Below are 128091 nucleotides of genomic sequence, written 5' to 3' on the forward strand. Positions count from 1 at the left end.
TCCTTGGAGAAATGACTGTTAAAGCCTTCTACCCATTTTAAGGGCAGAGAATATTGCTGTTTTAAGAATTGTTTATATATTCTGGATACCAGACTCTTATGATATATGTAATATATCTTATTTTTATATATATATATATATATATATATATATACACTCTTATACCAGGTATATGATTTGTAAATAGCTTCTCCCATTCTGACAGTTTCCTTTCTGGCTTCTTGATGGTGTTCTTTGGAGCACAAATGTTTTAAATTTTGATGAACTCTAATTCATCTATTTCTTCTTTGGTTGCTTGTGTTGAGTGTCATGTCTATGAAACCATTGCTTAATCTCAAATCATGAAGACCTAGAGCCAGTTTTCTGAAGCAAGAGAAGCTACTGCAGCAAGAAGCCTGTGCTCTGCAGCTAGAGAGTAGCACCTGCTCTCTGTAACTCCAGAGAAGCCCACATAGCAATGAAAACCCAGCACAACCAAGAATCAATCAATAAAATTATTAAAAAGTTTAATCACAAAATCATGAAGACCTGAGACTTTACACCTATGTCTTTTCCTGTGAGATTTATAGTTTTTGCTCTTCAATCATTTGATTCATTTTTAGTTAATTTTTGTATATGGTATGAGGTTGGTCATATGCATTTAGTCCTTTTACTCGGTGTGTGTTTGTAAAAAATAAATGAGTCTGTTCTTCCTGTTTTTTGGACTTTAAATAACATACGTGTTCTTATGCAACTTGATTTTTCTCATTCAGTCTTACGTTGGGAGAGTCATCATATTGGTAAGAGTGATCAGTTCATTAGTTTTCACTGTTCTACAGGTTTCGTTGCATAAAAATATCACATTTTATTTACCTTTTGTCCTATGAATGATCCTTCCAGTTGTCTCTAGTATTTTGCTATCACAAATGATAAAATAGTCTAACATGTGCCTCCTTGAGCAATATGTTGACGGTCATGGGCATATTCAGCTTTACTAGATAATACAAAGTTACTCTCCTACGTGGTTTTACAAATATGTATTCCTGCCAATGATGTATTAGAATTGCCCTTATACAGCATCCTCACCAAGACTCACTCTTGTCAGGCGTTTTTGATTTTGTCAGGCTGTGTGCGTGCGTGCATACTAAGTTGCTTCAGTCATGTCCAACTCTTTGAGACCCTATGGACTGTAGCCCACCAGGTTTCTCTGTCCATGGGATTCTCCAGGCAAGAATACTGGAGTGGGTTGCCATGCCCTCCTCCAGGGGATCATTCCCAACCCAGGGATTGAACCCACATCTCTTATGGCTCCGGCATTGGCAGGCGGGTTCTTTACCACTAGCGCCAAGTGGGTGTGAAATGGTATCTTATTAGGATTTCCCAGATTAATAGAAAAATATTTATTTTTCAGTAAATATTTGCACGATTGAGTGGACGGCATGAAAGTAGAATGAATTCAGCTCTTTGATGAGGAGATGAGCTTTGGCTTTGCCTGTGGCTAGAGGGTGGCAGGGCTCTGGGCCTAGACTGTTGGCTATTTGTAGGGAGACCCTGAAACTAGGAAGTGTTGAGTGAGACTGACAACTCTGTATATGAGGGGGAAGGCAGTGGTCACCTTGAAACCAGTGATGGGACTGTTGCCTCAGGGCAGGGGTATTGTCTTGCCCTTCCATCTCCCCAAACTTTCACCAAGAAGGAAGGGAGGTGGAGAGAAGCCTGAAGGGAATTGTATAGGATGACAATGGGGTCCCACCATCTTAGGAATGACCCTTTCTTGAGGACCTTCTCATGGTCTCTGTATAGATGGTATGTATTTTCCTTGTTTATTCACTAAGTTTGGGAATGATGATAATGATAATAAAAATAATAGTAAGGATTGTGTATTGACTACATTATATGTGAGGCATTGCGCCTTTTCCTTTTTATAAGTAATGTCTCATTTAATTCCTGTGCAGTGTGCTGTGTGCTCAGTCATTTCTGACTTTTTTTCAACCCTGTGGACGGTAGCCCACCAGGCTCCTCTGTCCATGGAATTTTCCAGGCAAGAATACTGGAATGGGTTGCCATTTCCTCCACCCAGATGGAACCCATGTCTTCTTGCGTCTCCTGCTTTAGCAGGTGGATTCTTTACCATGGCACCACCTGGGAAGCCCTCCTGTGGAGCAGGTACTGTTATTACTCCTGTTTTATAGATGAGGAACAGAGGACCAGAGGGACAGGATAACTGAGGATTTGCACTCACGCAGTCTGACTCCAGAACTCCTCAACATTGTGCTGTATTGTTAGCCTGGCTCAGCTAAACCTGGAACAGCAAAGAAAGGAGACGCTTGCCCAGGCTTGGGTGGTTGAGAAGCCTAAGTCACAGTATCAGCTGGGCATGGAGAGGGCAGCGGGGAGCAGAACGAGAAGCCCCTGGGAAGATAGTTCCTAAGAGGCAGATTCCCCACCTCCCGCAGTAACATGACCCATTAGGCAGGTCCTCATGGGCACCTCTTCTGTGCCAAGTCCTGTGCTGGCTGTGGCGATGCACAGTGGGATCCACTCTTGTGGGAGAGACAGGTGGTAAATAAGCCAACCTACCAGTATAGGTAAATGTGGGCTTCCTAGGTGGCGCTAGTGGTAAACAACCCACCTGCCAACGCAGGAGATGTAAGAGATGTGGGTTCGATCCCTGGGTAGGTAAGATCCCCTGGTGGTGGAAATGGCAACCCACTCCAGTATTCTTACCTACAGAATCCCATGGACAGAGGGGCCTGGCGGGCTACAGTCCATGAGGTCGCAAAGCACTGGACACGACTGCAGGGACTTAGCACATGTGCACCAGTAAGCGTAATTTAAAAACTGAGATATGTGATACCAAGAGGGAAGAGATGACATTTGTAGAAGGGACCTACTTTAGCCAGTGTAATCAAGGGAGGCCTCTTTGAGGAGGTGACATTTGAGCTGAGACTTAAAGGACAGGAAGGAGGCAGCCATGCCCTAGTTTGGGGTGGGAGTATTCCAAGTAAGGGAATGGCAGAGGGAAAGTTCCTGAAGAGGCAGAAAGGAGATTGGTGTTGTTTATAAGCTCTCAGAAGCTGGTGGGTATGTAGAGGAGTGAGTGGGAGGGTGGGGCTACCTGAGGTGAGGCTGAGGAGTTGGCAAGGTCTCTAGGTCAAGGGCAGCAGACAGGTTTACAGTCTGCAAGTTTAAATGAGGTCCAGGGACTCCTTAGATACTCTCCTCCTGTTTGTCTCTAAGGACGGGGGTCTAAAATACTCGGGAGTGACTGAATCCTAATACAAGTATCCCCCACTTTTTGAAAGTTGGATTTACTTCAGCTTTCATAAAAGACTTTCTCTTTTAAAAATATTTATTTTTGTTTATGTGGCTGCACCCGGTCTTAGTAGCAGCACGGGGGATCTTTAGTTGCGGCATGCAAACTCTTAGTCGCAGCATGTGGGATCTAGTTCCCAGATCAGGGTTCGAACCTGGGCCCCCCGCATAGGGAGTGTGAAGTCTTAGCCATTGAACAACCAAGGATGTCTCCATAAAAGATTTTTACTTCACTTTTATAAAAGATCTATCTTAGAACGGAAGGCAACCCACTCCAGGATTCTTGCCTGGAGAATCCCATGGACAGAGGAGCCTGGCGGGCCACAGTCCATTGAGTTGCACAGAGTCAGAGTCAGACATGACTGAAGCAAGCGAGCATGCGTGTACATTGATATAAACAACAGCTTGGGTTAAGCTCCAGGGAATTATGCGGAGTAAAAAAAGCCAATATCAAAAGATTACCCATTGTATGATTTAATTTACATAACATTTCTTTTTTTTTTTGGTCATTTAATGTGATATTTATCAGTACTTAAAAGGTTTTTCATTTTGTAGACATCTTCATTTGATTGTACACCATCTCCCAGCAAGACACCTACATAACATTTCTGAATTGACAGTTTTAGAAATGGGTGACACAGGAGGTTGCCAGGGGTTAAGGATGGAAGGGAGGAGGGTATGATTATGAAAGGGAGCACCTTTGTGTTGTTGGAACTGTTGAATATCTTGACTGTGGTGGTAGATCCTTGAATCTGCACAGATGAGAGAGTTGCACAGAATTTAATACATATATGTACATGCACATACATACACACAGGGTGTAAAACAGGGAAAATCTGAATAAACTTGGGGGATTGTATCAGTGTCAATACAGGGGATCTCTCTCTGTTATTTCTTTTTTGACTCTTTGAAAAAAAATTTTTTTGTTTTAAAGAATATATATTTACTTATTTGGCTGTGCTGGGACTTAGTTGCGACATGCGACTCTTAGTTGCGGCATGAGGGATCTAGTTCCCTGACCAGGGATGGAACCTGGGCCCCCTGCATTAGAAACACAGACCCTTAGCCACTGGACCACCAGGGAAGTCCCTGTATTATTTCTTATTGACGCTTGAGACTATATAATTATCTCAAAAATTTCAAGTGAAAAGTGAAATTTAAGACCCCAAGTGTTAGGTAGGAAAATAGAGACATTTTAATAACAACATTTTCAACCTATTAAAAAAAATCTCTGCAGGCTGTCCTAAAGGAGACCTCTTACCCTTGAGTTTGAAGGGTAGCTTCAAACTCAAGGTAGCTTCAAACTTCAAAGCCTAGCTTCGCAGAGAGGTGGGCAGTATACCTCTTACCCTTGAGTCCGAAGGGTAGCTTCAAACTCAAGGTAGCTTCAAACTTCAAAGTCTAGCTTCGCAGAGAGGTGGGCAGTATACCCTGATATATGAGAGAGCACAAGGTCACCCTGCACACCTCACGATTTCCAGGGTAGACCGTTTGATTCCCAGGGTAGACCATTCGGGTTGGCTTCCAAGCCTAACTCGTTGAGCCTCTGTCTGCCCTTCACCCCTTCACCCCAAGTTGATGGACCATGATCACAAAGGCATAACCACAACCTCATCCCACCGTCCATCCATCTCTAACTGGTCTTCTGAGAGTTCTTCCCTCATTCTCCACTCCAAAAACAGATACCTGGACCTTAGGAGCAAGACTAGAACCAGTCCCAACCTGGGGGGCATCAGAGATTGTTTGTTGAATGCAATGAAATGGGAAGTTGATGTAGGCTGGGACAAGCCTGTCCTGATCCTGAGACCCCAGGGAGGGCCTAGGCTGTGGCACAGGATTTTGGGGTGTCTGTGGTCTTACAAGATTCTGGGACCTCCGTGGTAGGCCTACAAGGATGTCTCTTCTAGAATGTTGATTGCCCTGGACACTATCTCAGAGTCTATCCCAAGCGTGGAAGACCCAGCAAGGCCTCCCCACTAGACGACCCCGACATACTCATCACTGCAGGGCTGGTGTGTTCACACTGTTGACCTCTTACCATGGGCTAAGCATTCTGGTTCATTTGTAGCAGAGGTCACCAGCCCCCAGCACCCCACGATGTGGGACCATGGCCTGTTAGAAACTGAGCCCCACAGGAGGAGGTGAGTGGTGGGTGAGCAAGCAAAGCTTCATCTCTATTTACAGTCGCTCCCCATTGCTCACATTGCCTCCTGAGCTCTGCCCTGTCAGATCAGCGACGGCATTAGACTCTCATAGGAATGCGAACTCAACTGTGAACTGCACACCCAAGGGATTTAGGCTGCACGTTCTTTATGAGAATCATCCCCAAACCATCCCCACCTTCCAAGGTCCATGGAAAAATTGTCTTCCTTGAAACCAGTCCCTGGTGCCCGAAAGGTTGGGGACCACTGATTTCCCTCAGTAACATTTTAAGGCAGGTACTCTTTGTATATCCATTTTTCAGAGAAGGACCCCGAGGCTCAGAGAGGTTAAGTTACTACCTCAGGGTCACTTAGCTTGTGAATGGTAGAGCAACAATTTGAAGAGGTGGTCCTAAAACGTGCTCAGCCTCATCCATGCAGATGCAAAGCTGAAAAAGAATCATTGCCTGCTGGATGGGGCCAATGATACTGTTGTCAAACATTTACAAAGGGTGTGTATATGTCAGACACAGACCAAGCTCTTTACATACCTTATTTCCTTGCCTCTGCATAACAATCCAGTGGAATAAGATTATGCTAGTTTTATGACGGAAATTGAAGCTCCAACAAAAAAAAGTTACCTGCTTAAGCTCATATAGCAAGTAAGTGGTGCTGGACAGTCTGACTCTGAATTTTTTTTTTTTTGGCCACTTTGCACAGCATGTGCAATCTTGGTTCCCTGACCAGGGACTGAATCCACACCCCCTACATTGGAAGTGCGGAGTCTTAATCCCTGGGCCACCAGGGAAGTCCTAAACAGTCTGACTCTGGAGCCATATCTATCAGACCCTCTTCTGCCAAGTTTCCTCTTTTTTATCCCCTTCTCCCCTCCTCCATACACTGACCCTCCCAGGCTTTCTTCTTGCTGCTCTTTCCTCTCTCCTCCTCCCCCAGGCTCACCCAGGTCCAGAGCCCCCACCCCTCTCATTCACATGCTGAGCATAATTTGGAGGCTGGGGATAGGTCAGGTGGATGGTGACCTCCAGGGGTCAGCTCACACCCTAGAGAGTCCTTCAGCCCTTCCTACTTCCACCCAGGTGCCTGGCAAGGAAAGTCCTGGAGGGGCCCACCAGCCAGTCCTCTTACCTATCGGCCATGGCCAAAATGTGTGTGGCCTGCAGGACGCGGTGGACAGAGCGAGCAGGACCCCCCTACCTGGTAGAGAGGCCAGCGTGCCAGGGAGGGGGGCAGTGCTGGGCCTCTCAGGGCCGGGTGTTTCTGGAAGCTGATATGAGCCACAGCAACTGCTGGCATTATCTGGGTTCTAAGAATAGCCTGGGCTGAAGAGTTGGGGGGCGGGGCCAGGGAAGAGAGCAGGAGCCTTTTTCCACTGCCCCCTCCGCCCCTGCTGCTTGTCCTAGAAACTGGGAAGCCTTCCTTCTGGCTTACCACGTGCTCTGGGATGATTCCTCATGGATACACCTTGCCCACCTTTGGGTGGAGGATAGGGGGCATCCCAGGGATTCAGACCCAGGGCTGAGAGCACTGAGTCCACACTCTGAGGTCCAGCCTTCCCCCAGGCCCTTCCCATGGGCAGAGTAGGGGCTTGCTTTTTCAAGGACTGATGTTTTGGAGGCAACCTTTATTCATTCAGCAAACACTAAGAAACAGGTAGACATGATTCAGAATTCAAAGGTACAACCACCATGTGTAAAACGGATATCTAGTGGGAGGCAGCTCAGCTTGGTGCTCTATGATGACCTAGAGGGGTGGGTTGGAGGCAGGTGGGAGGGAGGTCGGAGAGAGTGGATATATGGATACATGTAGTGATTCACTTTGTTGTACTGCAGGAACTAAGGCAATGTCACAAAGCAATTATACTTCAATAAAAAAAAATTCAAAGGTGTAAAAGGATACACAAGGGGAAAATACCAGTCTCTCCCTTTCCTGGCCTCTATCCACCTAGTCCTCTCTGCTCCTCACTTTTCTCACTTAATGAAATATCCTGAAATTACAGTAATGTAAAGCACAGTAATATATTATGAGAGGAAACCCACATGTCACACTGTGAGTCTCCACTACGTGCCAGGCACTGTTCTAAACACTTCAGATGCTCTAACCCGTAAAGTGCTCATCGGAATCCTACGTGGTAGGTAATTTGTCTGAATCTCCATTGTTAAGAGGTCGAGTATTCTTCCAAGACTTCATTGCTGGTAATTGATCAGAGCCAGGATTCAATCCCAGGCAGTCTGACATCAGACAAGGTATTCCTCATCACTGCTCCAAACTGCTGCTCACGCTTACGTCCCATTCACTACACACCACACTGTTGCTCTTCCTAAGGGCCAAAGCCAGAGATGCACTGCCATGGCCAGGCTCAGGCTGGGCTGCAGCAAAGAGCAAGAAAGCCTAGGTCCCTGCCCTCATGGAACTGGCATCCCCATGCCCATGAGTATCTGTCAACCAAGGTTAGGAGGAGGGAAAGTCACGTGTCACTCACGTGCCCGTCTACATTCTGCTGTTCATACACACCCTGTCCCTTATCCACCAGCCCTTTACTCACTCGGCCCCTGAGCAGCAAGGCCTGAGAGCTCAGAGCTATAGGTAGGTACATGGAGGGCCAGACAGAAGTAGACACAAGAGATCAGAGAGGCACCTGTGAGCTTCATCTCCTGCCCCGAGGATCCATTTCAGCAGGGCCGGTAGGGGGGATGTCTCTAATCCAGGGCCCAACCATTGTTTGAAGTCGGGAACAATTGAAGGGCAAGGGAGCTATAGATAGACCCACAGCTGCTGCCACCTGTTCCCGCCTGGGCACTGGGCCCGAGCATTGTCTCCGGGGGTACTCTACCAGTGAGGGGCCCTGGGGGTGGGAGCTTGGTCCAGCCTAGTTTAGCTCCACAGAGACTGAGTCAGAGGCCAAGACAGAGAAATTGAGTCTTGGCGGGCCGAGAGAGAGACAGGTAACACAGAAAGACCAAGACCCTTGAGGGATACAGAAGACTCCCACCCTGTGTCGGAACCACTGAGACTGGCTGGGGCTCTGGGAGGGTCACATTCCCCAGATGCCTCAGCGGCTGTTGAAGGAAGGGGCTTGGGGAGTACTCTGGGAGACCCCTGAGGTCTATGAAAGGGAAAGCTTGTGCTTCTGGGTCTAGCCGCAGCTTTCATTCACTTTTCATTCACTCTGTGACCTTGGCCAAGGACCTGCTTCTTCCTCTTTGCCTCCGTTTCCCCAGCTGTCCAATGAGAGAGAGGGTTTGCATGGTCACTGAAGGGGCCCTCCAGCCTCTGATGCCTGTCCAGATGTCTTCCTCATGTGTCTAACCTCTCTCCCTCTTGCTGCCATGGAGGCCATGGTCCCCTCCTTTGCCCGCCCTTTGTGAAGATGGGGGACAGCTGGTCCCACAGCCCCTCCCCCCAGTAACCTTTTGGCCATAAATCCATGCTGAGGCGTCTCTCCACCGGATAAACAGCCCTGATGCCTTTTGGCTGCCCTCATCCTATTTTCTGCTTGAAGCATCAGAGCCAGGGCCCACTCAGGCCCTCTGCAGCTGCCCAGGGCCCCAGGAGCGGGGACAAGCCCTGGATGAGCAGGCCCCCCCTCCCACTGGCCACCCCCAGGGTGCCAGAGTGGAGGCCCCTCTCTGGGCCTCACCCCCTCGCATTTGGACCCTTATGGCAGCCGCCTCCTAAGTCAGTCTTCCTGCCCTGGTCTCGCCCCAGCAGCCAATTCTCCACACCAGCTGCCGTGGGGATCTTGTGAACACATAAATCTAGCCACACTGTCAGGTGCCCTTGCTCAGAGCTCTTTGATGAAAAATATAAAATAAAAATGCCTTTGATGACTCCCCAGCTCCTGCAGGATAAAGCACTGAATCCTAAACTGGCTTCTGAAGCTCTTTCTGATCCAGTCCCAACTGCTCCATGCGGCCTCAGCTCCCTTTATTCCCCGGGTGGCTGCTCTGGCCTTGGTCTGGGTCCATGCTCTCCATCCCTGGTCCTCTGTCTTCAGTCCCTCTCCCCGCCCAGGCCCCTCCTCTGTCCCTGGGTGGCCACAGCCTCCTCACTGGCCTGCCCGTGGCACCTCTCACCCTTTCCAGTCCCTTCTCCATATGGCTGCCAGAGTGATCATAATTTAAACGTCAACACTTACTTACTCTCCTGCCCCGTCCCTTCACACTTGGAATAAAGTCCTCGGAGATTCCCAGTGATCCAGCCCTTGCCTACCTGTCTCACCTCAGCTCATAAAACTCCCCAAGTTCCCTCCCCAGCGGCCCTAGCATTGCGATGGCCTCAGACACACCAAGCTTGTTCTGCCTCGAGGCTTTTGTATTTACTATTCCTCCTGGTTGGAATCTTGTCTCCTGGCTCTTCACCTGGCTAGCTCCCCTCTTATCCTTCAGGTTTGCCTTACATGTTACCTCCTCAGAGAGGCCCTTCCTGACCAACCTGAACAGTTACACCCCTGTTATCCTCTCCACCACCACCCAGCACGGTGCCTTCAAAGCACATGCTACAATCTTTTATCCTTCAGACTCCTCCATTCTGACATCTTTCTTCAGTGTCACTCCTTTCCTGGACAATCAGTGTTGTGTCCCCTCCTGGCCACAGAAGAGAAGCTGTCGGATGCACACTGAGTTGAATTCATGTGTACCTCCCTCCTTAAGGCTTCCCGGGTGGCTCAGTAGTAAAGAATCTGCCTGCAGAATCTAGTGCAGGAGACCTGGGTTCATCCTCTGGTCAGGAGGTTCCCCTGAAGAAGGGACTGGCAACCCACTCCAGTATTCTTGCCTGGGAAATATCATGGACAGAGGATCCTGGTGGGCTACAGTCCATGGGGGTTGCAAAGAGTCGGACACAACTGAGCAACTAACACTCCCTCCTTGACAGAGTCCTTCAATGTCTTTATCCAGAAAAGGACTTCCAGGCACTGGGTGGCATTGGTGGCAGATATTATTGGGGGCTGGGATGGGGTTCCAAATTCATCCTCTCTGCTTACCTTCCCACACCTGCTTTCTTTAATAATCAGATCCTACTGGTATTTTGGGCTAGAAGAGGAGAGGCCAGCATTTTTTTTTTTTTTCTTTCCTTTTTGGGCTTTGCTCCATCAGCTCATTTCTCATGAAAATCTCCCCAAAATAGTCCTGCCTCCAGATCTGGCCACTACTAAGCTGTGGGTCCCAGGACTCTTGGCAATTGCTGATCTGAGGCCTTTGGTGGAGAGGAACTGGGGACGCTTAGACCCAGCTCAGCTCCAGCTCCCCTACATCCTAAGACTTTCAGTCTTTCCTTCAGCCACTTTACTCTCTTTCCTGACTCCTGCTCTCCCTTCCCACTCTTAGCTAGGTTCAAGGTTCCCTGGTATAAATGGGGGTAGGCAGGCAGCATATCAGTTTTTGAGGGCAACGACTGGCCTGTCCAGGGCCACCTGGGTCTGGGGGCCCAGGGCCATGGCTAGGAAGCCTGGCACCCAGCTCTCCCTGACAGCCCTTCCCAGGGCTGTTAGGCGCTCTGTGCATGCTATGCTATGTTGCTCAGTCATGTCTGACTCTTTGTGACCCCATAGACTGTAGCCCACCAGGCTCCTCCATCCGTGGGGATTCTCCAGCCAAGAATACTGGAGTGGGTTTCCATTTCCTCCTTCAGGGGATCTTCCTGACCTAGGGGTCGAAGCCATGTCTCTTATGTCTCCTGCATTGGAAGGTGGGTTCTTTACCCCTAGTGCCACCTGGGAAGCCCAGAAAAGATACAGGAAAGTACAGAAAACAAGCCATTGCACATTTTGGCATATTTGCTTCAAGTTTTTTGACCCAGAACTCTAGCACTTCAGGGTTCTAATGACCCAGGGTTCTAACACCCCAGGATTCTAAACCAAGATGCATATATGTCTTGTCTCTGTACTTGTAACATTGGGAAGAGAAGCAGAACAAAAAAACTTCAGGTTGTCTAGGCTGCCTACTCAGTGGGTGGGTTAGTTGGGATGAGAGGATGGTTGTTAAGAAACAAAACTTTCAGAGGGTCTAAAATTCTGGAACCCTAGAGTCCTAAGGTTGGAACAAACCTCAGAAGTTGTCCAGTCCAAGGCTTCAAGCCCTGTTGCAACCTCTCCTCGATTCTTCTTTGCTTTTGGCAGGCTCACTTTCTTCTAAGGCAGCCTCTTTCCTTGCTGATTGGCTTCAAGCGTGAGAAAGTCCTTTTGTATGTTGTCTCCAAATGCTGCTTCCTTGTAACTGCACCATTGATCTGCTCCTGAAAGGAAGTGTTAGTTGCTCGGTTGTGTCCAATTCTTTGTGATCCCATGGGGTGTAGCCCACCAGGCTTGTCTGTCCATGAAATTTTCCAGGCAAGAATACTAGAGTGGGTTGCCATTTCCTTCTCCAGGGAATCTTCTAGACCCAAGGATCAAACCTGGGTCTCCCACATTGCAGACAGATTCTTTACCACCTGAGCCACCAGAGAAGCCTGTTCTGCTCTTAGTTAAGTTGCTTAGTCGTGTCCGACTCTTTGCAACTCCATGGACTGTAGCCTGCCAGGCTCCTCAGTCCATGGGATTTTCCAGGCAAGGATACTGGAGTAGGTTGCCATTTCTTCCTCCAGGGGATCTTCCTGGCCCAGGGACCGAACCTGGGTCTCTCGCACTGCAGGCAGATTCTTTACCATCTGAGCCACCAGGGAAGCCCATCGACTCCCTCTGCTCCAGGACAACTCCTCAGGTGTTTAAAGTTGGTACCTTAAGTCCTTGCAGATTGTAGCATTTTTTGCATCTCTCAGATGCATCTTGGGCTTCCCTTGTCACTTAGCTGGTAAAGAATCCACCTGCAATGCGGAAGACCTGGGTTTGATCTTTGGGTTGGGAAGATCCCCTGGAGAAGGGAAAGGCTACCCACTCCAGTATTCTGGCCTGGAGAATTCCATGGACTGTATAGTTCATGGAGTCTCAAAGAGTTGGACATGACCGAGCGTCTTTCACTTCACTTCAGGCGCATCTTAGGTTTCCTCATTGCTTTGTCATGTTTGTCTGTGAGCTGATCTCAGCAGGAAGGTGTGCCCTGCATAGTAGAAGTGAACTTACAAGGGCAGTTCCAGAACCATTTCTTTGGGCTGGTTTTTCAGTCCCAGATTTCTACACCAAGCAGTTAATTCTAGAATTCAGATCCACGTTATGTTTGGTACAGGCTAGGCTTGTTAGAGGTTCTGATTCTCCAGACCAATTCTATTGCTTGGGCCTTAGGCACAAGGCCCTGCTTTCTGAGCATCTTTGAACAGGAGAATCGCTTTCCTTACCCTCTTGGCTTTTTATAAATTGCTCAAACCCAGGTCCTTATCTTCTGAACCCATATGGAAATTACAACTCTATAATCTAAACTATTAATCAAGTTCATTCATTCTTGTTTCATTCTCTTACTTCATAGGTACTTATTGACTTTCTATTACATGCATCCCCTCTGCAAGGTGCTGGAGATGTAGACCAAGCTCTTGTGCTTTTTAGAGTGTGGGTGTGGGTGGGAGGGAGGGGCAGGGAAGAAACAGTCTAAGTTCTATGAAGAGCATTAAAACAGAATGATGTTCTCGAACTTCTCTGGCAGTCTAGTTGTTAAGACTCCGGGCTTCCACTGCAGGGGGCACGGGTCTGATCCCTGGTCAGGAACTAAGATCCCATGTGACTCTGCCAATTAAATAAATATTAGGTTATTTAAAAAGAAAAGAAAAGGAAAAGGGACTTCCCTGGTGGTCCAGTGGCTAAGACTCCACACTTCCAAAGCGGGGTTTCCCGGGTTTGAACCCTGGCCTGGGAACAAGATCCCACATGCCAAAATCAAGAGTTCGCATGTCACAGCTAAAGATCACAGGTGCCTCAACAAAGATTGAAGATCCCATGTGCCACAACTAAAACCAAATACAGCCGAATTACAAAAAAAGAAAAAAAAAAGATGATGTTCTCACAAATACGTGGAGAGAAAGAAGAAAGCAATACATATAAATTTCAAAACAATCTATGATGTTTAGAAGTCAGAGTAGTAGGTGAAGAAGTGATAACTGAAAGAAGGTTGAGGGGGATGATGGTAATTTGGCGGGGGGTGCTGGTAATTTTGGGTTCTTGAACAGGATGTGTTTATTTTGGGAAAAATTCATCAGACTGTACAAGAATATTCACTGCAGCCCTGACTGTAATGGCAAAAAGAGAACAATCTAAATGTCCACCAGTATCATTTTGTAACATGGGGAAATACCTGTAGGGTAAACTACTAACAGGGTCTGGGTGATTGTAATTTTGATAGACACTGCCAAAGCTGGTCATGCTTTTTTTTTTTTTTGGCCGCATCATGTGGCATGTGGGACCTCAGTTCCCCAACCAGGGATCCAACCCACACCCTCTGCTTTAGAACCGCGAAGTCTTAACCACTGGCCTGCCAGGGAAGTCCTTGGCAATACATTTTAAACTAAGTTTTCATGTAATACATATACCATAAAGTGCACACATCTTAAACTTATAGCGTGATTAGTTTCAGAGAGAACACACCTGTGTAGCCATAGCCCAGCTCAGTTTATAGAGCATTTCCTGCATTTCAGAAGCTTCTCCTGTGCCTCCTCCCATCCTTACTTTCCCTCAAAGGACCACTCTTTCACTTTTATCATCATTAGCTAGTTTTGCCTGTTTTGAACAATATACAGTTGAAAAGGATCTTTGAAATTATTTCTATATATTTTATAGACTATAGATATGTCTATATATTTGTTGCTGGTAGCTTGTTGGTACGGAAGATTTCTCTTTGTGAGCTCAGCCCAAGACACCTGGCGAGATTCCTAGCTCTGGACCTCTTTGTGTCGTGTCGAGGGTTCCAGGATCCTTTGATTTTCTGACTCTAAAAATCTGTGGCACCACCAGGGCTTGAATGGGGTGACGCACAAGGAGAGCCCTAAAGTGAGGAAGGCAGCTGGAGTGTCAGCATCCCCAACTCCTGATGAGAGTAGGGTGCAAGAGAGGGCTAAGGTGGGAAGTTGGCTTCCTGTGAATCTTCAATGCCAGGATGAAGGAGGCTCCTAACTGGTCTACATTTCCTCTATTTTCTTCCTCTTCAGCCAGGTTATTCCTTTTCACCTGTGGTTCGAGACCTGCTTTTCTTCTTGTGTGATTTCCCCAGGGAACCTGGGAGAACTGGGGATAGAGGGGAGCAGAAAGGGGAAACGACAGCATCCAGGTGCTTGGAGAGGGATGTCTCACTCTCTCTGCTTCTCTTTGTTTCTTTCTTTATTTTTTTTTAATCTTTTGGCCATGCTGCATGACATGTGGGATCTTAGTCTCCCAACCAGGGATCAAACCCACGGCCCCTGCATTGGAAGTGTGGAGTCTTAACCACTGGACCCCCACTCCCTCAGAGGGAAGTCCCCGCTTCTCTTTTTGATTTGGTCTCTGCCACTGCTTTTTGTTGAGACTTGACCAGTGCTCTCCTTTCCCTGGGCCTCGGTTTTCTGGATGTACAGAGAAGGCTGGACCAAAGAGTCCCAGAGTGCATCCTGTGGTTCCCGCTCTCTCAGTTTTCTTGCTCTTCTTTCCTGGGCATGCGGACATTTTTCTGGGTATATCAGACTCCCTGAGACTTGGTTTCTCTCCCCCAGTACCTCAGTCTTTCCAAATCTCTCCCTGCCTTGTCCCTGCCCCTGTCAGTCTGAATCTCAACCTCCCAGTCTCTGAGTGGAGTGAGTGTCTCTCTCCGCCTTTGTGATCCCTTGACAATGGGAGGTAAAAATAGCCCAGGGGCCGAGCTGGTGGAGATAAAAGGGAATTTGCCTTTTGTGTCCTGTGGCCAGGCTGGGGGGGCTGTGACACGTGGAGATTGCTGACATAGCTCTCCTCCGCTGACCTTGACGGCAGCAATAAAAGGGGGAGCCCAGCTCCCAGCCCTCACCGTGGTGCCGAGGTGGGTGATCAGGGCTGGAGTGGGAGCCCAAGGGAGGGCAGACAGGCTGGTGGGTGAGGGTGCTTGTGGGTTGGCACCAGTCTCTCCATTTCTGTGGGAGAGGATGCTCTGGTGTCTGAGAGGGTGCGTGCATGTGTTGGGGGCTTACCAAAGAATCACCTACTATTAGGTCTTGTGGGTTGGTTGATCACACCCCAGTTTGGGGCCCCTGCCCTTAGTCCCCTCTCCATGCAATCTTCCAGTGCCTGCTGACTTGGACCACCTTGAACCTCCAAGATCTCTGCTGCTGCATCCTCCGCCTCTCAGTGCCACTACCATGATGGATGTGAGTGAACTTGGGGAGTCTGCACGCTACCTCCGCCAGGGCTACCATGAGCAGATGAAGGTGCACACCGTCCTGTGGGATGGTAAGTGAGGGCAGAGGTGGGCAGAGCCACAGAGAAGTTCTTAAGGACTCAGAACAGGAGTGAGGAGGGGTGGCACTCCACTCGGGTCTGAAGGAGCCCTCTGGCCTGACAGCTTTAGCCCCAAGAAGAAAATCCCAGGGACCTAGTATACCTCACTTGGGTGTCTGTGAGCAAGCCTTGGTTTGCTCCTCTGTAAAATGGGACAGTATCGCCTGCCTCCTGTGACTGCAGTCCGCGGCCAGAGCCTGAGGCTTCTGAGACGAGAGTGCCTGGTATGTGTGCGGGCTGCCTTCACGTGTCCATAAAACCTGTGCTGGAGTTATTTTTAGTGCTTTCCCTAGAGCCAATCCCTCTGTTTATTAGGGACAGGAATAAAGGCGACTATTTATGACCCGGTTTGCTCATAGGACAATAATAACAATAGGCAATGTGTATCAAGCACTTATTGTGTGCCAGGCCCAGAGCAGATGACTTTCCATGCATCATTGCAACAACCTGGGGAGGTGGTGACCAGGGCCAGGGCCAGCTTCGTGGGCATGTGACCTCTGCAGCTGCACTGGGGGCCTTTTACTCTTTGCTATCAGCATCTTGAAATTTTAAATGATTTCTTAACAAGAGGACTTGCATTTTAACACTGGAGCCTGCAAGTTATGTAGTTGGTCCTAAGGTATTTGGCCAGTAGGTGACAGGATACCTGAGTCTTTAACTTTCATGATGCCTTTAAACTACCATGAAATATGGGCTCCCTGGAGCTCTGGGACCAGCTGCCTGGGCAGGAAGGAGCATAAGACAGACTTACAAGATGCAGGGCTTGAGTCTTGGGTGAAATAGGGGAGACAGAACCCACTAATATTAAGTGCCTGATACTGAGGGTTGCTCCAGAGGAGAACTAAGGCAATGCTTACAATGTTTTGCCTTTGAGGGACAGGCCCAGAGAGAATGAGGGATTTTCCACAGGTCGCAGGGCAAATACAAGAGAAGCATGAATCTGAACCAAAGTGTGTAATCCAGGGCTGTGGGGGACCCTTACTTCAGTCAGGGGATTCTTTGAGGAGATCTCTAGGGAAACCTCCCAGTGCTGCCTTTTCAGGAAAGAGGGTCTGGAGGGATCTTTCCTGGGTACTCCTGTGTCCTGATAGAGGGGCTCCTAGGCACACAGCTCTAGGGACACGACAGGGGAACCCAGTTGGGCCCCCAACCCCTGGATGTGCATCAGTCTCTTTCAAAGCCCCAATGCTCTCCCGGAAACCAGGGAAGAAGCGGGTCTGGGTACCTGATGAACAGGATGCTTACGTGGAGGCTGAGATCAAGTCGGAAGCCACTGGGGGCAGAGTCAACGTGGAGACCAAAGACCAGAAGGTTTGGCTCCCCCCTTTTCCTGGAATTAGCTCCTCTGCCTCCCGGAGGTGTAGCTCCTGGAAGGCATGCTCTGGATGAAAGGGGGTCTGGGGGTGTACAGGGGTGAGAGGCTGAGGTCACTTGGTTCCTGCCCCCACGATATGGCCTTCCTGGCAGGTGCTGACGGTTCGCGAGGCTGAGCTGCAGCCCATGAACCCGCCCCGCTTCGACTTGCTGGAGGACATGGCCATGATGACGCACCTCAACGAGGCATCCGTACTGCACAACCTGCGCCAGCGTTATGCTCGCTGGATGATCTATGTGAGCCTGGAACCGAGGAGGGGCCACGGGTGGGATGGGGCTGTGCGTGGTGGGGGCGGGGCCGTACCATCAGGGGCGGGGCTAGAGCGAGAGCCACAGCTCGGCGGGGTCGGGACCGTGGGGACAGCGCGGGGCTGTGTGTGGTGGAGGAGCAGGGCTAGAGGTAGGGTAGGGTGATGTCATGGGGCTGAGGGGGCGGGGCCACCGGCTGGTGGGCGGAGCTGGAGGTGGGGCTGGAGGTTTGGCTACGGGACTGTAGGGAAGGAGCGGCAGCCGCCGAGTCGCTGGGCAATGGGCTGTGGAGGTGGGACCACAGGCTGAGGGCAGGAGTGAGAGCTAGGGCGGGGCCAGGACCGCCACAGAGGTGTGGCGTCGCACCTTAGGCAGCTCATTTTGGAGAATTTTTGCAAAGATCATAGTTTTGCGAGGGCTAGAGCTTGAGGACGGGAACTTGGCCTCCAATAACCCATCTATACTCTCTCTCCCCAGACATACTCGGGCCTCTTCTGTGTCACCATCAACCCCTACAAATGGCTCCCTGTCTATACAGCCTCCGTGGTAGCAGCTTACAAGGGAAAGCGCCGCTCGGAGGCCCCGCCCCACATATACGCGGTGGCGGATAACGCCTACAATGACATGCTGCGCAGTAAGGGCTGCCTTGACTCCTCTCCCTGAGTCCTCTTTCTCTCCTGAGACCCTTCCCCCGGCTCCCGGCTCCCCTTCCCTCCACTCGCACTGCCCTCTTTTCCATCCCGCTGGACACTGAAGCATAGTCGTTCTGTGTCTTCAAGTGGGAGCTGGCCTGCAGTCTGAAGGTTCCCACCTGGTCCTTCCCATTTCTGGCTCTGGGTGGCGGAGGGGCTGTCCCAGCACCAAGGATATCCCAGGTGTTCCACCTGTGGCTGGTCCCTCACTTTGGCTAACTTCTCTGTCTCCTCCCCTTTCTTCCAGACCGAGAGAACCAGTCCATGCTGATCACGTGAGTGTGGGGCTCTGGGGATGGGGTGGGAAATGCTGGCCATCTGGCAGGAAGGGATTGGAACTAAAATCATTTCCCGAGATTGAATAATTGAATACAAAGTGCTAAGGGCAGGGGTTTTACCACCTAGAGCCAGTGTCCCAGGTGAGGCAAATTATAGCATCTTCTCTGCCCCTGTTCTGAGCAGATAAGTAGAAAAGGAATGCCAGACTGATCACCTACCCTCATACCCCCTGTTCCTAGGGCCTGGAATCTTCTCTAACCTTGATCTTTGGGGAGTTCTGATTCTGGCTCAAGGAGGGGGGAGGAGATCCCCTTCCCTTTCCTCTTTATTTTAGTCGGTCAGTCATGTCTGACTTTGAGACCCCATGGACTGTAGCCCATCACACTCCTCAGTCCACGGGATTTCCCAGGCAAGAATACTAGAGTGGGTTGCCATTTCCTCCTGCAGGAGATTTTCCTGACCCAGGGATTGAACCCATATCTCTTGCATTGCACGAGTCTTCTTTACCACTGAGCCACCAAGAAAGCCCTTCTTCTTTATTACCAGCTTCTTATTTCTGAATCTTATTTATAACCCTTTGTTTGCCTCCTTGGGAAAGTGGTAGAATTCTCACATACCAAGTTTAGGTCCAGCCAAGCCAATATGGACATCGGTTGTGCGTGAGTGTGTGTATGTGTGTGAGTGTGCAGCCTGTTGGTTAAGAGTAAAGCCTTTGAAACCAGAAAGACCTGGATTCAAGTTCTCATGGGTCCACTTCCTGCTGGTGCCCTTGGTCCTCTGAATCTCATCAGTAAAAACAGGACAGTCCTGCTTACCTACTGCAGAGCTATAGGAGTCAGCCGGTGAATGTTTGCACCTGGCACCCAGCAGAAACAGCTACATGACCTCTCTGAGTCACATCCCCTTCTCTATCAAGAGGGTGATGATGGCGCCTGCCTTACAGGGTTCCTGAGGCTTCAGTGAACCAGTTCAGGTGAAGCACTCGGCCCAGGGCCTGGCAGTAAGTTAGCGCTCAGTAAACAGTGGCATCATGTGTTTTTTCATCTCACTGGGATGATTTATGCTGGTTTGTTTTGTAAACAATTCAACACCTCTGGGAGCTGACCCATCTCTGAGGAGTTTTGGGTTGGGGGGCTCCTGAGTTGGGAGCTGGGTGTGGGGAGGGCAGAAGCACCCTGCTGGAGAAGTAGGGTGCTGGGGGTGGGAGGAATTAGAGTAGCCAGATGGACATTGGTGATTCATGTTTGTGTCGTCCAAGGGGAGAATCGGGGGCCGGTAAGACCGTTAACACCAAGCGGGTCATTCAGTACTTTGCCATCGTCGCTGCCCTGGGAGACGGGCCGGGCAAGAAGGCTGTAAGACTTGCCCACGCGGGCACTGCTCCCTGCTGCTTCTCACTGTTTTTCTTTTCTTTTTTTTTCTCCTTTTCTTCTTTTTTTTAAAAGTTGATTCCCCAGAGCCTCTCGCCCTGCCTGAGCCTCCCACCCTGGTGGCAGACTCTGGCCCGAGCAAGGCTTGACCAGAGAGGCTGTGGCCATTCTCTGTCAAGTGACGCAGATCCAGGCTTGCCTTACTGTTCCCATCTGAAATGCAGAGGGGCGGGACCACATTGCTAGTCCTCAACATTTCATGTAATTTTTCCCTTTCATATTCTCACGACCTTCATATTTTAAAAGTTTACCAAGCAAGCTGTTTTTACCAAGAAGTAATAATCGGTTTCTTGGTTTTCATGCTCCAGTTACCTGCTGTCAATCAAACAAGGCAGGTTTAGCCAGAGCCAAGGGCACTTGGCCTTCCCAACAGTCAAGATTAAGGGCAGTTTTGCACCCTATGATTTCTTTATGGTTTTTGAAATTTTCTGAAACAATGGGGGACCAGTATTTTGGGGTTTTTTATTTGTTTTCAAGGTGCAGTTTTCCTTCCTAGCCCTATGGCCAGCTGTTTAGAGATGTGTGGGCACTGCACCCCCACCCCCAAATGGGTTGACTTTTCTTTCCAGAAGCCTAAGGCCTCCGCCCACCCAGCCCTCACTCCTGGTCTTGTTGAGCCTTGCTTTTATTCTGGGGCATTTTTCTTTCTTCTTTTTCTTATCTTTTTTTCCATTTAAAGTTTTTTTTTTTTTCCTTTTTCTTTTTGCCTTTTCCTGTTTTCCCATTTGATTTTCTTGTGATTTTTTTTTTTTTTCAGTTTTGGTTTTTTGTTGTGGTGGTGGTTGTTTTTCTTGTTTGGTTTTGTTTTTGCTGTTGACTTTTTTGGTACTCTTTCCTCCTTCCCCTCCACCTCATTTTCCAACTCCCAAAATGTCTCTGAGGATGCTACAGGAAGTTGGGGCTCGGTCCAGGAATAGGAATGGAGGGCGGGAGCTGATGGGGCTGCAGCCAGAATGGGTGAGTCTAGGGGGCACCTGGGCAGAAAGGAGCCCTGCATCATGGATTTGAGGTTTAGGGGAGCTGTCAGGCAAGGGAGGTAGAGAGAAAGCCTGGCCCACAGGGGCCATGGGCATTGTAGCTTAAAAACCTTATCAACCTGCCTCCCTTCTCTCCCAAATTTGACTACATCTATCAGAAGGAGCCCTATTCAAAAGCCTGGAGCTGAGTGTGTGGGGTGGAGCTCAGGGGAGGGCTCCTGCCATCTGTCTCCTGCCCCTGTCTCCCCAACAACAGCTCAGGGGGATTTTTAAGTCTTGGGCTCCCTGGAGGTGAGTGAATCACCAAAGTCTCATAGCATAGGACAGGTGGCATGGCACCTGTCACTCCAGAATCCATTCCTTCCTTTCCCCCCTTTTTTTCCCAGGCTGCTGGGATCCAGGGCAGGGAAGAGATAGAAGGGTAGATGGAGGGAAGATGAGGCTAGGAGAGCAAGTGGGGAGGAGTCCTTTGGTTCAGCAAGTCCCTCTAGATGAGAGACAGGTGGCTTTGGGCGTCATGGGAAGCAGGATGCCTGGACTCAGTGTCTGCCCTGCCCCTGACTTACTGTGTCATCTTGAGCAGACACTTTCCAGCTCTGAGTCTTAGGTTCCTCATTTGCAAATTAGGGCTAATAATATGCACCTGGCGGGGCTATTTTGACTAATACTCGATATACAGTTGTACAGTGAAAATGTACCCAATCATAATAGAAAGGAGAAGTGTGAAGAAGGGCCATCACAGAGGGAGGTCAAGGGTCAGAAGGTTTGGACAGGAAGAGTCTCTTCCAGCCTCAGAGAATCAGGGAAGACTTCCTAGAGGAGGGGGCTTTTGAGCTGGACTCTAAAGGGGAGTAGATTGTAGTCAGGAACCTCTGGGGCTTGGAACAGGGTCAATTCCAGGGGTGTGGGAAATGAAGGGATATGGAGGAGGCCAAAGACAGAGCTTTGGGGCACTGTGGGTAGGGGACACCCACACACAGCTCCTGCCTCAAGCCCCTCCCTGACTAGAGCCCTGCCTGCTCCATTTCTTGCATTTCTCCATCTAACAGCCCCTGGAGGGTCAGGCATAGGGAGTGGGGTGACATTTGGGTGACTAACATTCACTGTCCTGCTAACCCACCCTACTCCCCCACTGCCACACTCCCGCCTGGTGAGACCTCACACCTTCTAACTTTGTCTTCCTTCTCCTCCCAGCAATTTCTGGCCACAAAGACCGGGGTAGGTATGGGGCTGGTATGAGTGGGGCAGACAATTATTATGAAGTCCTGGGGACCCTCCCTCCCCTTCCCCTTCCTCTTCCCCTTCCCAAGCAGAGGTGGTCTGGGATGGGCTAAGACCCAGGACCACGGGGTGAGAGACCCCTCATCCTGCCACCAGGGCACCCTCGAGGATCAGATCATCGAGGCTAACCCCGCCATGGAGGCTTTCGGCAATGCCAAGACCCTGCGCAATGACAACTCGTCCCGCTTTGTGAGTGGCTTTGGTGGGAGACTGGGTGGGGTTGGGGCAGGAGGGTGGGGAGGCGGGGAGACACAAGGTCTGGGGAGCCCTGGGTGGATGGAGCAGCACTGCCTGGGCCCCCGACTGAGGCTGCTCCTCTGCCCACAGGGCAAGTTCATCCGCATTCACTTTGGTCCCTCTGGGAAGCTGGCATCAGCGGATATTGACAGCTGTGAGTTCAGGAGAGGGAGGGGAAGAAGGAGGATGGGAGGGGCCCAGGCCTGCACCTTCCCACTTAGATTGAACAAGTTTCATCAAGTCTTTGGGGCTCCCACCTGCCCCAGACGCTGCTCTTCATCCTCAGGCCACTGCCGAGCTCATGCCACCTCACCTCTCACCTGGAACTTTACCCACTGCCTCCACGTGATCTCCCAGTCTCCATTCCTCTGCCTGATCTTCTTTTAGCCAGAGTGATCTTTTTTTGGCTACTAATCTGATCACATCGCATTCCTGCCTAAAAACCTTCTCCAGATCCCATCACCTTAAGATGGAGACCCCCACCCTTATTTGGCGGGTCAGACTCCTTGTGATTGGGCCCCTCCCCCTACCACAACCCCAGCCTTTTCTCTGACCCTCCATCCAGCAGACCTGTGCCCCTCCTGCCCAGCCTCATCTCTGGGCACCTTGAGACCCTGTCCTGCCAGGAAGGTCTCCCCCAGTGTGTCTCTGCAGTCATCGCCTATCCCTGACCCAGTCCGGCTATGCAGACACTGGGTGCCCAGGTCACATGCACAGAGGGACCCCTCCACATTGACTGCTCCCCATCTTGGGATGCAGGGCCAGATCCTGACGGACAAGCATAGGCAGGTGGTGATGGGAGGAAACGTCGTAATTTACACCCTGATGGGCCCGTGTGCAAACACACCAAGGCTCTGCTCTCTGCACACACTGGCACACCAGCACACCTCTGGGGAAAGGAGCAGTCTGTGGGTGGAGGAATGACAGCCTAGATGAAAGAACAGAAAAACCAAGATCCACACGCAGGGGATTTCCCCGATGGTCAGTTAGGACAGTGAAGATTTGGCACTCGGTGCTGAGGGCCCGGGTTCAGTCCCTGGTCAGGGAGTTAAAATCCCACAAGTCAAGTGGCCAAAAAAAAAAGACCCCTACACAGACACCCACATTAATACACGCACACTGGTGTACAGACACACACATTCCCACACTGTGGCACATGTGCCAATGGAGAGACCTCCCACAGCACATGCCGGGGGTGTGTGCAGACACGGCACCTCCATGTGTGCAGACACCCTTGCCCCCTGCTCCTCAGCCCTGGTGGGGTGACCCACTCGGGACAGTAGGCCAGCTCCTCCCTTTCCCCCAGATCTCCTGGAGAAGTCACGGGTGATCTTCCAGCTGCCCGGTGAGCGAGGCTACCACGTCTACTACCAGATCCTTTCGGGGAAGAAGCCAGAGCTGCAGGGTGAGGGCCAGCAGCCCGACGGGGTGGGAGTCAGAGCCCGCCGGTCTGGGTGGCAGTGGGGCTGCCCAGCCCTGTCCCGGGCCCCCACAGACCAGGCCCTGGGCTGCCTGTTCCCCTGCTGTTCTGGGGTCTGTGACATCCCTTCTTCCCTAGAGACGCAGCACTCCTTCTAGCCACCCACCCGCTTCCTGGGATTTCTGGTTCCTGCTGAGCCCTCCCCCTTGCGCTGGGGAACAGGCACCTCAGCACCTCTGCCCTGGCCAGGTTGTCTCTCTTGTCCTGAGACTAGAAAGGTTTCCCCCAGCACCAAGCAGGGAGCAAGGGCTCCATCTGGGCCTGGCTTACCTCTCTTGCAAGCCCCTCGAGGGCAGAATCTGATCCTCCCTGTACCCGAGAACCCAGACGGGGTCTGGGCCGGAGGGGTGGCCGTGAGCAAGGATCAAAAGGTGAGTGAGAGCTAGGGACTGTGGCTCTTTCCCCAGACTCATAAAGAAAGAGAAGCCTTGGGCATTAGAGTGGAGGAGAGAAACTCCGGGTACAAAATCTAGAGAGGGCCCTAGAGTCTCTTGCCGCAAGAGCCCCCAGGACCCACCACGCTGGGACCAGGGGAAGGAGGAGAGCTGGTGAACCCAGCCGACACCCCCTTCTCGGCTCTGTGTCCCCCAGACATGCTGCTTCTGTCTATGAACCCCTACGACTACCACTTCTGCAGCCAGGGCGTCATCACCGTGGACAACATGGATGACGGGGAGGAGCTCATGGCCACTGATGTACGTCTGGTGCGAGGGGAGCAGGTCCCGTGGCTCCGCTGGACCCTGAGGAGCCTAGAGTTCTCTGAGTCTTCCCCTTCCCCACAGCATGCCATGGACATCCTGGGCTTCAGCGTGGAGGAGAAGTGCGCCTGCTATAAGATCGTGGGGGCCCTCCTGCACTTCGGCAACATGAAATTCAAGCAGAAACAGCGGGAGGAGCAGGCTGAGGCTGACGGCACTGAGAGTGAGGCGCCCTGACCCTGACCTGACCTGGTCATTCTCTTGACCCTGATTCCAACCTCCAGCCCGTGACTGTGATCCCTGAGCCTTGTCTGCAACCTTTGACCTCAGTCTGGCCCTGATTTGTAAATTGTGATTACTCAACTCCAGCCCCTCACCCTTCTGAGCTGTACAGTTTGCTGATCCTGACCTCTCCCAACCTCCCTCTCCTAACCCTAAGTAGAGACCAGTAGAGCCCCCAAAACCCCTAGTCTTAGCCGCCTCCTCATCTCACCTGTGTGTCCTGCCAGGTGCTGACAAGGCTGCCTACCTGATGGGGGTCAGCAGCGGGGACCTCCTCAAAGGTCTTCTGCACCCCCGAGTGCGTGTGGGGAATGAATATGTGACCAAGGGTCAGAGCGTGGAGCAGGTGAGCTGCCGGCAGGCCGGGGCCCACCCTGGGACAGCCGGGGCAGGGTCCGCTTCTTGCCGGGTCCCAGCCCAGCCTCCCCACGACTCCAGGTGGTGTTTGCCGTGGGGGCTCTGGCCAAGGCCACCTACGACCGGCTGTTCCGATGGCTGGTGTCTCGGATCAACCAGACGCTGGACACCAAGCTGCCCCGTCAATTCTTCATCGGCGTCCTGGACATTGCGGGTTTTGAGATCTTTGAGGTGCGGGCAGGCCCATGGCCCCAGGCTCTGTTCTCTCTGGGGTGGAGGACCATAGGGGTGGGGGCAGGAGCCCTGGGGGTCTGCCTGGAGGCAGGGTGGAGTCCCGCACATCCCTGTTCTCTGTGGGCCTCCATGTCCCCATCTACAAGCAGGCCGGCTGAGCCGGGCGCTGCCCTCTACAGTTTAACAGCTTCGAACAGCTGTGTATCAACTTCACCAACGAGAAGCTGCAGCAGTTCTTCAACCAGCACATGTTCGTGCTGGAGCAGGAGGAGTACAAGCGGGAGGGCATTGACTGGGTCTTCATCGACTTCGGCCTGGACCTGCAGCCCTGCATCGACCTCATCGAGAAGGTGGGGCCCAGGGCCAGGTCACTCCGGCAAGGGAGTGCCTGTGTGCTTGTGTGTGAACGAGCGTGTGCAGGCATGCATGTGCGTGTGCATTGAAGTGAGCATGTGTATACGAGCATGACTGTGAGCGTGTGTGTGTGATGTGTATATGAATGGAAATGTGTGCGGGTGTGTGACTAGGTGTGTTGGAGATTGAGTGCGATTGTGTGTTGGTGAGCAGGGCGTGTGTGTGAGCGTGCGTCCCTGTTGCACTGCTGACAGTAAGCCCTATTGCAGACACAGTTTCACTGGACCCTCAAAACTGTCCAGAACTACAGGGCAGGGTAGGGTGTGTTTGTTTATTTGCTTTATAAAACATTACACGTATTTCCCTATGGTACAAAGACTAGAAGGAAAGAAAAATCAAAGAAAAATGGAAAAATCAGAAATAAAGGGGAAAGAATATTTCCCCCAATCCTACCACGACGTGCATCCTCTCCATCCTTTATCCTCGGCATCTCTTTTCTCTAACGGACACAGACTCACTTCTCATCCTACCTTTTCTCTAAAAGTGTATTCTGGGCGTGGTGCTTTGTTGAAGAAGGCACAGTGGTTCACACAGCAGATGATGCCCATGCGTTTCTATAATCTCCTACCTATGCACATTCAGGTGGTCGACAGTTCTTTGCTGTTATGGCAGGAATGAAAGTATTCATGTCCCCATTTTGCAGGTTAGAAAACTGAGGCTTAGAGAGGTCTAAGGGCCCCTTAACCACTAAGTGAGGAAGCCAGAGTTTGACATCAACTGCATTTTTTGACAGCACCATGTGGGAGAGTGTGAGACCACAGATGTCGGGGGTGTGTGGGTGCAGGGGTGCTGGTTTGAATTTGCACACTTACAAGCAAAGAGAACAACTCAGGGCCAGCTGCAAATTGGTCAGAAGCGGGTTGAAAGCCAAGCCACAAACTTTCTTTCTTAGAAGACAGGGCTCCTGGGTGCAGATCCATTCTGCCTCCCTCTGGGCAGATGGTAGCTGAGGTTGGGGGGTCTGGGGAAGCTCCCAGAGAGTGGGGCTCCAGGAAGTGGGAGTCCAGCCCAGCCTGGATGGACTGGCTTGATGGAGACCCTTCACCCTTGTGCCCTGTCCCCAGCCGCTGGGCATTCTGTCCATCCTGGAGGAGGAGTGCATGTTCCCCAAGGCCTCGGATGCCAGCTTCCGGGCCAAGCTCTATGATAACCACGCGGGGAAGTCGCCCAATTTCCAGCAGCCACGGCCTGACAAGAAGCGCAAGTACCAGGCCCACTTTGAGGTGGTCCACTATGCAGGCGTGGTAAGTGCCTGTTGAAACCCCAGCTCTTGATCTCCCTCCTCCCTTCCTGCGGTTCCTCCGCCCCTCGGGTCAGCACCTGTCTGGTCTCTGGCAGGTGCCTTACAGCATCGTGGGCTGGCTGGAGAAAAACAAGGATCCACTGAATGAGACGGTGGTCCCCATCTTCCAGAAGTCGCAGAACAAGCTCTTGGCTACTCTCTACGAGAACTACGCTGGCTCCTGCTCTAGTGAGTACCAAGTGGTGCAAGTCTGCAGGGGACTCACGGAGGGAGTTCTCTGCAGTGAGTGACTGGCCCCTTGTCTGTCCTAGCTGAGCCCCCCAAGTCCGGGGTGAAAGAGAAGCGTAAGAAGGCAGCATCATTCCAGACGGTGTCCCAGCTGCACAAGGTGAGGCCCCACCTAGGCCCTGTGGAGGACCCCTCCCTGCCGCCCCCACTCGGTCCTGGCTCCCTGCTCTGTCCCCTGCACCCGGGGCGGGCGGCCGTTAAGACTTGCAGTGATGTTTAACTCCTCTCCACGTGAACATCACAGCAAGTCTGTGCTGCTTCCCGTCCCCACGCTGCCTGGGCAGGGTTTAGGGGGGATGGGGTGGGAGCCACGGGGCCTGTGGGAGGGCTGAGGATTGGTTGGGGGACTTGCCTGGTCAAATGGAAGAGGGCCAAGGGTCACAAGGAGAGTCAAAGGGTGTCACTGCAGAGACCCAGTGCTGAGGTGCCCAGTCCTTAGCGGGCTGGTCCATCCTTGGTGGGCTGGTCCACTGCGGCTTCCAATCCTGCTTCTCTGCCCTCTTGTGCTTTCTCCCCTCTCCCTCCCCCAGGAGAACCTCAACAAGCTGATGACCAATCTGCGGGCCACGCAGCCCCACTTTGTCCGTTGCATCGTCCCAAATGAGAACAAGACCCCAGGTAGTCACCCCAGGGGGGCTGGTTCCCCATGGGGGGACATGGGAGGGAGGGGATGGGGTGGCCAGAGCTGGGTCACCCCTCTCCACAGGGCTTGTGCGGCCTCGAATTCATGAAGGTGTGTCCCCTGACCACTAGTCTTTTCCTTTAACCTCCACTGTGCCCAGGGGTCATGGACGCCTTCCTGGTGCTGCACCAGTTGCGCTGCAATGGGGTGCTGGAGGGGATCCGGATCTGCCGACAGGGGTTCCCCAACAGGCTGCTCTACACTGACTTCCGGCAGCGGTGGGTGTCTCCCGGCCCCAGCCCTGGCTCCTCCCTAGCTCCCCCGCCAGCCACCTTCCCTCTTACCTTCCTCCCAGGTGGAGGCAGAAGGTTGGGTGGGGTAGGAAGGGCACCAAGGAGGATGCAGGAGGGCTGGGGAGGGGGCTGGGGGGCATCCCAGTGGGAAATGCTAGTCGGTGAGACCTGAGGGACTGGGTTTGGGAGAAGTGAACAGGCTCTGGGTAAATACTGCAGCTTCAGCCAGCAGGGTTTGCTAATGAACTGGAAGTGGAAAGAGAATGAAAAAGACAGGGGTGACTTCCAGGTGTTTGGCCTATCAACTGGGGAGTTGGTGGTAGATTTACTAAGAAACCAAGATAGATTTTTAAACTTTTGGCAGGGGGAAGTAGGTGGACAGTGGATTGAACTCTCCTTGGAACATGTCAGACTTGAAATGTCTCCAGCAGGAAGCCCAGGAGGGAGGTCGGGCAGGCAGAGCCAGGTGTGGATTTGGGAGTTGAATGAGGGTTCACATGGACTAGGCTTTATGTAATGCCTGGCAATGAGCGCTTGGTCAGTGCTGTAGCCTCTCTGCCTTCCCTTTATAGGTTTGACTTTTGTCTGGCTGCAATTGTCCATGGGTCCCTCCCTCTTCAGAAGTAATTGTGGCCATCCATGCTGACCATTATACATGTGTGTCTGTAGAAATACTTTACACATGGGTGCACACACACACATGCGCACACACGCATGAGCACACACACACACATGAACATGCACACATGAGAACACACACATGTTCTATTTTTTCCCTGTAACCGTGTCTTGGGGATTGTTCCTTGTTAATAGACATAAGTCTGCATCATCACCCTCTTTAAAAAACATGAAGACTATTTTTTAGAGTAGTTTAAGGTTTGCAGCAGAATTGAGGGGAAGGTACAGGAAATTCCGACAGTCCCGCCTCCCCTGTGGTCAGTGAACCCCACCAGAGTGGGGCATCTGTTACGGTGGCGTCATAATCCCTCAGTGTGTATAGTCACCATTACAGTCCGTTCTCAGTATTGTGCCTTCTAGGACTTTGGGTAAGTGTAATGACAAGGAGCATCATCCATTTTGTTATGGAGTGAAGTACTCTGTAATCTAGTGACCCGTGCTTTGTAATCAGTCCCTTAGTGAGGGCCCTTTTGTGTTTCCAGGGTTTTGCCTTCACAGTGTGGTCAGCGCAACCTGACCCACACGGCCCTGTGCACACGTGCAAGTGTGTCCTTTTAGAAGTGGGCATGCCGGAACCCTTATTGATCTTGTGATCCACAAGATCGTGATCTTATCAATCACAATTCTCTCCCAATGTTTCTTCAGTTTGTGATATGCTGTAACACATCACCGTCTTTACTTTTTAATTGTCTTCTCAAAAAACTGATAAATAATTAAAAATTGTAAGTTAAAAATTATGACAGTGCCATAGGCCTTCTGTAAATACTGCCGCCTCTTAAAGAACTACTGAAGCCGTTTAAATATTACCTGAGCTTTTAAAGCAGAGTATGCCCACTCCCCGAGTATCACGAGGCTGTCAAGTGTCACCTGCCAGCTTGTTCAGTGGAGCCTGAACAAGCCTCCGAGAGGCCAGCCTCTCCAGTCCTCTGCTCCCTGCCCAGCACCCTCCTCACCAACCCTTCCCCACCCCCTCAGGTACCGCATCCTGAACCCCAGCGCCATCCCGGACGACACCTTCATGGACAGCAGGAAGGCTACAGAGAAGCTGCTGGGCTCACTGGACATCGACCACACCCAGTACCAGTTTGGCCACACCAAGGTCGGGGCACAAGGGAGTTAGGGTCCTGACCCGGTGTGGGCACGCACTCTGCAGGGGGTCATGCAGATGATTGAGGGTTATACCTACCATGCCTACCCCAGGTGTTCTTCAAGGCTGGGCTCCTAGGCGTCTTGGAAGAGCTTCGTGACCAGCGTCTGGCCAAGGTCCTGACGCTGCTGCAGGCGCGGAGCCGGGGCCGCCTGATGCGCCTGGAGTACCAGCGCCTGCTTGGAGGCAGGTGGGTGCGAGCAAGGGGGTGGGACACAGGGTTGGCGTACAGCCACTGTCCCCCAGCTCACAGAACCTCTAGGCTCTCTGAACCTGGTCGTACTGTCCTGTGGGTCAGATTTTGTGTATGGCTGGTTGAGTGTCTCCGAAGGGGCAAGGCTCTGCTGTGTGCCCATCAGCCCCCAGCTACCTGCCACTTCCTCCCCTCAGAAGGTGGGAAAAGAGAGTCCATCTCTATTCCAGGCCGTCCCAGAGTGTGGTCTGGAGTGAGAATAAGGGCATCTAGTGTTTTCTAAGAGTCTTATGTGCCAAGCCCTGGGCGAGATATCTTGTTTGAATTTATCTTGGTTAAGGTACAGGATGGACTTCTCAGGCGTCTCTGGTAAAGAATCCGCCTGCCAATGCAGGAGATGCAGGAGACACGGGTTTGAGGGAAGATCCCCTGGAGAAAGAAATGGCAACCCACTCCAGTATTCTTGCCTGGAGAATCCCATGGACAGAGGAGCCTGGTGGGCCACAGTCCATGGGGTCACAAAGAGTCGGAATAGACTGAACACACATGCAAAGTACTGGACAGTCCTAAGAGGCAGATGACCATCTCTGCTCACCAGAGGGGGTGTCTGAGCAGAGAGAGAGCTGTCAGCTGTCTCATGGGGGAGGTGGGAGGCTGGGATGGGAGCCCAGGCTGTCCGACCTTATATGACAGTCGGCTTAACCCCCACTGGTGTCCTGTCTTCAGGACCCTTGCAGGGACCACCAGGCCATTCAGGGTTTGTGAGCTCCAGCCCTGGAGGCAGACCTGCATGCCCTGGGCCTCTCCCTCAACCTCGTCTGTAAAGCAGAGGATTAGGACCTATTTGAGAGGCTGTTGGGAAGGTTAATGCAATCGACCACACACTGAAGTGCTTAGTGCAATGTCCGGCCCAGGGGAGGTGCTCAGCAACATCGGGGCTATCGCTATGAAGGGGCAGCTGTGAACCTGCTGACCACCTGTGGTCACCCCTCCCAGGGATGCCCTGTTCACCATCCAGTGGAACATCCGTGCCTTTAACGCTGTCAAGAACTGGTCATGGATGAAGCTCTTTTTCAAGATGAAGCCGCTGCTCCGCTCGGCGCAGGCTGAGGAGGAGCTGGCGGCCCTGCGGGCAGAGCTGCGGGGGCTGCGGGGGGCCCTGGCCACTGCGGAGGCCAAGCGCCAGGAGCTGGAGGAGACGCACGTCAGCGTCACCCAGGAGAAGAACGACCTGGCCCTTCAGCTGCAGGCGGTGAGGCGGGGAGGGGCGGGCTTTCTTTCTGTGACCTGGTGCCCCGACCCCCGGGCATCCTCAGGGAACCCCAGGCTGCTCCGAGGAAATAGCACAGGCAGACCCACCGTGCCCCACTCCCCCCGACCACCACCCCCCCGCCCCCGCCCAGCCAAGGCCAACCTGGCATGTGCTGGGTGCTCAGGCTTTACCTGGGTCCTTTTTGCTATTCTGGAGGCTCATGGGCTCATACCTGTGTGCGGCCTCCTCATACCCAACCTCCCCACCCAGTCATTGCACGTGCCCCAGTGCTCCCACACCCTGGGCCCCCATGGCTTCCTGCTAAAGCCTCCGTGGAGCCCCATCTCCCCAGCTCTCTCCTCTGCTCCCTCCCTGAGAGAGTGCCAGGCTCTCTTCTCTGGTTAAGGGCCATGGGAACCCAGGCAGCAGGTAATAGTAACAACCAAAGGGCAGAGATCAAGGGTCCAGATCCTCCCCCAAGTCCACAGAGCCCTTCCTTCCTTCCTTCGGCAAACACCTTGAGTGTCAGGCACCACAGAAGCTCTGGAGATAACACTGGTGGGAAGACAGACGGGCCTGTGCTCAGAAACCCACCCTCTAGAGCAGGAGATGGTTATCCGGTCAGGTGGTAAGGAAACAGTGCGGTGGCCGAGAATCTGAGCCCTCTGTGGCCCCGCAGGGCCCTCCCCACCCCGACTTCAGTGAGGGCGGACCTGGCCGTTGGCTTCTCTCCATGAGCCTTGTTTGGGCCTTTCTCTGGGTCGCCCCGCAGCCTAGGTTCCCCTCTTGTCCCCCGGTCCATCCCTCCACTTGTGCTCTCATCCCACCACACCTGATTGCCTTCAGGGCCCAGAACAGGTCATTGGCATGGCATTCCTTGGTCCCAGAAGCCAACTGAACCTGTGTCAGGCCTTGGCATGGACACATGAGCTTTCTGTCTAGGACCTGGCCTGGGGTCCCTCGGCTGTCCTGACTCTGCGCCATTCCCGTGTCCCCCTCCAGGAGCAGGACCCTCGGCTGTCCTGACTCTGCGCCATTCCCATGTCCCCCTCCAGGAGCAGGAAAACCTGGCGGATGCTGAGGAGCGCTGCCACTTGCTCATCAAGTCCAAGGTGCAGCTGGAGGCAAAGGTGAAGGAGCTGAGCGAGCGGCTAGAGGACGAGGAGGAAGTGAACGCAGACCTGGCTGCCCGGCGCCGCAAGCTGGAGGACGAGTGCACAGAGCTCAAGAAGGACATTGATGACCTGGAGCTGACGCTGGCCAAGGCCGAGAAGGAGAAGCAAGCCACGGAGAATAAGGTGTGGGTGCGGGGTGGGGTGGGGAAGAGCTGTGGGGCCAGGCACCTGCAAGTCCCACACCTGTGTGGCCCTGGGCAGGTCTCATCCTGTGAGCCTCAGTTTCCTCCTCTGTCAAATGGGGCTAATAGCAGCACTTCCCTAATTAGGGCGGGTGAGGATTCAGTGTGTAACTAGGCTGTGTGAGCACTCGCCACCAAGCTTCACACGTAGTAGGTGCTCAGCAGATGCTCGGATCGTCATCCACCAGCTCCATGTGCCCCAGGGGCCTTCCCTCATTGAACCCTCTCGAGAGCCCATTGGTTCACACTCTGGGGGGACTGACTCCATCATACAGGAGGGGAAGGTGAGGCTCTGGGGGAGGGTGAGCTGCTTATTCAGGTTCTCACAGGTGCTCCCTGAGGAAGCCAGGAGTAAGAACAGCTGCTTAAACACCCCTGAATACCCAAATAGCTGGCATCTATTGATCTCTCAGTGCCAGCCAGACACTGGGGAAGGGCTCAGTAATCCCTCGAGGAGGAAGTTACAACCATCCCTGAAGGATGAAGAAATTGAGGCTCGGGATGAACTGACTCACCTGAGGTTCCCTGGCTGGAAGGGGCAGCTGCTCAGGCCAGAGTTGGGGGAGGCAGCCCCACAGTGACCTTGGCCCCGACACAGGTGAAGAATCTGACGGAGGAGATGGCAGCACTGGACGAGTCTGTGGTCCGGCTGACCAAGGAGAAGAAGGCCTTGCAGGAGGCCCACCAGCAGGCCCTGGGTGACCTGCAGGCTGAGGAGGACCGTGTGAGCGCGCTGGCCAAGGCCAAGGTTCGGCTGGAGCAGCAGGTGGAAGATGTGAGTTGGGGCCACAGCAGGGGGCTGCATGGAGGGGCCGGGCTGGCCAGGACAGGGGGGAGCCCACCCACCCTGTCCTGCCCAACAGCTGGAGTGCTCCCTGGAGCAAGAGAAGAAGCTGCGCATGGACACGGAGCGGGCCAAACGCAAGCTCGAGGGGGACCTGAAGCTGACGCAGGAGTCGGTGGCAGACGCTGCCCAGGACAAGCAACAGCTGGAGGAGAAGCTCAAAAAGTAAGTGTGGGGAGGGCCCAGCCCCGACCTCCTGCCGCGGGGGCCTCCTGAGCCTGCAGCCCGCTTCTCGTCGCCCCCAGGACTCTAGTCAGTGTTGCATCACAGCAGAGGTTGAACCGTAGGGTGAAGGGGGCCCACTTAGGGCCAGGCTCTAGGGCCGGGGCTTGAGAGGGAACTCTGGGGAGATCTTGAGGGCTACTCCAGGCACAGTGCCTCAGCACAGCATGTGTGCTGGGGCTCCCAGCAGATTGGCGGCAGTTAGGACCTGGGCCGGCTCACGCCCACCCTCTCCCCCAGGAAGGATTCGGAGCTGAGTCAGCTGAACCTGCGGGTGGAGGATGAGCAGCTCCTTGGAGCCCAGCTGCAGAAGAAGATCAAGGAGCTGCAGGTGCATGAGGGACGGGGGCGGGCGAGGACCCGGCTCAGGGGCCCATGGAGGTGACCCTGCCGCCTGCCTGCCCGTCCCCAGGCTCGGGCCGAGGAGCTGGAAGAGGAGCTGGAGGCTGAGCGGGCGGCCCGGGCCCGCGTGGAGAAGCAGCGGGCAGAGGCGGCCCGGGAGCTGGAGGAGCTGAGCGAGCGGCTGGAGGAGGCCGGCGGTGCGTCAGCCGGGCAGCGCGAGGGCTGCCGGAAGCGCGAAGCCGAGCTGGGCCGGCTGCGGCGGGAACTGGAGGAGGCGGCTCTGCGGCACGAGGCCACGGTGGCGGCCCTGCGGCGCAAGCAGGCGGACAGTGCGGCCGAGCTGGGCGAGCAGGTGGACAGCCTGCAGCGTGTGCGGCAGAAGCTGGAAAAGGAGAAGAGCGAGCTCCGCATGGAGGTGGACGATCTGAGCGCCAACGTGGAGACCCTGGCCCGCGGCAAGGTGTCGGCCTCCTTCCTGACCCCGACCTCTGACCTGCCGCTTAGCAGCCCACCCTCACCGAACCCCTCCTGACTGCAGCAGCTGACCCCACGCTCTGAGCCCTGAGCACCCCCTGCCTATCTGACACCACACTAGTGCTGATCCTGCACCTGATCCTGATCCCCGGCCCCTTCACCTGGCACCCAGCCCGAAACCTCCCCCACCAGTTCTGACCTCAAACCCTACCTCCTAAACTCTGTGCCCTGATGCCAAAGGATTTTGACCCAGCATCCAATTCCAACTTCTCAGTCTTTAACCTCTGAATTCTGACCTCATCCCTATCCTGTTTGGGCTTCCCTGGTGGCTCAGATGGTAAATAATCTGCCTGTAATGCAGGAGACCTGGGTTTGATCCCTGGGTCGGGAAGATGCCCTGGAGAAGGGAATGGCAACCCAGTCCAGTATTCTTGCCTGAACAATTCCATGGACAGAGGAGCCTGGTTGTCTACAGTCCATGGGGTCGCAAAGAATCGGACATGACTGAGCAAATAATACATACCTGACTGTTCTTGTCCTGAATCCCAGCACCCAACCCTGACCCCTGACCTTTGTACCACCTAATCTTAACAGCTGACCTGTGACCACTGTCCCCAGCTGACTTCAGACTCTGGTATCCTTACCTCACCTTGACCCACTGGCCTTAGGACAGGTTCAGCCAGCTCACTTCTGACACCCATGTTTTAAGCCATAGTCCAGCACTTGAATCTCTGACCCTGAACTTGGGGTTCTGTTCTCCCTTTGATTCCTGGCACATGTCTAGCCTTCCAATTCCTGGCTCCAGTCTCTCTGATTGGCAGCCCTAGATCCTGCTTTGTGGGTCTCTGACTTGTTCTGATCCCTGACCCCGGCTCCCAGGCCAGTGCAGAGAAGCTGTGCCGGGCATATGAGGATCAGCTGAGTGAGGCCAAGATCAAGGTGGAGGAGCTACAGCGGCAGCTGGCAGATGCAAGCACCCAGCGTGGGCGGCTGCAAACCGAGAGTGGTGAGGCACGGGGCTCAGCGGGCCACGGCGGGGCCTCCATGCTGTCCACTCGCCTTCACCTGACCTGCTGGCTCCCCTTTGGCCTGCAGGGGAGCTGAGCCGCCTGCTGGAGGAGAAGGAGTCTCTGATTAGCCAGCTGAGCCGCGGGAAGGCCTTGGCCACCCAAAGCCTGGAGGAACTGCGGCGGCAGCTAGAGGAAGAGAGCAAGGTGGGCCAGCTGTGGGCAGCCACAGAATGGCGGGGGTGGGGGCACAGGGCCACCGGCCGGCCCCACGCTGAGGTCACCGGGCTCTCTGCAGGCCAAGAGTGCGCTGGCTCACGCAGTGCAGGCTCTGCGGCACGACTGTGACCTCCTGAGAGAGCAGCATGAGGAGGAGGCTGAGGCCCAGGCTGAGCTGCAGAGGCTGCTGTCCAAGGCCAATGCCGAGGTGGCCCAGTGGAGGAGCAAGTACGAGGCAGATGCCATCCAGAGGACCGAGGAACTGGAGGAGGCCAAGTGAGTGCCCTGCCGGCCTGGCCAGCACCACCTCGGGGCGGGGTAGGGTGGGGGAGGATGCGGGGCTCAGCTACACTCCCACATCCCATCTGTTCCCGGGGCCCAGAAAGAAGCTGGCGCTGCGACTGCAGGAGGCAGAGGAGGGGGTTGAGGCCGCTCACGCCAAGTGCTCGTCGCTGGAGAAGGCCAAGCTGCGGCTGCAGACCGAGTCAGAGGACGTGACCCTGGAGCTGGAGCGGGCAACCTCTGCGGCCGCGGCGCTGGACAAGAAGCAGCGGCACTTGGAGCGGGCGCTGGAGGAGCGGAGGCGGCAGGAGGAGGAGATGCAGCGGGAGCTGGAGGCGGCCCAGAGGGAGGCCCGCAGCCTGGGCACTGAGCTCTTCCGGCTGCGGCACAGCCATGAGGAGGCCCTGGAGGCCCTGGAGACGCTCAGGCGGGAGAACAAGAACCTGCAGGGTACGGCCCACCATGGGGTCAGAGCCGCCCTGGGGGTCACTGGGAGTTCCCTCCGAGTCACACAGGCAGGGTGCCCTGGCCGGGGCACCCTGGAATTACGAGGGGGTGAAGTGATGTGGCTGCAGCATGAGTGGTGGGGTGGCCCCTCAGTGCCCTGTCCTTTCTGCAGAAGAGATCAGTGACCTCACAGACCAGGTCGGCCTCAGTGGGAAGAGCGTCCAGGAGCTAGAGAAAGCCAAGAAGGCGCTGGAAGGGGAGAAGAGCGAGCTCCAGGCAGCGCTGGAGGAGGCTGAGGTCAGGAGTGGGGCGACGCTGACCCGCTGGCTCCTCTGGCCTCCCCTCTCAACATACGTTCGTGGACCTCCTGGCTCAATGGCTTGTTCTATACCCCAGGGGGCCCTGGAGCTGGAGGAGACCAAAACCCTGCGGATCCAGCTGGAGCTTTCCCAGGTCAAGGCTGAGGTGGACCGGAAGCTGGCAGAGAAAGATGAGGAGTGTACTAACCTGAGGTGCGGGGGGCTGGCCCTCCTCTCCAGGCCGACAGCCTCTCCCGTCCCAACCGTCTGAGAGCAGAGGGCAAGAGGTGTTGGCTGAGCCCCAGCGTGCACACAGATTTGCATGACACCTAGTCCCCCCTCCCCAGGACTTTCTTTGGGGGGAGGAATGGATTATTGTCCACAGTTCAGAGGTGAACCGAGGAGAGGCCAGAGGACTTGTGCAAGGTTACACAGTAGAGGCAGAGCCAAGATTCAGTCCATGTCCGTTTGCTCCGGAGCCTCACTCTTGCCTGTGAAGTTGCTCTGATGGGCAGCAGGCAGTCATGAGGGGCTTGAAACCAGGGAGAGTCCGGTCACTTAGTCCAGCTTACGTCTCCAGCATTCCTTTTGCGCCTGTCAGCAGGTGCGGTGCGCGGGCCCCTGCTCCTCGAAGGTCACCACTCCTCCTTCCGTCCCTCCCAACCATAGGCGCAACCACCAGCGGGCAGTGGAGTCCCTGCAGGCCTCCCTGGATGCGGAGACTCGGGCCCGCAACGAGGCTCTGCGCCTCAAGAAGAAGATGGAGGGTGACCTCAATGACCTGGAGCTGCAGCTGGGCCACGCCACCCGCCAGGCCACAGAGGCGCAGGCTGCCACGCGGCTGCTGCAGGCCCAGCTCAAGGAGGAGCAGGCGGGGCGGGACGAGGAGCAGCGGCTGGCGGCAGAGCTCCGCGAGCAGGCACAGGCCCTGGAGCGGCGGGCCGCCCTGCTGGCCGCGGAGCTGGAAGAGCTGCGGGCAGCCCTGGAGCAGGGTGAGCGCAGCCGGCGGCTGGCGGAGCAAGAGCTGCTGGAAGCCACGGAGCGTCTCAACCTCCTGCATTCACAGGTGGGCACTGGGGGTTGTCACCAGAGCGTGCGGGGCGGGGGCCTGCAAGGCCCAACTCTAAAGCTCTGCTTCCCTGCAGAACACAGGTCTCCTGAACCAGAAGAAGAAGCTGGAGGTGGATTTGGCCCAGCTGAGTGGGGAGGTGGAGGAGGCCGCCCAGGAAAGGCGGGAAGCCGAGGAGAAGGCCAAAAAGGCCATCACTGATGTGAGGCTGGGCCGGGGCTGGGGATGCCAGAGAAGAGTCCAAAGGGACCGTCACCTCCTGATCAGACCGCCGCCTCCCCCACAGGCAGCCATGATGGCGGAGGAGCTGAAGAAGGAGCAGGACACAAGCACACACCTGGAACGGATGAAGAAGACGCTGGAGCAGACGGTGCGGGAGCTGCAGGCCCGGCTGGAGGAGGCAGAACAAGCCGCCCTCCGGGGCGGGAAGAAGCAGGTGCAGAAGCTGGAGGCCAAGGTGTGTGCGGCCCGCCTCCCAGCCTGCTGCTCTGGCGGGTGGGTCAGCCCCGGGGAGGGCAGGCCAGGGGCAGCAGGCCCACCGGCTGGCTGCTTGTAGGTGCGGGAGCTGGAGGCCGAGCTGGACGCGGAGCAGAAGAAGCACGCAGAGGCCCTCAAAGGGGTGCGGAAGCATGAACGCCGGGTCAAGGAGCTCGCGTACCAGGTGGGTAACCAGGACCACCTCGAGGGGTGGCCCTAGGGCTGGGCTGCTTTGGGCAAGACCTGAATCCCCTTTGCCTACCCAGGCTGAGGAGGACAGGAAGAATCTGGCTCGCATGCAGGACCTGGTGGACAAGCTGCAGAGCAAGGTCAAGAGCTACAAACGTCAGTTTGAAGAGGCGGTGAGTGCACGGAAGTCTGGGTCTTTGGGGCCTAGTACCAGTCAGGATTCCGGTGGTCACCCCACTTCTACAGCTGGCCCCAGTCAGTGGGGATGCCAGCAATGGTCAGGCCTGTTCCATCTCTGGGCTGTGATTTCCCCCACGGTGGCTTTGTGTGTTGGTTGGGACAGTGACCCCACTGCCCAGTGGGAAGAAAGACAAGTTTCTAACAGGTCCAGCAAGACACAAGACCTAGCTCTGTCTCTGAGGGGACCTCTCTGATTTCCCCTTCCAGGCAGGTCTGGCACCCAGGCACCTCTGGAATGAGTGGCTCCATGCCCTTCCTTCCTGCCGTGGGGACTGGGGAGGGATGGGGAGGGCCGTGGGCAGCGGTGGTGAAGCAGACTGGAGGACCAGGAGAAGCCGGCCCCTTCTGGGGCAGCTGACCGTCTCAGTGATCAGAGAGTGAGCAGGCCTGCCTGTGCCCACAGGAGCAGCAGGCCAACACCAACCTAGCCAAGTATCGAAAGGCCCAGCATGAGCTGGATGATGCAGAGGAGCGGGCAGACATGGCGGAAACCCAGGCCAACAAGCTGCGGGCACGCACCCGGGACGCCCTGGGCCCCAAGGTGAGGGGTGGTGTGGGGCACCCTCCCTGCCCTCTGCCCCGGAAGCCGCTCACTCAGGCACCCCTCTCCCTTTAGCACAAGGAGTGACACTGGAACCCTGGGCTCTGGGAAAAGAGGGACACCTGCTGTCTGCCCCAGCCTGATCCTGGCCTCTCTTCATTCACACATGCTGGAGCCTCGCCACCCCAAGCCCTGCTCCACCTTGAATAAACCCCGTGGCTGCAGCTCTGACTGGGTTTCTGCTCATTCTTTGGGGTTCAGGAGGGGAGGGGAGCACATGGTCTCACAGACAAAAGTCAGGCCCACATCAGTCATTTAAAATAAATTCTTTAATAGTCTCCATTTAATTGGTTTATTTGTTGTTAATAAATTGGCAACACAAGAAGGGGCCGGGGGTGTGCTCCCAGGCAGGCTCCCGTGCGGGCAGGCTCAGGCAGGAGATGCTGCCTGGGGGTGGGGGTGGGGCACAGCCACCCTGTGCCCCAGGGGATTGAAGGAGAAAGCCCCCCACTTCTGGGGGAAACCCCTGGGATGAACACAGCGGCCAATGAGCAAACAGAACCAGAGGAGCTAAAGGAAAACGAGGGAGGGAGGAAAGGAGGGACAGATGGGCAGGCCTGGGGGAAAGAAGCATTCTCTGGTATCCCCCACCCCTGCCCAGGGGCTCAGAAGCCTTTGCCTGGGTCCAAAGGCCAGGGCAAGCTCGGCTCACAGATTGGGGAGGGGGCCCACATCTCCCTCCCCATGCCAGGACTGACAGTCAAGAGACCGGCGGGAGCTCAGACAGAGCTGTTTTTAAAAGTCCCCTTAGCTCTAGGTGGGCCAGGGCCCTAGGGTTCTGAACGAAGGGTGGGCACAGCGCCCCTGTCCTCATCATGGCCATCTTGAGGGAACTGAGGCACCCCAATGACCCGGAGCCTCAGAACCCAGGGGCCAAGGGCTTCTAGATGCTCCCTCCCACTCAGCCTGTACCTGAAGACCCGGGGCAGGTGGAGCAGCAGGGAGGCGGGGGAAGGGTGGGGGCAGGGCGTGAGGCACGCGTACCCCGCTCACCCGCGCTGGCCCAGCAGCCACCGAGGCCTGGCCCAAGATCACTCCTCGGTGAAGTCCCTGTCTATGTCCATGTAGGGCTCCTCAATGTAGCTGACAAGGGCAGAGGGAGACTGGCGGTCTGGGTTCAACAGGATGGACACGGTCTCTTTCCAGTATGAGAAGCTGATGCAGGAGCTCTGTGCACAGAGAGAGGGGCCACGGGAAGTGCCCTGGTAAGGGGTAGAGAGCTGCCTTCCACAGGGCCCGGTGGGAGTCAGGCGCCCCGGACACCTGCCCCTCCGAGGAGCCTGGGCCGGCGCGCCCGCAGCCTGCCTGCCACCCTCGGGGGCGGGGCACTCACGTTCTCCAGGCAGGTGCTGTCCTTGTCCTTGTGCAGGTAGTGCTGCTGCCAGAAGCGCAGCAGGTTGTGGAAGTTGTTGAGCAGGAAGCCGGGGTACTTCTTGCTGTGCTCCATCCGCTGCAGCAGCCGCAGGTAGAGGGGCAGCCGCTCTTTCCGTCGGGCCAGCATCAGGATCACCAGGCTGGTGTTGAGGCAGCTGACGTTCTCCTACAAGGATCGGGCTGTGTGGGTCAGGCGTGTGCCGGCAGCCCAGGGGCCCTGGTGGACCGGGGCGGGAGGTAAGGGGGTAGTGGGCAGGGCGGAGGTGTCCACGGGCCTCACACGGTGCTGCCCTGCATAAAGCCAACAGAGGACGGCGGAGAGGAACGATGAAGCTCCTGCCCCCAGTGCCTTCCTGGCCCTCACTGCCCCCATCTCCCACCCCAGAGTTGGGGGGAGCGGCACTATTAATCTAGTCAGTCCATGCCTCCGCCAGAATCGGCTCAGGCACGGCTTCTTCCTGGGAGCCTCAGTCCCTGGGGCGGCTGGGCGTACACATCTCTCTCACTCAGCACTAGACTGGAAGCATCTTGGTCTGTTTATTCATGGTGCATCCCCAGCCCAGGGTCTTGCCTTAATAAATGTTTGTTAGATGAAGGAACAAAAGAAAACCTCTGAGTGTCACCCCCATTTTAGAAAAGAGGGTGTGAAGCTTGGAGGAGGGCAGCTGCACAATTGCTTATTGAAGGAGATGGGTGTCAACATCAGATCCAACCCCAGGTCTGTGCTGCAGGCAGGGCCTGGAGAGCACTGGATGGGGAGTCAGAACTCACTGCCCACCCAGACTCTGCCCAAACCACTTGTGACCTCAGAGGCTGGCTCCTTCCCCAGGCCCCTTCTGTAAAATGGGGAGCTGATCCCTTATTGGAACAAGTCCTCAGAATAGCTGGGGGGTCTCCTAGGAATGAAGGGGTGGGTGACAGGAGAGGTACTTCTAGGGTGAAGGTGGCCCCGGGATGACGGTAACTTTCCAAACCCCTTTCCTGGGGGCAGGTCTGTAGGCCTCTCACCTGGGTCAGCGTCTGCACGTGAATGATATTGATGAGGCGGAAGAGGAAGGACATCTGTGTGGGTACCTGGGATATGTAGGCGAGCAGGCGGCACTCGGACAGGACCTCCGCAACTGAGGGCAGACAGGCAGAGGTGTGAGCAGCAGGCGCAGAAGCTGCTCGATGGCCCTGGGGCCCGACACCCAGGCTTCTAGTCAAGCCCCCCTCGGGCCCCAACTCTGAAGCTGGGAGCCCCCACTGTCAAAACGACTATAGAAGAGCTGGGCTGCAGCGGGGAACAAAGCTCCAGCTGCTCCGCCACCATGGCCAAGCCTGCGTTCCCATGAGAGCCCCAGCAGGAGTGCGCCTTCCCCTTCTCCTTCAGTCCCATTCTGGCGCCATGCCTCCCTGAGGCCCTCCCCAGGCTTTACCACTTGAATCCTCATCCAGGCAATTCCAGGCCAGGAGAGGAAGGGTATGGTGTTGTTTCTTGCATTTTGCTGGCAACAATGTTTTGGTTTTCTTTAATTTAAGTGTCATACATGCCCATCAGAGGAAGCATGGATGATAGAGAAAATTCATGAAAATCACCCAGAGAGCCACTGCCCTGACCCCAACCATGTTGGTTGTGTAATGACTCAGAAATTTCTGTCTCCTGCAAGAGGCTGGGTGTTTGACACCAGTGTGGCCACAATGGACGGACTCGCTTCAGCACTGAGCCTTCTCTTACCTTTCATGTCCACCTGGTTTTCGAATCGGTCCAGTGACAGAGTGACACAGCGCACCAGCATGTTGGAGTCCACCAGCGAGCTGTTGATCTGCTTCAGGAACACCTGGAACTGGAGCGGGGGCCAGGCTGACGGGGGTGGTGGGCTCTCGGCTAAAGATGGCCAAGGCCCAGGGCATGCGGTCACTGCAGGGGGCACCCACCTACCCTGGCCCAGCTGTTGCCAACAGGAAGACCGAAGCTCAGAGGGACTCGGTGCCCTGCCCTCCCCACCTAATAAGCAGCCCCAGCAAGAGCTGAACCAGATCTTCAGACACCACGTCCAGTGTTTTCTGCACCAAAGGGACTGCTGTCATGTTTACTTCAATTAGTCTGGGCTGGGTTTCTACCACATACACCCTGAAAGCTTACCCCATCAGGCCCCGTCCTGCCCTTCCAGGGCCCATCATGGCACCTGGCACACTGTGTCAGAGTCACTGCCAAGCTCACCTGCTCCCGCCTGCCCACAAGCAGGCGAGACTTTCATCCCTGCATACCCAGGGTCTAGCGCAGAGCAAGGGCTAATGAACGCTAACTGACATCTGCCTGCTGACCCCAGGACTCTCCAGTGTAAAACCAGCACCTGAAGACTGGCAAGGACCAGGGCTCTGACATAACTTCTGGACAAAACAGTGAACTCACGAAGCCCTGGCTTAGACTTACCTTTGCATCAGTGTTGATGTACTTATTGAACCTCTTGAATGCATCAACATTAAACTTCATCAGCTCCCCAAGAAGGTCAAAATAACTCTGCAGCACATCCCGTGACTTGCACTCACTGTCCACGATGCAGTAGAGGATGTGCTGGGGGTGGGAGAGGACAGAATGAAGGCAGGAAAAGGTGGCTGGTCCCCGGAGGCCCCAGGCCGTGCTCATCTGAGCTGCCCACCGCCTGCCTCCCCCAGCCCTGGTATGTAGCTCAGCCCATGTGGTGTTAGCTTCGAGCAAGCATCCAGGTTGATAGAACCTGCTCCCCTGTCTAGATTCTCATTGGAGAATGCTGGTGGCTCCAAGGGCAAGGTCAGGCCTGACACACCTAACCAGGAAGTGGGGCGGGTAGGGGTGAGGGCAGGTTGAGGTATGTAGCCACAACCTCTCTTGCTTGCCCAGGTCTGAGCTAAAGTCTTTTCACGATGGCCAAGCTCTCCAGCTCACAGGGAGGGAGCTGTCTCCAGAGGTAATACGGCCCTGGCCTGAGCACTGAGGCCATTCAAGTGAAGCATGGGGTTTAAGGACAGGAGACACATTTTGACCCCATGGTTCATGTTAATAAACGGAAAGGTTTACAATGAGTGAATTTTTACAAGACAGTTAAAATGTTTCCTTTTCTTTTTCTTGAGATTGTATATACTCATTTAAGTGAATTCTTTACCTTATGGATGTTATTACAGTTCATGGGTCAGTTTCCTATTTGTATCCTTTTTTATTTTTTAAACCAATTGTAGCTTTGGACATTTTGCTCTACCCCCTTTTGTAAACTTTGCTTTTTCTGGAGGCCATTTTTCAATAAAGGGAAATTAAATAGTCAGCAGCAAAGTATCCTTGGGGTCAAAAGGCCTTGCTGAGCAACTTTACAGACTCCTATAATCCTCCATGGCCACCCCTCAGATCCCTCAATCACCCGGTAAGCACCCATGGGGAACCCAGAGCTGAAAGCTCAGGGGAAGTACCAGAGAGATGTGCACTGGCATTTGAAGATAGTCTGGTCTGCTTCTGCCAGCTGTCTAGGTCTCAGGGCAGGAAAGCAATGCATGGGGCTGGGGGAGAAGGAGACACCCAACACCCTGGCTCCTCTGGGCCATTACCTCTAGAAGGCCTCGCTTCAGCAGGAACATCTGGTCTGCATAGGAGGTGGTCCCTCGGAGGAAACTCTCCACAGCCCGGGCTTGCCAAAACCTGCGACCCAAATGTTGACCCCTGGCCCAGGTGGCTAAGGCTGCCCTCTTCTGGCCCACGTTCCATTCACCGAGCGGCTGGGAGATGTCTATTGCCCTTTTCACTGATCCAACACACTGAACACTGGGAGATGCTTACTGAACCTCTCCCAGGCCTTGGGCCTCACACAGGGCCCTGGGAACATGTGGCGAGTCCCCATACTTAGGGAGCTGACGGCTCAGTGGGGAACAGTCCTCTATGTGGTTCGTCTGGAAGGAGTATGTGGGCTCAGAGGACTGCCCCAGGAGTTACGTGTGAAAACATACTCTAGGCTCCGTTCCTTCAGAGGAACAGGAGGACATGGAAGAGAGGGGTCAGAAATGCATGAGGGACCAGACAGGCTTGTGGACGGGTCACTGAACTCACTTCTGATGGGCTGTCCTAGAGAAGAGGAGGCTGATATTGACTGAGTGGCCCCAGAGGGCAGAGCTTGGATCCGTGAGGGGACGAAGGGACAAGGTAGGCTGAGCTGACAGGGAACCCTTGGGCGTGGAGCCTGCTGACAGCTCACACCCACCCTGATGGAATGCCTCCCTCAGCCGTTGTCCTGTCCACAGCCTCTAAGACAACATGGATGAGTCTAAGGAACCGGGACACCCTCCCTGTCTGCACCCCCCCTCCCCCACAAGCCCTTCCTTTGCTCCCACAGTCCCCAGGGCAGGTCCTGGCTCTGAGCCCTTCCATACCGCATCCCCCACACAGGGGTCTTCCCATGCTTATTTCCTGCATGCCAGGGGCCTCCATATGGGTAGGGATTGTAGCTCCCATTTCTTCCCGCTTGTCCAGCATCAGCACAGAATAGGTGCTTGCTGAATGCTGGCTCAATTCCTGAAACACACTGCCAGCACACAGCAGAATCCAGTACATGCTAGATTCCGTACAACACCAGGGAGCCAGCAGACTCCCTCTCCCTGACAATAACCAGCTATGCGGGGTGGAAGCTGGTGATGACAGAAGGCATTTCTAACAGCTTAAACACTTGGTTTCTGCACCCTCAGGAGTGGGAGGTGCATGTCCAGACCTACCTGAAAGATGACTCAGCTGGCTCCTTCTTCATAACCTGCAGCAGACGTGTTAATAAGCCCCTCTTCCCATCACATACCAAACTCCTGAAAGAAAACAGACAAAAATCTTGATGGCAGATTTGAGAGGCTGACAGAGGCCAAATTCCATATGGCAGAAGAACAACGTCTTGAGACCCTGGGGCTGGGTGTCTTTGCTGATGTAGGTGGGTAAAAGGCAAAACAAAACAGAACATGCGGACATTTCTAAATCTGCAGGATGTCCTCCTGCTCCACCTGGGTCCAGAGCACCCTAAGGACTCCTGCAGTCTCAGAACTAAACAGCCAAATGCATTCTCACATCTCAGGGCAGCCTTCACTGCCCAGGCATGCTGACAAGTGACCAGAGGCCAAAAACACATCCAGAGTCATATGGGGCTCGGAACTGCTGGAGGGAGGGCTGCTCATGTCAAAAGTGGGTTTGGATTACCATGACAGAGTCTAAGAGATGGGGCAAAGTCTGTGCCACTGATAGGGTACGTAAGGCAGGGAGTACCCTGGGCCCCAGCTTTGGCTTCAGGTGGCCATGGACACATACTGAAATTTCTGGGCCTCTGCTTCCCGGTCTAGGAAGCAAAGAAAATAAATGAGAAAAGCACTCAGGCTGCATTATGGAGGAGAGAGGAATAGCAGGCAGCGACTCTAGGCCCTTAAACTTTCCCTTCAAATAGAGCAGTTCTACTCTTCACCGACTACAGGCCTTGTGCTGTGTACTTGATCGCTCAGTCCTGTCTGACTCTTTGCAACCCCAAGGACTGTAGCCCACCAGGCTCCTCTGTCCATGGGGATTCTCCAGGCAAGAATACTGGAGGGAGTTGCCGTGCCCTCCTCCAAAGGATCTTCCCAACCCAAGGATCGAACCCGGGTCTCCTGTACTGCAGACAGATGTGGGACTACATTCAATTTCATTTGAACAAAGATTTCTGCTGCTTTTAAACCAAAACAACAAAAGATCAGAGAATTATGACTCCTGTTGCTGCACACAGTGCTCCCTGCCCTGACCCCTGTGAGCCTGAGACCCCACTGCTCTGCTCCAGAAAATAAGGCATTACTCAGCTAATGGGTTTTGGCAGAGGGCAGGAGAAGAGGAGGCCAAAGAAGCTGAGTGAGCAGGGAGGGGGCAGAGCATTTACGACCTTTGGCAGGTGACCTTGCTGAGCCCCTGCTCCCCAGTTTACAAGGTGGGTGACAATGGCACTTCCGTCCGAGGCTGCTAAGGGGCTCCAGTGAGACAATGCAGGTGGCGGGAGGACAGAGCCTGGTACACGCGAGCCCTCAGTATGCCAGTTACACATGTGAGAAAGGACAAGCATGCAGACCCTGGTACACCTGTCTGTGAGCCCCGGGACACGCAGGCAGCCAGGCGGGCTGTGGGCCCCCGATGCTCACCTGTCAGTGTTGAGGACGGCTTCCACCTCAGGGATGTTGGCCTTGAGAGAGATGGCGCTGAGTTCATTCAGCTCTTGGTTGTTGAGCAGTAGGTATTTGTTCCTGAAACAGATGTGTTGCAGGCGGTAATGGACAGGAACTGGGGCCGCCACCTCCACACTGGGCCAGTCTCTTGCTGCCCACTTCTGTTAAGAAGCCCCCAGTAGGTGCCCTGAAAACCACCCACCCCAAGGCAGCATTCTGGGGGAGGGCATGGAGCCCACTGCTGTTCGGCTGAGGGAGTCTCCCTGGCCGCAACGCCACCCTCTGCCTGCATGCTCACTAACAAAGCCCCTTTCCTTAGTATGTGTAAGGCCTTTCTTTTGCTACTGAACATTTCTATTTAATTTCTCAAAGGCACTTCCAACTCCATGATGCCCAGACGCTCATCACTTTACTCAAGCCTGGCCCTAGTTCAGCTCTCCCACCAGGAGGCCCGAGCCTGACCTTCCCCCTTCACAGCCAGGCCTCTCATCACCCACATCATGTGGACAGAACCAGCTTCCTAAACGGTCTCCCAGAGGAATCAATCCCACACACAGCACCCAGAATGATCTTTGGAAAACTGGAACCTGACCCTGCCACTCCCATGAAAAGCACGCCCCCCCTTTCCTGCTGCTTCAGAATATACACAATCCAAGACTGCGAATGTGAGCCGTCAAATGACGAAAGTGAGGAACCCAGGTCCTCAGGGGAAAAAGGACACATTCAGGACATACTGGTGCCTTTTTTCAGAGTTGCCATACTTCCTGGGGCTTAAGGCCTTCAAACAGAGAATCTCTCAGAGAGGATGGGCCACACCACCCACACAAAAGCTTCAAAGTGAAGGCCCCTGAGGCCACACGGGTCCTCAGGCATGTTCTATTAGCTTACACAAGGAATCTAAACCAGCACCTAAAAATCAGGACCGTGCACATAAATCTTCATTTCTGGCTTCTCTCAGGAGAAAAACTCAGCAACTATACAACAGTGGGCCCTGTTTCCTGTACCCAGCAGGTGGTAAGAGCTGAGTAGCACCTGCTTCTGTTTGCCAGCTCACCAATGTCTTCCCAGTGTCAAGGTCAAGGGTCAGCTGCCATTTACCCCTCCCCTGCCTGCACTGTTCCCTCATAGCGGAGACTCATTCTCCTACACATCCTCCATCAAAGGCTGAAGAGTAAAAAATGAGAGGGCAGAATGTGTTCCAAGGAAAACAGGAGAAAGCACATCTCCTCGTACAGGCAAAGAATACCCCACCTGTTCAACATATAAATACTCAGCCCACTCTGGCCATCTGAGGTTCCTACAGGCCCCTGCGAATAGCCAAGCTGTCTACTCCCGGCTCAGAGGGACAGACGGCCGAGAGCTGCATTGACTCCAGGGGTATTAAGGGGCCAGCAACTTCCGCACTCACTTCCAAGGTGGCTGTGGGGGTCAAGGGGAAGCTCAGGTAGTGCCTGGCATAAAGGAAGGGCTGGACAAATGGCAGCTCTTATGGAAGTGCAGCCTCATGGTCACACTGAGGTGAGAGCGGCTCTCACAGCTCCCGGGTCCTCCTCCGCTGAGGTCAGTGATGAGACAAAGGGAGAACAGAGACAGCAAACCAAGTCTCCTCTTGGGGACAGCTTGTACTTACTCGTGGTGGTCGCTGAAACTCTGGAGGAGCCTCAAAAACTGGATCTTCAAGGTGATGTCCTAAAATACACGTGCATCCTCGACGTTAAGACCACAGTCACAACGTTCCAAAAGAAAACAAAAGGGTCTGCTGAGAGCCTGGGCATCCTGCTGCTTCTCTGAGTCCCTGTCCTGGCGCACAGGGAGGACTCCTCTTTAGTCAGAAAAACTTTTGTCCACATCTGGCCAACAGTGGATTAAGCTAAGGCAGAACCTTTCTGTTAAAAACACTCCAAGATACTGGATACAAAATAACTGAAATTATTTTCAATGTGAGGCTAAGCACATAGGAAAGAAGAAATTCCACTAGAATTAGAAACGAAGGAAGGACTGAGTTCAGAGCAGGGAGCACAGAGACGGCTGGCAGAGAAGGGCAAATGAGACTTATTTGGGCCAGGGCTTGGGTTTCAACGCTCTGTAGGGACCAGACAGGACCTTGGGCCTATGTAAAGCCTGTGGAGCTGATACATTTAGTGAAAAAAGGGTTAGAAAAACCCCACCTACCAGCCCCAGGAGCTGGCAAAGAACCCTGTCTCTGCTGGTGGAGGGGAGTCCCCAGGTCTGCAGGACCCTGGGCTCACACTTCCAGGGGAGGAGGGCAGATACTCAATGTGAAAACTTGCCCTGGGACACCGCTCCCTACAGCACCTGGTAGACAAAAGCCAAATGTTCTATGGGACTACTTCCAGTATCCCCAAGGAAAACAAGCCCCCTGAAGGTGACCTTCTATAAACAGTAAAGAACACAAGGCAACTCCCCACCCCAAGCTGAGTCTGAAGACGCAGGCACAAGTATTAGCACTCTGTGAACAATCCAAAAAAGACGATACAAAAGTATGTTATTAATAATTAAAGAGATGAAACTAAAGACAGAAAATGCAACAGAAGAAGAAAATATTTAACATAATGAATAAAAGACCAAATACTTTTGGACAAAGATCCAGACAAAATGTCTAGAAACGCAAAATATATGAACTCAAATGGATCTGTTGAAAGGTAAATCTGACAAAGCCAAGGAGAAAAACAGCAAACTGGAAGACACGGCACTGAGGGAAGTCCCCAGGATGCAGCAGAGAGACCAGGCAGGGCCCACGGCTCTGGGCCCTGACAGCCGTGTGGCACTGATGTGGTGCTGACGGCCGATGATTTAGACTCCCCGTTCAGGGCTCTTTAGGGCACTGTGATGAAAACCAGGTAGACATGAGCCCTTGACCCTTAAAAAAAATAAAAAACTTCCTAAAGTCCTTTTTGGAGGCCAACCGCTGGCGTGGTTCTGTGAGGCAAACCTAATTATTAGGGATGTCAATTAGAATGGGGTAGAGAACAATGAGGAAAACCCTGCTGCCCTGGAGTGGAGTGTGTGGCCCTGCCTGGAGGTGAATGAACAATGGGAGGCTGGTGGAGGGTCTCCAAAGGGATTCCTGGGTAGGTGGAGGGTGGGGGTCAGATCCTTCCCCAAGGTGGCTTCCAATTATGGGAGTACACGGGCTGTGACTTTTAGTTTCTGCTCTACTCTCAAAGAAGGAGATTTCAAAGGGCCAACAGCAGGTCTTGAAACAACCACTCCTGGCATCTGCCGTCAGGGTCCCTGCTCACCGGGCTACAGTCACAGTTCTGGTTGTGACCGTGGAGCACGAGGGCAGATGCTGAATGCTTCCTCCAGATCAGTTTGTCAAACAAATTATTCAGCCCAGGGATCAGCTTGAACTCCGCAATCATTCTGTGAACCTGAAGGGGTAGGAAGGCAAAAGCATGAAGACAGATGTGCGTTGAAGGTCTATCAAAAGCCCAGGCATATATGTACAAGAAGCCTTCAGGATAAAGAAAGCAATGCTGAGCTTTAAAGCAAACATCTACACTTATTCTCACTATGCACCAATGCACTTTCACACTCTCTAGAGACATTAATAATTGGTAAAATTAGATGCCTCATGGAAGAACCTTGAATGTTCAGGATCAGAGGGGAGAAAGGCTTCACTGATACTTATTTATACCTCAATACAGAACTATGTGAATTACAGAACTATGTGAATTACCGACCTATTAAAATAATCCATGTCCCTGTAGTACCTGGCACACAGTAGGAACTCAGTAAATGCTGACTGTGCAAATGAGGACACAGCAGCATCACACTGGCTCTCAGGAAGGCAGGGTTGAGGCCAGCCGGAAAGGGCGGCTGTGATCAGTTTAACCAAAGACCACAAAGATTCATAGAAACTTGGTGCCAGGGAGACTAAGGGAGCAGGGGAACTATCACGGTGAAGGGACAGAAAGAAAAGTCAGAGCAGCAGGATTTAAGTCCTGCTCTGACGATGCCTGGAGACTGAGAACATGGCCCTTATGTGGGTCTTGGTTTTCAAAAATATCAAGTGGGATGGAGGCCACCATCTGCTGTGTAACTTACCAAGCACCTGCAAATTCAAATATGATTACAGAAGTGTGTCGAAAAAGAAAAAGCACTCAACACAGGTAAGACATCATGACTAATATTTTTTATATGAAATATATACCACATGGAAGGAAGGAGCCCCAGTGCTGTGGATGTCATGGCAGGATCTCATCCAGTGTCCTGGTTTTAAATGCCAACCACAGGTTGACAATCCCCAAAGTTATACCTCCAGGGCCCATCTCGCCCCTAACTCACGTGCAGGTAACTCCAGTGCCAATTCTAACAGACAGCTAAACTTAACCTGTTCAAACTGAACCCTGCCCCTTCCTCCCTACAGACGTCTGCCCCTCCACTTCTTACCCACTAGTCTTAACCATCTCAATAAACGGCAAACCATTCCTCCCACCTGCTTGGAGAGAGGTAAGGAAGTCATCTTTACTTCCTCTCTCCACTTAAGTCCATACCTAACTTCTCAGCAAATCTTACCTGTTCTACCTTCAAAACAGCACTGCTCACCACCCCTGCCATCAACACGTGGGTCTTAGCTACTGTCAGCTCTTGCACACAGCAGCTGGAGGATGGTTTTCCGTTTCACTCAGGGTGAATGCCAGAGTCCTTAAATGGCCTATGAAAGCCAGAGGCAACCTGGCCCCCTGCGACCCCTCAGCCTGCCTCTCCTGACTGCTGGCTCCAGTGCACCCCCAGCTTTGTACTATTCCACTAAACCACCAGCCCGGTGCCCACCAGGGCCTGCTTCCTTGACCTGGTAGGCCACCTCAGGCGAAGTGGTTGGCATGCCTGGCTCCCTCACTTTCTTCAGGACACTGCCAGGCCAGATGTCATCTTTTCAGCCAGTCTTTCCCCTTCCACCTTCTCTAAAATTGTTCCTTTCTTGCAAACTTGTGATAACCGCATCCATCTCACAGAGAGCTGTGTGAGAGAACAGTCTCTGACTCAAAACGGTGCTCAGGGACTGCCGCGCTCCCAGCTCCCCTCAGGCCTCGCTACATCCCTAGGAGGTAGAGGGAACGGGAGGGGGCCGCTTGTCCATCCTGGGGAGAAGCGGGGTGTGCTTCCAGAGCACCCCCCATCCCGCCCTCCTGGAACTGCTTCAAGACTCAGGGAACCTCCACACAGCTGGACCCCTGGTAGCTGCCCAGCTGTCATAACTTGACTTAGTTCTGGCCCAGCACCCCAAGCCCCCATCAGACTGGCAAGTCCTCCAGTGCATCTGCAGGGCAGACACCCACCCTTTACCCTGTGTATTAACAAGGTCGGGTAACAGGTAACATGGCTACGTCACCCACTTCTGCCTGGGGCCCCAGAGCTCTGTCTAAAAAGGTCGCCCCAGTACGGTGCGGTGGGAGGACAATGGGCTCTGGAACCAGACTGCAGGGCTGAGGAACGCGACTCCTCGTGCTGCTGGGCCAGGGCCAGAGTCGCTGTGGGGGCAGCCGAGCAGGACGCCGGCGCGCTGCGCGCACCCGCGGGAAGCACCTTGCCAGCGCCGCGGCCCGGAGCTGGGCGGGCCTCACCTGGTTGCGCTGGCGCCCCATCAGCAACACGCACAGCACGTACAGCACCTCCAGCTTGTACATGATCTCGTGCATGATCTTCATCGACTGAGGCAGCTGAGTCCTGGTGGAGCTGTGAGGCGGGCTGTTCTCCTCAGAAGCCCCTGGCGGAGGGAACACAATGGAGGCTGGCACAGCCACCAGGAGACAGGCTTCAGTCACCGCGCGTGAGGAAACACGTTTCTGCCCCTCAAACCTGCTCTGAATAGACTTGAGGGGACAGCCATTAGACTGGGCCCCAGGCCTGTGATGGAGACTCTGAACGTCAGGCCACCAGGGACCAGGGAAGCTTAGACGCCTAACTAGACGGTAGGAAATACGGACTCTGCAATTCTACCCCATCCGCTTTTAACGCTCTGACACAGCCCACGCAGTACCCTAACCCATTCTCTGCCCTCATCTGGACCCCTCACCCCACCTCCGCCGCCAGAAGGCACCCAGACACACGTCCAGCAGGAAACTGTGTCAAATTCTCTTCAGGTCACAATGACTGAATATGTGGTCATTCTGCCGAGATTCCACAAGGGGGCACCGCTGAAGGACTGAAACGGGATCTTTTTAAAAGACTTTTTTCCTCCTATCGCTCAGCCAAGGGAACTTTCCTAAGGCAGAGGAGGCATCACAATCTATACTAGAGATGGAGATGAACATATTACCTACTAGCAGATTTTCATTTCCCCCGATTTCATTATTAGCAGTGACGGCAACAGCTATGTTGTACTGTGTCAAGCACTGTGTTCTGGGCTTTAGATAAACCATTTACCCCACTGCCCCACTAACAAAACAGTCTCAGTGAGTCACACAGCGGAGGGTACTCTCAGGAGCGTGGCGGAGCAAAGGGATGAAGACTGAGGGCTGTGGAACGACAACCTACTGGCTGGCTGTGGGACCCTGGGCATGTCACCTCCTCGTCAGGCTTTCAAGGGTTCTGTAAATGGGGAGAACAGGAGTACTGCAGCAGTCAGCTGGAGACCCTGTGCAGTGGAGGAGGACACAAAAAGCCCAGAACCTGATTCTTGGGAAGCCTCACTCGCACTGTGCTGTGCTCAGTTGTGTCCGACTCTTCGCAACCCCCAAGACTGTAGCCCGCCAGGCTCTCTGTCCATGGAATTTCCCAGGCAAGAATACTGAAGTATTCTTCCTGGAGTATTTCCTTCTCCAGGGGATCTTCCAGACCCAGGGATCTAACCTACATCTCTTGCATTGGCATGTGGATTCTTTACCACTGAGTCACCTGGGAAGTCTCACTCTTCGGTCCCTATTATTTTAAATGCTCAGGGTCAGGAGACCTTAGGATTTACTTCCTCTTAGTTTTTCTCATCTTTAAGGTGAAAGGAAGTCCTTTCATACTCCTACTGAACTGCTGCCCTGGAGCCTTTTGAAAAGGCCAGAAAATCTGTCTGTCATAGAGCAGTGGTGCTAAAATATACCCAGGTGAGGCACTCACAGTTATGATTTCTGTATGGTGATATCATGTCACAAGAACCTAACTTACTCCACCTCATGGACTTGGAACTATTTTTCCAGCCATGTTAAACATCACTAATATATAAGCTGGAAGACGACCAGATGCTGAAAGAAGCACGACTGCAGCACAGGGGCTAAAGACTTGGAGCCAGACTGTTAGGTGGCTTTGTGGAAATCTGTTGACATGCCTATGCTTCAGCATCCTTCCTCATCTATAAAACAGGAGTAATGGCAACAATGTGTGTGCTGTTGCTCAGTTGCATCCAACTCTTTGCAACCCCCTGGACTGTAGCCTGCCAGGCTCCTCTGTCCATGGAATTTTCCAGACAAGAATACTAGAGTGGGTTGCCATTTCCTGCTCCAGGGGATCTTTCTGTGGCAGGGATTGAACCCACATCTCCTGCATCTTCTCTCTCGTGTCTCTTGCACTGGCAGGAGGATTCTTTAATATTGCAACACCAGGGAAGCCCAACGGCAACAGTATCTATTACCAATGTTGCAAAGATTAAATGACTTAATATATTAAAAGTGCTTAAAAATTGCCAAGCATATGTACCCTACATACAAGTGTGTGTCAAACAGAAGTAAAAAACTAACTCTGGGATTTTCAGTTAATGCTTGCTTGCTATTTGTTTTCTTTCTTATAATCTGCAAGCTCTTAATGGCAACTAAAGTGGCAGTAGGCAAAAACTAAGAACCAGTTTACTCAAGAAAATCTAATTGAGAAAATGCTATTTATTGACATATATTTTCTTACATGTTGGGAGAAAAACCATCATTACTCAATTTTATGTCTTGGGACTCCTTGGCCCAGCTCCCAGAACAGTTTCAGAGTCAATTGATTGGTAAAGAGAATCTGATGAGTTATCACGCAGAACCACACCTCTGCTGCACACCCACAGGGTGCTGTGAAGCCTCTGGTGCCTCAGTGTCCTCATCACCTAGACCAGGGGTTGTGGCGGGGGAGGGGGGGCACTGCGGGAGAGGACCTTTGTGGAAGGAGCAGGTGTGGTGGGTGGCACAGGAGCCCTCCTCAGTAATGAACCTGTGAAGAGATGCAGGCAGCTTGGATTCTTCTGAGTCACTGACAACTTTTGCTGCCTGGTTTGCAAAGGCCTCATAAGAAACTCTCTAGGATAAATATTTTCAACAAACGCAGGCCTCAAAGCAATAGCCAGTGTGCAGGAACAAGACAATTCCCAAGGATGAGGATGGGAAAACTAGTTTAAGAGGCCTGGCCTTCCCTACAGATCTCTTCAGTTCCACAATACTGATTAAAGTGGGTATGATCCTCCATACATCTATACTGTACCCTGGAGCACACTAACTTAAATAGCTTTAAGCTATAATTCACATACCATACAATTAATCCCTTTCAAGGATATGACTCACTGGTCTTTAATATATTCACAGAATATCCAGCTATCATCACAATCCACATTAGAGCACTTTTATCACCCCACAAAGAAATCCTATTTGCTTTAGCAGCCACTCCCCTTTTCTCACCAAGCCCCTAGAAACCCAGGCATCCATTAGACTATGTTCTGTCTCTTTCTGCAAATGGAATCATACAACTTGTCGTTTTTTGTTTCCAGCACAATGTTTTCAAGGTTTATTCAGACTGCAGTATGTATCAGTACTGAATAATAATCTATTATATAAAATATATTAATTTTTTTATCCATTCATCAGTTGATAGATATGAGTTGTTTCTGTATTTTGGTTATAATAAACCTGCTACTATGAACATCCATGTGTAAGTTTTTGTATAAACATATATTTTCATGTATCCTGGGTGTATACCTAGAAGTGGAATTTCTAGGTCATACAAAAACTATGTTTAACTTTTTGAGTAACTGCAGACTGTTTTCCACAGTGGCTGTACCAGTTTGCATGCCTACCAACAGAGAATGAGGGTTCTGATTTTTCCATCTCCTTAAGGACACCTGTTACCAGTCTTTTTGATGATAGTCATTCCAGTGGGTATGAAGGGATATCTGATTGTTGGATTGGATTTGCATTTCCCTGATGGCTAATGATGTTGATAATGTTCTCATGTGCTTGCTGATTACTCTTGTATCATCTCTGGAGAAAGTCTATTCATATATTTTGCCCATAATTTGAAATGGGTGTCTTTTTATTATTGAGCTGTAGGAGTTCTTTATATCTTCTAGATACAAGTCCCTTATTAGATATATGGTTTGCAAAAATGTTGTCTTCTACCGTCCAAAATTCTTCACCCATTCTGGCTTTTCCTTTTCTTGATGTTGCTTTTTGAAGCACAAAATATTTTCATTTTAATGAAGTCCAATTTACCTAGTTCTCATCTGGTTGCCTGTATTAGGCATCATCTAAGAAACCACTAGGGTTTCCCTGGTGGCTCAGTGGTAAAGAACCCACCTGCCATCGCAGGAGATGTAGGTTTGCTCTCTGGGTCAGGAGGATCCCCTGGAGAAGGAAATGGCAACCCACTCCAGTATTCTGGCCAAGAAAATCCCACAGACAGAGGAGCCTGGTGGGCTACAGTCCACAGGGTCACAAGGGGTCGGACATGACTGAACCACAACAACAAGAAAGAAACCACGACCAAATCCAAAGTCCTAAAGAGTTATCCTTGTTTTCTAAGTGTTCTCAAGGATTAGTTCTTACACTTAGGTCTTTGATCTTGTTGAGCTCATTTTTATATATGACGTGAGGTGGCAGGGGAGGGAAGTCCCACTTCATTTTTGCATGTGGATATCTAATGGTCCCAGTACCATCTGCTGAAGAGACTACTGTTTCCCCAGCCAAATGGTCTTGGCACTCTTGTTGAAAATCAACTGACCATATAAGTGAGCATTTATTTCTGAATTCTCAATTCTATTTCATTGTGTATATCTCTTGAGGTCAGTAGCATTATAGCTTTGTACTAAGTTGAAAAATTAGGAAATGGAAGTCCCCCACTTTGTTCTTTAAGACTGCCATAACTATTTGAGGCCTCCTGCATTTCCAAATGAATTTGAAGGCCTACTAGTTCATTTCTGCAAAGAAGTCAGTCGGGATTGTGACAAGGACTGTGCTGAATCTTTAGACAGACCTGGAGATCAAGGTGTGAATTACTGCTACTTTAATAATGTCAACTCTTCTGATTCATGAACAAATGCTTTCTTCACAATTTTTTAGGTTTTCTTTCAGTAACAATTATGTTTTCTAATTTTCAGAGTGTAAGTTTTCTATTTCTTTGTTAAATATGTCACTAAGTATTTTATTCTTTTCTGATGCTCTTTTAAATGAAATTGTTTTAATTTCATTCTTGGTTTGTTCATTGCTACTGTACAGAAACACAACTGATTTCTGTATACCTATCTTGTATGCTGAAACTGTTGAATGAACTTGTTTATTGGTTTAACAGTTTTGTAGTGGATCTTTAGGTATAAGAGATCATGTCATCTGTGACTAGAGACAGTTTTACTTCTTCCTTTTCTTTTTCTTGCCTAACTACCTAGCCAGAACTTCCAGTACAATGAACAGAAGTGGTAAGAGCAGATATCTTTGTCTTGTTCTAATCTTAGTGAGAGAAAAGTTATCAGTCTTTGGCCATAAAGTGTTATAATATTGGCTGTGGGTTTTCTTAGATGCCTTTTAACAGGTTGAGGATTTCTTTTACATTCCCACTTGGAATGTTCTTATCTTAAGACGGATTTTGTCAAATGCCTTTTCTGCATCTACTGAAATAATCATGTAGTTTTCGTCCCTTTTCCATCAGTGTGGCATATTAAACTGACTTTCATATACTGAGTCAACCTTGCATACATTCCATTTAGTCATGTATATATACTTGATCAGGTATATAATCCTTTTTTGTTGCTGTATTTGGTTTGCTAGTATTTTTGTTGAGGTGTTTTGCATATACGTTTGTAAGTTACGTTAGTCTGTAATTCCCTTGTGATGTCTCTGGTTTTGTTATCAGGGTAATACAGTTTCACAGAATGAATTAAGAAATGTTCTTTCCTCTTCTACTTTATGGAAGTCTGTGATGTACAGGCATTACTTCTTCTTTAAATGGTTGGTAGAATTAACCAGTGAAGCCTTTTGAGCCAGGACTTGTTTTCGGGATAGTTTTTCATCACTAATTCAATCTCTTGTTATAGATCTGTTCAGATTTTCTATTTCTTCTTGAGTCAGTTGCAGGAGTTTGTGTCTTTCTTATAATTTTTCCATTTCAGCTGGGTTATCTAATTTATTAGCATATAGTTGTTTATAGTATTCTCTTATAGTCCTTTTATCTTTGTAAGGTTGGTTATAATATATCTTCTTTCACTCCTGATTTTAGTAATTTGAATCTTGTCTCTTTTTTTTTGCTTGATCAGTGCAGCTAAAGATTTGTCAATTTTGCTGATATTTTCAAAGAATCAACTCTTGGTTTTGTGGATTTTCTCCGTTGTTTTTCTATTCTGTATTAATTTCCAATTCAATCCTATTATTTCTTTCCATCTGTCTGCTCTGGGAATGTGGTTTGCTGTTCTTTGTTCAATGACTTAAAGCAGAAAGTTAGGTTATTTTTTTGAAATATTATATGCAGGCATTTACAGCTATAAATTTCTAAGCATGCTTTAGTTGAAATTCAGTAAATTTTGGTATGTTGTGCCATCATTTTCATTTCATCTCATTCATCTCAAAGTATCTTCTAGTTTTCTTTGTGATTTTATCTTTGAACCATCAATTATTTAGAAGTGGATTGCTTAACTTCCACACATTTGTGAATTTCCCAAATTTCTTTCTACCATTAATTTCTAATGTCACTCCATCGTGATCGAAGTATATACGCTACAATTTTAATCCTTTTTTAAGTTTTCTGAATTTTTTTTAGGGCTTAGTGCATATATATATATATATATGTATTTAGTCTAGGTGGCTTACTGTGTTGCTCAAGTCTTCTATTTCCTTGTTGATCTTCTATATAGTTACCCACTATTGAAACTGGGTTATTAAAGTTTCCAACTATTATGTTGAACTTATATTTCAAACTTATATTTCCTCTCTTCAAATCTGTTAGTTTTTGCTTTCTTTACTTATTTTTGGCTCTGTTGTTAGACACATATGTGATTTTAACTGCTAAATCTCGATAGATTTACTATAAAATCTACTTATAAATCTCTGATATCTTTTTTTTTGTTTTTAAAGTCTCTCATAGTACAGCCATTACAGTTTTTTATGGTTATCTTCTGCATGATACACTTCTATCATTTACTTTCAACCTATTTCTACCTTTGAGAAACTGTGTATCCTGTAGGATGCATATAATGGATCGTTTTAAAAAACCCAACATGGCAATCTGTTTTTTGAATGAATTGTTCAATCTATTCACATTTAATGTTATTAACTGACAAAATTGAATGTACTTCTGCCTTTTACTTTTTGTCTTGTTAAAGCTCACTTGTATTCCCCTAGTTCTTCGTTAACACTTATTGTATTAAGTAAATATTTTCTAGTGTAACAATGTAATTCCTTTAACTATATTTCTAAAGTTACTATGTCAGCATTCACTACAGGGCTTGCTTGCCATATACATCTTGACAGACTCTTTTTTAGATTTAAACTAACTCCAGGGCTAGTGCAATGGGACGACCCAGAGGGATGGTATGGGGAGGGAGGAGGGAGGAGGGTTCAGGATGGGGAACACATGTATACCTGTGGCGGATTCATTTTGATATTTGGCAAAACTAATACAATTTGTAAAGTTTAAAAATAAACTAACTCCAGGGCTCTCATAGGTCCCTTTCCTCCCTTTTTGTGCTATTATTATTATGCATACTACATCTACATATGCTCAAAACCAAACAATACAATGTACTATACAATACCTTGTTACACAACATTGTATAATTATTTCATAAAATTGTATGTCAATTAAAGAAGCTAAGAAAGGAGAATAAATATTTATAATTTTCTATAATGACCCTCTTTATTTACCATTTTGATTTTCTTCAGATTCCTGTCAATTCCTGAGTTACTATCTTGTAACAATTTCCTTATTCCAACACAACTTTGGTCTTACTCACTTTCTTTGATCTGTTATTGTCAAATATATTACTTTTCTATTTGTTATAGGTTCAACAATATAATTATAAATGCAGTTTTACACAACTGCTTTTGAAATTAGTTAAGGAAAAACATGCACTTATATTGTCTTTTATAATCATATATAATTACCTTTACTGATGCTGCATTTTTTTTGGTGTGTGAATCTGAATTACTGGCTGAGGTCACTTGCTTTCAGCCAGTATTTCTCATAAGGGAGATCTGCTAGCAGCAAATTCCCTAAGTTCTTCTTTATCTAGGCAGTTTATCTAGGTGTTTATTTCACCTTCACTAAAAGAAAATTTTTTAATTGAAGCATAGTTCATTTACATTGTTGTGCCAATCTCTGCTATACAGCAAAGTGACTCAGTTATACATGTACAGACATTCTTTTTAAAAATACTCCTTTCCATTATGGTTTATCACAGGATATTGAATACAGGTCCATGTGCTACATAGGACCTTTTTGTTTATTCACCCTGTATATAATGGTTTACATCTGTTAATCCCAAACCCCCAGTCCTTCCTCCCCCCAGCGCTGGCAACCACGAGTCTGTTCTGAGTCTGTTCCTGTTTTGTAGATAGGTTCATTTGTGTCGTATTTTAGATTTCACATATTAAGTGATATCCTATGGTATTTGTCTTTCACCTTCTGCCTTACTGCACTCATATGATAATCTCTAGTTGCATCCATGTTGCTGCAAATGGCATTACTGGCTCCTGTTTATGACTGAGTAGTATTCCATTATGTGTACATACCACATCTTCTTTATCCATTAATATATGCTGATGGACATTTGGGTTATTTCCATGTTTTTGTCTACTGTGAACAGGGGTGCGTGTACCTTGTTGAATTACAGTTTCATCTGGTTATATGCCTGGAACAGGACTGCTAAACCATACAGTGATTCTTAGTTTTCTGAGGAGCCTCCACCTTGTCCTCAACAGTGGTGGCACCAACTTGCATTCCTACCAACAGTGTAGGGGAGTTCCCTTTCCTTCAAACTTCTAAAGCATTTATTATTTATAGACTTTTTAATGATTGCCATTCTGACCAGTATGAAGTGGGACTCAATGAACTTTTGATTTGCATTTCCTTAATAATTAGTGATGTTGAGCATCTTTTCATGGGCCTACTGGCTATCTGTCATGTCTTCTTTGGAGAAATGTCTATTAAAGGCTTCTGCCCATTGTTTGATTGGGTTTTATTGTTACGGAGAAGGCAATGGCACCCTACTCCAGTACTCTTGCCTGGAAAATCCCATGGACGGAGAAGCCTGGTAGGTTGCAGTCCGTGGGGTCGCTGAGGGTTGGACATGACTGAGCAACTTCACTTTGTCTTCACTTTCATGCATTGGAGAAGGAAATGGCAACCCACTCCAGTGTTCTTGCTTGGAGAATGCCAGGGACGGGGGAGCCTGGTGGGCTGCTGTCTCTGGGGTCGCACAGAGTTGGACAGGACTGAAGTGACTTAGTAGTAGTAGTATTGTTGTTAAATTGTACGAGCTGTCTGTATATTTTAGAGATTAAGCCCTTGTCTGTTGCATCATTTGCAAATATTTTCTCCCATTCCATAGGCTGTCTTTTCGTTGTTGTTGTTTTTTTATGGTTTCCTTTGCTATGCAAAATCTTATAAGTTCGATTAGGTCTCTTTTGTTTATTTTTGTTTTTATTTTTATTGCCTTGAGGGATTCACCTTCATTTCTGAAAGAAGGTTTTACTGGATATAATCCTTGGCTGAGTTTTTTTCCCAGCACTTTGAGTAGGTCATTTCACTCCCTTCTGGCTGCTATCATTTCTGATGATCTTATTGAGATAATCTTGGGCATGATGAGTCATTTCTTTCTTGCTATTTTAAGCTATTTGCTTTGCTTAAGTATTTTTCAGGATTTTCTCTGTCTTCCAGCATTTTCATTATGATGTGCCTGGGTATAATTCTTTTGAGTTTATTTACTTGTAGTTCTTTGAATTTCTTGGATGTGATGTGTATACATTGATCAAATTTGGGGAGTTTTCAGCAACTACTTCTTTGAATATTATTTTCTGTTCCTTTCTCTCAGTGAACTTTTCATTCCAGTTATTGTATTTTTCATCTCTGGAACTTCCTTTTGACTTTTTTTATCTGGTTAATAATATTCTCTATTTGATGACTCATTGAGCTTCTTGAGCATAGTTACCTTTAGCTCTTTGACTATAATTATGATGTCTCTGTTAATTCTAACATCTGAGCTCTTCCACAGGCAATTTCTTTTGCCTGCTTTCTCCTATGTATGGGTCATATTTTCCTGTTTCTTTGGATGTCTCAATTTTTGTTAAACATCAGACATTTTGGGTAAATATTATAGCAACTCTTGAGGCTGATTCCCCTTCTTCCTTTCAGGGCATGTTGTTGTCTTCTTGTTTGTTCAGTGACCTGCCTAGCCACTTGTGGTAAAGTCTATTTCTCTGAGGACTGATTTGTTGTTTTCTTGTTTATTTGTTTAGTGACCTACCTAGCTACTTGGGGATAAAGTCTATTTCTCTGAGGACTGATTTGTTGTTTTCTTGTTTAGTGACCTGCCTAGCCATTTGTGGTCAAGTCTGCTTCTCTGAGGACTGATGAGCCCCTCTGCCAGCCTTGGGCAGGTGTCCCTGGATGACAGTGTTTTAGCAGGGCTCTCTTTGTCTGGATCTTTCCCTCATCTCTCTGTTAAACTTTCTGCCTCATCTGATACGAAACTCAGCTGTCAGGCTCCACTAATTGCTAGCTGACCACTCTACTGTTTTTGACAAAGCCTTGAGGCATAAATTGTTCCAGAGTCTGATTCAATTAAATTCATGCAGGGGTAGTTTTTGAGACTGAGGTTTCTTGTGACCTCAGCTTTAAGCTCTTCTCAGCCACCTCTTTCCCTGGTTCTCTGGGGAACTAGCTGGCATATGGTTTGACTTTTAATTCTCAATTAAAAATAAGTCCTTTTATTTTCTTAAAAAATCTACATTGTTTCTGAGAATGACCTTGAGCTCAAACTTCCCAACATTCTGTTCTTACCTATTACCTCTCCGCCTGGCAAAATCTCAGTGCTACTACTCTGAGCAGGACTGATAGCCTCCACTGTCTTCTCAGCTTGCCTCTCTCTATGTGGTGGAACCTTTGTTCCACAAGTGAACTGGGGCAAGGTGATAAGGGCCACAGAATTCTTGGTCTACTGGGCAAGCTTCTGAGCTATGAATACGGTATGGAGGTAGGTGGAAGGAAGGACCCCTGGCATTACGCTAAGTAAAATAAGTCAGAGAAAGACAAATACTGTATAATATCAATTATATGTAGAATCTAAAAAAAGCTGAACTCAGAGAAACAGAGTGGTGGTTACTAGTGGTTAGAAGTTGGGAAAATGAGAAGTTATTGGTTAAAGAACACAAACTTCCAGTTATAAGATTAATAAATTCTGGGTGTCCAATAGAGAAGATGGTGATTATAGCTAATAATACCATTATCATATTCCTGAATGTTGCTAATACAGTAGATCTTAAATACTCTCACCAGAAAAAAAGAAATGTTAATTATCTGATGGGATAGAGGTGTCAGCTAAGGCTACAGTGGTAATCATTTTACAATACATAAATGTATGAAATCAACACATTGTACAATGGGAAGGGAAAGGAAGGGAGAAGGAAAGGAACCTCTGCCCTCGTGGCTGTATTCATCAAGAATTCAGCCTCTTCCATTTGGAGCTAGAAGGAATGAGAGCCTGTCCCTCCCAGGGAGATTCTGTATCCTTATCTGGGAGCTGAGAGAGCCCTGTCTTTCTGGCCACACCTGCCTACAGTGGAACTTGCATCAAGTAGAAATTCCAGCATCACAAGCTCTCAAGGATCCCAATCTTAGTAGATTTTTTCTGGAAGAAATGTTTCCCTACTCGCTGCATGCTCTGAGAACAATTTCCACAGACTTTATATGGATGTCTGTTGCTGCTGCTGTTGTGTATCCCAGGAATGAAACTCCTCCCTTCACTTTTATCTGCATGATTCCAGTGGGAATTCCTGTATTTGTACAATTTGACCCCAGAGTCAAATGCTTTGGGTTGAGCACCTCATCTAAAACAGAGCAGTTCACCGAGAAGTTGAAGCTGAGACTAGGAGTCCACACATTTCCAGGCGGCATACTCATCAGAATGGAGAACGGAGAAGACTAAAGAAATGTGTAGAAAGAAGCAGAGACAGAGAAAGATCCTCTGGGTTGCTAAGAATGTTCTGGTAATGGTTTTCCAGTTGGTCCTTTGGGTTCTGTAATAAAGGTCCTGTCCCTGAAATCAGGTCTGCTTTGAGGGAGCTCCAAGAAATTGTCATTTGCTATTAAAATCTGAACAATCATGATTCAGGACCGCCCTGAGGGAGATTCTTTTTTGAGTCAATTTCAACTTATTCTCCTTGGAAAAGAGGTCAAGAATGGCTCTAGGAACCCACAGGAACACTCTCCACCTCTCAGGAGACCTGCCCCGGGTACCTTGATTGTGCTCAGATTCTTCATTAGCCACTCGCATCAGGGCATCTAGCACCAAGGCATTGTCCAGCCACGTGTACCACTCCTCCAACTCCTGCAGGAAGCTGGCTGTGCCCGTTGATTCTGACACCTTTCTAGTTGCCAGCTTGCATAGCCGCTCGACAAAGCCAGGGATGCTGAGGAGGGCCGCTGCCGAGGAAAAACAAGAGAGGAAATGTGACCACAGAAACCAGTGCTACAGCTCTCAACAGACAACCAGATCCCCACCTGCGTGAGAGGAATGATTTTTTTTTTAAGTGAAAATTCTGGGGTTTTTTCCTTTTAAATTGGAATATAATTACTTTACAATGTTGTGTTAGTTTCTGCTGTACAACAACCTGAATCAGCTCTATGTATACATATATCCCCTCCCTTTTGAGCCTGCCTCCCACTCCCTGCATCCCACCCAGAGGAATGACTCTTAAGCTGACAGCAGTTAGAACTTCCTTTTAAAATGAAATGCCCACCCAAGGTAAAACAGTAATAAAGGTAGAGAAATAAGAGCAATTTTAGCAGGTGCAGGGAGTCAGGCTCTCTCATATCAATTGGTGGGAAGATAAATTGGAGTAACCTTTAAACCCTGTATTTCTCTCTGTCTTTGAGCTAGAGGTCCATTTCTGTGAATTCACCATGAAGAAATAATTAATTACAGATAGATAGATAGATAGATAGATATCTGTAGAGAGAGGTTCACTGGTGTTTCTATAACAGCGAAAGTCACAGATGACTATATGTTCATTAACAGCATACCGATTAAATACAATATATCCATGCAGTGGAGCACAATACACAAATACTAAAAACAATGACACATATGTCTATATAGCAACTCTAAAGAGGTGTTTAATTTACTTCTTAAAGAAGTAAATTATTAAACAGTTTTGGCTTAAGCCCAATGTCTTTAAATTTTAAAGTTTTCTTCTTTAAAATATGCACATTATATATACACACACATGAAGAATGGAAGGATATATACCAAAGTACTTACTGTGGCTGTTCCTAAGTAGGAAAGGATACAAATACTTCTTTTAAAATTACTTAACTATCTGATTTTCCTATAACACACACACCAGGAAGAAAAAATGATAGTCCTTTTTTTTTTTTTAAGGTAAAGAAAGCAGCTTAACCACCCAATTCCTATTTCCACCAGTTCCATTGTACTCACCATGATGAGTAAGACAGAAATTCTGGTCAGCATAAACAGCATAATAAACTTTGAAGGCAGGGAATTCAGGTTCAAATCTTGGCTCCAAAAATTAACCCTCTTTAAAATAAAGCTAATGTCTGTGCCTATTTGCTTGTGGATATACTAAATCTTGGAAGGACAGAAAAGAGTGGTTGCCAAAGGCAAAGAGAATATGGCCATTGGGAAAAGTGTGAGGAGAAGTTTACAGTGAACACCTCTCTGAATTTGTAATTTTCTGAACCATGAAAATGTAACAGCTAAAAAAAAAATTAACAAATAGATATTTCAAAATATCAAGATATTAATATTACTTTGGGAGAGTATAATATGGTATTAAGAGTTGTGTTTCAAGAATCACCATCTTATAGAAACACTGAAATATAGGCAGGTGAAATATTATAACGCCTGGGATCTGCTTCAAAATATCCAAAGTGAGGAAGGGAGGAGTAAAGGAAGGTAGAGACAAAGACAGGCCATCAGTTGATAACTGCTGAAATACGTAAACAGGGATCATTATACTGTTAGATACATGTCTCTACTTTTATGTGTGTGAAGAGTCCCATAACAAAAAATTTTAACATAAATCCTAGAAGAATACAACTTTAAAGCAAGTTCTTTAAAAATAGAATAAATAAAAACAAAATAACTAGTTAGGAGGATTATGTCATATGAATTTAGTCCCAGCAGAAATTGGCAAATCATCTTAGCCTCTTTCCATCCTCTACAAATTAGTGACTGACTATAAAATAATGTATGACTTCATTAACAAAGATGAAATAAAACTATATTTAAACTAACTTTTCCTCAAAAAGTTAAACATAGAATTATTATACCATGTGACTTAGCAATTCCATCCTAAGTATTCATTCTGTAAGATCTTACAGAAAATCTGAATGAACTTTTTAGGCCAACCCAATACATACCCAAAAGAAGTGAAAGTAGGTGCTCGAACAAATACATGTGTTCAGAGCAGCACTATTCACAGTAGTCAAAAGGTGTAACTAACCCAAATGTCCATCAATAGATACACATTTTGTAATGTGTATAAATTTTGTGTGTATTTAACAAAATTATAAATTTTGTTATATACACACAAAAAAGAATGAAAAAAGAATGAAACATTGACATTTAACAGCACTGATGAACCTCAAAAACATCATGATAAGTGAAAAAGGTATGAGATGTGATACAAAAGGTCACACATTTTTAAAATCCATTTATATGAAAAACCCAGAATAGGTGAATCCACAGACAGAAAGCAGATGATGGCCAGTGGCTGGGGGGAATAGAGCTTCCTGCCTGCCAACGCAGGAGACCCAGGAGATGCAGGGGTCTGATTCCTGGGTCTGGAAGATCCCTTGGAGGAAGGCAATGACAACCCACTCCAGTAGTCTTGCCTGGAGAATCCCATGGACAGAGAAGCCTGGCGGGGTCGCAAAGAGCTGGACACAACTAAGGCCGCTTAGCACGGGGTGCGGGGAGAGGGGCTGGGGAGTAACTGCTGAATGTGTTCAGGGTTTCCTGTTGGGATGAGGAAAACGGTTTGGAACTAGATGGAGGTGGTGGCCGCACAAACTGCAAAGGTACTATAAGTCACTGAACAAGGTGGTTGGTTTTTTAATGTGACTTTCACATCAAGTAACAAAAATATACTGGGATAGAATTTTTTGGTTTTGTGTTTACATTTGTTTCTTTTGAGATACCATTTCTTACTTATCAAGTTTGAGAAATATCAAGAAATCTAAAATAGCCCTATACTGGGAAGGGTATACAGGGTGGGAAGATGAACTAGTAATTTCTATGGAAGGTAAATTTGTTAACATCTATCAACATTTAAAAGGCAAATATCCAGCACATTAAACTCTATACATAAAGATGTTATTTGTAGGAACAAAGACGAGGGAAACCAAATTTCCATCAACACTGGACTAATTAAATAAATTGCGGTACACCCATACAATGGCTATCCACTTGTAAAAAGGAATCAGGTAATTCTACATGTACTGGAATGGGATGCTTTGCAAGATAAAGTTATCTGAAAAGAGTCAGAGGCAGCATGGTGCTTATTTTACATCATCATCAGTACAACCAGAAAGGAGCCAGTCTTCTCTCATTCCCTCCTCCACCCCCGTGGCTGGGCATCTCTGGAGGGACAGATGAGAAACTGGTGATACGTCACCACTGGGAGGAGAACAAACTTTCTGCTGTATACCTGCTATTCATCTTGTAGTTTGTGAATAAAAAAAAAACACAACTGTAGATTTCCCCCCACAAAAAATAAAATAAATGATAAGTTTGAATTCTAAAAATTTCTAATTTTGAAAAATTTCAAAAACATGGATTTTTAGTCACATTTTCTTTCTCCAGGTAAACAGCTCCAGTTTTCCTAACTGTTCCTCGGAGGGCAGTTCCCAAGACCTAGTCAACACACCCTGAACACTAAACACAGCCATTCAGATGTGACCTGCCCAGTATTTAGGATTCTGAGACTGATTCCCACCCGACAGGGTCCTGAGCTTTTGTTAGTCACTCATCTCTGATGAATGTTATGGATTCTCTGATGATGAAAGCTGATCAAAGTTATGGAGTCTCTTCTCAGAAAAAACTCACTGGCCTCACTTTACTCACCAACTTATGCACAATCTCAGGGGACTGGCAACCCCAGCATTGTACAATCTGTACTTCTCACAGCTTTACCAGTAGCTACCACACACACTGTTGGCTAATGTTAAACCAGCTGAAAATTAAAACATCCACAACTTCCAATAATTTCTGCAAAAGCAGACCTTGTCTCTCTTATTTGTTAAAACATCAGTATTTCCAAAATATTCCTGTAAATTTTTCTGCTGCAGTTGAGGCCCAGCTTTCCAGATCTCTGAGAGGATTCTGAATTCCATTCTAGCTCACATGTTGTGTAAATCAGCCCCTCTCATCTCTGTGTCACCTATAAATTGATAATTGCCAGGCCTGAGGCTTTATTTGCATCTCTGACTAAAATTTGAAAGACCTTTTTCCCACAGATGGATCCATTTGTTTCCATCTGAATCGACAGAAGAAATAATTGGTAGTTTCTGAGCAGCCTATAAAGTGCTCTAACATTTTTATTAACTGAGGGGCAGGAAGATAGATAAATCATCATTTTGCTGGTCAAGAAAACTATTTCACAGCCGCAGTTTATTAGAAACAAAACAAAAACTTTTTGGCAACATCCTACACACTTTAGCCTTCCACACTATAATGGAATGAACTGTGTCCCCCCACAAATTGTTACGTTGAAGGTCTAATCCACAACATGACTGTATCTGGAGACAGAGTCTTTAGGGAGGTAATTAAATGAGATCATAAAATGAGGTCCTAATCTGACAGGAATGGTATCCTTATTTAAGAGGATGAGACACCAGGGCTCTCTGTGCATGTGCAGAGAGAAGGTCACACTGAGGCCACAGTGAGAAGGCGGCCATCTGCAAGTCAGGAAGAGAGGCCTCACCAAAACCACTGCCGATGGCACTTGCATCTTGGACCTGTAGCATCCAAAACTGTGAGAAACTAATTTCTGTTGTTTAAGCCACTCAGTCTATGCTATCCTGTTATGGTAGCCAAAGCTGACTACTATGTATACCTCTATTTCTTTAAACAACTGAAAACAGAGCTACCAGTCAGATCCTGCAATCCCACTCCTGGGCATATATCTGGTGGTTTAGTCACTAAGTCATGTCTGACTCTTGCTACCCGACAGACTGTAGCCTTCCAGGCTCCTCTGTCCATGGGATTCTTCAGGCAAGAATACTGGAAAGGGTTGCCATTTTCTTCTCCAGGGTATCTTCCCAACCCAGGAATCAAACCCGGGTCTCCTGCCCTGCAGGCAGATTCTTTACCAACTGAGCTACAAGGGAAGCCCTGCATGTACCTGGAGAATACCATCATTCAAAAAGATACATACACCAGAACATTCATTGCAGCACTATTTATAATAGCCAGAACATGGAAGCAACCCAAATGTCCACTGATGGATGAATGGATAAAGATGTGGTACATATACACAATGAAGTATTACTCAGCCATAAAAAATGAAATAATGCCTCTTGCAGCAACACGGACCTACAGACTGTTATACTGAGTGAAGTAAGCCAGAGAAAGATAAACACCATATAATACCCCTTATGTGTGGAATCTAAAAGTAAAAAAAAAAGGTACAAATAAACTTATTTACAAAACAGAAATAGAGTCATATATGGAGAAAACAAACTTACAGCTACTAAGGGGGAAGCGGGGGAGGGATAAACTGGAAGACTGGAATTGACATACACACACTACTATATATAAAATAGATAACTAGTAAGAAACTTCTGTATAGCACAGGGAACTCCACTCAGTATTCTGTGATGACCTATATGGGAAAAGAATGTCTTAAAAAAGTGGATGTATGTATATGCATAACTGATTCATTTTGCTGTACAGCAGAAACTAACACACTGTATATCAACTATACTTCAATAAAAAAAGAGACTGCTGAAATGACAAAGGATTTAAGAATATTACATAAACTTAGTTGATAAAGCAACAGCAGGGTTTGAGAAGATTGACTCCAATTTTTTTTTTTTTTTTTTTGATTGACTCCAATTTTGAAGTAAGTTCTACTATGAGTAAAATCCCAACAAACAGCATTGCCTGCTACAGAGAAATCATTCATGAAAGAGTCAATCCATGTAGCAAACTGCAGTCCTATTTTAAGAAACTGCCACAGCTACCCAAGCTTCAGCAACCACCACTCTGATCAGTTAGCAGCCATCAACACTGAGGCAAAGAGATTATAACTCTGAAGGCTCAGATAATGGCTAGCACTTTAGGCAATATTTTAAATTAAAGTATGTACTTTTTTTTAGATATAGTGCTCTTATTACACACTGAATAGACTAAGTAGAGTGTAAACATAACCTTTATATGCACTGGGAAACCAAAGAGTTTGTGTGACTCTACTGCAGTATTTCTCACAGTGCTGCAGATACTGGAACCGAACTTCCAGCCTCTCTAATGTATGACTGTATGTATCTTTCTCTCTGTTTGTGTGTGTGTACATACACAAGTGCTAAGTCGCTTCAGGCGTATCTGACTCTTCACATCCCCATGGACTGTAGCTCACCAGGCTCCTCTGTCCATGGGGATTCTCCAGGCAAGAATATTGGAGTGGGCTGCCATGCCCTCCTCCAGGGGATCTTCCCTGTACAGAGAAACATACACACACATATATACACACACACATAGCATATAGCATCAGTCAGTATCAGTTCAGTAGCTCAGTCATGTCCGACTCTTTGCGACCCCATGGACTGTAGCATGCCAGGCTTCCCTGTCCATCATCAACTCCCAGAGCTTGCTCAAACTCATGTCCATCGAGTCAGTGGTGCCATCCAACCATCTCATCCTCTGTCATCCCCTTCTCCTCCTGCCTTCAGTCTTTCCCAGCACCAGGGTCTTTTCCAATGAGTCAGTTCTTTGCATCAGGTGGCCAAAGTACTGGAGTTTCAGCTTTAGCATCAGTCCTTCCAATGAATATTCAGGACTGATTTCCTTTAGGATGGACAGTCCAAGAGAGTCTCAAGAGTCTTCACCAACACCACAGTCCAAAAGCATCAATTCTTCGGCGCTCAGCTTTCTTTATACTCCAACTCTCACATGCATACATGACTACTGGAAAAACCATAGCTTTGACTAGACTGACCTTTGTCAGCAAAGTAATGACCAAAGATTTTTTGCATATAGCATAAAGACCCAGAAAAAGTGTAGTGGAACAAAAGATATATGTACTTTTAATTTTGATAAATAATGGTGCTTCACTTTTTTGAAATTCTGGAACTATTAAAAAATCTGATGGCTATGGACTTGGTCCCCCAAAATAATGAACAGATACACACAAATTTTACACACTCTAAGTGACCCCAAGGAGCCCTCACATGGAGTCAAATCTCTAGAAATACTGAAAGAAAAGATTTAGGAAGGGATCTCAGTGCTACAGTGTCAAAATTCTGACAACTTAGAGAGTTTACCTTGGTTAATTTCAGCTGCAGAAGGCCCCAAGCTCAAGCTCTTCTTTTGCTGAGCATTTTTGGCAAGAAGTGTATGCTTGTCATCATTCCCTGTATCCATCTCTGAAATGGTGACAGCCAGAATCCGGCAGAAATTAGCAAGCTGTTGCTGATCAAAATTGGATACTAAGGAACTCAGATTGGGGACTTCATCTAGTCGGATCATTTCCTACAAAAGACACAAACAAAACAATTCCCATGCTCAGTTCATTTGAGACTGAATGTGCCGCTCTACTGCATTCCCCTGAGAATGGAGCTTGGTATTTAGACCACTTAGGTTCAAATCCCAGCTCTGCAATTTGCAGCTGTGCAACCTTAAGTAAGTCATGGAATTTAAATCTTTGTTTTCTCATTTGTTAAACAGAACTAATCTACCTAGCAGTCTTGGTTTGAGGATTAAACCCTTTGAGCGCCACTATTTGTATTCTCTACCTTTGCTCATATGTCCCATTTTGGCTTAAAAAAAAAAAGTCTACCATTCAAGTTTTATGAATGAGAAATTGCCACAGACGTTCTCTTTTTAAGACATAAAATATTTTAAACATAGGTGAACGCCCCTGTGTGTCCCTATCCAGTAGCCTTCACTTCTTTCCCCTCAGAGGTAACCATTACTTTGAACTCTATTATTTCTACACGTTCACACTTACAAATATTTCCACAAAAATACATGTTATTGTTCACAACCTACTATGTATAAAATAAAGATATAACGTATAGCACAGGGAATGCAGCTAGTATTTTATAACTTTAAATGGAGTATAACCTAGGGACTTTCCTGGTGGTCCAGTGGTTAAAAATCCTCCTTGCAATGTAGGGGATGAGGGTTTGATCCCTGGTCAGGGAACTAAGATCCCACATGCCTAAGAGCCACCAAGTCTGCATGCCGCCAACTATCAAGCCTGCACACCACACTAGAGTCCATGTGCCACAACAAAAGATCCCATGTGCCAAAACTAAGACCGGATGCAGCCAAATAAATTCTTAAAATAAATTTTAACAGAGCATGATTTTTTAAAATTTTGAATCACTAAGCTGTATACCTGAAACTAATTATACCTCAATAAACAAAAATATAGTTTTGTTCTGCATCCAGTGTGATTGACATATTATACCCTATTTTTCACAGTCAACACTGTAATTTAACTTTATTGATACAAATAAGTCTGCTTTATTCATTTCTCACTGTTTTACCCTATGATTTATTCAATCTTTCTCCTTTTACAATATGTGTGTGTTAAGGTAGACTACAACTTTTCACTATTAAACAAATTAGCAATGAACATTCCCAAAGGCGTCTCCTTGTGTACCTGCCTATGTAACCAATTATCGAGAGTAAATGACAGCAGACATTCTCCCCTTTTCCTGTAATAGAAGTATTCCCAAAGTTCCAGGTTCAGTTGGATGTCTGCTGTAAATTTTAACAGATAGTCAATATCACCTTAAGGAATTTTCTTTCTATTCCTAGCTTTTATCATGAGTGAGTACTGAGTTTAAAGAAATGCTTTTTGTTATCTGGTTATATTCTCATTTCCTTTCTTAAGAGCCACAAATGTTGCACATACATCACATGAGTTTCTCTCCTTGAAGCATCCTGACATTCCTCAGATAACACCTGCTACCCCTCATCCCATAAATTTACTCAACTTTCACTGGATTGGGTATTTCTCTATCACTGCACATATCACACGAAGTTTTCTATTCCCAAATAATTTCCCAAATAAACTGACACTGTCTTGAGGGCGAGGTGTGTCTTACCTTCTCTCCAGAGCTTCAGTGCATAGAACCTGGTAGTGAGGGTCTCAATAAACATGTCATGAACAAATAGATGATTCCTAGAAGCCCTCCTGAATCCTACTCCCACTTCTGGTTGTCTGTGGAGGGGTATTTGAGAACAATTTCTTCCACCTTTGCTTCTCAGTAACAATAGTAACAATAAATGTTGGCTATTGTTATTATTGAAAACTTTCAGCTCATCAGTTCCTCTAGCCCTGGCTAACTTAGGGTGTGGGGTTACAACCCAGGCCCTCCCACTCTTCAGGTGCACTTGTTTGGGTTACATTTTAATTTTTATTTAATACTTGGTGTAATATATGCCACAAAGTAAAACAAAGTGAACAGCTATGTGCGCCTCTTCTATCACATTTCCCTGCCTCTCTACCAGAGGTAACCGCTATTCTGAATTTTATTATTGTTTTTTCATTGAAAAAAGTTTTGTATAATTTGAGTTTGCCTATTTTTGAGCTTTGAAAAAATGATATACTATAGACCATCTTCTTTGACTGACTTCTATCAATAATTTCTATGATTTGGCTATGTTGCTGCTTATAGCAACATTCATTGTATAATATCCCATTGTGGGAATAGAGGACATTTATCCATTTTCCTGTTGATGGATCAGAGAGACCAGATTTCAGGCTCTTAATCAATAATGCTTTAAACGTTCTTATGTGTTTCTTGATGCACAGGTGCAGAAGTTTTTCTGGGGCAGTGGCTTCCAAACCATTCTGACAATATTCAAGAGTAAAAAATAAATTTTCCATCACAACCTAGCAAATATACATAGGTGAATGCATAAATATGTGTATACACATGAAACAAAAACTGAGTTACCCTTACACAATACATTTTGATCTTTTCTATTACCTGGTAGATCCACTGAATTGATTTCACACCCTTGTGGCTTCAATTTAGTGTTTTTATTTCTAAGAATCACTGTTCCGGGGACTTCACTAGTGGTCCAGTGGTTAAGAATCTGCCTGCCAATGTGAGGGATACAGGTTTGATCCCTGGTCCAGGAAGATTCCACATGCCATGGAGCAACTAAAAGCCTTTGTGCCACAACTACTGAGCCTGTGTTCTAGTGGCTGCGAGCATCACTACTGAGCCCACATGCTGCAACTACTGAAGCCTGTGCACTGCAACTAGAGGGCAGCCCCTGCTCGCTGCAACGAGAGAAAGCCTGCACAGCAATGAAGATGTAGCATAGCCAAAAATAAATAAATAAAAGAATCACTGTCCTGGAATTGAGCTTCCCCACAAGCATGCCTGGGCACAGGTTACAGGTGACCTAGGCCACGATACTAGTGCCTCAGTCCTCAAGGAAATGCTTCCATAGGTGTGGGTCACAGGGAAGGCGCATATTCAACTAGAAAACAAAATAGGTTTACTCCACTGATACAAAAAGGTGTCCGCAGTAATACGTTTGCAGTGATGCACATTCTCATGGGAGTTAAGCATCTTCTATTTATGGATCATCTGTCTCTCTTCTGTAAAATGCTTGTTCCTATCACTGCCCATTTTTCTACTGGGCCAATTGTCTCTTCCCTGCTGATGTGTAAGAATTCACGATAAATTCTATTGTTGCTTTTGGTCTTTTCTGTTGTTTGTCTGGCCGTACCATGAGGCACGTGGGATCTTTGTTTCCTGACCAGGTATTGAACTCGTGCCCCCCGCAGTGGAAGCTCAGAGTCTCCAACCACTGGAGTGCCAGGGAATTCCTCATGATAAATTCGGAATACCAATCTTTTGTTAGTTGAATGAGTTGCAAATATCTTTCCCCAGTTTGTGGCTTGTGTTCCCACTCTCTTTAAGGTGTCTATTCTTTCCAACTAACATCTAGCAAAACTCATCACCATTTTTGGCAACACAGAAAAGTATGAGAGGGGAGAGAGCACACAAGGGACAAGGAGGCAAAGTTATGAAGGAGCAATCCCAGAGTCTCATGCTGAGATTGTCAGGGAATTTGGAGTTTCCGCCTTGGAAGCCCCTTCTCACAAACTGGAACATACAATTATTGGAAAAATAACAAAGCCTTTTCATCAAAGGGAACAAAGGGTCTGTCTGGGACCTGCACACATCTCCAGTGTGTTCCTACAGACAATGGGTCACTTGTGCATCTTTGGCCTGGGCAATGACAAGCAGAGCCTGGGGAAAGTGCAGCAGGATGACAGAAGTGAAAGCGGGGATCTCCACAATGCACACGGTGCTCTTTTCACTGCAACAGCAACTCTAAGAGCAATGCTAACTCCCACCTCCTCAGTAGTAAAAGAAATCTGCCAACTGTAACTGACACAGACTGGGGGAAGAAAACCAGGTTCTAACAAGCATTATGCCAAAAATCTAATACAGTGCTTCTCTAACATGTCTACAGACCTCTGGAGAGGTCTGTGAGTGCTTGATGACAAGTTTTTAATTTAGTGCTTTCGATTACAGTTTGCCTTTTTTTTTTTTTTTTTTTTAAGAAAAGCATATTCTGCATCATTTGAAAGTTCATCTTAAGACCAAGTAGCAGGATTTCAGTGCTCATATTTGTTATTTCTTATGTTGGTGTCAATTAAAAGTAACTGCTGAAGAGTAATGAGAAAAAACACAGGTGAATGTAACAAGTGAAAGTCAAACATCACCATAAGAAAGCTTCACAACAGTTCAAATATAGAGAAGTGGTAGCAAAACGGAGTCCCTGCACAGCATACAGCAGAAGAGCTATGCGAAAAAGATCCTGCATCATAATAATTGAGGGACAATTTGATTTCAGCACAGTAACAATAGCTGACACATTAAATTCACGTCAATTTGTCCTTTTGAGTTTTATAATTAGTTTGATTTCAATCTGTCTTAAGTTTTATAGTCACTTAAGACCTGTTATAAGGAGCATAACCTAGTAAATATATTTAAGCAACACAAAAAAATAACTTTTTTGTGTTACTTAAATATATTTAAGTATTTTTAAAATCTTTAAGTATTTATGTTTATATATAAATATTCTGTTAGCATATACTATAATATTATATATTTATAAATATATTTAAGTATTTTATATGAATATGGCAAAATTCTTCTTTAAAAGAGCTCTTGTATATCACTCATGTACAGCTGTCTGAGACATTCTGCTCCACCTGGTCACGCACCAGCCAGAGGACCCAGCTCACCTTTTTAACACCCAAAATATCTTCAATGAGGGTTGCTGTTTGTAAGAATGTCTTCTTACTCGTCATCAGTGTAAACAGGAAGATCACAAAGTCATTTTTTTCCGCCAAACGCTTTGTAACCCCTTCCGTCTATCAGGGGAGAAGAAAAGACAGAACAGGTTAAAATCACAAAATAAAACATAAAGGGCAAAATATCCCCTCCAGACATGGAAAAGCAATTCCATGCTATACCAGGAATTGTAGCTGAGACCTTAAATTCCTACAACTATATATAAAACACTGTATGAATGCATTTTTTTTCTGGGGAGGAGTTTTTAAATAATATCCATCATAGGTTCTTAACCTATATCTGCCTAGTATTTAAATCAAGCGCTACAAACCAGCACCTAGTAAGCCAAGTTTTATATGGCCAGCAGCACCTTTTAAATTTTGAATTTAAGAGACAGGACAATCTTACTCCAGGTTAGTCACAGGTTAGTCACTTGTGACTTGTGACTAAAGTGCCCACTCCAAAACAGGCAAACCTTTCTTGTTTTCTACCTGATCCTTGGAGGCACTGGTGTTTGCAACTTTGAAAGCCCTAGGTTTCCATCTAACCTGGATGTAAATCAGATCAGCACAGGTTGGACCACATCATCCTATCTGTTTTTGTTTCTTCTTCTTTCTTCTCTTTCGTTTCATTTTCTTTCTTTCCCATTCCTTTTCTTTTTTTCTTCCTTCTTTCCCTGTCTTTCCTTCCCCTTCCTTGCCCTTTATTAAAACTGAACTGTGTTCTACTGGAGTATTATTAACATTCAGTTCAGTTCAGTTCAGTCACTCTGTCGTGTCCGACTCTTTGCGACCCCAGGCAGCACGCCAGGCCTCCCTGTCCATCACCAACTCCCAGAGTTCACTCAGACTCACGTCCATCGAGTCAGTGATGCCATCCAGCCATCTCATCCTCTGTCGTCCCCTTCTCCTCCTGCCCCCAATCCCTCCCAGCATCAGAGTCTTTTCCGACGAGTCAACTCTTTGCATGAGGTGGCCAAAGTACTGGAGTTTCAGCTTTAGCATCATTCCTTCCAAAGAAATCCCAGGGCTGATCTTCTTCAGAATGGACTGGGTGGATCTCCTTGCGGTCCAAGGGACTCTCAAGAGTCTTCTCCAACACCACAGTTCAAAAATTCTTTGGCACTCTTGTAGGACTGCCCCGTAAGACTATTAACAGCATGGAAGCTGTGAATGATGGAGTCTTTACATCACACATGCATCATCTTTTCTTTAATAAGAACAATTTCTTACCGGCTTTAGTTATAATTGTGCACTACCTGAACAATTAGCTTATTTTTACCTTACAGGTCTGTCTGTGCCTACCTGTGCCACTAGCTGCATGTGGCTACTGAGGACTTGAAATGTGGCTAGTCTGAACTGAGATGTGCTGTAAGAGCAAAAAATACACTGGACTTTGAAAGTTTAAAATAAAAAAAGAATGTATCATTAATAATTACTTATACTGATTACATGTTATCTCACTAAAAATTACTCATGTTGATTACACGTTGGAATAGTATTCTTGACATACTCTGTATTAAATAAACTACAATGTTAAAATTAACTTCAACTATTTCTTCCTACTTCTTTCCTTACTTTCAAAAAAACTGGCTACGAGGACATTTAAAACAACCTAGTATGCTGGAGTGATAGGTTATTTCATCTGTTTTTGGAGTACTTTTATATTATACTCTAACATTCTTGAGAGACCAGTATAATACATTTTTATACTTTTTAAAATGTGGTACACAGAAGCAAACACAAAATATACATAGCCTAATCAGTGACTAAAAATGCAGATTAGGTGCAGGTTTATTACATAACTCTTTTTTAAAAAAAAAAAGAGAAAAAACAGGTCCGAATCTTCAGTTTTAAAATTCTACATGTCTTTTACAATACATTTGTTATTTAAATGACCTCTAAATGGTTAATGTACAATGAATACTTTTTTTCTGAAACTGAACCATGAATTCTGACCTCATCAGTATGATTATTCTAAACAGAATAAGAGAGTGTTGGGAAGGGCTGTGTGCTGCTGGGAGACCACCACCAGCACATGCCTTCTTGTAGAATCCAGGTGACCAATCTGTGCAAAATGCTTTTGAAGACTAATGATTATAGCTGATTTTAAAGTCAGTCAATGGAATTAGTTTCTTTTTGTTTTGAAACATCAAAGCGCATCTAAAAAAAAAAATTAAACAATTTGCTTTCACAGTCTACAGAGGCAAACTCGAAATTATAAATATCTGCAGGCAATAACACTCCTTTTCAAATATTTGTGAAGAATTTATACATTTTATAAAGAATGTCTTAAAGGGTGTAAGTTTTCTGATACTGGTTTCACAAAAGGACAAATGCTGCTAACAATAACTAACAGTGAATATCTAAGTTCAAGCTAATGTATATGTAACAGGCAATTAAGGTGGCTAATCATAAGCCACAATGCACATTTTCCCTTTGAAAAAATGAACTAGTTTGATCTGCATTTCTAGAGTTACTTGGGTAGAAAAACAAAAACAAAAACCACTTTAATTCAGCTGAGAGTTTTGGTGAATTTATTGTTCCTAAAATGTAACCAGGTAAATAGTAAATGATATGTACCACTGAACTATATTATTATTTTAACTTTTCTATAAAAAGACGGTCTGCTGTGTTGGAAGGGATGAATGAGCACTGTTGAACAAATGAGAAAAATGTCACAGAATGTCTCAGTTTCTTCCATAAATTATACTTTCTTCTTCCATGACACAGGTTTCACTCTATAAAACTTTGTCCCCAAAGGAAATTTAAATCTGTTTTGTGCCTTTTTGGCCTGACAGTACTCCTTCTCCATCATTTTTCCAAGGATCCATGGTCTTTAAGATGCCCCCGAAGCCTGGACTGGGATGTGGGTCCACCGGTGGGCACGGTGGCTGGGAAGCTGGAGAGTGGGGACTGGAGAGCAGTCCCCGGGCCAGGACCCCAGGACCACCACAGAAAGATGGCCCGAGGGAACAGGAGGGAGGAAATTTCTGGCAAGGAGTGCCCCCAGAGGAAAGCTGCACAGTCATGGAAGCAGGGCACCACTGCTGAGTCGCACACAAGGGTGCAACTCTTTTTAAATATTTTATTTCGACTGATCAGTAGACTAAGCTTGTTTTAGCCTTTTTTGGTGACAGTAGTCTTTGATGAATCCTTTTGAACTCTGAACTTACTGACAGTTTAGGCCCCTAAACTATTTTTCATTTGTATGTCCCTAAGACATACCTCCCTTGCTCAGGACCTTAGTTTTTATTTCCCGTATGTTTATAGTTATATCCAAAGCTTATCCCTTTTTAATTCTTTTTATTCAAATGGTCTATCATGTATGTTGTCAAGATCTTTGTGGATGCCGATTTTTATCTTAGGATATCAATCCTGAACTAATAAACACATTATTCCTAAAGGTAAAATAAAAAGAATCTGAGTGTTTTGTGTTATATTTCTATTGCAGAGCACTGTTATAATAGATGCTTAACTGTGTTAAGCACTGAAACATATTTCCCTATTTGTGTTGGTTGTTAAGATGCTTAAATCCAAATTTGTACCCCATCCATGGTACAGATGATTTTATGTTCAGCCCAATTCCTGGATATCTGCTTCTAAATTAATGATCTTGGTAGATTTTACATGCTCCTAACAAGGTGCCTGAAATCTTTCTTTGAATGAAGCAAGCAATGAAATGAAAATTAAATATTCCTTTGTGCTTTGACTGCATATAGGTTTCACTTCTGCAACAGCATCTGTTTCCTTCTGTTGTATATGATTCACTCTTTACAGTTTACCACATAAGCTCCCAAAAGACAGGTATTGTGTCTTACAAAAATTAACACTGTATATTGCTTTACAAAGTGCTTTCACATCTATCATCTCATTTAATCCTCACAATAACCCTATGGTGTTGTTAGTATGATTACTAACCACACTCTACTAAGAAATGAAACTGAAGCACAGGGAGAATGAATAAGCATGAAGACAAGAGCCAGAATCCCGAGTCAACTTCCAGCACTAAGTGCTATGCTCTCTCTACCAAACTGCTTCTATTTACCATTCTTTCTCACTCAGTGATCAACCTAGATGAGTGTCCTGGTCAACAAAAGGTAGGCCTTCTGGTTCTTGTTCTGTTTTCTAACAATAAAAATGAAGGAGTAGGCACAGTAGAGTTTAAAGAAATCCTAAAAGGTCATAGACACTCTTCCCAGGCTTGCATCCATTTAACAAGTATTTGTTCAGTCTCTGCTTGGACTCCTCCAGGGCTAGAAGAGTTCAGTAGCTGTTGAATCAGCCATGGTTCTTAACAATTACTATGAAATTTTGCCACCCCACAATTTCTACCTGTTGGTTCTGGTTCTCAGGCACACATAAGTCCATAAGTCCAATTCTCCAATGTGTGAAGATAGCTGTCATGTCTACCACCCCCATTCAAATCTTCCTTCCTCAAGCACTGCAGATCTGGCAGGGAGATAAATGAGGTCCCAGTGGCAGGGGTACTTACACAGACACAGGTATTATACAAGATGCTCAAACAGTCCTTGGACATTTCATCACTTACTGAAAGTGAAAGGGGAACAACTGGTTATTTTTCTCATTGGAAAGACAGTACAACAGAATCAAATTTTTGAACATAAGAATTGTTCCTCATGATCCCAAAATGATTATTTTCCTTTCAGCATACCTCCTTCCAGTCCTTATTTACCCGAGTTTCAGGATGCCCATCAGAGCCTATTAACCAATTTGTATATAGCTTTTTGGTCTGATATACTAGTATGCTTATTAGGGTCCACAGTCTTCATAATTTCAACCTGTTGTGGTGTTATCACTTAATAAGCCATGTTCCCTTTGCAGCTTGCTTAAAATCATATCCAGCTTTTCTTTTTTTTTACTTTTGCTATTTAAATAGGCTAGAAATAAATAATGTAACATACAGCCTTAATTTTATGCTTGTGTTGAACTGGTTCCCTAAAACACATTTCCAAAAACAGAACTGTAAGAATCCACTAAAACTAAAGTATCAGCACCAGGATTGTTGTTATAAATCTCCATTGAAAATTCTATTAGCAGCAAACAAGGAAGTCTTTTTTACTCCAGACTCAAAGTGTTCTGTTTTATTATTTGTGCTAAATAAAAGGCTTTTAATCCCTAACCTACTGACTCTAATAAAGAACTAGTTACTTCTCCGTGAGCAGGAACAGAAGAGTATGACAAAATGGAAAATAAATTTTCATGACCTCAAAAGGAGGAGATAATAAAGCTGAGTATGAACCATGGATAAAGTGTTTTGTTTGGCATCATTTTTTATTTTTAAAAACTGTTTACATTCATTCCCATGCTGCCACAAACTCTAAAATGTCAGGCTTCCCTTCACAATTCCAGTGGGCAGCCCTGCCAAGCTAGAGTGACCAGAGGACTAACTGACATAATCTTGAGACAATGGAGATGTCCTATATCCCTCACCACTGCTTTTCAACCTAAGGGGGCTTTTTGGTTTACTTCATGACTTCGGAGCAGGCTGGAACACCAAATCAGTGTATTTCAGTACTTCTAGACCTTCATTTTCAAAGGGAATTGGAACTCACTCATTCATCAAATATTTATTCAGCATCCACTCTAGAGCAGATACAGAATATACAGAGGTTAGCAGGGGAAAAAAAAAGACAAAGCTTCATAGAACTTATGAATTTAGAGGGGAAGAGAGAATAAATAAGTACACCAACAGGTAATTACAAGCTGCTACTTGCTACGAGGACCAAGGACAGGAAGAATCAATTTAGACAGGATACAAAGGTACGACATCAAAGATGAATACAAATCCTCTTAACTGCTCCTGCACGTATAAACAAGGCCTTCCTTATACACTATGTCATGTTGATTTTGTTTAGAAGAAAAATTTTTCATTAAAAAAAAGACAAACTGATGTTTGTAGTAAACATTCATCAAATGTTAACTGATCCCTGGCTTTTAATGTCTTTTAATTTTTTACAGTTTTTTTTAAAAATTATAAAAGGACGACCTAAAAATAGTATTTGCAACATGTGTAAGTTATAAAGACTAATAATAGGACAATACCCATATACCCACCGCCCAATTCAAGAAATTATGTGCTATCTTAACACTCTGACTTTTCACCACACACATTCTGGTAGTAACGGAACTTTTTACAAAGAGCGTGAATAACCTCATAACAACAAAAACAAGACAGTAATTTAAAAAAGTAAATGATCTTGCCAGTTTTTTCCTTACTCTCTCAATTAGTGATATGAGAAATAAGAATTTGCAAAGAAAACATAAAAGCTGAACCCAAAGACTGTTAGAAATTACAAAGATGCAATTCTTTTAGTCCAGTAGTTTTCACACTTTTTGATTTAAAGCACCAGATTTGTATTTTCTACCGAGTATAAAATAAAGAGAACAGTTAGGCGGAGAATGTTCTACAGCTGAATGTAAGGCATGTCCTCAGTGTGAAGGGAAGGAAGAGACACTCCTGGGAATCACCACAATAGCAGGTTAGAAAATGAGCGCAAGTAGCTGCTGAGTATACTTACTTTTCAGTTTCTGTCCCCGAATAGAAATTGTAGGCCTCATAAGAATTTCTACAAGGAGCTATTTAAAAAAAAAAAAAAAAGGGATAAAATCTTCAAAATTCAAAGCACAACTTATAAAACAATCTTTGCTGTGATAACTCATGGCCCAAATACCTGTCATGGTACTGCAAGGCCCTTTTGTTCCCAACACAGGGAGAAGGCAATGAAGTTCAGGGAAATGAGCACTGTACCAAGAGTCAGGAAACCTGGGTTCTAGTCACAGCTCAGCCACCTATTCTCCATGAAAACTTGGGCAAGTCAGGGTCCCACCATGGTCTCAACTCTCATTTCAAAAGATAAGAATGTTAGATTAGTTAACCTCTGGGATCCAATGTGGCTTCAACTTTTTAAAAGCTGCAGAACATTACAACAATGATTACTCTTGCTTTAGAATATTTATGTTCTTTTATAAACACAAGTTTATAAAAAGAATCACAAAAGATACACCATAAACTGTTAATACTGATTTCCACAGGGGGCTGGAGAGGATATGCATTCATTTATCATTTTACATACTTTTAATACAACATATAACTGTTTAAGGGCTTCCCTTCTGGCTCAGACAGTAAAGAATCTGCCCGAAATGTGGGAGATCCAGGTTCGATCCCTGGGTCAGGAAGATCCCCTGAGAAGGGAATGGCAACCCACTCTAGTATTCTTGCCTAGAGAGTCCCGTGGACAGAGGAGACTGGTGGGCTAGTTCATGAGGCTGCAAAGAGTCAGACATGACTGAGTGACTAACACTTTCACTTCCTGTTTAAACTGTTTATAATAAATATGCATTTAAAAGCTCATTCTGAAAAAAAAAACACACATTTTGTTGAAAGAAAGAGTTAATAATGATAAAAGGGTCAATCCATTGGAAAAGATATAACAATAATAAACATATATGCATCTAACAACAGAGCCTCAAAATACATGATGCAAAAACTGACAGAACTGAAGGAAACAGACAAGTTAAACAGTAGCTGGACAAGACAATACTCCACTTTCAATAATGGATAGAAAATGAGGTATCACCAAACAGAAGACTTGAACACGATAAACCAATAAGCTATAACAGATAGCTATATAATTCTGCCCAGCAAGAGCAGAATACATGTTCTACTAAAGCACGCATGGAATACACACACAGAGAGAAGAATACTACTCAGCTATAAAAAAGAACAAAAATTTGCCATTTGCAGCAATATGAACAGACTTGGAGGACATTATGATAAATGAAATAAAACAGAGAAAGACAAACAGTATATGAATATCACTTGTATGTGGAATCTAAAAAATAAAACAAAATAGTGACTATAGCAAAAAAAGAAGCAAACTCACAGATACAGAGAACAAACTAGTAGTTACCAGTTGTGGGGAGGGGCAACATCAAAGTGGGGGAGTACAAACTACTGAGAGTAACACAGGCTACACAAATGTATTATACAACATGGGGAAGACAGCCAGTATTTATAGTAACTATAAATGGAGCATACCCTTTAAAATCTGTGAATCACTATGCTGTACATTTGTAACTTATATAACATTGTATAGCAACTGTACTTCAGTAAAAATGCAAAAAATTTCTCTTAAAAGAAAAAAAAAGGAATTATCTCAAACCAATAGCCTAATCTTTTACTTCAATTCACTGAAAAAAAAGAGGTGTAAGCCAACCCCAAAGCAAGCAAAAGAAAAGAAATAATAAGGATTAGAATGGAAACTAATTTAGCAGAGAATAGAAAATAACAGAGAATATCAATGATATCACCACTGACCTTATAGAAAACAAAAACTACCTTCCTCCTGATGAATATTTTTAACTATTATATGTAATGCCACACTAAGCATTTTTGTATACAAAGCTTTATCTCATTTTGACTTATGTCCTCAGAAGAGATTCACATAAACGCAAACAGAGCAAAATCAATAACGATCTTTAAGATTTTGAGATGTACTACACAAAAGCTTTTCAAAGAGATGCCCTGCTTTTCAGTCATCCCAGTAAAGTATGAGGAGCTCATCCTGCATAGATTATTATATTTAAAATAAACTGTCTTCAAATAGATGATGTTCTATGTCAATGAACAAATTAAAAGTCCTTGAATGCCAAGCATGGATTACACCTGGCCCACAGACGTAATTCATGTGGTCCATATCTACTGAAAAGCTGTGATTCTACTTACGAATCTAGATTTCCTACATCCCTGAGGGCAAAGGTCAAAAGAAATGGAAGTCATTTCCCTATAAAAGCAGGCATGCACTCTCCAGTTCATCTCAGTCTCTGCAGTCATTTAACTTATGTAGATCATCTTACTCTGGGCCTGCTTCACTATACGCCTACTTGATCCTACAGGCATCTAACTTCACAGACTCTAGGATACACTTTCCAGTGTTACATTAGGGGTTTGTTCAAGTTGACAAGGAATGGTGTAGCCACCATTCCACTTCAGCTAAGCATTAGGCAGCATGTTGAAAACGGAATTACTTTGGAGCCTTTCTGGGGATTGGCAGAGGGAGAAATAAAGAACTTTGAAAGGTACTTTTAGAAGCAAGATGACATGAGAATTCAGCAAGAAGAAATGCACCCAAATAATGGTTAGTGAAGAACAAAATAATCCAAGCAAAAGCCGCCATAAACACACTGAGATTCTTGGAGAAGCTAACCTAACTCAAAGCAGGGAAGAAAAACTCCACAAAATCAAGAACTAATGATCCGAAGATGTCCTAAGATGGGGCATGTACCTGCAGGAGAAAAGCTTCGTTCCCACTGCAAATAAGACACCAGGCTAAAGACTCCTATCTTCTTTTTCCTCCCAGGAACACACTGGTTTCTATTAAGCAAATTCTTTGACAAACGATTCAGAAGTAAAGGCCCTTCAAACTGGCCAGTAAGTAAACTCGACAGGACCGCTGGGATTGCTAAAGAGGGAATGCTGAGCAACGGTTGAAGGAATACAGTCTATGACTCATGCTATGGATGTAAATGTTCAACACTCAATTTTTGCTTTGGGGAAAATGGCATCTTTAAGGAAAGGAAGTGTTTTTTCAAATTGAAGTAATAACATGATAGCAAACACCCTCTTCCAACAACACAAGAGGAGACTCTACACATGGACATCACCAGATGGTCAACACTGAAAACAGACTGATTATATTCTTTGCAGCCAAAGATGGAGAAGTTCTATACAGTCAGCAAAAACAAGACCAGGAGCTTACTGTGCCTCAGACATGAACTCCTTATTGCCAAAATCAGACTGAAATTGAAGAAAGTAGGGAAAACCACTAGACCATTCAGGTATGACCTAAATCAAATTCCTTATGATTATACAGTGGAAGTGAGAACTAGATTTAAAGGACTAGATCTGATAGACAAGAGTGCCTGATAAACTATGGACAGAGGTTCATAACATTGTACAGGAGACAGGGATCAAGACCATCCCCAAGAAAAAGAAAGGCAAAAAAGCAAAATGGCTGTCTGAGGAGGCCTTACAAATAGCTGTGAAAAGAAGGGAAGCAAAAAGCAAAGAAGAAAAGCAAAGATACATCCATTTGAATGCAGAGTTCCAAAGAACAGCAAGGAGAGATAAGAAAGCCTTCTTCAGTGACCAGTGAAAAGAAATAAGAGGAAAACAATAGAATAGAAAAGACTAGAGATCTCTTCAAGAAAATTAGAGATACCAAGGGAACATTCCATGCAAAGGTGGGCTCAATAAAGGACAGAAATGTTATGGACCTAACAGAAGCAGACGATATTAAGAGGAGGTGGCAAGAATACACAGAAAAGAGCTTCACAACCCAGATAATCACAATGGTTTGATCTCTCATCTAGAACCAGACATCCTGGAATGTGAAGTCAAGTGGGCCTTAGGAAGCGTCACTACGAATGAACCTAGTGGAGGTGATGGAATTCCAGTTGAACTATTTCAAATCCTAAACGATGATGCTATGAAAGTGCTGCACTCAATATACCAGCAAATTTGGAGAAGTCAGCAGTGGCCCCAGGACTGGAAAAGGTCAATTTTCATTCCAGTCCCAAAGAAAGGCAATGCCAAAGAATGCTCAAACTACCACACAATTGCACTCATCTCACATGCTAGTAAAGTAATGCTCAAAATTCTCCAAGCCCAGCTTCAATAATATGTGAACTGTAAACTTCCAGATGTCCAAGCTGGGTTTAGAAAAGGCAGAGGAACCAGAGATCAAATTGCCAACATCCACTGGATCATTGAAAAAGCAAGAGAGTTCCAGAAAAACACCTATTTCTGCTTTATTGACTATGCCAAAGACTTTGACTGTGTGGATCACAATAAACTGGAAAATTCTGAAAGAGATGGGAATACCAGACCACCTGGTCTGTCTCTTGAGAAATCTGTATCCAGGTCAGGAAGCAACAGTTAGAACTGGACACGGAACAACAGACTGGTTCCAAACAGGAAAAGGAGTACGTCAAGGCTGTATATTGTTACCCTGCTTATTTAACTTATATGCAGAGTACATCATGAGAAACGCTGAGCTCTAGATGAAGCACAAGCTGGAATCAACATTGCCAGGACAAATATCAATAACCTCAGATACGCAGATGACACCACACTTATGGCAGAAAGTGAAGAACTAAAGAGCCTCTTGATGGAAGTGAAAGAGGAGAGTGAAAAAGCTGGCTTAAAGCTCAACATTCAGAAAACTAAGATCATGACATCTGGTCCCATCACTTCATAGCAAATAGATGGGGAAACAGTGGCAGATTTTATTTTGGGGGGCTCCAAATCACTGCAGATGGTGACTGCGGCCATGAAATTAAAAGATGCTTACCCCTTGGAAGCAAAGTTATGGCCAACCTAGACAGTATATTAAAAAGCAGAGACATTACTTTGCCAATAAAGGTCCGTCTAGTCAAAGCTATGGTTTTTCCAGTAGTCATGTATGGATGTGAGAGTTGGACTATAAAGAAAGCTAAGTGCCGAAGAATTGATGCTTTTGAACTGTGGTGTTGGAGAAGACTCTTGAGAGTCTCTGGGACTCCAAGGAGATCCAACCAGTCCATCCTAATGGAAATCAGTCCTGAATATTCATTGGAAGGACTGAAGTTGAAGCTGAAACTCCAATACTTTGGCCACCTGATATGAAGAGCTGACTCATTTGAAAAGACCCTGATGCTGGGAAAGATTGAAGGTGGGAGGAGAAGGGGATGACAGAGGATAAAATGGTTGGATGGCATCACTGACTCAATGGACATGAGTTTGAGTGAACTCTGGGAGTTGGTGATGGACAGGGAGGCCTGGCGTGCTGCAGTCCATGGGGTCGCCAAGAGTCGGAAACAACTGAGTGACTGAACTGAAGGTGATAAAGCAAACAGTATAAATTGTAAACATACAGCTCCAGTTTTTACAAAGTGAATCTCTATCCAACACAATCAACACCCAGATCAAGATACAACACAACCACAACACCCTGAAAGCCTCCCTCATGCTCCCAGTAACAGGGGAAAGGACAGGTTATCTGAGAGAAAAGAAGCAGGATCCCAGTACCCTCACTCATTACATAAAAATAAATTTCAAGTGGTGCAAAAATTAATCATACATGATAAAAACTTTGAAGTATTAGATGGAAATAAAGACACAGTTTATAATGCAACAATGGGCAAAGAAAAACTCTGAACCCATGAAAGGAAAGACCGATCAGTTTGACAACCTAAAAAGTAAACAACTTAAAAAGTAAACCTAAAAAGTTTCACATTAAAATGTATCATAAACAAAGTCAAAATTCAATTTTCAAACTAGGGAAAAAATAGAACACTTATGACAAAGGACCTTTAAAAACTGAGTACTTACAAGTTACTATAATCTGCATGTTGTCTCCTGAAAACCATGCTAAATCTTAATGCCCAATGTGATAGCATTAGGAAGTGGGGCTTTTGGGTAGTGATTAGGTTATGAGGGCAGAGCACCCACGAATGGTGTTACACATTATGAAAGAGGCTCCAGAGAGATTCCCCAGCCCTTCATCATGTGTGGACACAGGGAGAAGCTGGCATTTGTAATCCAGAAGAGGATCTTCCCGAGACACCAAATCTGCCAGTGCCATGAATCTGGACTTCCCAGCCTCTAGAACTTTGAGAAATAAATCTGTTGTTCATAAACTACTCAAATGTGGATTTTGCTGTAGCAGCCTGAACTAAGACAAAAATCAATAAGAGAAGGGCCTAATAAACAAATAGAAGAAAAAAAAAGGAACTACTTATAAACACACGAAAAGATATCCAATTCCACTCATTGAAAGATATAAATTTTTAAAACTATACAGAGACTATATAAAGGGCTCTCAGAATTCATAATAACGATATTTTCTGAGGAAGACAAACAAATGACCTAGAAGCACATAAAATAATGTTCAATAGCATTAGGCAACAGGAAAATGCAAATCAAAACCACAATGAAGTAACACTTCACACCCAGTAGGATGGCTATAATCAAAAGTGGAGAGAATAGCCAGTGTTGAAGAGGATGTGGAAAAATCAGAACCCTTGTGCATTGTTGGTGGGTGTGTAAAATGGTGCAGCTGCTTTGGAAAACAGTCTGATAAATCCTCAAAGAATTAAATACAAGAGCTACTATATGACCCATCAATCCCACTTCTAGGTATATTCCCAACATTAATGGAAAGATATTTCCACACACAAACTTGTACACAAGTGTTAAGAGCAGCATTATTTGTAACAGTCAAAAGATAGAAATAGCCCAAGTGTCCACTAACTGACAAATGAACATACAAAATATGCTATATCCACCCAGTAGAGTATTATTCAACCATAAAATAGAATAAACTGCTGAAACATGCTATAATGGGGATGAACCTTAAAAACATTAAACTAAGTGAAACATACCAATAACAAAAGATCACATATTATGTGACTCTGTTCATATGAAATGTCCAAGACAAGGTTATCTATAAAGACAAAGTGGAGTAACAGTTGCCTATGATGGGGCTGGTGGTTGGAGGAGTGGGAGAGTGATAGCTTAAACATATGGAGTTTCTTCTCTGGGTGATAAAAATGTTCTAGAGTGACTATGGTGGTGGTCTCACATATCTACAAATACACTAAAAACTACTGAATTATACACATTAAATGGGTGAATTATATGATGTGAACTATATCTCAATAAAACTTTAAAAAACTATGAAGAAATATCATTTTTCTCATATCTGCTTAGCAAATATTTAAAATACTTAAAACATATTGCTTAGTGAAGGAGGCTACTCTGTGTTGGTAACAGTCTATTTCATGGTTTGGGTGGCAAAGGTGAATGTATCTTCTCATAGTTACTGACATACCTCACTGTATGCAAGTTACACCTCAAGAACAAAGTCCATAAAAATACACATACACACACTGTGTTGGCGATGGAGTGGATAAAAAGACACTCTTCTTCTTTGTTACTGGGGATGTAAGTTGATAAAAGCCTTTTAGGTACATAAATTGGTAAGTTTATAAACAATAAAAGACATATGCTTTGATCCTAAAAGTATACAGTACTCACGTGTACAAAAACTTTCACTGCAACCTTGTTTGTTATAGGAAAGGTGTTGAGAAAGCTAAATGTCCATCAACTAAGGCCTAAGTAAATAATGGTATAATCATACCAGGGAATACTATATAGCTGTTAATAATAATGAGGCAGATTTACACATATTAAAATGAATCTACCTCCAAGTTATAGAATCACATGAAAAAAAGCAAGCAAGGTACCTATATATATGATATGCTACTTCTATGTGGGGAGAATATAAACCTAAGGGGGGGCAGTCAGGGTAACTATTTACATACACACATATATATATTACATCTCTGTAAGGACAAAGAAGAAACTAGTCATCACAGCTGAACTAGGAAACATTAACTTTGTGCCTTAAAAAAGTTGACATTACCATCAATTCACATAAAATCAACTCTTTCAATGTAAAAGCTATGGTACTTCAACACAGGTGAATACCATGGAGCTTCTAAAGAGAAAATTCTGCAATGCTTGCTATAAATTCTAAAACACTTCCTAATTCCCATTTCAAAAGTTCCCAAGCCATTAAATAGCAGTAGTAATAATAAACAATGACTTACATCAACACCTCCAAACAAGTCAAAAATATAAGTATTTGGATAAGTGGTTTCTTGGGTAAGTTTCCTCTCTTCAGTAACAAACGCCATAGCCTCCATGGAGAGAAGAGGAGAAATTTCCTAGTGAAAAAGGAACCAAGAAACACTGAGTTCTACCATCCAACACAAACCACACACCAAAAGAACAGTTTGCATTTTAGTCACAACTTGAATTCCCATGAAGCCAAAGACAGCCTCCACAATGAACAATAAAAAAAAAGCCAACTTACAGAAAAGCTGATATGATAAAAGTTGTTGTAATCGTAGTAGAAGCTAACTTATTAAATGCTTATTATGTACCAGGCATGGTTCTTCATAAGTTACCTCTTTTAAAAAATCCTCACAACTCTATGACGTAACAGTAATGTATTGGCCCAATTTTACAGATAAGGAAACTAAGACACAAAGAAGTTGTCAATGTCAAACAGGGTATGTGACAGAGTCAGGACTTAAACCTAGGATGTCTGGCTCCTGAGTCTGTGCTTACAAAAGAAAGCATAACTACTGTGGGTCAAACAGGAGGAAGAGTAGGAGGAATACAGGGTCCTACTCATTATGCTCTCTTCTCAGGAACCGCAAGGGAAGACGGAACCCACTGGACTAGAGCAGTAGTTCTCATACAGTGGTGAGCATCCAGTCACCTGAAGGACATGTTAAAACCCAGACTGCTGGGTCCCATCTGCAGTTTCTGATTTAACAGGTCTGGGCTGGGGCCTGAGAATGTGCATTTATCGTTAAGTACCCAAGTGATGTTGATGTTGGTCGAAGTACCACTCATCAAGAAAAAGCAGAACTCTCTCTTACAGATAACCTATTACATGACAAGCACCGGATTTCTATACTTAAGTCCATTTCATCCTTAAAATAATTCAATGAAGTGAGTATAGTTTGACCCATTTTACAGGTTAAAAAACAAAAAGCACAAAGTTGTACAAGGTCACATAATTAGTGGGAGAACTACTTCCTCTGGGTTTCATTTCTCTCATTTATAAAACTAGACTATAATTCTGCTGGCAACACAGTACAGTGGAAGCTGGTTTCAGGAGCAGGACAAATCTGGGCTCATCATGATAACCACGTGAACGTGGGTGGATTATGCTGAGTCTGTTTTCTCAACTGAGAAAGGAAATGCAGAAGACACCTGGATTTTCCTGCTCAGTATCTCCTTTTCTCTTCTTCAGGTAACAGCCCTACTTCTGTGGAAGAATACGAGGCCACACACAGATGTCAAGATAAGAAATAGACTGCCTAACTCTATTTGGCCCCTGAATTCACATCTGTGCTTTCTGAAGATGCGAGACAATAAAAAATCTTTTTCGCTAATCTGAGTGGGTTACTGTTACATGCAATCAAAGTATTTTGGACTAATCCACTAATACCACCCATCTCACAGAGTTATCATAAAAATTAAATATGCCTGGTACATAGTAAATTTCAAGTATTTGTTGAATGCATAAAGAAATGATGATTACATAGCAAGCACTCACAAATATGAATTTCCCTCTTTCATCTACCTCATATCTCAGAGATTTTGCAGGAATCAAGTGAAATAATGTATAATTCTTCACAAAATGTTTTCAAGCAAGCCTAAGACACTATAATTATTTCTATCCTAAACCAAACTGTGAGAAGATTAAGAACACAAACATCTTTTTATAAACTTTTACTTGGGAATGATTTTCAATTTACAAAAAAAGTTGTGTAGACAAAACATCTCTTCTGAAAGGTAAAGATTAAACTTATCTGGCCCTATTAATATTTAAAAATGATTTATGTGAAATAATAAACAGAACTTCACATATGAAAAACATATTTTATTATGATCAAATATAACTTGAATAGATTTTAGCTACATTAGAGCCAGTAATCTAAATTCAAAGTTGGACCTGCTTTCCCAATATGAAGTTTGACCTACTAAATCAGAAATTCTACTGGCAGGGCCCACCATTAACAAGGCTTCCAGGTGACTCTGTAACACACTCCAGATTGAGAACAACTGCCCTGGATGTCTCTGCACTCTTTCCAAGTCCCTTCACCTTCAGATGCCTGTCATACTTATCAACAACCACAAGGCCACTTCCTTGAAGTCTCACCCAAATGGGACCTTTTAAATCCCATTGAAAAAGAATGTATCCCAATCCCAGGGCAAGGCCTCCTTAATTAGGCAAGTACTAGGACAAAACACGGAGAAGGCGATGGCACCCCACTCCAGTACTGTTGCCTGGAAAATCCCATGGACGGAGGAGCCTGGAAGGCTGCAGTCCATGGGGTCACTGAGGGTCAGACACGACTGAGCGACTTCACTTTCATTTTTCACTTTCATGCATTGGAGAAGGAAATGGCAACCCACTCCAGTGTTCTTGCCTGGAGAATCCCAGGCTCCCCCGTGCTGCCCATAGGTGGGCTGCCATCTATGGGGTCGCACAGAGTCGGACATGACTGAAGTGACTTAGCAGTAGCAGCAGCAGGACAAAACAAGTGTGAATAAAACCCAGAAGTATATACACCGGGAACTTTATGGTGATTATCTCTGTGTGGTGGGATAATAGGTGATTTTTATTTTCTTCTTTGCACTTTTTCTGAACTTCCCAAATTTTCTACAGCTTACTCAATAAATACAGGCTATTTTAAAAAGCAGACTGAAAAAGAGGAATAACCCAGATGTCTGGTATCACCTGGAGGCCTGAATGCAGCCCCTCCAGTGCCCCTAACAGTTACCTTGAGGATGTTTTGGCATTCAACGAAGTCACTGTGGAGGTGGCTGGTCGCATACAGCTTAAGGAGCAGCTGCGGAATTCCACTCCATTTGGACTGTTTGTCCCTTTCCGTCAAAAAAGTTTCAGTGAACTGTAAGTCCAAAGGAAAAAAAAAAAAGAGGAAACTATTACTGGTGAGGAAAGAAGTACTAGAACATACAGCAAAAGAGAGCAGCTGGCTCCCAAATCCACCCAGGACAAGTAAGTCAAAGGTCTTTCTAGAAACCTTCCAAAGTTTCCCGACAGCCTGTAAGGTCAAAGTCCAGCTCCTGGTTTATGATACACCCCCTTCCTACCCTATCACCTACTTTCCCCTCTTAACTTCTTCTTTGCCCAATGCACACTCTAGGCTCCAAATGTATGTGTTCTCTCTCTATGCTTTGCATATGTTCTTCCCCCGTACACAGCTCTGTATAGGTATGCCACCTGTATGGGGAGAAAATAAACCTAAGGTGGGAGCAAGAGGCGTAATTATTTACACACACACATATACAGGTTTGAACTGCATGGGTCCACTTACATGAGAAATTTTCTTCAGTAGTAAATACTACAGTACTACACAATCCATGGCTGGCTGATTCCACAGGTGCAGGGAAACTGTGGGTACGGAGGGCTGACTCTTAAGTTATACAAGAATTGCGACTGAACAGTCAGCGCCCCTACGCCTCTGTGCTGTTCAAGGGTGGACTCTATGCCACAGAACATTTCTGGGCATCCTGGAAAGCTCCTCCTCCTCCCTGTCTCTTCTACCTGGAAAGCTCCTCCTCCTCCCTGTCTTTCCTACCTGGAAAGCTCCTCCTCCTCCCTGTCTCTTCTACCTAGAAAGTTCCTTCTCCTTCAAAATGCAAGCCAAAAAACCAGAAACTTTCCTTGATAGGACTTCCTCTCTCTCCTTTCTGAGAGGGTCTGGGACCTTATCTAACATTTATCGTACAGTATCATAGTTACTGGCTCATTTGTCCTAACCGCCGCCGCTACAGAGCAGGTGCCAGGCTGTGTTTACTGCGCACACCTTCTTTCTCCCCAAGGACGCCAGGCACGGAGCAGGGGCTCAGTAAGTGTCTGAAGGCATGAGCAATAGCCTAGTCTAATGACAGGTTCATTAATCATGGCAGTGTCTATTTTGGGGATATGGCATTATCGGTGCCAGAAGTGAATTATTTTCATGTAGACTTATCCCTCAATTAGATCAAAAGCTCACTGCAGCTTACAAAGGACACGCAGGTCTTCAGGAACAGCTTGGCCTATCCTGATGCACATCAGTACTCTGATCTTGGACAAGTCCCATTACTCTTCCTGAGCTTGTTTTCTTAGATTGTAAAAATAAAATAATTCAAGGGTCATGAAAGATAATGAAATGTTTCTGAATATTTGTATTAGGGTGAACCGTAGGAAATTACCATTTCTGTAGGTCTAAATGATTATCAGAAATGTTATATTCTTCAAGCAAACTCAAATTAAGGCAAACCCCAAAACAACGGAAAAAAAACAAAACACCTTTCCCTTCCTTGAAAGGAAAAAGACAGAAAATAACAATGGCTTCATGGGTCTTGGCAAAAGCAGTGCTTACAAGTTTATAGCTATAAACATTTATATTAAAAAGGAGAGCAATCTCAGATTATCTTATCTTCCATCATGAGAAACTAGGGGGAAAACGGAGTAAACCCAACCCAAAGCAAGCATGAGGAAATTAAAAATATCCTTGCAAAAATAAGTGATATAGAGAAAAGAAAAATAACAGGAAAAAAATCAACAAAATCAAATTTGGTTCTTCGAAAAGACCAACAATATTAAAAATAGTTACACTGACTAACTTACATTGACTCAAATTACTATATATTCAGGAATGAAAGAGGAAACAACTACCAATTTTAAGGAGATAAAAAGGTTTACATGGAAATACTAGGAGCAACTATATGCCAACAAACTACATAAATTAGATGAAATGTACAAATTCTCAGAAGGACACAAATAACAGAAACTAACTTAAGAAGAAACAGAAAATCTGATATACCTAAAACAATTAAAGAGATCAAATTAGTGATTTAGTACAAAAGGAAGAAAAGGAGGGAGGGATGGAGGAAGGAAACCACCCATAAAAGCCCAAGTCTAGATGCTTCACTAGTAAATTCTATTGAACATTTAAAGAGAAATTGGCAAATACTTCACAAATTCTTCCATAAAATAGAAGAAGGAACACTTCCCAACTCATTCTATGAGGCTAGTATTACCCTGATACCAAAACCAAAGACATTAAAAGAATACCTAGAAATAAACTTAATCAAGGAGGTGAAAGACCTATACTCTGAAAACTATAAAACAATGATGAAGCAAATTAAGGATGATACATAGAAATGGAAAGATATCCTGTGTCCTTGGATTAGAAGACTAGTTAAAACGTCATACACTCAAAGCAATCTACAGATTTAATGCAATCCCTATCAAAATATCCATGGCATTTTTCACAGAACTAGAACAAATTCCTAAAATGTATATGGAACCACAAAAGATCCAGAACTGCCACAACCATCCTGGAAAAAAAAAAAAAAGAACAAAGCTGATGGTATCACGCTCCCTGATTCAGACTATACTACAAAACTACAGGAACCAAAACTGCACAGTACTGGCACATGGATGCAGACACACAGATCAATGGAACGCAATAGAAAGCCCAGAAATAAACCCACCACTTACGGTCAATTAATTTATACCAAAACCAACAAGAATATACAACAGTGAAAAGACAGCCTCTTTAATAAGCAGTGTTGGGAAAACTGTATAGCTATATGTAAAACAATGGCATGTGTAACACAACACTGCAAATCAACTATACTTCAATAAAATAAATTAAAAAAAGAAATTTGAACATTTTTTCACAAAATATAAAAAATAAACTCAAAATAGATTGAAGACCTAAATGTAAGACAAGAAACCATAGAACTCTTAGAAGAGAACAGAGGCAGAACTCTGACATAAATCATTGCAGTATGTTTTCTGTGTCTCCTCAGGCAAAAGAATCAAAAACAAATAAATGGAGCCTGATTAAACGTAAAAGCCTTTGCACAGCAAAGGAAGCAATCAACAAAATGAAAAGGCAGAACCCACTGAATGATAGAAAATATTTGCAAATGATATAATAAGGGATTAATATCTAAAACATATAAACAGCTCACACAACTCAAAGCAAAACTACAAAAAACTAATTAGCACAAATTAGCATAACATTATAAATCAACTATACTTCAACAGAAAAAAAAAATATAAACAACCCAATTTAAAAATAGGCGTAAGACCTAAATGGACATTTTTTCAAAGGAGACCCACACACACACTTAGAGCTAATCAATGAGTTTGGCAAGGTTTCAGGATACAAAATCAGTATACAAAAATCACCTGAATTTCTATGCATCTGCAATGAACAATCCAAAAGTTAAAATAAGAAAGCAATCCCATTTGTAACAGCATCAAAAAGAATACTTATGAATAAATTTAACAAAATATAAGATCTGTACAATGAAACACAAAACATCATTGAAAAAAATTAAAGAAGTAAAGAATGCCTAAATAAATGGAAAGCCATTCATGCTCAGAGATTGGAAGACTTAATATTTCTAATATGGCAATATTCTCCACATTGATGAGATGGTTGGATGGCATCACTGACTCAATGGACATGAGTCTGAGTAAACTCCGGGAGTTGGTGACGGACAGGGAGGCCTGTTGTGCTGCAGTCCATGAGGTCCCAAAGAGTCGGCCACAACTGAGTGACCGAACTGAACTGATCAAAATTCCAGACGGCTTCACTGCAGAAACTGACACTACATTTATGCAGATGACACCACCCTTATGGCAGAAAGTGAAGAGGAACTAAAAAGCCTCTTGATGAAGGTGAAGGAGGAGAGTGAAAAAGTTGGCTTAAAGCTCAACATTCAGAAAACGAAGATCATGGCATCTGGTCCCATCACTTCATAAAAAGTGATATAAAAATAGATGGGGAAACAGTGGAAACAGTGTCAGACTTTATTTTTCTGGGCTCCAAAATCACTGCAGATGGTGACTGCAGCCATGAAATTAAAAGACGCTTACTGCTTGGAAGGAAAGTTATGACCAACCTAGATAGCATATTCAAAAGCAGAGACATTACTTTGCCAACAAAGGTCCGTCTAGTCAAGGCTATGGTTTTTCCAGTGGTCATGTATGGATATGACAGTTGGACTGTGAAGAAGGCTGAGCGCCGAGAATTGATGCTTTGAAACTGTGGTGTTGGAGAAGACTCTTGAGAGTCCCTTGGACTGCAAGGAGATCCAACCAGTCCATTCTGAAGGAGATCAGCCCTGGGTGTTCTCTGGAAGGAATGATGCTAAAGCTGAAACTCCAGTACTTTGGCCATCTCATGCGAAGAGTTCACTGATTGGAAAAGACTCATGCTGGGAGGGCTTGGGGCAGGAGGAGAAGGGGACAACAGAGGATGAGATGGCTGGATGGCATCAACTGACTCAGTGGACATGAGTCTGAGTGAACCCCGGGAGTTGGTGGTGGACAGGGAGGCCTGGCATGCTGCGATTCAAGGGTTCGCAAAGAGTCGGACACGACTGAGCGACTGAACTGAACTGAAGTGATACATTCTTTGCAAGTACACAGAGCATTTACAAAATGCGCAGCTGCCGGGCCATGGAGCAAATTTCAATACATATCTAAATGAATCAAAACACAAACTATGTTCTCTGACTGCAGTGCAATCAGCCTAAAATCTGTAACAGAAAGATAATTATAAAACCCTGATGTTCATAAATTAAAAAGTATACCTCCTAAAGATGCATAGGTCAAAGAAGAAATCCAAGGAAAAATTTGAAAATATTCCGAAATAAATGACAATGAAAATACTACAGATCAAAATTTGTGGGGTCCAACTAAAGCTATGACTAGTGGCCAGGATAAACTTGATACCAAAACCTGGTGAAAGGAAAATTATAGGCCATTCTCATTCATAAACACAGAAGGAAAAAAATCCTAATAAGAAAATTAGAAATCAAATTTAGCAATCTATAAAAAGGATGAAGTTTTGAATCAGAAATTCAGATTTGGTTTAATATTTGAAAAGTTTACTCAGTGTAATTCATCATATTAATAACACAAAGGAAAACAATTATATTAACATCTCAATGCAGAAAAAGCATTTTGATAGAATTCAACACAAAAACTCAGAAAAGAAGTGAACTAATAAGAGTATCTACGGAAAATATTCAACATCATACTTAATGGTTAAATGTTTAAGGCTCTCCCTCTTAGGTCAGTGACATGCCACTTTAATTCACTGTAAAGGAGCATCCCAAACAGCAGTTAGGTAAGAAAAAAAAGATGCAAGATAGGAAGGGATAAAATAAAAGCTTCAATTGCAGATATACTTGCAGATGACTGTACACACACACAATCCAAAATAATCTAAAGTATTAAAATACAGGAGCAATATAAACACTGCAGCAATACAAAAACCAATCTTGTTTTTATATTACAGCTACAGTTAGAAAACATGATTTTTAAAATGCTATTTACGATACCATCAAATCATATCAAACACCAAGGAATGAATCTAACAAAGACCACTACATAGAAAACTATAAAATATCATCAAGAGAGATTAGGAAGATTAAGTCAGAGAAAAAGAGATGTAAGGGAAGGAGAGAATGAGTGTGCAGTATTGAATAGACTGAAAGCAAACCCAATCAAAATTCTGTTGTAAAAATGTACACACTCATTCAAAAATGTATATGGAAATGGCAAAGGACCAAGAAGAGCCAAGGAATTCTTGACGAAAACTAGGAGAAGCTACTCTTCTGATTCAATATTCTATAACCAAAATCAACACATAAAATTACAGAAAATAAGAATTGGTATTAGCATAAGGGCAAACGGACAAATTAAAGGAACAGAACAGACATGAAACAGACGTGAAAACAAATACTACACAGCACTGGAGGGACAAAAAAAGACTTTTCAATAAGCAACTGGTCAACTCGATATCTCTATGGAAAAGCTCACACCACACCCAAAAATAAATTCCAAGTGGAACATATGTTTCAATGGCAAAGGCAAAACAGTAAAGCTTCTAGAAGATAAGCAGAGTATCTTCATGACCTTAGAGTAGGTAAAGATTTATTAAACAGAATACAAAAAGCACTAACCATAAGGGAAAATAGTGGTATTAAAATTAAGCACTTCTGTTTACCAAAAGATCTTTTGAGAGACTAACAAGGCAAGCCACCAAATAAGAGAAGATATCTGCCAAATATAACTACAAAGGGCTCATATCCAGCAAATAAAAAGAACTTTGTTTTAAATGAAAAACCCCACCAGAAAAATATGTAAAAGATTTAGACAGGTAATCCACAAGACAGAAAGTCCAAATGGCCAATAAACTCCTGAAAAGATGCTTAACTTCACTAGTCATGCTGCTGCTGCTGCTAAGTCGCTTCAGTCGTGTCCGCCTCTGTGCGACCCCATAGACGGCCTCCCAGCAGGCTCCCCGTCCCTGGGATTCTCCAGGCAAGAACAATGGAGTGGGTTGCCATTTCCTTCTCCAATGCATGAAAGTGAAAAGTGAAAGTGAAGTCGCTCAGTCGTGTCCAACTCTTCGCAACCGCATGGACTGCAGCCTACCAGGCTCCCCCGTCCCTGGGATTTTCCAGGCAAGAGTGCTGGAGCGGGGTGCCATTGCCTTCTCCGTCACTAGTCATGAGGGAAACACAAACTAAAATCATGAGACGCCACTTCTCACACACTAGAATGACTAAAAAGACTGGCAACACCACAGGTTAGTCAGAACATGGAACAGGAGCTCACATACACTGCTGGTGGGACTGTAAATTAGTACAACCATTTGGGAAACTGTTTAGCTGATGATGCTAAACCTATGTATATCCTATAACCTAGGAATTCTACGTTTAAGTATACACCCCAAAGAAATTGCACAGATATGCTTCAAGAGACAAGTACAAGAATGTTCACATAAGCATTATTCAAAACCGCCAAAAACTGGAAAGATCCCAAATACTCATCAAAATTACAATGAATTAACTGTGGTTTAATACTATATAGCAATCAAAATGAATGAACTACATCTTTACCTGTCATCAGGGATGAATCTCACAATGTGGACTGAAAGAAGGCAGAAGGCAGACTTAGTACATACTGTTTGATTCTATGTATGTAGGTATGTATGCATATGCGGGCTCAGGCGTGTCCAACTCTTTATGACCCCATGGACTATAGCCTACCAGGCTCTTCTGTCCATGGGATTTTCCAGGCAAGAATACTGGAGTGGGTTGCCATTTCCTCCACCAGGAAATCTTCCCAATCCAGGGATTGAACCTGAGTCTCCTGGACAGGCAGGCAGAGTCTCTACCACTGTGCCACCTGGGAAGCCCTGATGCTATTTGTATAAAGTATAAAAACTAGTATGACTAAATGCAAAGTTAGAAGTTACACTAGCGATTTCATTTGAGGGGAAGAAGAGTAGATAGAGAGGTTAGTAAGGAGTACAGAGGTGATGCAGTATTTGCTACATAGTAGGTAATTTTGAGCTGTTCATTTATCTTTGTGCATTTCAACACAGAAAGTTTTGTAAATGCCTGAAATAAAATAGTCTTATGTAGTGACTATGGAAGGATCTCGACAATACATTTGTAAGTGAAAAAAGCTAGAAGCACATAGCACGTATAGTGTGTATACAGACTACACAACAGTATGTATAGGACAGTATCACTTGTGTAAGGAAGACTATAGAGACACATTTGCTTTCCTAAGCTTAGACAGAGGGATCCACAAGAAATCAATAACCAGAGTTGCATCTGGGAGTAGAACTGGAGGGAGATAGGAGAGGTGGCAGCAGGCCATCTGTAAGGCAGACTCACTTTCTCCCTTTTGTACATGAGTATATGTTACTCAAAACAAATGTTATCTCCGGCAGAGAGGGACTGACATGAAAGGGGAATTAAATATATTAATAACTTCTCAAATTTGGCCATGGGTACATGTTTACTGTGGCAATACACTGGTATTACTTATTACAGCTTTTTAAAGGTCAAATATTTAACAATAAACCTAAAGAAAAAAAGCCAACTCTATGCACAATGGCATACTGTGGACGTTCAATAAATGTTACGTTCCCCGCCCTAATCCCAAATATCTAAACTTGTCTCCCACCGATCTCCCACAGGAGCACTTCACTTTCTCTTCTGTCTTCTAATGGCCAGTTATGAGGACTTTCTCAATGGTGTTCCTGAGAAATATCTATGCTACTGTTAAAAGTCTACTCATTCTTCAGAACCAACTCACGTCTCACTTATTCTATGAAGTTCTCCAAAGCAATCATAGCCCAAACTTCAAAAGAGAGAAGATGTCTTTTAAAAATAGGAAGATCCTAAGAGAACACTTAGTGCAATCATTTGCAGAGGGGTTAGTCAGGTGATAGACATGATTTCATCTTAGTTGTTACATATTTTAATGTACATCTACCAAAGTGTACCCATAATGAATAAGAAGACTTTCATCAATGCATATTATAGGTAAAATTACAGAAGACCAGAAAAAGAGACGACCCTAAAAGCTCTTAGGAGGTAAGGAATGGGCATATAGGTCATGTACAAAGGATGGGGCATGAGAACAGAACCTTTCGACAGTTACACCAAGTGTTTAAAGACAATGGAATAATATGCCATTAAAACTCTAACGGAAAATAACTTCTAACTTAGAATTATATACCCAGCTAAACTAAACACTCAAGTATAAGAAAAAAAAGACATTTTCAGACATACAAACTTAAAAGAAAGTTACCTCCCATGTATGCTTTCTTAGGTGGCTACTAGAGAATGTACTCCAAGAGAAAGGAACACAGGATTCAGAAAACAGAGATCCAAAACATGAGAAAAAGAAACAAAATGTCCTGAATTTGGTGAAGGGAAACCCCCAAAATTCAGCAATACAGCTATTCTAGCAAGTAACTAGTCCAAGCTGAGGTGGGCCAGAGGGTTCCAAGAAGAATTTCTTTTTAAAAGAAAAAAGTAGGAGTTTTAGAATTTGGTAATAAATTGTAACAAAAAGTAAAGCAAATTTTATAAGGATGATTATAGTGAAAGAAGCCAGACTCAAAAGGCTACATATGGAATGATTCCATTTCTGTGACAGTCAGTAAAACAGCCTAACAGGATAGACAACAGATGCGCAGCTGCCAAGGGATGGTGGTGGGGAAGGGTATGATTCCATTTCTGTGACAGTCAGTAAAACAGCATAACAGGACAGACAACAGATGCGCAGCTGCCAAGGGATGGTGGTGGGGAAGGGTAGACTACTACAGGGGAACTTCCTGAATCTTAACTACAGTGGTGGTCACACAACTATGTGTGTTTGTCAAAACTTACAGAACTATACACTGGAAGGGTGAATTCTACTATACCCAGGTTTCAATTTAAAAAGTAGGGAAAGAAAGGGCAGCTTTTAACTAAGAAAAACGCATTATACAGAATATAATTGTTGCATACTATATGGCTCTGCCATAAACAATTATATCTTATCACTATCATCATAATGAAAATACCAATGGCCAAAACTGACATAACCACATTAGAAGAATCATGGAGACCAATTGTATGGCACAGGGTGCTGTGAATTAAACCCTCATCCTCTACAAGAGGAAGAGAAAAGATAACCTTTAAAACTGTATAGTCAAGTATTAGCCTTATGTCATTTAGAATATTGGCTTTCCTGTTTTGTGGACTCTTCACCTGCAAAAGAAAACAGCCACAGTGTGGACAGTGACTGCCCGGGGAGAGTGGGACTTGGGGTGAAAAGTGGGGGCACTGCTGTTATTTTTCCGCAAGGTTCATGATACCCAGAGATTCTCCAAATCATAATCGAAATAGCTTCACACGGAATTTCTTTTACTACTACCAGTTTGTCTTACAAGGCACTTACTCTCATTTAAAAATAATCATCTGGGTTTTGTTTTCCTTGTGAGCATCTGAGTAAGTATGATGAAAAGAGCCACTATCCAGGCATCTTCAAAGCTGAATTTTTGGCAGGTGTTGTATGGGTTTTTTCTCTTGGAGTACTTGTGGTTTGACAGTTTATAGGAGTGATAATCTCTTACATCATGCTGCCTAAGCTGTCAACCTATTTAGTAAATGTGACACTTCCAGACATTTACAGTTTTTGTTGACTTATTTCTGTCTTTAGTGCTTTTCTTCTTAAATAATTAAATGATGAATTCCATAAACATAAAATGTATGTTTTATTTGTTTAGTTCTAAGTGTAAGATATCAAATGCCTCGAAATAAATTAAGTGCAAGTAAATAGCCTTCTTAAAGATTAATGAAGATTAAATACCTTTAATTAATGAAGATAAAAGACATTGTTAGATTCTGCTAATATTAACCAATGAATGCTTGCATCCACTTTAATGGGATCTGTTATGTTTTAATATAATTAAAAGTGAATTTTATGGTTTGTGAATATAAAAACCTGTTTAAATATTATCCATATTTTTAAAAGAATTTATCCTACTGGGGGGTTTTCAATATCAAATTATCCTTGACAGGCAAAGAGGACAGTATTTGATTTGAACCTCTAGGTTTCAAATGTTAATGCTTAGAACAAGGCTGAAAGAGACAGTACCAATTGAAAATTAGAAAAAAAAAAGAGGGGTCAATCTAAAAAGATACATATGAAGTAAATAACACCCAGGTAGAAGTTAGATATACCAATAATCACAAAGGAAGTGATGACTGGAATTTGGGAAACAGAACAGGATGCCATAAGCCAGCCTATCATTAGATTTCCAAACTGAAGTGGTATCTTTAGGTGTTGTGGGTCATGACCTGTTGAGTTGCCTTGCCTAGTCTATCACTTTCCCGCAATTCCCACTGACCATGCAGGGTCCTGTGCACCCCAGGGAAGGAAACTGCATTTGATACCAACTGCCACTGGAGGGTTTTAGGCAAAGGATTATAAGATCTGATTTGTTTTAGGGATCAAATGTGCTGATAAATCTGGACAGGCTCTGTAAACACTAAAGCATCATACCAGCATATTTTATTACCTGACAGAGGACAAACTGAAAGGGAGAGATGAAAATAAGGCACACTAAAATCCAACTAGGAAAGCCCCATTTTAAATCATTCAGCCCGGAGTCTTCTCCCAGGCTCCTCCCAAGTTCCATTTGGGACTTGAGGAAGATCAGGTTTGGTGGGCTGTATTTGCCATATTAAGTTTTTGAGGTGCCCATTAGATGTCTGTGTGGAGATGCTGAGAAAGTATTTGGATATATCCAACTGGAGCTAAAGGGGGGAACCAGGATGGAAATACAGATTTAGGATCTATCAGAATATAGTTTTGCTAAAAACAATACTTGCTAATCTTTATAGCGTGACTACTATATTTTAGACACCATTTTAAGTGCTTTACATGTATAAATGCTCTTGGTCCTTACCACAGCCTTACCAAGCTAGAGCCCATGATTATCTCTATTTTATAAATGAAGAAACTGAGGCAAAAAGAGATTAAACTACTTGTTCAAAGACACACAGCAAGTATGTACCAGAGCTGGGATTCAAATCTAAGTAATCTGACTCCAGAACTCTTTAAAGCCATGGGACTGTGTGGGATATACAAAGAGACAGCCCCGAGAAAGACAAAGCCCTCAGATACAGTATTTCAAGTCAAACAATTTCCTGAGTCCTGAGGATCAAATGACTGGTGCTGTTTCAGGCTCTGCAGACACATAAAAAAATAAAACACAGTCTTTCAAGAGGCCCAGTCTCAGATCTATGAGCTGATAACAACTATTTACTGAGCATCTACTATATGCCATACACTGGGCAAGCTTTTTAGATATATTATTCTACTTACTCCTCCCCCAATAGCACTAAGAAGATGTTACCATTGCCATTTTAGAAATAACGAAACTGAGGTTAAGAGAGGTTACATAATATAACCTAGCAGTAAATGACAGAACTAGGGTTCAATACAGGTCCATCTTACTTCAAAATCTGGTTTTTCCCAAGGAATTCCTGCTACATGCTACAACACAGATGAACCTTGAGGACATTGTGCTAAGTTAAATATGCCAGGCACAAAAAGACAAACAATGCATGATTCCACTTATATGAGGAATTTAACGTAATCAAATTCATGGAAACAGAAAGTAGAAGAACGGTGGTTACCAGGGGCTGTGAGAAGGGAAAAAGAGTAGTTTAATGGCTCAAGTTTCAGATATACAAGATGAAAAAATTCTGGAGATCTGCTTCACAACAATATGAATACTTACTGACTGCACACTTAAAAATGAATGAGTTGGTAAACTTTACATTCATTATGTGTTTAAAACGCAAAGAAGAAAATTTTAACCTGGTCTTTCCAAGTATTCCACAGGCCATAAGAGAATATACTCACTGTGTCATGGAAATACCTGTGAGGAACTCATTTGCTCTGCAACGTGGGGGAGGAAAAGGAGTGGAACAAGGAAGAGATCAAACAAAGTTACTAAGAAGTGACACATTTGAAAGATGAAGATTCCCACTTTATCTTCACTATAGTTTTGGGAAGGAACCGCAGTCTCAACCTCTGAAATAGCTCCCACACCTGTCTGTATGCAACTTGATTACCATACTAATGGTGGTAATTAATGTGGTAATCAATTATTACCACAGATTATAAATGGGGCTCAAGAACATTCCAGTACCTTCTATCCGATGAGTTTCTCCAGTCTCCTTCCATTCCAAGTCATCCAGCATTGGGTACAAATAAATGTAAAGAACTTAATTTTCTTTCATTCATTAAGTTAAAGAACTCTGGTGGCTCTCTATTGCTCTCAGAACACAGAAGATTATCAAGAAGACCGCTTAGGAGCAAATTACCTAATCTTTCTGAGCCTGTTTGTTCATCGGTGTTAAGAGATGAGTCCTGACACTTGATTCAAAAGACTTGAGAATGAAACAAAGACACTGTATAACTTGCACAATGCTTGATCCAAAGTATGTACTCAATAAAGGTGAGTTAAGTTCCCTTTCTGCCCGTTCCTACCTACTCAGGTCAGTAAGAGTCTTTGGGTTAAAGGACAGAGCAAGTATTTCCAGGATCTTAAGGCAGATAGAGAAGAATGCAAAGGGAAAAAAGTTGCTCATCTATGGTTATCTTATGGCAAGGAAAATACTGCTCACCCAGAACTGCTTCTTCATCTGTAACCCTATACAAACACACATATACATATGTCCTTTTAACCATATAATATTAAAATGCCTCAAAACTAAGTTACTATGAAAAATCTCACTCTCATTCTCTCCCTCATCTACCCAATTCCCACTCCACCAATCACTTTATTAGTTTCCTGTACATACTTAAAAGTTTCTTTATGTAAAAGCTGTCCTTAAGTTAAGCTAATGTTTTACAGGGGTGTTTACAAGGTAAGTTCTGGGAACAAGGTGAGGGGGAAGGGGAGGAGCAAGCAACCTTGGTCTTATTCATCCTGATTTACCCTAAAACAGTGTCCTTCATTCATTAAAAAAAAAAAAAAAAAAAAACCCAAAACTAATCATATAATAGGCACGTAGCGTAAGCTAGATAACAAGTACTGCATTAATATTAACTGATTACCCTTCAGCTTTTTACTATGCACCAGAAACTTACTTAACGCTTTACACAATTGTCTTTGATCCTCACAACACCTTAACAGGTTGGTTACTAATAATCATCTTCATTTTACAAATGAGGAAACTGAGGCACAGAAAGGTAAACTTGCCCAACCAAGAGACAGCAGGGTTCTGAATCCAGGCCTGACTCCGGAACCCTAGCTGTTAACCATGACGCTTTACACACGCAACACAGATACAGTCCCTGCACCCGTTGGAGCTCAGCCTAATGTAAGATACAGGCGAGAAAAAGAGTAGACAACAAAGAAATACGTAATTAGAGACTAAGAAAGTAATGTGAACGAAACGAATTCTGGGCTGTAACTGAATAACAATGGGGACCTACTTTAGAAGGGGGGGAGGGGTTATGTCAAGGAAAGGCCTCTCCGAGATAATGACATTTATGATGACTGGGGAACCGTTTGGTGGCTGCAATGATGACCCACCGCCCAGTTCATCAAGGAGAAACTCGCGGCCCGTAGAGGCTAAAGCAAACTCGCCCAGGGTCCCCCAGACGTGCAGACGTGGCGCAAGGAAGGGAGGATCCAGGAGCTGGGCCCAGGACTCGTACACGCCATCAGTGCCCGATGCAGCCCAGCCCGGCTCGGCCCCTAACCCGGAGCCTCTAGCCTGCCGCTGCCCACTGCTCCGCCGCGGCTGACAGCGTCGGGACAGCCTACAGAGAGGCCCAGCGACCGGCCAAGAGGGGTCAGGCCCGTACTGCGGCGGCCTGGAAGGCCTCTTCCCCGGCCCCCCGCCAGCTCCCGCCCGGTCCACCCCGCCCCGCCCCTCCGGGCCGGCTTCATACCTGCACGGCCCGGGCCAAGCCCCGGCCGGTCAGCTGGCCCTGCCGCAGCTGCAGCAGAATGTTACCCGGCCGCGGCCGGCCGCCCCATCCGCCCCAGGCCGCCACCGTTGCCGCCGCCCGTCGCCCTCGGCCGGCCCCAGACCCAGCAGCCGCCGGCGCCGCCGCCATGTCTCCTCGTCCTACAAACAGGAAGCAAGCGGCCCCGGGGCCGCGGAGATTTCTACGGGGCGGCAGAGGGGTCGCCGCAGCGCCCCCAGTGGGCCGACGGCGGAGGCGCAGGCCGCGTGGCAGGGGCTGTGCGTGCCGCGGGGTCTGCCGGGAAATGTAGTCTTGTTCGCAAGCGGGCAGATGAGAGCGAGCGATGAGTGGTTTCTTGCGCCACTTGTCCTTCTGGCCCCTCGGTCCAGCATTTCACTGAGGTCCCTCGAGGTCGAAGACAAGTCCCTGCGTGCGCAGTCTCCCATTTCTTGCCAATTTGGGGAGGTTACAGTCAAATGACTAGGAAAAGATCTTGGGTTCCAGACCAGGACCAGGCCGCCTGTTCTGATTCCCACCTGCTTCTTTCTGCTGAGACTCGCCACGGACCTCCCTGAGCTTCATTTTCCCGAGTTCATTCAATCAATAGTTCCTGGGAGCCTATTCAGCCAATACATAGTTCCTTGGAGCCAGCTCTGCGCCCAGCACCGAGCGGTCCCTGGAAAAGCAGTGGTGAGCAGAGAAGATAACTAGGTCCCTGTTTTGGAATGCGAGTTACAGGGGAAGACAGCACATCCCTACTCAGACGCACAGTAGGGTAAGTTGTGTAACTTGGTAGGTTGCTGTGAAGTTAAATGAAATAATGGAAGGGAAAATGGTTGGTAAATTGTGACATCATATTCACTGTCAGAGGAAACTTGACCTGATTTCTCCCCACCAGTATGTTCTTACTCTACTCTGAGCCCACATAATCATGCTTTTGGCAAACTTCTGTGGTAGGATCGTGGTGTCTCCTTGCCTTTTTTCATTCTGGGAAGGGGTCTTGTATTAATAACATAAATGAAAGAGGAATGGTGGGTGTAGTGCAATAAGGAATGGTGGAGGTTGTAACTCATAATTTACTGCCCAAACCAGAACATTGTTAAGAATGAAAAAGTGCTATTAATTACAACAGGACAGTAGGCATATAAAGAGGCTGTTTCTGGTAAACTGGGATTGTGGTCGTCGTCCTCATTCCCATCTGCAGGGAGTGAGCTCTACTCGCCTTCAGCAGGTTGTTGCTAAATCGTCTGGTTTTTTCCAGAAAGGCCAAAAGTCTGAATTTTTATGTGAAATTACCCAATTTTGAAAACCCCAAGGGCCAAATAAAACCCTATTTGTGACCCCTGAAACAAAGAGATCAAGATCAGATTCCGGTATACATGGAAATTTAACATGTGGTAAGGGAGACATTTCAAATCAATGGGGAAAGAAAAAAAAAAGTTAGGTGTTGAACTTTACACCAAAAGCTAAAATGAATCTCAGACATACTAAAAGTGGTATGTAACAAAATCAAAGTACAGTTTTAAAGCTGGATTGTGCTAATGGTTATACAACCATAAGTTGGCTACAAATAATTAGACTCAAAGTGGGCGAGTTTTATTGTATGTAAATTATACCTCATAAATTTATGATATGTAAATTATATATGTTAAAAATCAAAGTATAAAAACAGTAGAAGTGAATCTATGGGACTACTTTTATGATTTGGGAGTAGGAAAGTTCTTCTCAATCATAAAACCCAGAAGTCACGAAGAGGAAAAGATTGACAAGTTTGACCGTAGCAACATTAAAGCTTTCTGTATAAGACACTGTAGTGTTAGTCACTCATTCCTGTCCAACTCTTTTCGACCCTTTGGACTGTAGCCTGCCAGGCTCCTCTGTCCATGGGATTCTCCAGGCAAGAATACTGGAGTGGGTTGCCATTTCCTTCTCCAGGGGATCTTCCCAACCTGGGGATTGAACTCAGGTCTCCCGCATTGCAGGCAGATTCTTTACTGTCTGAGCCACCAGGGAAGCCCCATAAGACAGCATAAACAACCATAAAAGGCAAGGAATATTCTGGGAAACAGTCAGTATCCAGAATGTGTGAGGAACTTCTCATCCCCAGGAAGCTTTCTGAATGGTTTGCTTTCTCATGCACTCCAGGTTTCTATTCAAGGAGAGACCTTCCCTACCATCCATATAAAAACAGCACTCACACTCCTTACTTACGCTCTCCATCTTATTACCTGCTTTGTTTGACCTAACATGGTTTTCTTTCTGCACCCCTCCCCCTGCCTAGAGGATAATCTGGGTCTTTGTTCATTGCTGCATTTATATCCCCAGCACATAGAATAGAACTTGACACATAGTAGGTGGTCAAATATGTTTATTGGCTCAGTAAATTAATGAACAGATGCGTTATTCAGTTCAGTTCATTCGCTCAGTCGTGTCCGACTCTTTGCGACCCCATGAACCGCAGCATACCAGGCCTCAGGCCTCCCTGTCCATCATCAACTCCCAGAGTCTGCCCAAACCCATGTCCATTGAGTCAGTGATGCCATCCAACCATCTCACCCTATGTCGTCCCCTTCTCCTCCTGCCCTCAATCTTTCCCAGCATCAGGGTCTTTTCCAATGAGTCAGCTCTTCGCATCAGGTGGCCAAAGTATTGGAGTTTCAGCTTCAACATCAGTCATTCCAATGAACACTCAGGACTGATCTCCTTTAGGATGGACTGGTTGGATCTCCTTGCAGTCCAAGGGACTCTCTCAAGAGTCTTCTCCAACATCACAGTTCAAAAGCATCAATTCTTCAGCACTCAGCTTTCTCTATAGTCCAACTCTCACATCCATACATGACTACTGGAAAAACCATAGCCTTGACTAGACATTACTTTTTTGGCAAGGTAATGTCTCTGCTTTTTAATATGCTGTTTAGGTTGGTCATAACTTCCCTTCCAAGGAGTAAGCGTCTTTTAATTTCATGGCTGCAGTCACCATCTGCAGTGATTTTGGAACCCAGAAAAATAAAGTCAGCCACTATTTCCACTGTTTCCCCATCTATTTGCCATGAAGTGATGGGACCGGATGCCATGATCTTAGTTTTCTGAATGTTGAGCTTTAAGCCAACTTTTTCACTCTCCTCTTTCAATTTTATCAAGAGGCTCTTTAGTTCTTCTTCACTTTCTGCCATAAGGGTGGTGTCATCTGCATATCTGAGATTATTGATATTTCTCCCAGCAATCTTGATTCCAGCTTGTACTTCCTCTGCTGCTGCTGCTGCTGCTAAGTCACTTCAGTCGTGTCCGACTCTGTGAGACCCCAGAGATGGTAGCCCAGCAGGCTCCCCTGTCCCTGGGATTCTCCAGGCAAGAACACTGGAGTGGGTTGCCATTTCCTTTTCCAATGCCTGAAAGTGAAAAGTGAAAGTGAAGTCGCTCAGTCTCGACTCCTAGCGACCCCATGGACTGCAGCCTACCAGGCTCCTCCGTCCATGGGATTTTCCAGGCAAGAGTACTGGAGTGGGGTGCCATTGCCTTCTCCTGTGCTTCCTCTAGCCCAGCTTTTCTCATGATGTACTCTGCATAGAAGTTAAATAAGTAGGGTGACAATATACAGCCTTGACATAGTCCTTTTCCTATTTGGAACCAGTCTGTTGTTCCATGTCCAGTTCTAACTGTTGCTTCCTGACTTATTGGCTCAGTAAATTAATGAACAGATGCGTTAACACCTACAAAAATCAAGGAAAACCAAACAACCCAATAGGTATGGTGGACTATACTCTCTCATCTTTGTCACAACTGGGAGACAGGATCCTGACAGATCTTACAGTTCAAATGGCCCTTCAGGTTTCCCTTGGCACTCATCATGCTGGAGGCAAGTCTTCCCATCTCAGCTGTGCTGCTGCTGCTGCTAAGTCGCTTCAGTTGTGTCCGACTCTGTGCGACCCCATAGACGGCAGCCCACCAGGCTCCCCTATCCCTGGGATTCTCCAGGCAAGAACACTGGAGAATGTTCACAAATGTGAACACCCAACCACAAATGTCACTGTCCATTCCTAAATTTGTACGTTCCTCAGCCCATCCTGGCCCAGGCATTCCCCAGATCTATCTATTCACTGAGTCAAAAATGATCACTTCAAGTTCAGTCCCAAGGTCACTACCAACTAGGAAATGAGATAGGTTTCCAGAAAGTTAAAGAGAAGTCGCTCAATCGGGTACAGCTCTTTGAGAACCCCATAAACTGTAGCCTACCAGGCTCCTTAGTCCATGGAAATCTTCCAGGCAAGAGTACTGGAGTGTGTTGTCATTTCCTCCTCCAGGGGAATCTTCCCAACCCAGGGATTGAATCCCCAGGTTTCCAGAAGCCTCTGGGTGAAGGCACTCCCACTTCTCTTTTCTGCCGGCCTTTTCCATGGAAACCAAATGAGTGTCCTTCACCACCAGAGGGCGTAGGACCCCTCCCAAAAGAGCCTCAGATCAGATTAGATCAGTCCCCATGAATCGCAGCATGCCAGGCCTCCCTGTGCATCACCAACTCCCTGAGTTGACTCAGACTCACGTCCATCGAGTCAGTGATGCCATCCAGCCATCTCATCCTCTGTCGTCCCCTTCTCCTCCTGCCCCCAATCCCTCCCAGCATCAGGGTCTTTTCCAGTGAGTCAACTCTTCACGTGAGGTGGCCAAAGTACTGGAGTTTCAGCTTTAGCATCATTCCTTCCAAAGAAATCCCAGGGCTGATCTCCTTCAGAATGGACTGGTTGGATCTCCTTGCAGTCCAAGGGACTCTCAAGAGTCTTCTCCAACACCACAGTTCAGAAGCATCAATTCTTCGGCACTCAGCCTTCTTCACAGTCCAACTCTCACATCCATACATGACCACAGGAAAAACCATAGCCTTGACTAGACGAACCTTTGTTGGCAAAGTAATGTCTCTGGTTTTGAATATGCTATCCAGGTTGGTCATAACTTTCCTTCCAAGGAGTAAGCGTCTTTTAATTTCATGGCTGCAGTCACTATCTGTAGTGATTTTGGAGCCCAAAAAAATAAAGTCTGACACTTTTTCCCCATCTATTTCCCATGAAGTGGTGGGACCGGATGCCATGATCTTCGTTTTCTGAATGTTGAGCTTTAAGCCAACTTTTTCACTCTCCACTTTCACTTTCATCAAGAGGCTTTTGAGTTCCTCTTCACTTTCTGCCATAAGGGTGGTGTCATCTGCATATCTGAGGTTATTGATATTGGGGTCACAGTTAGAAAAACTTAAGCTTCTTCATAGGCTAATTTTTCCCCCATATTAATCCCAAATGGTTTAACCAAACATGCTGATACTACTCAGAGACTATAACTTCTTATAAATGAGTTACCCAACTGGGCAGATGGATTTTCTGGGCAATTTAAAAAATTTTTCAACATAGAAAAGTCATTTTAATCAAAGCAACTGGTACAATTATATTCAGACCATAGAAACAGCTGTTCATATATCGTCCTTTGCTGTTATTTCCAATGATTATATTTTACACATTACATTTCTAATGTACAACTTTTCAAGGATTTGTTTCAAAAATGTTTGTTGGGTACGGTTTCACTTGCCAGGCGCTCGGGATACAGTGCTAAATAAAAGAAACAAAGTCTCTGCCCTCATGGAGCTTATATGCTTATGTAAGACCCACCCTTTTCTTTTTCGGGGCGGGGGGGCATTTATCATTGGCCAAGCAGTTTATTTGCAATATTTTATTTTCCCTCCAGTTTTTTGGGGGAAATTTTCAAATCTTCAGACAAGTTGAAAGAATAATACTACGAATACTCAGATATCCTTGCTTAAACTCATCCATTTTAACATTATTTTATCTTTATTTTTCTCTATTTGCATATATATATATATATACACACACACATAAACATCAAATTTGTTCCCAAACCATTTGAAAGTAAATTACAGATATCATGATACTATACCTCAATACTTTAGCATATTATCTCCCAAGAATACGGACCTGCTTCTAATAACTATGATACCATCACATCTAAGAAATTTAATGTTATATAATATCACCTTCTATTCAATTGTCTGCAATTGCCCCCAAGATGTCCTATAGAGTCTTCCCCCCCACCCCCCCAACAGGATTCAATCAAGGATCATGCCTTGTTTTTGAATATCATGTCTCTTTAGTGTCTTTTAATGTCTAAGAGTCCTTTCATCTGTTCTGTCTACATGATACTGACAGTTTTTAAGGGTCTGGGCCAATTTTGCTGAATGCCCTACTATCTGAATTTCTTGATTAGGTTAGGGTTCAGATTTTCTAGCAATAATACTATATAGTTGATGGTATCTTTCTCACTGCTTCACATCAGGATGAAATAATATAAATTTATCCCATTATTAATGATGCCAAGGTTGAACTCTTGGCCTAAGTGGTATTTGCCAAGTGTCTTATTGGAAAGGTACATTTTTTCCTTTTGTAATTAGTAAGTAATATGTGGCCTCAAGACTGAAGCTATCTTGTTCCCCCCACCAACTTGTTTTAATTGCTAAGTCGTGTCTGACTCTTTTGAGACCCTGTGGATTGTAGCCTGCCAGGCTCCTCTGTCTATGGGATTTCCCAGGCAAGAATACTGGAATGGGTTGCCATTTTCTTCCCCAGGGGATCTTTGCAACCTAGAGATCAAACCCACATCTCCTGCATTGGCAGGTGGATTCTTTACCACTGAGCCACCTGGGAAGCCCAACCTTTTCCCTAGGATGATAGTAATTAACCTTTCCTCTGTTGTCAAAGGGGCTTCCCTTGTGGCTCAGCTGGTAAAGAATCTGCCTGCAATGCGGGAGACCCGGGTTCCATCCCTGGGTTGGGAAGATAAGGAAATAGCAACCCACTCCATTATTCTTGCTTGGAGAGTTCCATGGACATGGGAGCCTGGTGGGCTGCAGTCCATGGGGTTGCAAAGAGTCAGACACAACTGAGCAAGTAACACACACATAGACACACACCCCTGATTCCCATCATTCTTACAAAGAGTCTGACACAACTGAGTAACACACACACCGCACCCTGATTCCCACCATTCTTCCACATCCCCTCCATGTTCCAGGCAGACTTGGATCCTTAGAGACCTCCTGTCCTACTAAGGATGAGAAGACCCAACTCCTGCAAATCCCACATTTTCTTTAAGACTAAGTTCCTACTCTTTGCAGAACTCCGGAAGCATTTCTGGTTAGACTCTCACAACCTAATCCTTGCTCACCAACATTTTTAGTATTGTTCTATACTTAGTTCTCGTGGTTTCTTTCAACTTCCTGGTAGACTGCATCTGACAGAAGGATAAAGTAACAAGATTACTTCCCCTCCTCCTAACATACATATAGTTCAAAAGACATTCAAAACCTTATTTCCTGCAATTGTATAATTATCCCTTTCTGAAACTCTGTTTTGGAAAGAATTAAAAAAAGAAAAGGTCTCTTTTGAAAAGAAAGAAAAAAAAATCTAAGTAAAAGCCACTGCCTCTGAGTCTTTTCCGTAATTCTTGGGAACTTCTTGACAGGCGACAAATTTGACTTGTGGTGAATTCGAGTCTCAAACACAGCCCAAAGTCCTTGAGTGAAATGATGAATAGTGGATGATTAATACCATTTTTTTGTTCTTTAAAAAATTTTTTTTAATTTGGAATAATTTTAGATTTACAAAAGAGTTCCAAGAATAGTACTAACACCCTTACACCCATATCTCATCTTTCTCCAATATTTACATCTTATATAACCATCATTTTTCTGTTTATTTTTTTAAAGCTTCAGTACAAGGAAAAGAAGTCCCAGACTGTTGTGCTGCAATCCTAGAAAGCAATCAATCAAATTAGAAGAGCCCCTATGAAGAAAACAGAATAGATTCCCACCAGGAATTAGTGTCAAAAATTGAGATTCTTCAGCATTCAGAAACTCTTAAAAGGATATAATTACAATTTTATGCCTAGACATTTGAAAATTTAGATGGAATAAAATTTCTAGGAAAAAAATCTATAGCTAAATGGACTCAAGAAGTAGTAGAAAATTGGAATAATCCCATAACTATTAAAGAAATTGAATCTATAATTTAAAAACCTCCCCCCGCCCCACACACACACACAAATTCAGTCCCAAATGGCTCTGAAATCTACCAACCTTTTAAGGAAGAAATAATACCAGTAATATATAATTTCTTCCAAAAGCCAGATAAAGAAGTAATATTCCCCGACTGTTATTGTGAGGCCAGCATAACATTAATACCAACAATAAGAGATAAGGGGCAATGAAAATCTCTAATTTTATTTCATTTAATTTGAGCTCCTTGCATTAATAAAGTTTCATCGATTTCTTGCAACAATGATGGGGACATCAAATACCCTGCTTCTGAAACGTGAGCTTACATCAGAATCACCTGGCCAAGTTGAGCATGCAAAGTTGCTGCAGTTGTGTCCACTTCTTTGTGACCCTATGGACTGTAGCCTGCCAGGCTCTTCTGTCCATGGGATTCTCCAGACAAGGATACTGGAGTGGGTTGCCATTTCCTCCTCCAGAGGATCTTCCCAAATCAGGGATCAAACTCGCGTCTCTTTCTCCTGTATTGGTAGGCAGGTTCTTTTTTTTTTTTTTTTTTTTAGTGAAAATGTTTGTTTTGGTTTTTTTTTTAATTTTTAAACTTTACATAATTGTACTAGTTTTGCCAAATATCAAAATGAATCCGCCACAGGTATACATGTGTTCCCCATCCTGAACCCTCCTCCCTCCTCCTTCCCCATACCATCCCTCTGGGTCGTCCCAGTGAAGAAGATATAACAGAGGGAAACGCCTTGGAAGCTACAGGCAATAGATCAAAACCCTGTGGTTACTACGGACTACATAGGAAGGGGCCTATAGATCTTGAGAAATATAAGTCTGACCAAGGAACTAGCCAAAAATGAACTGAACCCACAACACCCACAAAAAAACCAAGAAAGTCCTAGATATATTTTTATTATTTTTATGATCATTCTTTTTTTTTTTTTTTTAATTAAAAAAATTTAAGTCCTCTATTGTTCCTTTAATTTTCACTTTTATAACCTATTACTTTGCAAAAAAAAAAAAAAAAAAGACCCTATTTTTTTCTTCTTCAGCAAACTTCATATATATATATTTTATAATTTTTTGACCTTGTTTTTTTTTGTTGTTTTGTTTTTTTTCTTCTTTTCTTTAACATTGTATTTTTGAAATTCCAAACTCTACTCTTGATTTTTTAATTTTGCTTTTTGGTATATGTTATCAATTTTGTACCTATAGTTTTTTTTTATATAATTTCTGTGACTTTTTTTTTTTTTCTTCTTCTCTGTTTCTTTCTCTTCTTCTTTTATATAACATTGTATATCTGAAATTCCAAACTCTACTCTAGATTTTTAATTTATGCTTTTTGGTATTTGATATCAATTTTGTACCTGTATTTTCTTTATAATTTTTGTGACATTGTTTGTATTTGTTTGTTTGTTTGTTTTCTCTTTATTTTTTTCTTCTTTTTTTTTTTTTTTTAACATCGTATTTTTGAAATTCCAAACTCTACTCTAGATTTTTAATTTTTGCTTTCTGGTATTAGTTATCAATTTTGTACCTGTACTTTCTTTATAATTTTCTGACCTTGTTTGTTTTTGTTTGTTCGTTTTTCTCTCTTTCTTTTCCTTCTTCTTTTCTTTAACATCGTATTTTTGAAATTCCAAACTCTACTCTAGATTTTTATTTTTGCTTTTATGTATTTGTTACCAATTTTGTACCTTTAATGACCCAATCTTCAGGACCCATTTTTCACTAGGGAGCTTAGATTACTGGCTTGACTGCTCTCTCTCCTTTGGACTCTCCTTTTTCTCCACCAGGTCGCCTGTGTCTCCTCCCTAACCCCTCTCTACTCTACCCAACTCTGTGAATTTCTGTGTGTTCCAGACGGTGGAGAACACTTAGGGAACTGATTACTGGCTGGATCTGTCTCCCTCCTTTTCATTCCCCCCTTTTATCCTTCTGGCCACCTCTGTCACCTTCCTCCTTCTTCTCTTCTCTGTATAACTCCGTGAACATCTCTGAGTGGTCCAGTTGTGGAGTGCACATAAGGTAGGCAGGTTCTTTACCACTAGCGCCACCTGGGAATCAGCTGGAAGGCTTGTTCAAACACATACTGCTGGCCCTCCCTTTTCTGAATCAGAAGTTCTGGGGTGGAGCCCATGGGTTTACGTTTGTAACAAGTTCTCTGCTGATGCTCCTGCTTCTGGGCCAGGGGCCACACTTGAAAACCGTGGAACCAGTGGCATGTATTAGGTTGGTACAGAAGTAATTGCAGTTTCGGACCGTGAATTTTAAATCATTATAATGAGGATCAGCTTCAATGGTTGCTGTCAGTTGGTCGTTCTCAATTTCCAACGATCGGCCACTATGCTCCTCAGCTTTAAGGCTCTTGTCTCCTTTGCGAAACTTCTTGAACCACCACTGCACTGTACATTTGTTAGCAGTTTCTGGGCCAAATCCATTGCTGATGTAGCTAGTTGTCTCCACTGCTTTATGACCCATTTTGAACTCAAATAAAAAAGATCGCTCAAATTTGCTTTTTGTCTAACATCATGTCTATAGTCCAAAATAAATATAAAATAAACAGCAAGTAATGTAATTAGCAAAAAACATAAAGTGAGAAATGCAATTAAAATGATGTATAACATAACCACATTTAAGAATGTGTTCTAATAGCAAACAGCAAAGTTCAACAGTGCAAAACTGCAATTACTTTTGCACCAAACCTAATATATTGAAATTTTGCTTGCCATTGCAGTAATATCATTTGAAATGCTTGGATAGGCTTGAATTGGACTGGGTTTCCTAAGAACTTTCTAATTTAATTCACTAAGAATGTTAAAAAATATATCAGTCAAATAGGCCAACATTGTTATTCCAAAAAAACAACTTTGAAAAGATTTTCCAAATGAGATTGCTTTTTGGCTAGAAAAATAGGAATTTTATTGTATTCTTGTAATGTACTTTGGACTTTCCCTTAAGACCACCAACTAACTCTGATAAGATAAAATAAGTGGTAGGTCACCTCTAATCCCTGAATAATTTTTTTCCAAAAATTGGCTATTCTGTTGACTTCCTTTAATAAAATGAACAACATCCACTGTTTCTGCCCAACATACACATGAATTTCACCAAAATTTGTTTTCCAAAGATTTACAACCTATAAGACTATGCCAAATAACATTGTTTTCAGATGCTGCTAACATTTTAAAAATGCCTTTGTCATATTTTAACTTTTCCAGATTAATTTATATTGACCAAAATTGCACTTGTCAATTTTGTATACATTTTTAATCCAGTTTTGTATGAGATGAATAACTAAATACATAACAAGACCTTCCTTAAAATGGCCTTACCGCTCATCTCAGGCATAAACTAAGCATTGTGCAATACCCAACTTGTCTTTCTCAAGTTGGATCACAAAATCAATACCATAATTAATACTACTTCTAAAATTCTGCAAAGATTCAAGGAGAAATCATATTATTGCTAAGACGTATGTTTATTGATTTACCATAAAAACAGTACACACCAAAAAATATACCAGAAGACTAAAAACCTTTAGCACAGGGAAGTAAACCATCAACAAAACAAAAAGGCTACCTACTGAGTGGGAGAAGGTATTTGCAAATTTCCTATCCAATAAGAGGTTAATATCCAAAAGAGACAAAGAATTCATACAGCTTAACATCAAAAACAAAACAAAACCTAAGTAACCCAATTAAAAAATGGGCAGAGGATCCATATAGACATTTTTCCAAAGAAGACATACAGATGGCCAACAGGCACATAAAAAGATGCTCAACATCACTGATCAACAGGGAAACGCAAATCAAAACCACAATGAGAGATCACCTCTCACCTGTCAGACAGCTATTATCAAAAAGACAACAGATAACAAATGTAGGTGAGGATGTGGAGAAAAGAGAACCCTTTTGCATTATTGGTGGAAATGTAAGTTGATGCAGCCACTATGGAAAACAGTATAGAGATTCCTCCAAAAAGTTAAAAATAGAACTACCGTACAATTCAGTAGTTTCACTCCTGGGTATTTATCCAAAGAAAATAAAAACACTAATTAAAAAAGATATGCACTCCTGTGGTCACTGCAGCATTATTTACAACAGCCAAGATACAGAAGCAACCTAAGTGCCCATCAATAGCTGAATGGATAGAGTATGTGGTATAAATATATATTGCCCAGCCACAAAAAAGAATGAAATAGTGCCATTTGTGATAACTTGGATGAACCTAGAAGGTATTATGCTAAGTGAAGTAAGTCAGAGAAAGAAAAATGCTCTATGATTTTACTTATGCTGCTGCTGCTAAGTCACTTCAGTCATGTCTGACTCTGTGCAACCTCATAGACGGCAGCCCACCAGGCTCCCCCGTCCCTGGGATTCTCCAGGCAAAAACACTGGAGTGGGTTGCCATTTCCTTCTCCAATGCATGAAAGTGAAAAGTGAAAGTGAACTCGCTCAGTCATGTCTGACTCTTAGCGACCCCATGGACTGCAGTCTACCAGGCTCCTCCGTCCATGGAATTTTCCAGGCAAGAGTACTGGAGTGGGGTGCCAATTATATGTGGAATCTAAAAACCAAAACAAAGGAACATAACAAAACAGAAACAGGGTGAGATGCAGAGAACAAACAGGTGGTTGCAGAGGGGAAGGGAGTCAGGGGTGGGGGCAGGAAAGAGATGAAGGAGATTAAGAGTTACAGAATTCAAGTTACAAAAGAAATGAGTCACGGGTATGAAATGTCCAGTGTGGGGAATATAGTCAATAATTATGGGGACTTCCCAAGCGGTCCAGTGGTTAAGACTTTGTGCTTCAAATGCAGGAGACGCGGGTTCAATCCCTGGTCCAGGAACTAAGAACCTGCATGCTGTGCAGCAAGGCCAAAATAAGTTTTTTAATAAAATAAATAATTATGTAATGTCTTTTACAGGGACAGACTGTAACTAGACTTATTGAGGTAATCATTTTGCAATGTCTAGAAATATTGAATTACTATGTTGTGTAACAGGAACTAACACAGTGTACACAGGTCAGTTGTACTTCAAAAAGAAACTCAGAAAAAGAGATCAGATTTATGGTTACTAGAGGCAGGGGGAGGGGGCTGGGAATTGGATGAAAGTAGTCAAGAGGTACAAACTTTGAGTTATAAGATAAATAGATACTAGGCATGTAATGTACAACATAATAAATATAATTAACACTGCTAAATATATGAAAGTTAAGAGAATAAATCATAAGGGTTCTCATCATGAGGAAATATTTATTTCTATTTCTTTAATTTTGTATCTATGTGAGATGATTCATGTTCACTAAACTTACTGTGAAAATCATTTCATCATGTTATGTAAATCAAATCATTATACAGTGCTGTGTGTCAATTTATATCTCAATAAAACTGGAAGAAAAACAAAAGCAAAATATATATATGCCAGAAGAACAGTTTCTTATTTTTTCAGGAGCCTTGTAAGCAGTTTTCCCTTTTGGCACCAAATATACAATCCAATACAATGATAATAAGGATTTCTCATTGATAGCTACATCATGGCACAGAAAAATCTGTCCCATCACATTATATATACTTTTCTTTTTTTGAAAATATTCAAGGGACTGATTCAGCATGTCATGTTTCCAAGTATCTTTTTACTACTACTACTACTAAGTCACTTCAGTCGTGTCCGACTCTGTGTGACCCCATAGACGGCAGCCCACCAGGCTCCCCCATCCCTGGGATTCTCCAGGCAAGAACACTGGAGTGGGTTGCCATTTCCGTCTCCAATGCATCTTTTTAATATTGCTGGCTTATTGATGCTTTCATTGGCAAGAGTATCATTACAAATAATGCATTAGTACATGTCACTTTTGGTTTTGTACATTTGATAAAGTCATATTTTTAAAATGCTGTCTTACTAACTTACCCTTGTTTTGGTGTCCTGGGTCTTCCCTCATGTGTGGGCTTTTCTCTAGCTGCAGAGAGCTGGGCTGCTCTCTAGATGTGGTGTGAGTGCTTCTTACTGCAGTGGCCTCTCTTGTGGAGCACCAGCTCTAGGGCATGCGGGCTTCAGTGGTTGTGGCGCAAGGGCTCAGTAGTTGCAGTTTCTGGGCTTCAGAGCACAGTTGTGGCACACAGGTTTAATTGCTCCAAGGCATGTGGGATCTTCTCAGACCAGGGATCCAACCCACGTCTCCTGCGCTAGCAAGTGGATTGTTTACCACTGAGCCACCACACAAGTACCTACCCTTTCTTCTTAATGAGGCACAAATAAAGCCATTGTCTGCTAACGTTAAGTACTTTTCCCAATATCACTATTCATTCTTCCTATATTTTCACCTTCTCATTCTCAATTTTTGTAGCATGAAAACAGTCCATTTAAGGACAATTTGAACTATTTCAGTAAAAATGCTACATTTTTCACACGTTCAAGATATTCCTGATTATGAACCGTCTGAAAAAACCACACTGCAAATTCCTAACCAAAACTCAGTTGAAAGTTATGGCAATGTTGCCAAAAATGAAAAATTCTCCCACACTTTCATTCATAACTAACTTCAAATTAGTTTGTGGTAACTTATTATAGCAGCCCAAATAGACTAAGACACCGTGTCCTAGTGGGCATGAAGTGGTATCTTATTGTGGTTTCGATTTGCATTTCCTGAACGACTAATGATGTTAAATCTTTTCATGTGCTTCTTGGCCATCTGTATACTTCTTTGGAGAAATGTCTATCTCCTTTGCCCATTTTTTCATTGTATTGTCTTTACTGTTGAGTTGTAAAAGTTCTTTATTATTCCGGATATGAAACCCTCACCAACTATTTGATTTGCAAATATTTTCTCCCATTCTGTAGGCTGTCTTTTCATTTTAGTTATAGTGTCCTTTGAAGCACAGAGTTTTTAATTTTTAGAAAATCCAATTTATCTGTTTTTCTTTGTTTACATGTGCTTTGAGGTGTCTTCTAAGAAGCCACTGCCTAATCCAAGGTCACAAAAATGTATGTTTTCTCCAAAGATTTTTATAGTTTTAGCTCCTATTTAGGTCTTTGATTCACAGAGTTAGTTTTTTATATGGTATTAAAAATCAATTGACCATGAAGGTTTATTTCTGCATTCTCAGTTCTATTCCATTAATTTATATGTCTACCCTTAATGCCAGCACCATACTTTCTTGATTATTATTATTATTTGTAGTAAGTTTTAAAATCATTATGAGTGAATCCTCCAGCTTTGTTCTTTTTTAAGATTGTATTGACTATTCCCGGTCCCTTGACTTTCTATATGACTTTTAAGATCAGCTTGTCCAATTCTCTAAAAAATGCAACTGGGTTTTGATAGAGATTCCATTGAATCTGTAGACTAATTTTGGTACAAATGCCATCTTAACAATATTATGTCTTTTAACCCATGAAGATGGAAATATTTTCCCTTTACTTAGATCTTTAAACTTTTAACAATGTTTTGTAGTTTTCAGTGTACAAATCTTCTTGTATTTTTGTTAAATTTACTCCCAAATAATTTTCTTTTATGCTGTTATAAGTGGAGATGTTTAATTTCATTTCTATATTGTTAATTGCAAATGTACAGAAGTAAATTGATTTTTGTATATTGATCTTATATCCTGCAACCTTGTTAATCTAATGTTTTTCTCTTATTTGGGAGAGGTATAAAAAGAACAATTAACTTTAGACTTTAAATTAAAAACATGTACCAGTCGGAATGGTCTCTAGATATATAACAGTTAGGCACCTGAGAAGAAACATACAGCTCACTCAAATTAGAAGGATGAGAGGAGGGTTTAGTAAAAAGACTATTTACAAAGGTATTTGGGCAGAGTATAAGAGAACCTCAAGGGATAGCGTAGTAATCTGGGGCTAGTACTAGCATAGCCATTACCATACCTAGCCTGAAAGAATAAGGGAACGGAAAGGTTACCATCACCTGAAAAGAAGTTGAGAGAAACAGTGACCTTCAACTGAGAGACTAGCTAGCCTGAAGCACCCCCGCTGGAAGAAAGCCGTGGGAATACATATCATGACCTCATTCTACTTCCTTTCGCCAGTCTCCTGCCCAGACACCTCACTGACTGAACCCAAGTAGAAGCCAGGGAAAAAGTGAACCCATTGGTGTAGTTCATACAGGACCACAAGAGCAGAGAACAATCCACCCTCATGGGGGAGAGAAGGTGGAGCGGACCTCCAGAGGAGCAAACGGAAGATACCCTCACACGAGATTATGCCACAGTGATAGACAACCTCATCAGAATCACTCAAAGAAAGTAGGAGGAAGAAAACAATAGAAAATACTGAATCACTATGCAGTACACTTGAAACTAGTATCATACTGTAAATTACATTTCAATGAAAAAGTACCTGATTAGTAATAAAATGTGAAAGAATTTTTTAAAAGGAAAATAATAAAAGCCAACATTAGGATAGTAGAAAATACACATAACAATTAACAGTAACAACCAAGTCAAAAGTTTGTTCTTGAAAAACGAATAATAAAACTTAAAATCTCTGGCAAGACTAATCAGGGCATAGGTAAGTAGTATCAGGGATAAGAAAAAACAACTTTATGCTAATAAATTCCTGAAAAATACAACTTTCTTTGGTGATCACTTTGTGATGTATAAAAATATCAAATCATTATGTGGTACTCCTAAAAATATTAAATCACTCTGTTGTACACCTAAATAGTATAATATTGTAAATCAACTGTACTTTAATTTTAAAAATGCCACTCTGTAAATTGGGGAAGAGAATAGGATTTAGGAAAGGGCTTTGCTTCTTCTCTCTGGTCTAGAATCCAGTATGTTGACTGATGATCAAGGGTATCCCAGAGTGTGGGGCTGAGTTAGCCTTGGCCACAAAGAAGCTCTGAATAATGAGTGGGATAGATTCTGGTTCTATGAGCAGCCACAGCTAATGGCAGCTGTTAGTTTCTAGATGCTGTCATTCCCCAACTTCCAGTCAGGTCTTACTAAAAGTTCATACACCACAATGAAGTGGAATTTATCCCAGAAATGGCTCAATATCCATAAATCAGTGTGATACACATATTAACAAACTGAAAAATAGAACCATATGATGATCTCAATAGATGCAGGAAAACTGTTTGACAAAATTCAACACCTATCTGGCTGCTCTCACTTTCTAAGAAAAATTCAACACCTATCTGGCTGCTCTCACTTTCTAAGACTGCCCACAATCTATCTGTGGGGCGTGTTTCTCCCAGGGCTTCTCTCATCTTTTGAGAGGGACTGTATCCTGTCTGTAGAGTGTGTATCTATCTCTTTCACTTTACTATGGCTCGCTCTTGAATTGAAGCCAAGGACTTCAATTGGTGGCCTGTCGCAGGAACTTACCTGAGACCTAGGACATGACCATCCTCTTGTGCATCATTTTCCTAAAACATCTTTACAAAGGAAAAGGAATAAGGTGGTCTTCTCCCTCTCCCCACTTCTTCGATTATAAAAATGTGGCCCACTTAGTTCTTGGGGTAGAGCCCTCTTGCCTGCCTATTTGTATCCATCATAGGGTCCTACATTAATAAGTCTATTTCTTGCCTATCAAAAAAAATTCAACATCCACTTATGACAAAGACTCTTAAAGTGGGTATAGATAGAACATATCTCAACATAATAAAGGCCATATATGACAAATCTACCATCAATTTCATACTCAGTGATGAAAAGCTGAAAGCATTTCCTCTAAGATAAGGAAAAAGGCAAGGATGCCCACTCTCGCCACTTTTATTCAACATAGTATCAGACGTTCTAGCCACAGCAATCAGACAACCAAACAAAAGGAATACAAGTTGGAAAAGAAGAAGTAAAACTGTCACTGTCCATTGATGACATGATATAGAATCTATTTATAGAAAAGTATAAAGACACCACCAAAAAACTATTAGAAATAATAAGTGAACTTTATCATACCATATAAACATAAGACTAGAAACCATAAAACTCCTAGAAGAAAACATAGTATGCTCTTTGATATTGGTTTTAACAATATTTTTTTGGATATGTCTCAGGCAAGGGAAACAAAAGCAAAAAAAAAAAAAAAAAAGGCGGGGGGGATTACATCAAACTAAAAAGCTTTTGTACAGAGAAGGAAACTATCAACAAAATGAAAAGGCTATCTACTGAATGGGAGAAGATATTTGCAAATAATATATCTGATAAGAGATTAATTATCCAACATCAACTCAACATCAAGAAAACAACCCAATTAAAAGATAGAAGTCATAAATAGGCATTTTTCTAAAGAAGACATATAGATAACACACAAACACATGAAAAGATGCTCAGCATCACTAATCATCAGGAAATGCAAATCAAAACAATGAGATATTCCCTCATACCTGTCAGAATGGCTATCATCAAAAAGACAACAAATAAATGTGGGCGAGGCTGTGATGAAAAGGAAACCCCTGTATACTGTTGGTGGGAATGTAAATTGATGTAGCCACTGTGGAAAACAGTATGAAAGATTTCTCAAAAAATTCAAAATAGAACTCCCTTAAGGTCTGGCAGTTCCATTTCTGGGTATTTATTTGAAGAAAACAAAAATGCTAATTTGAAAAGATATATACATGCTGATATGCATGCCTATACTCTATGCAGCATTATTTAGAATAGTCAAGATACGGAAGCAACCTAAATGTCCATCAACAGATGAATGGATAAAGAAGATGTGGTGTGTGTGTGTGTGTATATATATATATATATGAATATTAGTCACACAAAAGAATAAAATCTTGCCCTTTGTAAAAATATGAATGGACCTAGACAGTATTATGCTAAATGAAATAAGTCAGAAAAAGACAAATACCATGTGATTTCACTTATATGTGGAACCTAAAAACAAAACAAATGAACAAATGTAACAAAACAGAAACAGACTCATAGACACGGAGAACAAACTGGTGGTTGCCATGGGGGAGGTGGGGTCGGGGGGAGACTAAAACAGATGACAGAAATTAAGAGGTACAAAATTCCAGTTATAAGTAAGTCATGGGGATGTAATATACAGC

The 128091-nt window shown here is 45.0% G+C and overlaps 2 protein-coding genes and 1 long non-coding RNA gene across 5 annotated transcripts in view; 1 reads left to right on the forward strand and 2 right to left on the reverse strand.

The window, feature by feature from the left end:
- LOC138990454 (uncharacterized) overlaps window positions 1-6707 on the reverse strand; it is a 7610-nt gene extending 903 nt beyond the window's left edge. Inside the window, exons 1-3 of the long non-coding RNA XR_011466589.1 lie at window positions 6582-6707; window positions 4644-4725; window positions 1-4046 (exon numbers count right to left, since the gene is read on the reverse strand). The exon at window positions 1-4046 is cut by the window's left edge and continues 903 nt beyond it. This is a non-coding gene — a long non-coding RNA (uncharacterized lncRNA). The remainder of the gene's footprint in view (window positions 4047-4643; window positions 4726-6581) is intronic.
- An 8952-nt stretch (window positions 6708-15659) lies between these two features.
- On the forward strand, window positions 15660-39746 carry MYH7B (myosin heavy chain 7B). 2 transcript variants are annotated; one of them, XM_070381633.1, is made up of 41 exons: window positions 15660-15765; window positions 17018-17124; window positions 17281-17424; window positions 17914-18070; window positions 18376-18403; window positions 19666-19762; window positions 22009-22032; window positions 22192-22284; window positions 22423-22486; window positions 23639-23737; window positions 24404-24507; window positions 24595-24733; window positions 25020-25138; window positions 25231-25380; window positions 25563-25733; window positions 26862-27041; window positions 27136-27268; window positions 27352-27428; window positions 27859-27946; window positions 28111-28228; window positions 29897-30020; window positions 30122-30258; window positions 31258-31513; window positions 32569-32811; window positions 33469-33645; window positions 33734-33879; window positions 34177-34267; window positions 34349-34738; window positions 35632-35758; window positions 35848-35966; window positions 36058-36254; window positions 36361-36710; window positions 36880-37004; window positions 37104-37219; window positions 37676-38072; window positions 38152-38277; window positions 38362-38532; window positions 38632-38736; window positions 38819-38914; window positions 39385-39522; window positions 39598-39746. In XM_070381633.1, exons 1-41 carry the CDS (start codon window positions 15675-15677, stop codon window positions 39607-39609), a joined length of 5826 nt encoding a protein of 1941 aa, XP_070237734.1. In that variant the 5' UTR covers window positions 15660-15674; the 3' UTR covers window positions 39610-39746. The 2 variants fall into 2 exon arrangements, with proteins under 2 accessions (XP_070237734.1, XP_070237733.1); XM_070381632.1 differs by lacking the exons at window positions 15660-15765; window positions 17018-17124; window positions 17281-17424; window positions 19666-19762 and having other exon boundaries at window positions 17983-18070.
- An 86-nt stretch (window positions 39747-39832) lies between these two features.
- On the reverse strand, window positions 39833-109381 carry TRPC4AP (transient receptor potential cation channel subfamily C member 4 associated protein). Of its 2 annotated transcripts, none has more exons than XM_070381635.1 (19): window positions 108995-109381; window positions 94470-94598; window positions 91716-91832; window positions 83582-83639; window positions 81535-81590; window positions 76992-77120; window positions 72025-72232; window positions 64759-64944; window positions 52710-52876; window positions 50382-50513; window positions 48749-48807; window positions 47095-47196; window positions 45670-45753; window positions 44515-44605; window positions 43373-43513; window positions 42674-42782; window positions 41965-42077; window positions 40916-41122; window positions 39833-40751 (listed from the first exon to the last, which is right to left on the reverse strand). In XM_070381635.1, the coding sequence occupies exons 1-19, from the start codon at window positions 109160-109162 to the stop codon at window positions 40614-40616; spliced, it is 2394 nt and encodes a 797-aa protein (XP_070237736.1). In that variant the 5' UTR covers window positions 109163-109381; the 3' UTR covers window positions 39833-40613. The 2 variants fall into 2 exon arrangements, with proteins under 2 accessions (XP_070237736.1, XP_070237735.1); XM_070381634.1 differs by having other exon boundaries at window positions 52710-52852; window positions 108995-109193.
- Between the last annotated feature and the right edge of the window lie 18710 nt (window positions 109382-128091).

This window comes from Bos mutus, chromosome 13, assembly GCF_027580195.1.
Source record: "Bos mutus isolate GX-2022 chromosome 13, NWIPB_WYAK_1.1, whole genome shotgun sequence".
NCBI lineage: Eukaryota > Metazoa > Chordata > Mammalia > Artiodactyla > Bovidae > Bos > Bos mutus.

Coding starts and splice junctions, on each gene's coding strand:
- TRPC4AP (XM_070381635.1), bottom strand. CDS start 109,162: ATGGCGGCGGCGCCGGCGGCTGCTGGGTCTGGGGCCGGCCGAGGGCGA. Junction 50,514..52,709: donor TGGGGCGCCAGCGCAACCAG/GTGAGGCCCGCC, acceptor CTACCCCTTCAG/GTTCACAGAATGATTGCGGA. Junction 43,514..44,514: donor TGAAGCGAGGCCTTCTAGAG/GTAATGGCCCAG, acceptor TCCCACCCCCAG/CACATCCTCTACTGCATCGT.
- MYH7B (XM_070381633.1), top strand. CDS start 15,675: ATGATGGATGTGAGTGAACTTGGGGAGTCTGCACGCTACCTCCGCCAG. Junction 30,021..30,121: donor ACCAGTTTGGCCACACCAAG/GTCGGGGCACAA, acceptor TGCCTACCCCAG/GTGTTCTTCAAGGCTGGGCT. Junction 35,967..36,057: donor AGCTAGAGGAAGAGAGCAAG/GTGGGCCAGCTG, acceptor GGCTCTCTGCAG/GCCAAGAGTGCGCTGGCTCA.